Genomic DNA, 144,179 nt, shown 5'->3' with positions numbered 1-144,179 from the left:
TGCTGTGCTGGGAGCCCGCGCAGCTCTCGGAGAGGCACGGACGGCTCCAGCTCCACGGGCACAGCTCCCACGGCCGCGGGCAGCCGGACACCAGGGGAGGGAGGGGGCGCTCGGCCGGGAGCTCCGAACGCCGGGCTGGAGCGCGGAGGGATCCCGGCGGCGGGCTGGAGCCCGGGAGGAAGGGCAGCGGGGCTGGAGGAGGGCAGGGAGGCAGGAACGGAGCGAGCAGGCCGTCGGTCAGGAGCGCGGGGAGGCGGGACGGGCGGCGGCTGGGACGGGCGAGGGGTCGGGCGGGACGCGGGCTGCGCACAAGGCTCGGAGGGCGGTCGGTGTCCGGCCGAGCGCCCGGGACAGGGAAGGGCCGGCCGGGGCAGAAGAGCCGTGGAGCAGGCGGGAGCCGGGGCCAAAAGGACAGAAAACAGGCCGGAGCCAGAGCAAGAAGCGGACCTCAAGCCTGGGCTAAAAGGCAAGACCGAAAGCCCCGACTTAGAAAGCCCTGACTCCAAAAGCCTGGCTCAGAAAATCCCCAGAGCTTGTGGCACAGTTACTTTTATGCTCCTGTCTCCTCCCAAGGTCTGCCTGCTGACAGGAGACCGTTGGCCCAATCCAGCGTCCCACTGCAGTCCGTGGCTGGATTACATTTTCCCATCTGTCTGGAGAACTCCTCTGGAGGGTACAGTGTCCCTGGTGGTCTCCTGCTGCCTGCCATGTGAGACATGAAATGGTTGACAGGCAAAGTCTTTCCAGAGACAAGGCTTTCTCCCATCTTCTCCTAGCTGCCTCCTGCAAGTGACACATGTGCAACCCCTCCCCCACAGGCCTTGGACAATCAGAGTTCACAGAGAATCAAAATTAAATCAGCTCTTCACATAGTGGCAGTGAATTATTATGGTCTTTCTTTCATCGAATGGACTTATCTTATGAATTCCAGCATGCCAAAGATGTTTTCAACGTCTTTTCTTTTGTATGAAAGAAAGTTAGGAACTCTCACTGATGAGAATGACTGTTTCTCGCTGATAAGAGATCAGTACTACACAGCAAGGGCAAGGTAAAGCAATCTCTTCAAGGGTCATCAGAACATGGAGATCTTCCCCCACACACCCATTTTTGGGTGTTCCTTTATGGTCATCTTTGGATATTGATCAGCTCTGTTGGCCTTTTAATTCCCACTGCCATGTCCTTTGTGCCCAAAACTATGCTGGGCAAGTGTGTGTGACTGATCATCACTGTCACTCTCAGGTTGCCAACGGATATCACTGCAGGTTTAATGTGGGAGAATGCCCACATCTGCTCTCTGTTGAAGGAACAGGAAGCATAATTTTTGCAAAATATATGTTGTAGAACATATTAAGGAGTATTGGCAGAGTGTCCTGAAATTAAGGACCTAGTTTCTGACACTTGGCCCAGTATCTTGGCAGGGGTCTCTGTAAACAAGATTGTCCTTCCAGTACCAAGATGCACCCCTCTCTTCTGTCTCAGGACAGAACCTGATGTCTGTTGCTGTGTGGTGATGACCTGACTGTAGTTTGTAAGTGTTGTTACCTTGGACTCATGCTGTCCTATTCAGAATTATTAATGTGCATGTCAGCACTGTTGGCCACATTTACCAGGTAGGGCAGGTAGGTAGAAGAATTTACAACTGGTTTTTGGTAAGTCTTTTAGTATAATTAACTGAATTGGCTCCACAAGGTTGATGGGGATATGTGATAAACTCATGTTACTTGGTGTTTACCATCCTACAACTGGACGATTTCTCCTGGAAATGATAACCCTTATTTGATTTAATGAGAGTGAGAATACCTACCAATTAACCATTGGTTTAAAAATTGAAGGCGTTTCATAGTGACCTTCTGGTTTGCAGGGGAGGTAGGCAATACAGTCAGGTACTTGTATCTACCAGCACCAGTATTTATTGCAAACCCTGGCCTTTTGGAAGTGGCCCAGTTTAATGTCTGTCAGTGTGGCCCAGGACCAGCTAGTGCTCTATCTTTCCCTAGGGCAGTTGTGGCAGTTTTTCTTGCTTCTGTTATTTGCAGGTATTCTTAAAAGACATGGTCTCTCTGGAGCAAAGATTGCCTCTTATTTTGCCCCCTTTTGTAGATGGCAAATACCCCTGAATAACTTGATTTTTTTAGGAGAGTCCACTCAACTAACACATCCTCACTAGTGGTTATTGCAGAAATACATATCTTAGGTAGCTGATCAGCAACAGCATTGTGTTCCTGCAGTAGCTCAGCATGATTTGCAGTATAGGCATCTACATGTCTCTCATGGCTAAGTAAGCAATACTTCTATACATCAAACCCTCATGTGGTTTGCTATGTATCATCCAGTCATCTACTTGTTGTTTCCTACACCACAGTGTAAAACCTTGGTATATTGCCCAAGAGTTGGAAAAAAGACTTCTGAAGCTGATTGTTCTTCCGGCACTGTTGATACAGCCATTAATTTAACGTATTGCTTGCTCTTCACTTTCCTTGATAGTTCAGGAAGGTTTGCTCAGCCATTTCAAAGGATGTTGCTTTCCATTGCGGTTTTCCTTTCACATGTCTTGATGTCCAGTCAGTGAAACATTCTCTTCTTGGGTTAATTGCTCGTATGGTGGGAGCTGCTGTGCCCAAAGTAGAGGCATGTTGTTACCTAGGGCAATTTGAGTTGTTTTCTTCTGTAAGGCACTTACTTTGTTTTGGCTGGGAGATGTAAGCTTAGAAGTGCACCATTTCCACATGACCTTTTTTTTAAATTCTTATATTATATAATGATTTTCATATGTGGGCCAGATATGGTATAAATTGCTTCTGAAACCATCGTAGACAAAAAATTTTCTGTGTTTCTACTTTGCATTTCTGCTATATGAAGTATGATTTGTTCAGCTGATTTGGGCAAACTTCTGTAAAGTGCCTGCCAAATTATTCTTCCAAATATTTTTCTTGTGGCAGTTCTTGGAATTTTCTTGGTATTCATTTCCCAGCCATGATTTTGCATTGCCTCAGTGACCTTGTGCAGTGCTTCTCCTAGTTCTTGTTCAGTGATGTGGGAAACATCATCCCCCTAACAGAGTAATTTACAGTGTGGGGAAGTATTGATGTCTTCCAAATTCCAGGCTACCAGCCCATGGCAACCTGTGGCTCTGTGCAGATACCTCAGCAGCAGTACTGTGGGGGTGCATTGCTGAATCTGATGTGTGTGGCTGCTTTGGCTCATTAGCAGCTGGAATTCCAAAGAAAGCCTTCACTGCATCCCATGCCACAGCTTTGGATGCAGCTCACAGGCTCAGACCACTTGGGTATTTCATCTCTGTGTGGGGCAGCCTTGTTTAACAGTCAGTAACCAGCTGTCATTCTCTGGGAGCAGTCAGGCATCCTAACTATTTAGATGGGGCTGCTGAAGTGGAGAACGGGCTTTCTGAATGATTCCATCCTCTGACAGCTGTAATGATCTGAATGATCTTTAGGTAGCCTCTTGCTAGCCTGTACTATTTTAATGCAATCCATTTTGAGGAAGTTTGGAAATCAGCAGAATCTGTACCAGCTTTTCTCACAGTGATAGCAGGAACCCCAGAAGAATATTTGCCTCCTTGTTATCTTGAAAACTTTTCCATTGAGTCATATGCAGTAATGTATTAATGTACTTAAGCTACCTGCTTTTTTGCCAGAGAAGTAGGAGCCCAGCTGTAGTAGCAAAGAAGTATAACAAGTTTCTGCATTCTCCTCTTCCCTATCTCTCCAAGTGATTAGTTTTAATTGGTTTATTCATTAGTTATAGGGGTGAGACCCTGTGAAATGCAGAGACCTGAGGCCTGTAAGCATCAAAACCATCACCCAGTGGCAGATGTGAATGCTTCAGTATACTGCTAACACAATATAAGGTTTGTTAACTTTCTGTGAGATCTCAGCCACTCATTTCACCTTCATGGGGAAGACCCAGGCCTAGTTTATTGATACAGGGTTTGTATGTGAGCTACAAAATTGGGTTAGGGAAGGGTTCTGGTATTCCAGGAGTGCTCTTTTCCCACTGAATAGAAAATCAGTGGGTATACTCAGTATATCCACTGTCCTGATTTGTTTTTGTTCTCTATTTTTATCTTTTCCTTGTTTATTTTTTTTTCATTAAAAAAGGGATTGTTTCCTGTCTATTTTGTATTTTGGGATTCCAGACTGGAGTAAAATTTACAGCATTTCCTTTTCTGTAACTGTTTTCTGTTGTAGGGTATACTCATCTACAAGAGTATTCACAGTGTATCTTCCTCTGACAGGAAAGTGGGGATGTATCTTTCGTGACAGCCATCTACATGCTGCACAGGTTGGTGTGGGGCACATTGGCGGATACACCCTTTTCTTGTGGCAAAGGAAGAAAAAGATTATTTGTGCCAGCTTTTAGACATCCATTACTGTTTTTGTGTGGTCTTCAAAAGACATCTCTGATTTGGATCTTTGATCTTCCAGCAGTATACCATGTCTGATACTTGGCTTTTTATTCCTAAGGATGTGTGAGGATGATAGAGATACAGAGTTCAATCCTACATTATCTGTATTACTAGATCAGTTTGTGTATTTTAGTTTCTATCATGATATGTATCAGTGGAAATTGTGGGCATGTGTAGTGAATTGGTGATCAATTCACTCCTTCCACTTGCCTTACCTGGCTTTTGAATCTAATCAGACTGGAAACAAAATTGCATATTTAGTCTCTTTATTTAATTTTTTGGTAGGCATCAAAGCCAGAAATGTGTTGCAGAACTGGTAATGTTATTTTGGCCACCTACAAAAGTCTTACAAACTTGTTGGATATACTTCTACTGTGGCCATAGACACATGGGTCTTGGGTGTGCACTCCAGTAGTTGTTAGTTTTGATACTGTTGTGTTTCTTTACCTTCTTTTTGCCTTCTGGAAAACTTATTTCGTAGTTAGCTAATGAAGCAAGAAGTTGTCTGTTCAGTTGATTACTTCTATTTCTTGCAGTATCTGCTGGGTCAGGTAATAACTGCAAGCATGAAGCAATTAATTTTGGAAAACTTACTTTGATCTGGCATAGTTTCTCTCAAGTGTCTGTACTTAGTGTCACAGCACTGATTGATCATGGGAGAGGATCTTTAATCTATGGAAATATTTTCTTCTTGAGTCTTCCCCAAGTAGTTTTTACTCCTGTTCTTGCTGTTTAGGAGTAAATAATTAGCTTCCAGCACCAGTTCTTTCACTTCCTACACAATGAAGTAGTAGAAAACTTGTTAGTTTTCTCAGTGGATTCATTATGTGAGTGTTTTATTCCATTTTGCAACCTTAAGCTTCAGGAAGAGGACTAAAACATTAACTGTTAATTGTTAACAGTTAATTGTTTTTGTTACGTTCCCTTAAGTGTCTCAATATAAATAAATTGTAACTAGTCTTTGTAACTAATCTTTGGGTATAACCTCATAGTTTAAAGGACCATTTCTTTGTACTACTGTCAATACAGAACTTGTGAGCTGTACAACACTTCAAGATGAGCCTGTAATTGTAGAGTTAGAGTGCACTGTAGGTTAGGAGATCTGCTGGCATGTTATGAGCAGGTATGTCATCCAGATTGTGTGAACTTTCTGTAAGTTGACATAGGATTTGAGTATCAGTGCTTTAAATGAAGCATGGCCTGTGGGAACTGTCACTCATTCTCCAAGTTCTGTTTAAAATGTATTTTACTACAGTAGTTAAACCTTCATATTCTACTCAAAGATTTAGGTTTTTGCTGCTTTTTTCATATTTCAGAATAGTTGCCTCACTAGCTAGTTTTGCTGTTATCACATGTTTTCCTGTCCCCCTCACACTTCTTGGTTTGATTTGTTTTTCAAATGGTCTTGCTCTGGATCCAGACCTCTGACTAGTTAGGAAGTGGATCTAACAGGCATGTAATAGTATCTCCCTTCTGTTTAGGGAAGTAAGTTTTCATTTAAGTACTTCCTTTATTGCCATCTCTGATACTTAAATTGCATAAAATGAAACTTGGAAAAAATACCAGTGTGAGCAGCATTGGTCTTAGAGCCCTTATATAAAGTAGAATAAAACCTGGGCTTACTGTAACAGTAGTAACAAAGTGCTCTGTAGCCAATATTGTTGCTTAGATAACTTTGAAAATCTGCACGGCGGACTTTTCTGGTTGCCACATCCCACCCAAAGAGAGAGGAGTGATTGCATTAAGATGGTAACTCTATGTGAATTGCTAGTGTTCTGTAATATCTACTATTAGAGCCTAACAGTGAACCAAGAGCAGCTGACCTTGGCCAAGCATGTTCCCTTAATTTGACTAGTTTTGGAAGATGTTACACCTAGGATCTTAACTTTCAAACATAAAGGATTAATGATTTAATTAACGCCAAGACCAGCTATATTTGTTTGCATAAGTCCAGTTTCCTATCTTGTTTGGGTAATATGAAGGTTTTGCTGCTACAAACAGAGCTTTCAGTACTTAGTCACCCTGTTCTATATAATCTCTTGAGATTCTGTTCTGTCTATCTATTTAGTGGATATTTGTACATGATACATTTACAAACTAGACTGTAAATGAGAGTCTTCTTAGATTTGAGTGCTTTTTGGAAGAATTTGTGTTCACTGAAATACGATAGGAGTTTTTCAGGGTTCTTGTTTCTTGGTATGTTGGCAGTTTCGGGTATAAAATACCAACTGTAGTTACTAAGGTTTGTTGGTAATCTTGGCAAATACATGAGGCAGTAAAAGGGGTAGTCTTGGATTAAAGCCACCTTTGTCACTGTTATTTACTGCCCCCATGGCTCCAGCTCCAGATCCCCATCCTCCCTGTTGGCTCTTACTTGGGCTTTTGTTCTGTTATTCTTGTTTTGTTTCTCTGTTTAACCAGTGTATTTTATTTTTATTATTTCTTAAAACAATTTCTTAAAACTGGAAGGACTTTCAATGTAGACTGTATTTTTCTCTGAGTTGTTCCCATTCATTTCTCTCTCCCTTGTTCTAGTCAGGCAGCCTCCAACTTGAAATTTGTGCATTTCTTCTCTACAGTATCAAAGAAGCTGGGAGAGGGAGGATACTAAAGGAAAGATAAAAGCAATAAGGAATAAAATTATCTCAAATAACTGGATCTATCACCTGACTTTGTCTTGTCAAAACCTTTTATGTCAGAGATGAGAAGGAGTGCTATTTTGACAATGCTCCCCACAAATAATAGACTGTTAGAGCTGTTAGTTCTGGGACTTTCTTGTTTACTTTTTTTTTCTATCAGTCACGTTTATAATTGTTGCTTATTAAAATATAATATTGCTGAAGGGTAATCTTATGTGTTTCTCACATTTCTGGGAGTGTTTTGGTTTTTCTCCTTTCTTTATATATCTATGTTTTACTTTTTGGTGATTTTAAAAGCAACTCTCAGCTTTCTTAGTTCTGTCTTCAAAATATAAAAATAGGGGGTTTTAACCAGTTTTTGGCTTTTCTGAATTGCTCAGGTTTTTTCTAGGTTTTGGATTTTTGTATTTCTGGTTTTTAATAGTTTGTTCATTTTGTTGGTTCCTCTAACTTTTACTTACTTCTGTCATCTGGTATTTTTTTTCCTTGAGAAATGAGTTGGGGAAATCAATATGGAGTTATTGTTTCATTTAATTTAGAAGGCCACTGTTGAATACTGCACCTGAACTTTTGAATTTGTGTTACTAGATTTTTTTCAGGAGACAATATTTCCAATCGATTGTGTTTTCTAATAGTATGTAATAGTAATTCTGTTGACCAGTTCTAAGTACCTGTATATTCACAGCAGGGCTCAGTCTTCTTAGAGTTATTGCAATCATCATTAAGCAAAAAATCTTTTCTTTGGTTGATGTTCAAATCATGAAGATCAGCATTTGTGTCGTATTTTGTCTTTTCATCATTGTCAATATAACTTGACCTAGATACAACCTGTGATTGTTTGCTTGGGAAGAGTTTCTGAGTTATTTTATGAATGTATACATTATTTAAATATATAATATCTTTTCAATTATACTAGTGTATATTCACTTATTGGTTATGAACTGATGCTTAGACCAGGTGCTTTTTGAGGTAAGATCTTTGTCAAGCATTATATCTGGTTATTACTTCAAATAGAAGTTGTGGAAGGTTTGGGGTTTTTTTTGTTTGTTTTTTAATGAATGGATAGTAGTTGTCAAGGGCAGCAATTATCACTTGCTGACCATGTTCTGCACTGCAATTTGAAATTTCAGGTAAGACTAGATTGGTATTGTCGCACCTAAGAGTGACTTGCCTTGTTTTATGGCTGCATTGCTACTTTGGTGAAATTCAAGTCCGAACAGTTGTGTCAATAACTTACTGAGTATGACCTGTTTATTTTAAAATCTTCATGGGATATGGTACAGATTTGCCTTGACTGGCCCTGCCAGATCCACACTCAGCTGCTCTTTCACTCTCCCTCCTCAACAGAATGAGCTTAGAAGGTAGAGGTGGAACAGCTCAAGGTAAAGACACTCATCAGTTATCATCATGAGCAAAGAGATTGACTTGAGGAAAATTAATTTGATTTATTGCCAGTTGAAAATACAAAAGAATGGGCTCCCAGTGGGCTACAGCTTCCTTCAGGGCATCTCCAGCTGCTTTGCCATGGGGTCTTCCATGGGTTGCAAGGTTGGTATATGCTTCAGTGTGGGGCTTTTCAGAGGCTGCAGGCTCTGTTGCTTGAGGCACCTCCTCTTCTCTTGACTGTCCCACGTGTCTGCAGGGTTGTCCCTCACTTTTGGTTTTCACACTCTGATGTGCAACTTTTTCACATTTTGTAAGTGTACTTCTCCAGATGTACCACCCTCCTGGCTGCAGGGCTCAGTCCCCTGCTCTGGTAATATGGTACTGTGTGTTTTTGGCACATTCTCTCCTCACAGAAGCCACCCTGCAGGCACCTCACTGCTAGTACTTGTGCACGTAAACCAAATAAAATTATAAATGAAAAATCAAAACTTGATGTTTTAAGATAAAATTAATAATTCTGGGGGCTCTTGTTTTGTGTGTGTAGCCCTACAGGACGAGATACATAAAATTAGTTAATGTTTTTTCATTGTGTTTGCACGTATATCTCTTCCAGTTCAAAATACCTAGTGACAGGTAAAATAAGTATTAGTTTGCTTTATAGAGTCACAGAACAGTCAAGGTTGGCAGGGACCTCTGGAGCTCACTGTGTACACACATCTTGCTCAAGCAGGATCACCTAAAGCAGATTGGCCTGGACCTTGTCCAAATGGATTTTGAAAATTTCTAAAGTCAGAGTCTCTACAGCCTTACTGGGCTCCTCTTCACCTTCACAGATGATTCCCTCAGTCCTTGTACACCTTTCCTATTCCCATGATTGATCAAAGATTATGAAGAGTAGTGGTACATCCTATCAGGACCCATGGACTTCTGTAAGTGCATCTGTCTTAAGTGTTCCCTGACAGGATCAAAGGTGTGTCTTCCTTGCTCTAGACTTCACCTGGGATGTGATAATGTCATGACATTTAGTATGACATTTCCTCTAATTTTCTAGGTTGTAAGGAGACCAAAAGATTGGTTCAAGCAAGGTTCCTTATATGCCCCTACATGCATAGAAAGTATTTTATGCAGTACTTCAGTGGAGCTAGTTTATTTCAGTGGTGGTATTTGCTGCTGTTGACAGTTTCAGGTCCTGCTCTGGGTTAGCTTTTGTCTAACATGTGAGAGAGAACAGCTGCAGTCATCTGTCTGCCTTGAAACACTGTTTTCTGTGTCAGTTTAGTGTTTATATATAAGCAAAGAATATGCTTTTAATGAAATTGTGATATTTCAGCCAAGGATTATAACTGTATGTAGGTTGTGTTGCTGTATTTAAAAGACAGATATTGTACTAGAAGGATCTTTTAATAGATTTACATGCAGATAAGCAGGAAGGTGATTGGTTCGAAGGTCAGTTAGACCTGCTTCTCTTAGCATCTAGCTCTTTCTTTCCAATATACTATAAAGAAAATATCTTCTCTGCCTCTCTTTACTTTTTCTCCCCTGCACACTCACAAAGCAAGCTCCATTTAACCATCAAAAGCAATTTTCTATGTTTTTTACTCTGTCAAGAATTTATCAATTTTCATTCTTTATACCTACATAGGTTTATTATGCATCGGGCAAAGAAATCAGTAACAAAAAAAATGATGCAGTGGCATTGGTTCTATTTTTTTGTATCTCTGCTTTCTGGTTTATATGTGAAACCTTATTTGAGAAAATACTACAGCTTTATGTATTGCTCTTGATTGCAGAGATCATTACCATAACTTTCATTTCACTATCCATGGTACAAATCCTTTGTTGTTTTAATTGACTAAATCAAGAATGTCTGTTGTCTTGTAATAAATTTGGCTATTTTGAGTCATCTTCAAATAAAAATAAAGCTTTCACCATAAACTATATTGGCTCACCTATAGGACCAGAATAAAAAAATAACCAGGAGTGTAAGTTGCTGATTTTGCTGTGAAATCTGTCTCAGATGAGCTAAATTAGTAAATGTGTCTTGCCTTGTTCAACTTGCCTCTAAGTTGTTCTGCAAGGCATTGGCATGTTCTAGTTAAATATTAAGTGTTTCTTGATTAAAAATGACCTTTTATATTTTTGTAGAGGCTAGAGAGGAGCTTCTGGGTGACAGAAATTATGCTCTTCTTATGTAGGACACCTAGTGTGAAACTGTAAATCACTTCAGAATGAAAAACTAGATACAACATTTTAATCCTTTTTACCTGCCCCTCTGTCAGACATTTTGTGGTTTCAGGAGAGAGATTGTAGCCACATGTCAGATTCTATAATTTTCTTTTCTTTTAGGGGTTGGTTGTCTGGAAAGGTAACTCACAAAAGGCCACTGACCCAAACCTACAGTGATAGAGTTTGAGGCTGGGAACATTAATGAGGAGTACTTTACTCTTATGCCATAAGCAGGCTGAGGTATTTTCATAACTCATTTTGCTATTAAAAAAAAGCATCTGAAAATGAGGTGATTGTGAAAAAGCCCTTCTTCAGATCAGTTTCTGATTCCAGAATTAGTTAGGTATGGACATGTAGCTAAGACCTCTTTGAGATTTGGAGTCAGTGTAAACTGAGCATACTACTTGGAATCAAAGTCTTAAAGTTACTACAGGACAGTGGAGTGGAATGAAGAATTTTGAAGTATGAGTATTTGGTTCTCTGAAGCATTTAGCTGACCTTTGGTGCACTTTTAGTCAGCGCTCAAACCAGCAAAGCAGTAAGGAAATGATGGGCAAAGCAGGAAATGTTCCTGTCAGATTTTTATAGGAAGATCTGCTATCATTCCATTGGCAGAGCTGCAGAAGGCATTTGGTCATTGAGCATGTTGTAAAATTAAGGTGGTGGAAGAAGGTTAATATCTGTTTATTTTTCAATGTCTCTGTGAGGAACAGTTGGACAGAGCAGGCCTAAAATTTTTTAGATGATGCAAAATTAGGATTTACTTTGAAATGTTTGCTTGAAATATGGAAATGTAAAATGAAATGAGGTTCGAACAGTAAAGACAGCAGTCTTGGCAAGTGCCTCATTTTTTGCTCTCAAATGGTGATGTGCACTGTTCTACCCCTGCAAATTTAAGAGGATGTCTTATATTTGGACTTTAAAATGCCTCTTGTGTGCACTGCGAGTCCTTTTAAAGATCAGAGTTAGAAGAAGTCTTGTTTTCTACAAAAAAAACCTGCTTGTGTGGTTCAGGGATTCATGTTACCACAGGACTTACTGCATGTGGGCATTGGGGTTCAGTGTTGTGTAGAACTTAATTTCCAGAGCAGTACTTAAAGTGTTGAAAATACCTACAGAGCAATTAGGGTTTTCCAAACATGAACATGTCAATACAGGTGCCTAGGTACAATTAGTTAGTGTTTAATGTTGTATCTATTTTAGAAGTGAAGTCTGTCTCTTTCTGGTGTTCATTTTTGTAGCTTATCCCTCAGTTTTACATAAGACAAAATTGCCCTTTTGCCATATAGGAGGTCTTCTTTAAAGAAGGTTAATTAAAGGGCTGCATAGACTAGAAAAACAGGATGTATTCTAGACCTTAAAGGGGAGGTTTGTGTGGCTGAGGCAAACGAGGCGGCCTGTTGAGAACAGTTGTGCTGCTGCTTTGCTCCCCATCTCCTGCCTTTCCTTGAAGAGATTGGTGATGGTGGTGGTTGTTCCAGAAGTTTGTGGACAGTGGTCCCCTCCTCCAGAATTGCAAGATCAGAAAATATGTTTATTGTGAAGATATGTGCAGGAATAAACAATGTCTATAAGAAGGAAGTTGTGGTAGCATTCACTATCAATGCTATTTCTGTGAAAGCCTCCTAGGACTTCCCAGTCCAAATGTTTGAAGTGGAACTAGTGCTAAGAAGGAGCCAGATTTGTAGAGACTTGATAGTACAACTGCATGATGTAATTACAATACTTTTTGTATACAATTTCTGTATTATTGTATATTTCTATATATTTATAATGCACAATTCTGTATTATTTATGTGTGTGTCTGCTCCATGATATGACCAAGTTCAGGAACCAGTGCTATAGCGTAAGGAGTTGCTGCTGGAGCGTATTTTCCCTCCTCTTTGCCACTGGCATTTGATGTTGATTGTGATAAGGACTGTAGCTCTGTTTTGGCAACATGCCACTATAGAAAAGTAAAGAAATCTCTCTTATTTAGTTGCTGGTATGCATATATGAAATAGACCACAATGAATCTCCTAATTCAAAATATTTTCTAATTTCAATTGATATTCATTATCCCTTACATTCCATCATACTAATAGTATGGGTTTTTATGTATAATACCAATGTAGTATTTCCTGTTTTGACATATAATACTCTCATTATTTTACTACTACTATTTTCAGCAATATTTCAACTATGAGGTTAATGTTAATTTCTGTATAAACTGGTATCTCTTACAGTGTGTTCTATGCCTACCTGTTGAGCAGGTATGCAGTTGCTGCCTTAAAGGGCAAATGCCCAGATTTCAAGGTGGAGGGGAGATTTTACAGAAACTCATAGGATTGTTTAGTGGTTTGGGTTTGAAGTACCTTAGGGATCATATTGTGTGAACTCCTGTGCAATGGATAGGGACATATGCTACTAGGCCAGGATGCTCAGAGCCTCATCCAACTGGGCCTGGCACAATTCCAGGGACTGGGCATCCATGCTACCTCGGGACAGCCTGTGCCAGTGCCTCACCACCCTCATATCTTATCTAAATATTGTTGTACGTTATCTAAACATAATCTGTTTCAGTTCAAAGCCATCTCCCCTTGTACTAACAGTACATGTCCTAAAAACTCTCCTGTTTTTTTGTAAACCCCTTTTAGGTACAGGAATATGCCATAAGGTCTCCCTGTAGCCTTCCCTGCTCCAGACTGAACAGTTCATACTGAGCTCTCTCAGCTTGGCTTCAGAAGAGAGATGCTCCAGTCCTTAGATTATCTTCTTGGGTAGAAGAAGAGTTTTGTGGAAGAGTGCCAGGAAAGAGATTGAAATCTCTCTTAATAAAAGCAGGACTTCAGAATATGCTGTTGTGATTGCTTGAGCTACTCTCTGATTCTTTCTATTGCTGTATAAATGAGAATCTTGAATGATTGTCAAGTGTTAGTATAATAGTCCTAGAAGTTTAATCATAAGAAGAAACCATTACATGTGGCCTCAGAAATTATATCAAGATGGTTCTTCTGTGTGCCATTGCATCATTATTTGCAGTCCTGTTCTCTGCTAACATCCTAAGCTTGTGCCTGTTTACAAACATACAAAAATAAAATGACTTCTTATTGTGGTTTCTTTTTTTTTTTCCCTCTTGAAACCATTATTCAGCTCAAAGAAATACTAAGAAGAATGAAAAACTGTCATCTGATATGTTTAATCTGTCTCCAATATCCATGTTCCTTGATACCTAGTCTAAATTGGTTGTTTTTCTGTAGCAATTGCAAGAGGGATGTTGTATATACAGACCCTGGCAGAATTAGTATTCCATACTAAATTAAGTTACTGTTCAAGAACTGGACAATGAAGCCTTTTATTTAGTTTTTAAAGCAGTGAAATGAATTCACTAGAGATTAACAGGAAGTTGGGGAATTGACCCAGAGAAATATTGCTACCTGAGATTCTAGTTGGGAAAAACTGAGGCAGTCATTTAGCTGCTAAATTAAAACAATCGAGGTATTGGATTTATTTATTTATTAATACATCCTCTGAGATGCTGGTTGTAATTTACAAGATCTGCAGCTACTCTCTGATCCTTCTCTTCCCAAAACAGGACGGAGGGTGTGGGAAATGTATGTTGGAAAAATGTCACTTTAAAGTCTCAGTGTGTCATGTAGCAATTTAAAATAATTCTGTTTTCATTTTCATCTTTGTAACTATATTTTCCACTCAATAGTCAGACATTTAGTGCTTCGATTTTAAAACAAGCTTTTATATTTGGCTTCAGGCTGATGTGGGGTTTTTCCTTCTTTTTTCCTTTTTTTAAAGCTATTAACTTGGAAATTAATTTGAGGTGGTAAGCAACTTTGCATCTCGTATACCTTGGATTTAGAAGAAATTTCACTGTTCATACTGCTCTGGCTCTTTTTGACTTTGGGGCTTCCTAACAGGCCTGATGCTTGTAACATCAGAATTGGAGAGAACAGAGAGGGTACAGTCTTCTGCTTTTGTTGAGCTAAGGTTTTTGGCTGCTCTTTTTGTCTGTATTTATGCATGGGTGTGTGCTTGTTAGTGTCCACTGGAGACATAATACTGGTCTCGACAGAGGATCAACATTTTAAGGCTTTCGGCATTGCTGCAGATAGCCAGAACTTAATTGAGTTGTAACTTCATGATAAAGTCAAGTCTCCAGCTGTTTTTTTACTTCTGCTCTCTCTCTGCCTTTTCTTCCCTGAAGAAGATATACACATGCACACACACACACACACACACACAGATACTGGGGTGGAGGACAATAGACTATCCTCCTCAGATCAATGGTTTTGAAACCGTGTGTGTCTGCAGAAAATTTCCTATGGAAAGCAGCATGTGTGTGAAGCATCTTAGGGAATTTGCACTTGTGCTTGAAAAGGGGACCATGAAGTGTGCTTTTTTTAAAAATAAGAGCGTCAAATTTGGTTGGCAAGACCAAATGACGTCTAGTTGTGAAAGTGGTTCGCCCAGTACTGTTCTTCACCTATGCAGTTGGTGATCAGAACTTTCAGCCTAACTGTGGAAAGCATAACTTCTTCACAAGGGTTTGATTAATGTTGGAATTGAAACAATGACACGGATTTAAAAAATTGTTTATGGTGTGCCTTCTAGATACAACAAACTGGGGGAATCTCAACTAACTGTTAATTCTGATTGGATTGTTAGTCACGTGGTTATTCTTCAGTTTTGAGAAATCAAATAAATGTCTGCTGAGCTATTTGTGGGCAAAATGAAGAGATAGTAGTGCAGTTTTCTGGAAAAAGCCAAAATAATCTAATTCAGCTATCTTTGGGCCATATCATGTCACTGCTGCTAATATTTCCTGAGTTTTGTCCTTCTTAAGTGATCTACTGACTAACAGTCATTGAAGTTGAAAGAGATGTAACACCAGGATAAACACCTTGTTTCACAGCATGTGAGTTTATATTACACCTGAACTTTAGTATTAGCTGGACTCTAGGTTTTGTTGTAAACACTGTTTTACTCCCTAGTGCAGAAGAAAATTCTACATTAAAACTCTGCTGTGACTTGAAGAAGGTAATATCTCAATGTGATGGTGTCAATGTATGCAAATAGAGAAAACAGAAATGTTTATAAAATTGCTACCTGACAGTATTACTTCTTGACCTGTGGCTCCTGACAGATATTGCAGACGTCAGAAGACTTCAATAATGGGTTCAAGCTACGACACTTCTAATTTCAAAAGTCACATCACAATTAATAGAATCAGGATTCAGTGCAGGATTTTTTTCTGCACAGTACCAGACTCACTGCCTCTGTGACGACCTTAATTTCTTTCTGAGCAAATGTAAACCTAGTAGTACAAGCCTCAGGAAGTTGTTAAGCAATTAAAGGCTTCTCTCTCAGCACATTTCGTGGTTACCATAGTATCCTTTGCCTCAAAGTCTTTACTGATGATGTCAGTATGCATACAGGGGCTGTTCACAGTATCTACATGAAGATTATTCATCCCTCACTAAAGATCATAAGCATCTCTCCATACATTCTGTTATTCAGTGTTATTTTAGTAATTCACAAGACTGGAAGGTAAGTGATTTTTGCTTCATACTGAATAATTTTTATGTGTCCTCACACTGAAGATTCAGTGTTGCCTTTTTTTTTTTCTGTTGCATTGTTCACTAAATGTATAAAGTATGTTTTAGATGAACTAATTATATAGCTTTGTGTAATTTAAATGTAATCACAAAGTCTAGGTAATTATAAAAGAAGGTAAAGTAAAAGTCCCTGAAGTAAAAAAAAAAAAACAAAACAAACAACTTATTAAATAGTTAGAAGGTTTTTACCAGTTAAAATTTACAGAGCTTTATTTTTAATCATAAGAAGATAATCCAAATTATGTAAAGGGAGTATTACCTGAGGGAAAAATGTTCACATTTAAAAAAATATTAATAAAACAAAAACTTAGCAATTAAAGCCCATCTCATATTAAAAAAGGGCTTTGATCTGGCAGGAAAATATACATTAAGGTGGTATGTACCTATGTTTTTCCACCCATGCATATACGGTATGCAAATAACTTTTCTTAACCTGTACCTGTTTTCTGGGGTTTTTTTGATCATAACATTCATTTGCTTATTTAGACACTTCAGTTTGTTTTGGGGGAAGGGGTCCTCTATTGACATTTCTTAAGCAAAATACTTAGTATGCACTGTCTCATGTGACAGTTTTTAATGCTATTAATTGCGTTATAAGAATAGGAAGGAAAGTCTAGTAACAATACTGTGCCTTTTGAGCATCTTCAGTTCCTTGTGGACTGAGGATTTTTGCTTTCTAGAATAAATATGTATGTGATCTTTTTTCTTCTCTCGTGACTGCCTAGCTATTAGTTTGAATATTATATAAAAAAGAATAATATTTTAGATAAAATGAAGAAATCAACTCCCCTTCTCGTTATCATACCTATTAACTTTAATCTGTTACACTTTAAAAATATAGTCTGTTATGTATTTAATGCAGTTTTTAATTGTTCACAGCGTCTTCCTTTATGGCTTTAGGAATTGTGCATCTTTTCTGTTCTAGCTTAGGAGGTTAAACTAGGGGGTTTTGCTCATTCTTTTTTGTTTGCTTGGTTTTTTGTTAAACATTTTTTGTTTGCTTGGTTTTCAGTTTGGCGTGTTAGACACAAACAGCTGGTATATAATACGTGTGTTTCTTTAGTGAGTGTCTGTCTAATGACATAGTGGTAGTAGTTGGGAGCTTCTTTTCATGTTTATTTTATTTTTTATGCATTTGATTTGTTTTTCTTCCCACCAAGTCTTTTGACTCGGTGTTCAGATTTCAGATTCAACCAGTTCATTATACAAACAGGGCTTCTGTTTGTTTTTCCACTATAATCCTATTAGGTCATTTATAGGCATGCATGTTTGTGTGCACTCTTGAGATCTTCCATTATAATGGTGCCATTATTCATTGCTATGTTTTCTCCATTCTGGACAGAAAACAAGTAGGATTATAGAAGGACTGAGGGGGAAGGATAAGGACTATGTTAAAAAAAGAAACATGCTTTTTTCAAATGATACTGTAATAATGACCTATAGAAGGACATCACAGAATTAGAGTGAGTTTCAAAAAGATGAAGAGACCTTAAACATAGGCTGGAGGAGAAGTTCTTGAAGGAAAAAAAAGACTTGAACAGTGTAAATTGGGAATTCTTTCAGTTTATATTATTTAACAAAAGAACAGGTCAGGACATTATCTAAGGTAATGCTAACAATTTTTGAGGATGTTTAGTTAATTCAATGCTGAAAAGAGTAATCTTGTTCTCCTAGTGCTCTTCTCTCCCTACAGAAGTCATGAGTGAGGTTTTTTTAGTGAGTGAGGTTTTTTTTAGTGAGTGAGGTTTTTTTTAGTGAGTGAGGTTTTTTTTAGTGAGTGAGGTTTTTTTTAGTGAGTGAGGTTTTTTTTAGTGAGTGAGGTTTTTTTAGTGAGTGAGGTTTTTTAGTGAGTGAGGTTTTTTAGTGAGTGAGGTTTTTTAGTGAGTGAGGTTTTTTAGTGAGTGAGGTTTTTTAGTGAGTGAGGTTTTTTAGTGAGTGAGGTTTTTTAGTGAGTGAGGTTTTTTAGTGAGTGAGGTTTTTTAGTGAGTGAGGTTTTTTAGTGAGTGAGGTTTTTTAGTGAGTGAGGTTTTTTAGTGAGTGAGGTTTTTTAGTGAGTGAGGTTTTTTAGTGAGTGAGGTTTTTTAGTGAGTGAGGTTTTTTAGTGAGTGAGGTTTTTTAGTGAGTGAGGTTTTTTAGTGAGTGAGGTTTTTTTAGTGAGTGAGGTTTTTTTAGTGAGTGAGGTTTTTTTAGTGAGTGAGGTTTTTTTAGTGAGTGAGGTTTTTTTAGTGAGTGAGTTTTTTTAGTGAGTGAGTTTTTTTAGTGAGTGAGTTTTTTTAGTGAGTGAGTTTTTTTAGTGAGTGAGTTTTTTTAGTGAGTGAGTTTTTTTAGTGAGTGAGTTTTTTTAGTGAGTGAGTTTTTTTAGTGAGTGAGTTTTTTTAGTGAGTGAGTTTTTTTAGTGAGTGAGTTTTTTTAGTGAGTGAGTTTTTTTAGTGAGTGAGTTTTTTTAGTGAGTGAGTTTTTTTAGTGAGTGAGTTTTTTTAGTGAGTGAGTTTTTTTAGTGAGTGAGTTTTTTTAGTGAGTGAGTTTTTTTAGTGAGTGAGTTTTTTTAGTGAGTGAGTTTTTTTAGTGAGTGAGTTTTTTTAGTGAGTGAGTTTTTTTAGTGAGTGAGTTTTTTTAGTGAGTGAGTTTTTTTAGTGAGTGAGTTTTTTTAGTGAGTGAGTTTTTTTAGTGAGTGAGTTTTTTTAGTGAGTGAGTTTTTTTAGTGAGTGAGTTTTTTTAGTGAGTGAGTTTTTAGAGACTTTTAGAGAACCTTTTTAGAGAGAGACTTTTGCGATTTTTTTTTTTTTAGTGAGTGAGTTTTTTTTAGGTGAGTTTTTTTAGTGGGTTGATCCAGCATACACCTAGTCTGTAACAAAGCCAAGAGCTTTTCCACCAACTGGCAAGATGAATCTATTCCACTGGAGTCTGTGGACTCATGAAGTCTGTCACAGAATAGAAGACTGGTTTAATTGCCCTGCAGAGCATTAGCTCAGAGAATATTCTGCTGTGTCCACTTAGCCATAAGTACAGCTGTACCCTAAAATCGTGGTGGGTTTTTATGGAATTTAAAATCTCCCTGTTCAAATACAACTGTGAGAAAAAAATAGCTGGCTGGCACATGAGATTATGTGGTCAGTTTCTGAATATTTTCCCTGATATTTGGGGAAGTTACAATTCAGATAGAAATCCTAGACAAATTTCTGACCTTGTTTGAACAAGGAAATTGAGTTCAAGACCTGACACTAGCAATGTGCTGGTTTTAAATTAGGTTGCCCTCCCCCTCTACCTCCCTCCATGCCCCATGGCTGGTCATGTGTAGATATGTTTGGTGTGCATAGTGGGTTTATATGCTTGACCTCACCATGATTGGCTGTGGGAGCTGAGACCACCTTGCCTTTCTTGGTCTGCATCATCTGGCCAGATTTTCTTCCAGCAGAAAACTTTAAGCAGTTTTGAACGTTTATATGTTTAAAGCATGCAGCTTGTCTTTGTTTGCACAGAAGTTAATGATAATGGAGGAAATACACAGTCTTTCTGAATCAGTAAAGTCGACTCCTGTCTCTTCTGACATTATTTGTACACATGCATACAGAATGAGGCATTGTAGGCTCTGTGGTTTGCCTGGTATTTCAGTCAATAGGAGTAAAAATGTGCCCTAATCTTGCTAGAATTTGCTTACAGAAAAGTGCCTAATATTTTTGTTCTGACAAAATGTAATTACTATTAGATAAGCATTCATGTATTTCTCTAAGATTGGCTAATTTAATTAGGAGAGTTAAAAATGCAAAAAACTCCATAAGCAACTATGCAACAACTGTATTTTTTTGTCCCCACATTCTTCCAAAAATCATGCTTCAGCTGTGCCCCTGAAATACAAAGTTTCCCCACTGTAGCTGTATGAAAATTAAGAACAGTCTCGAGAATTTTTTTTGTAACTGTTTTTTTCCTAAGTGCTTTTCTTTTGTATAGAAATGTGTGCACATTTGTTTAAATCTGTTTAATAATAATAGTAATAAAACAGGTGGAACTGGTAGATAGAAAGAACTGACATTCTCCTGAGTAGATTTCTAAAGTTGAAGGCTTTTATAAATACTTCCATTCCATATTGACTGATACTGTCATAGCCTGTGAATGTGATCAATTTGTAGTGAGAGGTGGCTTAGGTGATCTTTAAGAAGAAAAAACTATAAAGGTAAATAAACAACAGAAATAATAGTCTGCTAAGAAAAACTTTTTAGCATTCTCCAGAACTTGTATTAGTCTGAATTGGCTGGTTTGTCTCTGCCATGTTTATGTGCAACATCTAATTCTGGAGAGTCTCTTAAAAAACAAGAGAATCCTTTGACAGTATTCAGTGTCTTCTATATGTGGGGGAAATGGGACTTCACTAATACTTTTTTTCTTAGAATTTCATTTAAAGCTTCTTCATTTGTGCATGCAAACTTGTCTAGGTTCTCTTGTGATTTTCAATTCCCCTATTCCATACCCTCCAAGTTTTAGGGTTTTTTTATGTTATGTCAGGTTTTTTCCCTGAGTAAAGGTAAAAACTTTGAAGCCACCTGATTTTTTTGCCTTCTTATTTTCAATCATTTGAGTGTTTAACTTAAGAATAGAAGCAGTGTTATGCATCTGGAAGAGGCATTAATTTATGATTCAATGGTCTTAATCCTGTGTTACATCATGTATTACCTCAGAGAGGCTGTAGATGAGGGTTTGTCATGTTGGTTTGGGTTTTTTTAACAGTGCTATTTTTATATGATTTTATATTCACTAGAGTTAGTATTGAAGTAAATTACTGCAGTTGGAGGTGCTACTGGAATCTTGGCTTACAGAAGATAAAGCAACTTCTATCTACTTAAGTGAAAGCTGCGCATTATACTGGGTGTGAATCTTATTTTCCCTTTTCTGGATGTAGATCTTAAGCTCTTTATGGTGGGAAAGGGTGGGAGTCAAAGGTTAGCTTTTATTCTAGAACTAAGCCAGTCCATTTGGATTTCTACAGGAAAGAAAGTTTTGCACCTTGCTGCAAGGTTTCCATGTATGATTTCCATTGCTTGCTGAGACAGTCTAGAAGTATTTGTCTTTTTCTTTTTTTTTCTTTTTTTTTTTTTTTTTTAGAGCTGAGTGGTAGAATTAGGCTGGTGAATCTTGTTACTTGATGGTATTTAAGGAGTCTCTTACCAACTTTTGTCCTTAAAATACACCTGAAAGAAGCTTGAGTGCATGAGAAGCACAGTGGGTCCATCACTTGTGAAGGAAGGTCAGACTGCTACAAGAAAACAGAACTGTTACAATCACTGTTCTGTTTCTAGGGTGTTTTTTAAAAGTATTATTTGTTTGCCTGTTTTTTCTTTAACTAAAAAATTAACATAATTTGAAGGTTGTAGTTTATTCCATGGTGCTTTCTTAGAGAAGTCCCTTTAGAGAAGTAGTATGTGTATTTAAAGGGAAGAAAGGAGCAAGTTCTTCAGAGAAGTACTGTAGAACTGCAGTGTTGCCACATTCTGATGTTTAAAGAAGTCTATACAGTCCATCAGAAGGAATGTTACGGTACAAATTTCCTTGAGGTTTTCCTAGAAAATCTAGATTAAATACTCCATTTAGTAGTATGCCATCCCTCTCTTTCCTTTTTAAAGAAAACTTGGAAACGGGAATGCCTGAGGAGCTCCCTGGCTGACAAATCTGAGTTTAACGTGACTGTCAGCTCAAGTATTCACTGCTGTAGACTTGTTGGACATGGTAACTGTTCAATGAATTACCAGACTAGTTTGGAGTGCTTTTTCTTAGGCTTTCCCCCCCCTGGGCCGTGTAGGTGAATTCACAAAAGAATCCTGGAACAATTAATCAGTTTGTCTGCGTATGAATCAGTTCAGTTTTGCAAAACTTCTAAAAACAGTAGCTGTTTCCTCTTCTAAACTGACCAGATTCTTAAGGAACAAAGGCTTTGCAGGAGATAGAGAAGGCTGATTTGGTTTCTTCTTTTGTGTGAAGGGTCATCTGGCATCCTCAAAGAAACCAAACAGCTGAGCATGCCATCCATTCTATTAAAGACACTAAAGGGAGAAAGGCACTTAGTCCCTAACTTGTGATTTTAGGAAATCTTGGAAAGAGGACTGTCTGGTTTCATATGTGTTTGTGTCAAATAGCAAGTTATGCATCCTGGGACATAAGAGGTGTAAGGCCATGTGTTTGGGGTCTGTGGTAACCTGTTTCTATCATCCTAAGAATGATACCTCCAAGATACTTGGCAATTTCTTTTATTTTGGAAACACTTGAGTTTGTTTTAATGTAATTTTTTTTAATTCATCATGCTAAAAAAAAGAATAATCACAAAGCAATTCTGTTCTTGAGGGCTAATGAGACCTTATTTTTCTTTTCAATTAGAAGTAAGTATGAAAGTGTATGTTTTACTTGTTGATTACAGTAGCTCACCTATTAATAGAAGTTACCTTGTAAAAACTATGAGTGGTATGTATGTATTTCTGTTTGTAACTAGAATGAGATATTGTAATTGGGAAATACTCCACCTGACAGTCAACACCAGGGTAAGATTTTTGAAGTGTCCTATTTAATTGTGATGTATACTGTCTCTGGTGAGTTTTATTGAGGGCAGCATGACTTTGCAAGAATTGATGTGATGATTTGTTGCAAGCAGTGCTCTGGTATGGGTGGGCTTGATTTTAGCTCTTGACATGGTTACAAGAGGCCTTCCTTGCATGAGCTTGTGCTTTGGTTCCCAATCTGTAGTCAATTAGCTACTGCCTTGTATCATGGAAGCACAAGGAATAGAGTTCCATGTAAATTAGTCTCTTGTGATATATATAAATTATATACAGGGTACACATGATACCCACATTCATAGAGAAATATGTAAAGAATTAGTTTAAGTGTCTCATACTCTGCGTCCTTGGTGTTCTTCAAGAACGATTTTCTTGTATCAGTTTTTTCTTAGCTCTATGTATGTGTCAGAGCTCTGTAATATGCGTGCTTTACTCTTGAAGTGTGATTGAATATTGTGCAGTTCTTTATGTTTAACAGATGTAGGTTACATTTTTTATCATTCACTGTTTAATCTGCTTTATGTGCAAGAGAGTGTGAGATTCTTCATTGTTAATGTAACCTTAAAAGCCTTATTGGTGAATTTTAGAGAATAATGCTTCAAAAAGGAAGATAAATACCAAAGTATAATATTATTTTTTGTACTTGAGTGTAAATTATAAGCTTTCATTTTTATTTTATGAGTGAAGGAGGGTTTAAGAAGGCATTTTTCAATGGCCACTTTTACAGAAAACTGTTGGTTTTTTTCAGGAAACTGAAACTTTATCAATATTTCAATATTTTAACCATTTCCTCTGCAAGCAGTACACTGTGACTAGCATGGATAGCTTCCTTTAGTTAAAAGATTTTATATATTTTAATGTCACATAATTGTGGAGCCATTGGAGGTATAGTGGACAGTTTTGCTATAGTAATTAAAACACAGATGAAGCTTGTAGGTGAAGTATATCTGAGTGGCAGTAGTATTACTCAGTGCTGAGACTCAGTGCTGAGCATGAGCTTACAACTGACCAACTATAAAAGCTCTTCAGTGAAGAGCTAGCTGGCTGCTAGAAAGATGAAGATATGTCTGTTGTCTTGGAGGTACTTACACATACAAGCATTTCATTTGTTGTATGGGATTTCATTTGTTGCACAAGAGGACATGGTGAAAAAAAGCGTGATTTCTCACTTTTAATATGAGTAGGTATAGCTGTCAGTGAAATGCATTTTGAGAATGTTCTAGTAAGATTGTTCTAAAGAAGAATACAACTTGAGCTTTTCTGATTATATTTAAAAGTTATTTTTGCATCTCTTGTTTAAGTAGGTGAACTTTTGTGTTTAGTTTAAAGATTTGCATTATAGACCTGCTTTTTTTCAAAAGCAAGTTGTCAGATTTTAATTTGTTGGTTTCTTTTATGGGCACTATTATTTATGTTCTGATTCTTAGTTTTTGTAACATTGACTGACAAAACTGGAGATTTTTGGTTTCCCACTGTATTTGCTAATGGATCCTTAGGATTACTCTGTTTAAAAGCAACCACTGCTTAGCAAGAAAGCAAACTTCAGATATATATGCTGCACGTATTTTCAAGCAGCATCTTGGAAGGGCAGTTGAAACTGATGTTTTTATGCTTAACTGTCTTAAACTGGATGATAGGAAGGCACATAGTGCAAATAGGCTTCAGTGTCAATCAGTTTTCTGCAGCGCATCAGCAGTAGCTGCTAAAGCCTTCTGGAAAGCTGTCAGACATTCTGTCAGTGTCATGATGAAGGAGAGCAGTACTGTTTTGGCTTTTGTTCATGTAGTGCTAAACATAGCTTGTTTTAACACAGTTCTATTTTTTGGTGGCGTTTTGTCACTTTTTGTCATTCTCCAAAAGCAGAACAGTGATCATCAAATTCAGTCAGCCCCATCTGATTTCTAAATAACTTAAAGAAAGTGGAAGTTTGTAGTTTAATGCTAAATCAGATTTAATTCTTCTTTGCCAAAGTATAGTGCCAAGACTGATAAATGATAGAGGTGTTTCGTCATCTGATACAAAACACCTGTGAAAGTACAGGACAAGTAATGAGAGATTATATAAATTTGCCTGTTTTGAGAAGGGGATGGATAGGAAAATTTGAACATATGGGTAAAGCAACAAATGGTGTTAGAATAAATTCTACCTGTTTTTACTAGAAAATTCTTGCTGCATTCTCTGTTCCTGACTTCCCGTTTAAAAACTTTAATGGTAATTTCATGTAAAGTATTAAAATCTATTAAAACTGTTTGACAGCAAATTTTGGATGGCTCAGTGAATAGCCATGAGGTTTTGGGTTAAGTTCTTGTGTGGTAAGCATGTGACAAGAACATGAATATTACCTTCCATCTTATCAGTTGTGTTAAAAACATGTGAAGGGTTCATGCAACTAAACAGCATTAGGGGTTTTTTCCTGGACCACTTTTATGCTGCTTCCATGCTCTTCCTCACACAGCCATTCTCCTTCGCCTCTGAAAAGTTTACCTGTGTATGGAGCTGTCTCCTTATTTGAGTGCCTTTAAAAGGATCATAGAGCTAGAGTGAGGAATAAAGGAGTCTGTAGCGTTTGTGACCCATCTCATAGTAGTGACACTGATACTGCTTCAAAATTGCTTCTTCCTACTTGTTCCAGGTAGTTAGCTATCCTTCCTCAGGTTCCCTGTAGGAAACAAAAGCTATGTGACCCATTGTGGGATTTTGTTGATGTATTTTGTACAGTTATAGTGCTAATAGATTGAAATCTCATGAAACTACAGTGCAACTGTGCAGCTCAGGCTCCTGGCATCCTGACACAGCTTGTCTAGCAGTGCTTGGGGAATTTGTGTGTCACCTGGCTTCCATCTTTGACTTCAGCCTTGATCTTCACCTTCATATGCCATGTTCTTTAGTAGCTGGGTTTCAAGCCTGAATTGCTGGAAGGCATTTTAAGTGAAAACAATGGATTTATGGTGTGTTTATGGAACTTACACACTTAATTTGAGAGTTTGGGCAGGTAAGCTCCAAAGAGAAAGCCAAATGTTTCCACACTTGAGATCGTAATAGAGGTAAAAACTTCAAACTGTTCACAACAACAGAAGTAGGTACTGACTTTCTGATGGTGTGTTTAGCTATCTGCTTCTTCATTACCATAAACTGGGCAAATTTTGTTGTACAAATTTCTTGTGAAATTTTACACTAAAATACATTTAACAGAATGATTTATTTCTGTACTTTGTCAATGACTAAGGATGACTTATAATATGACAATGCAACATTTTTTTGAGCAATTTTTAATGCTGACCTGAAAAAATATTTGTCTTTTTTTTTTTCTTCTTTTTTTTTTTTTTTTTTAACTTTAGTCTCACATGCCTTCCTGAATACTTTCAACAACTGCATCTCTGAAATTTGTTGGGATTCAGTGTTTGGGCCCCAGCTTGAATAATTTACTTATGTGTAAAAATGTGTCTGAAACAAGAAGTAATGTAAGCTAAGTCTATGTAATGTTTTGTATAGCACTTCAAATATAGCATTTTGGAAAATTCTATACTATTCTTATCTTTCTTTCCCTGCAAAAATGCATGGTTTTGACCCAGAAAGAACATCATTTAGGAAAACAAAATAATGTATTTATAATTTAAAGAGTACTATAACATACAAAAATTGTGTCCAAAGCATTCCATCCAGAAATCATTTTCAAAATATTGTCTGCTCTTTCTATATGGTGTGACTTTTGTATTTTCTCTGCTCAACCCACACCCCTCACCCCCTGGCAGCTTTCACCTTATGTCAGAAAAATCAGTCTTGCTGAGTGGGGAACTGGGAATGGGGAATTTGGGCCTTCTTGCTAAAGGAACTGATGATGTGATCAAGGAGGAGCTAAAATGCTTGTTTGACAAGTTATTGCATGCAAGTAGGTGAGTGGGTGTTGTGTTTGGAAAACCTTCTAATAAGCACTGTTATATATAGGAAATCTTTAAATCAACTGTTCTTACATTATCAAAAAATTCATTGGTATACCATAAATAAGCATTAGTGTGTTAATTAAAATATGTTTCTTTTTACTAGTCTAAAACTTATTTTTTACAGGTTTATCAAGTTCATTCATGTGAAAGGTTTGTAGTTGAACTAGGCAAAATGTGAACATGTAAATTAGTTTATTCACAAATCTGATTTTGGAAGGAGAGTCTCATGTCTAGCTTGTAGACATTTCATGCTACTGCATCATGGAGTACATTAAAATGTATTCTTAATATTAATTAAGAATGACAATTTTTACAAATTTTTGATAGCAGGGTAGTTTTCTTAGTTTGTACTTTAAGTAATGCCAAAATAGTTTTTCTTTATGGGAACTTGATTGATAAAATTAAAACAAACAAAAGAGTCCATGTTATACTACAAATAAAAAGCATTGCCACGTTTTCTTGCAAATGTACTTGTGTGCTTTTGAGTTGATGGTTATGTGGTTTGGCTCATAACCAAGTTTCCAATTCATATGCTCATGGGTGAGTCTTTTCACTAATGTTGCAACTGAGTTCACAAGATTGGACTTGCACTCATGTGAACAAATCCCATCTCTTCTGATAGGCTGTATTTTTAACAGTATTATTCAGTATGATGATTACCTTGGAGAATCTGGCATAAAAGAATTGCTGATGTCTTGCAGAGGTCTTAGATTTATTCCACATGCTGTTTTAGTTTGAGTAGCTGACTACTGATCTTACACACTTCCTTTGTCGGATACATGAAAATATTGCTCCAAAACTTCATCTTATCTATGAATAAGAATTATTTGTGTCATGCATCATATGTTGTTTTTTTGTATGTCAAAGAGATGAGTTCATGGGCTTGCAGTAGCTATGATATCCTTTCATAGTTTGTGATAATGATTTTACTTTCATTGTTTTAAAAGGCATGCTGTTGCCCTTAATCTTGATAAGATTTGTTCCTGTCCTCTTCTGACAAGCCCAGAATCATGGTGGATATCATTGCTTCTTCTGTCCCTCTTTTAGCTTGGAATTCATGTATTGGCCAAGTAATAACAAGCTTTTTGTTACTACTTAAATAATTTTTTGGAGTAGCAAAATGATGTGACATGGGGTACAATAAACAGTTTTTAAAATCTGGGACTCAAGGTGGGTTTTTGTTTTAATCATTGCTGTTCTTGCAAGAATCAAAGAATATCAGGTTGGAAGGGAACATTAAGGATCATCTGATCCAGCCTTCCTAGCAAAAGCATGGTCCAGTCAAAATCACCAGCACCTTGTCCAGATGGATCCTAAAATGAGTCCAACACTGGGAAATCTACCACCTCCCAGGGGTGATTATTTCAAGGACTGATTGTTCTCATTATGACAAATGTTCTTTGCTAACAGAATCTTCCAGGAGTAATTTATATCCATTTCCCCTTGTCTTTTCCTTGTGACTCCTTGTGAAAGTGTAGTCTCCTCCTTTGTAGCCCTCAGTGGTAAGAACTCCCACAAACATTTTTTTCTCAAGGCAGAACAAGCCTGGTCCCTGTTTGCCAGCCCTGGTCCCTGTAGTTGCTTCCCAGGGCTGTTTCAATGCCCTGCAGATGCTCCTGCACTTCCCCACCCTGCTGGGTGAGCGTTGTGCCAGGTGTTCTGAGGGCTTTCCTTTGTCCTGTTCCAGCAAAGGCCAATCTTTGGAGAAACATGTCTTTCTCAGTGGGATTTTGCTTTATGGTTTATCTGTTTGCGTTGTCATTGTTAAGTAGTTGAATATTGTTAAGCAAACAAGCAAAAAAAAAATTGGTCCCGTAAACATAGCTTTTTCTCTTTGCTACTTGTATTCTATATTCTATAGTGATAAAGGACAGTTATTTATGTCCAGGTAGAAGAGTGGGCTGTTCTGGAGGAAGGTAGAATAGACAAATGAAGGTGCATCACAAAAATTCACTGCAGCCTCTAAGCTGCTTTGTTCAGGTTGCTTTTAGCTCTGTTACATAACATGTAATCTCTAAATAGAATAATGTTAGGGGGAAAGGGGTAGAGTTTTTGAGCTGGCCTGCAGTTAAAATGATCTTTGAAAGGTTTTTTCCTGTGACGTTTGGCTCGTTGTTGTTATCTGTGAAACTGCCCCATCCCTTCCTCCAATAGTGAGTCCATTCCCAATATATTTTTTATTTCCAGTTACTGACTCACTTTGTTCTTTCCTAGGAGGTATTACTTAACAAACACATCCTAGAGAAGTATACTGCCATGCTGGCATGCACAAGGGGCTTAAAAGACAGTCTTTTTAGTTGATGCCTTTTCAGCTAATCAAAATAATCACTTGACAGATACAATAGCACAGGAGAGAGATTGCATTGAAGCAAAAGGCAAAATAGATAAAATAATTGCCTAGCAAGTTTTTTTTTAATTTGCCAAACTATTAAAAAACAAACAAACAAACAACAACAAAAAAAAACAAAACCAAGAAAGAAAACCAAAACAAAACTTGGCATCTACCTACATATCTGCCATTGTTGTATGGGGGGAGGGGGTAACTCATTTGTAACACCAATATAGAGTCTGTAAGAGTGGGCATAGGCAGCTAGAGAAATACTGAGTCAAAGAACTGAGTCCTTTGGCAGCTGGGATTAAACCACAACAATATTGAAGAGATTTCATTGTAGCTCTTGAATTATCTTCCATTTATTTTCCCTGTTGTGGAATCCAAGAGTCCAGACATGAGTAGGATTCACAGGTACTCAGGTTAGGAAAAATAAATTTGTTTGTTTGTTTGTTTCCTATTGGATGTTTCTGGTACATCCTAAATTTCATTTTAATTTTTAGTGAACAGTGGTTATACTTTGAAAGCTAAAAAATCCAGATTGCATTCTAGCATGTTCCAGTTTCTCTTGCCAGGTGTCTGAAGATCTCAGCAAGGCAATCCCTGTAGTAAAATGCAGAGCTTAATTTTCTTGTTTTCTGGTATACAGGCCCAGAAATCATTAAACCAGATTTCTGTTCAAATTGTGTATTGCAGTAATGCTTTTCAGCTGTATTGATTTCAACAAATTAGCTAAGTAAAAGCTTAGTCTTAAGATTCTTCTTCAATCTGAAATCATGGCCATTATGCAAGAGTTGGAAAACATAAAGTTTGAGGATTTTGTAGAGTGGTATAGGAAGTGCAGTATGATGATTAATCTTATACCCATATCTCTCAGATTTTTGTGGAAAAGAGTAATAAATCAGTATCAAGCAAGGACATTGCTTTTCCTGTATTATGATTTTAACCCTTTCTGTGCAAGATTCTGTTTTAAACCTAAAGAGAGCCTTACCAGATGCAAATAATTGCAAAAATGGCAAATAAACAGTGTGTGTATGTGTATATATATGTGTGTGTATGCGTATATATAAATATATATATATGTATGTGTGTGTGTATATATATTTATATCCCAACTAAAATGTAGGCGATACCTGCCTGAAAAGGTGTGTGAAGTTCACCTGAAAAGGTGAAGTGTACTGGCCTGCTGAGAATGAGAACAGATGATCTTGCAGACCTTTCTGACCTGATCTGGCAGTCCCATACACGATGTATGCTTTTAATGTAGCTTTTAATTATGATATAAACACCAAAACCCAAATCAAGCTGACAGGAAATCTGGTTCTACCCAGTTCTGATAAACTTTTGTCTGCAGTGAAACTTCTAAAAACTTTCTTGTAACCTTCTTGTCGTTTCATTGCTTTTGTTGGTGGACTGAACTTGTGTGTGCGTATATATATAAAAACTGAATTGTAAGTATGTGAAAACAAGTTAATTTTTAATATTGTTGAACAGGAATTGCAGTCCTCTGTGTGTGTGTGTGTGTGTGATGTGCTTTTGTTCTTCCCCCTTGCTGCAGTTCCTCACTCTCAAAGTTGTACAGTTATCTGTCACAGAGCAACATCTTGTTTCTTAACATTTATGCATTGATTTGAAATAATTCATAATTTTTGTGGTTCATAATTTCAGTGAATGAATGTGTCTATCAACAGTTTTCTCACAAAATGTTTACCTTTTTTTTTTTTTTTTTCTGTAAGAAAACTAGTACCATTTTAAAGTTTGGGGGAGTTTCTTGCAGAAATCTTCCGCAGTTTTTATCTTAGGTGTTGGATCTTTAAAAGGCAAAGTAGGCAAAAGGTGCTTGTAAGGACCTCCTCTTGTAGCATGAAAGATTTTCTTCAGTATTATCTCTCTTTCCTCCTTTTGTGTTCAAAGGTATCTGATTTCTCTTCATTCAAAGATAGGTCTGCTTTTAAACTGTGCTGTAAGTAATGCTGACAGTAATGTGTTTCCTTTAGGTAAGGCAATTGAAAATTAAGATAACTTGAAATTTTTGAAAATACTGAACATGCCCTGGGGAGAGAGAAGATATGTATGAATCATGGCAGTTGACCTTTTTTAAAAAATTTTAAATGCCAGGCAAGATTTTCAGAATGAATAAAGCCCAGTGTTACTGAGAAACAGGAATAACCAGTATGTCAGTAAGCTTTTAAAATTGCACTTGCCATTGGTCTCATGTGAAAACTATTTGCATAAATAGTTTTATTTCTTTAATAGTTTTTGTTATGCTGTGGGAGAAGGTATTGTAGATTTTACATACATTTCCTGTCTCTCATACATACTTTTGACTAAACAAGTAAAGGAAGTAAAAGGAATGTGAAGATGTTCTTCCTCCTAAGTCAAATCTTGATGTTACATGAGACGAAGCAGACAGTAGAATTACTGGGAAGTCTTAGATTTAAAGATTTTCCTGCCCCTTCAGTTTTTTGAAAAGGTGGTTAAACATAATTTAAATCACCTGTGTTTTGCAACTAGTACTTCTATAAAAATACAATTTAAAATATTTTTTTTAAATTCCAGTATCCAGAAGGAATAAGCTGTCTTGTCCAACCTTGCATAGTCCAAATTTCTTGTACCTTTCTTCTACAAGTATTACATTTTTCACAATAAAATCACTTACTTGGGGATTGAGTCTAAAATTTAGATGTTGGGATGGGTATCCTAGTATTTTTCATGTATCATCTTTTCTAGTCTTAATAATGTATAGTTGAATAGGATTTTCCTAGGAAGAACAGTTGATTGACTTTATTCTGGAAATGAACAAGCTTGAGAATTCTCCTTCATACTCCAAGAACAGAGCGAAATACGTTTCTACAAGGAAATATTATCTAGGAGGCTGGGGTGGAAGTTGTAGAGAGCAGGGAACATGTTCACAGTAGTTTAGACATAAAGCTGGTTATTTGTTTTCCCCTTCATGATTGTTTCTCTTTTGCTTGTTTTGTGTTATAGAGATAGCAAATAAAACTAGTTGTGATTTAATGCTGGTGGGCATGTCAGCAGCACATGGCCCCCAGTGAGCTGGGCAAGACAGTCACAAGAAAATGAGAAAGCTCATGGAGTTGAGATGAAGTCAGGGACTGCAAAAGCTGCATGGAGAAGCAAAGCAAAATAAGGCATTCATGTCCTCCTTGCCATTTGCTGGTGTTCACCATCTTCAAGAAGTAGGGCTCTTTCACATGTACAGGTTCCTTGGGAAGAAAAATGCCTTTACTCCAAATGTTCCCACACTTCTCCTTTCTGTGGTATGGGATGTCTTTGGCCAGTTAGGGTCAGCTGTCCTGACTGTGTCCCTTCCAAACCTTTTTGCTGGTACAGTGGTATTATAAGCAGGGAGGGCCTTGGCTTTGTGTAACCACTGCTCAGCAACAGCTGAAACATCCATGTGTTTTCAATTCTGATTTGATTACAGATCCAAAGCATAAATCCATATAAACTACTCGGTAAACAATGTACTCTGTCCAAGCTAAAATCAGTACAAATTATGCCCATAAACCCATACCCCATCCCCAATTCCACATGTTCATATCATGCTCAGGTCCCATGTTATCCAATGCATCCTTATTATCCTTACCACTTACTCACCACTTCCTGTCTTTTGATGTATACACAGATCCTTCATGTATATGGATGACCCTTGTAAAATGCCCACAAATGTTCACTGGGTACATTCAGTCCATGACTTGGAGCTCCATCTGTTCTGGTGATTGCTCAGGACAGAGAGGTGTGTTGTAGGGAGTTCCTGGGCACAAAAGCCAGGTCAGATCACAGCTGCACTCGTGCTGCCTTGCATGAGGCTCGTCCACCACTGGATGAGGTAGATACTTCATAGGAATTCCTGTAATATAAAATGCAAATCACAACAAATTGAAGGTGTTTCCATTTAGTGTTCAACCCTTGTCCCTTTGGGCCAGGCCATATGATCTGACACTGCAGTGGACTCCTCCCCTTGCCCCTGCTCCCATGCAGGTCCCTTCTGTGGGAAATGGGATATAATCCTTTAAGAACTGTTAAAATGTTGAGTCCTCTCCTTAGTTACCCTCTTTCAATATGAAACTTCTCTAGTGTGTGCCCTCTGCAGGGCCGCTGCTCATTATGGGTGTCATGAATTGGTGATTTAGATTGTTTAATGAACCACTCTCAAAGGGTTTTAGCAAAAAGGTTATTAATAATATGTTGTAAAACTGTGCAGTATAGTTGGTGCTTATTACTGTGTGCCCCAGTGATTTGAACAATGATTCAAAATTACCAGGCACAAATCAAAGTTACCATTCTACCAGTGCTATATGCAATACAAATCACTTTAAAAAGACCTGCCTTTGGTAAAGTGATCTCTCTGCTTCAAGGAAGCATCCTTGATGGGCCACCCAGCTCCAGACATCACTTCCATGCTGCCTGGCAAGGAGAGCTTCAAAGAAGGCTCACTTAGGCTGTCATATTTATGGAATAATTTGGATAGCTCATAGTCAAATTGTATACAGTGGGGAAAAATGTGCATGAGACTCCTTGTACCCATACCTTCATTTGTTCCTTGACAAGCGATCCTTGGAAAAGCCACTTGCTATTAATTTTTGAATTGCATGATCAGTGTTCCAAGCTCATGAGCCTGGATGCTAGCTGAGTCACTCTGCTCCTTTATGGGTTTTCAGAGAACAAATAAAACCTGAGTTCTTGACCCATTAATGGCTTAGATCTTTATCTTCTCTTGAGCCCTACTGTGTGGCTAAGGACACACAGGCATCTGTCACAATGGGTACCTGTCTACAGGCCACAGCGCCTGCCAAAAGCTTGCTCTGGTGTGTGGTTTCCATAGGCTGAAGCTTCCTTTAGAGCACATTTACCTGCTCCAATGTGGAGTCCTTTTTCCTGACTTTGCCATGGCATTGGATGTTTTGTACATAGCAATGGAGCATAGTATGCTCTCAGCACTTCTTTCACTGGTTTTCATTTCTGGTTTTCTTTCCCTTATTCTTCCTATCTGGTATGCTTTGTTTTTCTTCTGTTTTCTGCTGTGAACTCTTGTTTTCCCATGTGTAATGGTGCCTTCTAGCAAAGAAATTGGGGCTTCTTCTTGATTGTTCATTTATGTCCTACTAAATACTATTATGGTACTCTACCGATATTTAGGCACTTCATAGAAAAATGTAGTTGCTAGTATATTTACATGCAATTCTGTTGTACTTACCTTTATACCCTTTAAAAATTCAGTGGAATGTTAAGATTTGTTCTGCTGAAATACTGTTCTGTTTTATTGTGTTCAGTTACCTTAGTATTTTATATATTGTGATACTGAAAATCTGTATCTCTAGAAATGCTAGATTTGTAGGGCGTTTGCAGAATTCTTTCTTTTACTCCTGTGGATACTACTTTGAAAACAATGCATTTAACTAGTAAAAAGTGTCATGAAAAGGCCTATAATAGTTGAGGATTCATTTATCTGCTTTTAGCATGGAGCTTATGTTGCTCAATTGTTAATGAATACTAAATGGCATTGGATTCAGTGACTTGATTTTCATCTTCCACTCTCATTATCTTTCTCCTTAATTAAGAAATGTTGTTTTCTGTGCCATGTGGAGTAAGGAAAGACTACAATATTACTTTTGTAATGAACTCTAAGAAACTTCTGTTGACTTATTTTCATTAATTGAAATTGCTCATAACTTCTGGGAAGCTACAATGCTGTAAATCTCAGTTTAACTGTATGATGTAGACTGGATATATAGGAAAATGTTCCAGATTTTTACCTGGAATTACTTAAAAGAGGTGTACAATTAAAGGGGTTAGAAAAAAGTTCTTAATTTTTCTAATTTTTATTTCTAGTAGCCATACATTTGTTATCTAAAGAAGGTTTATTGAGGCAGGTTTTTGCAGGGGGTGTGTCTGGAGCTGAGGGATGTTGTCATGGATAGTATTTGGATTGACAGGTCATTCCAGCATCCTACTGAGCAAATAGAAACTGTGGAAATAATCACTCCAGCACTCTCATTAGAATGTTGTAGTGAGCCAGGAATCACCATTTGCAGAACAACAGCATAAAGGTGCATTACAAGGAGAGCTAGAACCTTGCTAGCATTAGCAGTATTCCTGCCCATGCTGCTGTCCTGCCTCCTAGCTACACACTGCTGTTTCTTCTTTTTTTTCCCCAGTGCTTAACTTCATCTAGTACCTTTAATAACTGCTCCAACTCAGTAATCTGACAAAACAACTTAGCCTGTCCCTGCAATGGTAAGTTCAGCAATGCTGTCAGGCCCATGGTGTGACTCCTGGGGGCTGTACTGGGCAGGGCTAGGAGTTGGACTCAGTGATCCTTGTGGACACCTTTCCAGCTCGGATATTCTATTTTTTTTATTTATTACCAATTAAACAAGGTAGGATACTGAGAATAAGAACATATTTACAACCAGCTTGCCTCAGCCTCAGCTTATCTTCTGGTGTCTCGCAGAGGCCTGCAGCTGAGCCCACTCCAATTCAATGTCCTTCTTAGCAAAGGAACATGCACTGCATATATATATATATATATATATATATATATATATATATATATATATATATATATATATATATATGCAATGATTCGTAGTTCATATGTGATGCATAATTGAACTTAAGTGTTTGAAATTATCTCTCATCTGCTTTATCCTTGGAGGCTAATCCTAACTGTATAAAACATTCTCCCTTTAATATTTTCTAATTTTACATAAGAAAGGGAAAACAAAGGGCATTTCAGTGAACTTCTACTCTTATTACATTGTGCTACTGATAGTGATCTGGTAATTAAATGAAAGCAGAGGCATCTTATGTGTTTTCCCTTTTAAGCAAGTAATTAGTACCATCCATCTTGTTCATTTTTCATTATATGAAATTAGCAGTTTGTTAAGATGTTGTCTCTCTGTAAAGTATTGTCTTTCTTGACAAGAGAATTTTGCCTGTTTTGATACCTGGTCAAAGCAGAAGCACTATAAAGTGATTTATTTTGAATAAAATGTTTTTCAAATGCTATTAAAATGCAGAATGGGAAAACCAACACATGCTGTCTTGTCTTCAGGCTTCTGAAACTTATCTGTGACTCCCAAGAGAAGATCAGGAGTGTTTCAAGCACTTTCAGGCTGTAAAAGTGAATTTCTGCTTGAAGTCTCCTGTTTTACTATTGCAAGCACAACTGTATTAATATGAACAGCAAAGAATTTTTTTGGTGGTTTGCTTATATATTTCTGTTCTATTCCTTGTTCTTAGATTTATACCAAATAATTTATAGTATGGTGATGGGGAGAAATGAGTTAAAAAATCTTACCTCGTACTGTGTATCATGTTTTGAAAAATTTTAGCTTAGAATTCAGAAATTGATGTCAGTTTCCAGAATTTCCAAGAACATTAATTTTAATTTGGTCTGAAGCACACTGGCAAGTGTCTCTAGATTGTGCAATATTAAAATTCTTTCTTTTTTAGGTATTTCTTTGTCGCACACCTGAGTGTGCCTTGTGTTCAGGAATTGCATTTGTTGTATTTACATTAGGAATGGGAGGCAAATGTGACTGAGAAGGTGGTCCTAGGACAGCTTTACTTGTTGGTAAATAACCAAGTCCTAAGCAAAGGCTGCTCAATAAGATTAGATTGTGAAGTAGTAATGAAATAGTTTCTGCATCTTTTTTTTTCCTTACACATTTTCTTTCCACAGAGTTCTTACTCTGTGGAAGTGTTAAAAATTTAACAGTTCTAGAAATTCTGACTATCCTAGTTTGAAAGACAGGTGTTTGCTAAGGAAAGCAGAAGCCTCCCTTTGAACTGAAAAATGTGATCCTTCCTGCAGATTATTATGATTTTGAAATTAAGGGAGCTCTCAGGCAAAGATATGGGGGTAGGAATAACAGTTCTTTACTAGTATATCTAACAAGACAAACTACAACAACAACAGCTATGAAATTAGCACCAAACAGAACAGTAACTCAGTCCCAGTCCTTTCTGGCTGCAGGCACCTTTTCCCTGAGCTGCAGTTCCCGGTGCTGGGGGCGGGCGGGTCCCGCAGAGCTGCAGGAGGGCTGGGGGTGGTGGCAGCGCTGTCCCAGGGGGAGAGAGAGATGGAGAGAGCCCTCCACTCACGGTGTGGATCCTGCTGCTCAGCAGAGTGCTGGATGATGGCAGGTTAAAGCAAGAAGACAGCAGTGCAGGGTCTGACAGCAGTGAGGATGGCTCTCGGCATTGGGATGGCAGGGATAGGGCTCAGGCGGCGATCGTCCTTCTCCTCCGAACTCCACGGGGGAAAAATGGGCCGAGCCAGAGCCTTCTCTTTCCTCTTCTGGATGTTTGAATCTCGTGGCCTTCCCTCTTCTCTCCTCTCCCCCTTGTCACCAGGGCCCAGTCAACAGGTATCTTAGCATGACAATGGGGAAAATTCCACAGTGGGAAAAGGGAAAGAACCAACCCCCAACACTGACAAAATCAAATCTGCTTAAACTGTTAAGTTTGTCTCTTCTGTCCCATTATGGGAGATGCTGAGGGTGACAGATGAGTGCAGGGTTCAGTGACATAAATTCTGACACCTTGATTTGTACATTTTTTTTGCTTCCCTTGGGGTTTTTTTGTGTTTTCTCATGCATATCCTGAAGATCAATTAAAAAAAAAATCTGAGGCTGCTCTTAGTTTCCGTATATTCTATACATTTTTGCCCAGTCTCCCTAGAAATAACGCCCTTACTTTCTCTTTGCATAAATATATATAATAATCTGTTTCCTTGTATCTGTCTGTTTGTCATTTCCATAGCTACTATTGCTGTATGAGTTTTTTACTAAATACAATTGAATGCTTCCTTTATTGTTTAAGGTATAGGGTTTGCTTATGGCTTGTGGCCTTAGGGTTTATGATTTTCTCTTGTTACAGCAGTTAGGAAACTGCAAGTTGTGTTGTGAACATATTGGTCTCCAAAAGTTCAAAACGGGAGTTTTGAAAATGGGAGTTCTTCATCTTCCATTTCTTTGCTGTATAAAACTTCTGTTAATTTTATAAAGCAACAAAAAATCTGTCTAGTGGATAAAACTTAACCATACTTACTGAATTGACAGAGCATTTGAATGATTTTGCTTTGTTCTTTTTCTTGGTACAGATAGTCTATATTAAGATAGTAAGTAGAACTTACTTTCACAGAAGGAACCCCACAAAAATGCTTAATGGGTCATCACAGTCTCTCAAAATAAGCTTAGATTACGATATCAAACTTTTTTCATGTGTTGCGTTGCCCTTATAAACAGTCTTTTCAAGGAGAGCTTAGTATTAATTACCATTTTATTCTTCTAGTGAAATGGGAAATACACATTGTCTCATTTCAACATATTTGGAAAACATTCAAAGAGTAAATCCTGGTAGAATGAATCCAGTTTCTGTGCTCTAATGCATACAAGAAAATTCAATTCAGAGTCCTTTATTTAATGTATTAATATTGTCCTTCCTGTGATGAGCTGGGCAATAGGTTTCTTCATAAAATATTTCTTTTAAAAATAGGCATCATACTTATTGCCAGCAGAACAAATTTTGGAGAAGATTAACAGAAACAACATTAAGAGCAATTATATTTCTCTTTTTTTATTATTCCTTTGGTATTCATATCTGAGTTTTCTGTTGGTAGCAGAAGAAATAAATTTGCACAATATAAATTAAACCAAAAGGCAAGCTACATTTGAAAAGTTACCATTTTCATTTTTAAAAAATATATTTAATACTACACAAAATCCAGTCCGGGTTGCTGCCCAAGCAAGGGGATGCTTTACAGCCCCAGCTGTATGCTCACACCTTTTCTGTTGTGATAGGTCAGCAGTTTCCTGCTGGCACGCTGACCAATTAATCTGATGCAAAATTAATACACTGCTGAGGTGGACAGGGTGGGAGGGCATCATCTTCCTGAACAAATGCAGAGCAAGAAGAGGAAAATATAAGGCAGTCAACAACTACAATGAATGGTTGGAGATTCTTTTCCGTGAGACAGTCTTGTGCTGCAGAGGGTTATTGTGATCCAAGGGTAGGACCCAGCACTTGGCCTTGTTGAACCTTGTCCCCTGGCCTCAGCCCATTGATTCAGCCTCCCCAGAAGCTTCTTGCCCTCCAGTCAACACTCCCACCTGGCTTGGTGTCATCTGTGAACTGACTGAGGGGGCACTTGATCCCCTGGTCCAGATGACTGATAAAGAGGTTGAATAAGTTTGCATCTGGTTTCATCTTCTTGCACACTTCCTTCATATTTCTATACCTTGATGAGATCTCCCTGAGCCGTCTCTTCTCAGTGTTGAACAGTCCCCACTCTCTCAGCCTCTCCTGTTAGGAGAGATACTCCAGTGTCTTCAGCATCTTCATGGTGTGTGCTTGGACTGTCTTCAGTACACCCATATCTCTCTCACACTGGAGGGCCCAGTGCAGGACACAGCACTCCATATGTGGCTTCACCAGCACTGAGGGGAAGGATCCCCTCTGTCAGGTCCTGGCCATGCTTTGGCTCATGGAGCCCAAGGTACTGTTAATCCTTCTGGTAGGTTAGCCGTGGCTAAACACCAGGGGCTCATCCCAAACCGCTCAGCCACTCCCTTCCTGAGCTGGACAGGGAAGATAAAATATAATGAGAGGCTCATGGGTCAAGATAAAGACATTTCTCCTGCCTGTCAGGATCCGTCTGCATAGCAGCACAATGTTCTGATGTATCAGTCACTTCTCCTACTCCAGTGTCTTCTGCATTATACATCTCCTCCCAACCCCTGTATATGTTTTGTGAGGTATTTTTTATTGATGTTGTGGCTTCTTGTGAAATGTGTTTTCCTATGAATCTGTTTCCTAGTTGGCTGCATTTAGTGCATTAATTAATCGCTAAGCAGATCCCACAACATACTGATTATCGTGTGTTATTAGAAGCAAAGTGTTCCAACTTGGAGGCCTAGCAGCAGTTCATTTGTTGACCTAGCTATTGTTTGTGTACACAGTTGTTGTCTAAGCTTAAAATATTGCCTAAGACAAAATGTGAACTTGGCTCTAGCTGAAGACAGAATGCATAGAATCCTTGCTCTTTTCCGTGGCTTCAGTGCATAAGAAACAATGACAGATATTCATGGAGAAATTACTATCTGTGATAGACTTGGATATTAATCCCCATGAATTTTGATTTTTGTTTTTCTTTTAAGGTAGTGGTGGTTGAGGGTGTGGTTTCTGCTTCTGGCTTGTTCTCATGGTACTGTGTATAAAATATTCTAGTGACTAAACAGAAAATAAGACTATACTATAATGTGCTTTATAAACTTGTGGTTAATACAGAACTTTTTTTATGTGGCTGGTTTCTGGAAATTAATTGTTATTATTTTTGAATACACACTTCTAATTTTGTATAGTGTCACACTGATATATTGTTACTCTGTTTTGCATTCCTGCATATTTATATAGCTTCTTCCCTGCCTCTCCTCCCCTCCCCCAATTCAGTCTTTGTGCTAGTTGCTTTAGGCTGGTTTTTTTCTTTTATTTATTTACTCCCTTGGTTTTTTGCTTTGTTTGGGTGGAGCATGTGGGATAAAATAACATGTTTGCATTGCCCAATCTAATTTTCATCTCCCTTTCTCTACTTTCACTGTAGTCTTTGTCATTAATTATGTCTTTTTATTTAATTACTTCTCTTCCCTTGGGATCTCTTACCCCAGATTGAAAGCATAACAGTGGTATCTAGATGTCCACATAAAGAACCTAAATTATGTAATCTTATTACTGAATCTCACATCCTCATTGGTTTTGGATACTTTTTCCCTCATTTTATATTTTTCTGAATTGCATCATACCTAACATTACATTGGAATAACTTGAGGATAGTGCTGCCTTCTCAAATTGTTTCCTCTCCTTTCTTTCCAAATGTAAAATTTCATTGTGCAGGAGTCTAATCTGAAGTATTAGGTACATTAAAGCTCATTTTCATATTTATCCAGCTGATAAACTTTGGGAGTGAGCAAACAGGGGCATGGTACATCTGAGGGTGTGGCACAGCAGTTTGCACAGGCAGGGCAAGCAGACAGGGTTGCAGGTTTCTTCCTGGTTAGCAAGTTTTGTTGTGTGTTTACTGTGTTTCTGTTGGTTGGTTGTTTTGGGGGTTTCTGATAGTAATGGTGTATACATGACCAGAAGCTGTAGTAAGTACAAGTGTGTGTAACTAAATAGAACACTCTGAAAAGGATGCGTCTGTACAGACCCATTCCTGTGTGGATTGTTTGAGTTTATCAGTGGTACCAGGGGGCATTGCAGAAGTCTCTGTGGTGTGTGATTCTCTTCTGAGGGGACCACAGGGCCCCATGTCGATCAGACCCATTCCACAGGGATGTGTGCTCCCTCCATGGGGCCCAGGTAAGGGACATCACTGAGAGACTTGCTGGGCTGATTCAGCCCTCTGATTGTTACCCACTGCTGATACTCCAGGCTGGCAGTGGTAAAATCGAAAACAAGGAGTGTCAGGGCAATTAAAAGGGACTTTAGGGCACTGGGTCAAGTGGTTCATAGGACAGGGGCACAGGTTATATTTTCCTTGGTCCCCTTGGTAGCTGAGAAAAACAGTACAAGCAATAGGAGACGTCACATTATTAATAAACGGCTCAAGGACTGGTGTCATTGGCAGAATTTTGGGTTCTTGATCATGGGGCAACTTTTACAGCACCTGCCCTGCTGGAGCCAGATGGGCTCCATCTCTCCATTAAGGGCAGAAGTTTTTACTTCCTGAACTGGCAGACCTTGTTGAGAGGGCTTTAAACTAGGTTTGAAGGGGGAAAGGGACACAGCTGGGCTGTCTGAAAGCAGGCCCAAGGGTAGTAAGACTGAGTTAGGGGAGAAATCAGTAGCCCAGCTGAGGTGCATGTATACCAATGCATGCAGCATGGATAATAAACAAGGAGGGCTGGATGCCATGATGCAACAGCAAAGCTGTTCACAAAAACGTGGTGGGATGACTCACACAGCTGGGGTGCTGCACTGAATGGCTACAAGCTCTTCAGAAGAGACATGAAAGGGAGAAGAGGTGGAGGGGTGGCCCTTTATATTAGGGAGGCTTTAGACACCACAGGTATTGAAACTAATGATGATGAAGTTGAATGCCTGTGGGTAGGAATTGAGGGGAAGGCCAGCAAGGCTGATATCCTACTGGGAGTCTGTTATCATCCACCCAACCAGGGAGAAGGGGTGGATAACTTATTCTCTAAGCACCTAGAGAATGTTTCAGGATCATCACCCATTGTTCCTGTAGGTGACTTCAACCTGCCAGACATCTGATGGGAGCTTAATACAGCAGGAAAACAAAGGTAGTCCAGGAAATTTTTGGACTGTATAGAGGACAAGTTTTTGTTGCAGCTGATGAGTGAGCCCACCAGGGGAGAGACTATGTTAGATCTGTTGTTTTTAAATAGAGAGGGGCTGGTGGGAGATGTGGTGGTTGGAGGCCACTAGGGGCACAGTGATCATGAAATTATATAGTTCTTGATATTTGGTGAAATCAGGAGAAATATCAATAAGAGTTTTACATTGGAGTTCTGGAGGGCAGACTTTGGCCTATTTAGGAGACTTACTCAGAGAGTTCCTTGGGAAGCAGCCTTTAAAAACAAAGGAGTTCAGGAAAGGTGGGTGTACTTCAAAACAGAGATCTTGAGGGCACAGGAACAGACTGAGGATGCAGCCACTTTGAAAGGAGAGTCAGGTGTCTCACGAAGTATTTAGGGGGGCTGCTAGGGCATGTGGAAAAAAAAACGGAGGCCAAAGCTCAGTTTGAACTTAAAATGGTGACTTCTGTAAAGGATATAAAAAATGTTTTTACAAATCTATTAATAGTAAAAGGAAGGATAAATCCAGCCTTTATTCTCTATTGGATAAGGGAAGGAAATTAGTAAATGGAGATGAGGAGAAGGCAGAAGTGCTTAATGCCTTCTCTGCCTCAGTTTTAGTGGGAAAACAACTTGCCTTCAGGACAACTGTCCTGGGTTGGTTGATGGTGTCAGGGAGCAGAATGGTCCCCTCATTATCCAAGAGGAGGCAGTCAGAGAACTGCTGAGATGCTTGGATATTCATAAATGTATGGGACCAGATGGGATCCACCCCAGGGTGATGATGGCAGGTGAGTTAGCGAAGCCACTCTCCATCATTTACCAACAGTCTTGTAAGTGATTACCTCACTGGTGAGGTTCCAGATGACTGGAAGTTGGCCAATGTGACACCCATTCATAAAAAGGGTAGGAAGGAGGATCCTAGTAATTATAGACCAGTCAGCCTAACCTCAGTACTGGGTAAGGTAATGGAACAGTTTATACTGAGTGTCATCACACAGAATTTACAGGATGGTCAGGGTATCAGACCCAGACAGTGTGAGTTTAGGAGTAGGTTATGTTTAACCAACCTGATCTCCTTTTATGACCAAGTGATCCACCTGGTGGATGCAGGAAGGGCTGTGGATGTTTTGTACCTGGGCTTCAGCAAGGCCTTTGACACTGTGTCCTATGCCATCCTCCTGGAAAAGCTGGCAGCCCACAGCTTGGACAGGAGCACTCTGTGCTGGGTTAAGAACTGGCTGGATGGCCAGCCCAGAGAGTGGTGGTGAATGGTGCTGCATCCAGCTGGTGATCAGTCACCAGTGGTGTCCCACAGAGGTCTGTGCTGGGGCCATTCCTGTTCAGTATTTTTATTGATGACATGGATGAGGGCATTGAGTCTTTCATCAGTAAATTTGCAGATGACACTAAGCTGGGAGCGTGTGTTGATCTGTTGGAAGGGAGGAGGGTTCTGCAGAGAAACAGGGAATGGTTGGATGGATGGGCAGAGTCCAATGAGATGAAGTTTAATAAGTCTAAGTGCTGAGTCCTGCATTTTGGCCACAATAACCCCTGCAGCATTACAGGCTGTGGATGGTGTGGCTGGACAGTAGCCAGGCAGAAAGGGATGTGGGGGCACTTGTCAACAGTGACCGAACATGAGCCAGCAGTGTGCCCTGGTGGCCAAGAAGGCAAATGGCCCCTGGCCCGGATCAGGAACAGTGTGGCCAGCAGGAGCAAGGAGGTCATTCTTCCCCTGTACTCGGCACTTGGTGAGGTCACACCTTGAGTGCTGTGTCCAGTTCTGTCCCCTCAGTTTAGGAAGGATGTTGAGATGCTTGAGCATATCCAGAGGAGGCAACAAGGCTGGTGAGGGGTTTGGAACACAAACCCTGTGAGGAACGGCTGAGGGAGCTGGGGTTGTTTAGAATGGAGAAAAGGAGATTCAGGGGTGACCGTATCACTCTCTACAACTCCCTGAAAAGTGTTTGTAGTCAGGTGTGGGTTGGTCTGTTCTCCTAGGCAACAACTGATGGAATGAGAGGACACAGTCTCAAGCTGTGCCAGGGGAGATAAAGGAATTTAGGAAGAAGATTTTTACTGAAAGAATAGTAAAGTATTGGAATGCTTTGCCTGGGAAGGTGGTGGAGTCACCATCTCTGGATATATTTTTGAAAAGACTGGATTTGAAACTCAGTGCCATGGTTTAGTTGTGGTGTTAGGGTATAGGCTGGTCTTGATGATCTTGGAGGTCTCTTCCAGCCTAGTTATACAGTGATACTGGGAAAAGCACTTGGGGATGAAATTGAGCCATTTTTAAGGAGAATATACAGATCTGCATTTTTCTCACTGGAGCTTAATTTCTTTGGTTTTTTTAAGATTTTTTTTATTCCAATTGTTGCTTTACTCTCACCTCCTGTGGTCAGCCACAAATTGTCACACATTCTCTTAACATTAAGATGTGTTCTGGTGATTTTTGCTATTACTGTGCTTAACTTGTAGTGAGAATTGAAAGCTGCTGTAAATAAACCCTTGTATTTCAGATGAGGAGGGACTGTGGGTCTGGTTTTACTTCTTTCCTTTGATTTATTTTATAGTAAATAAATCTCCTTATTAAACTGTATACCATGTAGATGTTTTTAACAGATTTGATGTAACAGATCTCAGATGTAGTGAAGCTGGCATAAATTAAGCATTTGTTCTTATTTCTAGTTATTGGAAAATATATCTTGTTATTCAAAACAAATTAGAATATTGTAGTTCTGTGTATGTTACAACTCACTGTATTCTTCCTGTCCCTGTTCTTCAGATTTCTTGCTTGTCAAGTACATTTCCACTATGGTAAGGGAAGAAAAGACAGAATTTCTTGGGTAATACAACTAAAGAAAGTAGAACTTCTGGTCAGGTAGTTCGCAAAGACACTGAACAGTTACTTTTGTATAGTTATTCCTTAAAGAGTGAAAGTAGTGAAGCCTTATGTTATTATAGTTAACTTACGTGAAGCATATCAGCATGTCACACTTGTCTTTTTTTGGTTTGTTTGTTTTCAAATTATTTTTTGTCTTCATCACAGCACAGTCATTTATATGTGTTGCAGATTTGTATAGTTCACCAGTGAAAAATATTTAGATCGCTTCTTCTAATAAAGAAGTGGAAACATGAACATTTACATTTAAAAAGGAATTAAGATTGTATCATTGCTTGCATAAATGGTTTTGGACAGCCTTGGCATATTTTTGGCAAGCTGAAAACTAATATGTGTTTATTTTAAGTTGTTTCTGACTAAATCTTTTTTGCCATCCTTCAGTGAATAAGATTTGCAAGTTTAATGTTGATTAACATAATCAGATTTTTAAATCTTGCGAGTAGTCCAATGCAAATGTAGTGTAGCTGTTTAACAAAAGGCAGTGACTGTTCAGCCAGTATGGCTGCTTAATTTATTCTTAAGCACTTTTGATTGATAAGAGGCGTTTTGGTACATGTGCCCTGAGATGGGAGTAACTTTTTTGGTTTTTTTAAATACGTGGATTTTCACTGGTTTCATGTTAGAATCCTTATTTTCTATTTCTTCCTTATGAAAGTATTTTAACTATTTTGACTACTTTCAGGGGCTGGAAAATACTTTAATTTGGGTGGATTTTCCTTATTAGTATTTATACTAATCTAGAATACCCTATTTAGTATATTCTATTTATACTAATTTAGAGGAATTTCTACATGTACTCTGGTACAGTTAAAAGATTTTGATTATGACTGGAAACTTGCCTTCTGCCAAAACTGGAGTCCTCAAAAAATAAAAGAATACTAATATATATGTCTTCAGTAAGACATGATGTAATTTTCTAGCATAATTATTAAAGAATACTAAGATTTTGGAATTAAATACTCTGTATATTAAAATGGGGAAGTAAGAACAGTTGAAGTTAAACCATTAGCCTCTCCACCATGTTTATGCTGACATACCCTCAGGGTATGAAAGGACAGAAAACTACTTAAGTAATATAAAGGAGTCTGATGTTAACAATTATGGTTACTGTATTTCCAAAAATAATTTTTAAGTATCTCTTTTCTGAAATGGATATAAAAGGTAGGTAAAGCACATAAGAAACAGATACTTATTAATCACGTAATGGTTTATTACAGGTTGAATTAAAAATGTTCTTCCAGTCTGCAATATATACAGAACATTTGGTGATAGTTAATAAAATTTACAAACCTCGATTCTTGCTGTGTAAAATTGGTGCCTTTTTTTTTTCCTGCTTGTAGAGCACATTATACTAGTGTTTGCATATGTGCAATACTCCATACTTTCCATTTTACATATTGAGGAGGTTTTTATGTTTCTTTCATCATGTAAAATAGGTTTGACAGTACATTTTGTGTATCAGAATAAAATGTGTCTGTTTCTGATTGTATATGCAGGGAAAGGGAAGGAAGGAAAAGAGGGAGTCAACAGAACTAATGCAATCTTTACTGGGTTGGGCTAAAGCTCATGAAAGAACTTACTAATATATTAAATGTGTCAACAGCGATTTGGTGAGAACTAATGTTCTAATGTGTTAGTCATCCCTGTGCTCCTTCTATTTTTACAGGTTCTGAAGGATGACTGATGCTGGTTTCTGTGATGCCACTTGAAGTCTCCTGTGTTGTGGATTGATAAGTAACATGCAGATTTAACTGCACAACCTGGGAAGAAAGCATCAGGAGTGCTAGTCCTATTCAGCTCCTTAAGGGGATAGAAGTACAGTGTCATCTGTCTGGAAGGGAGGATTCTTCAACAGCTTTTTACAGAAAATAAAAAAGACAACATAGTATCATCCACCTTCCTGATTTACAGTGCATCGCTTTCCAAGACAGATGGTCTGTCAGAAGCTGGAGGATGCCCACCGAGCACATAATAATGAAGTAGTGAAATGATATTGCTGCTGCTGCCACCTGATTGTAAGGATCACAGCTGATAGAACTGCACTTCCCTTTTTCTGCTTGCTTAATCAGGCCAGAAATAGCAGGGTGGACATGGCTGGCTTCATTAATAGCCTGATAATACTGCTTCTTCTGTTTCAAAACATCTGTTTGGGTTTCAGAAGCCCACTTTCAGTCTTCAAGAGGTGGGTTATGCAAGAAAATATTATGTGTTGAATGCATGCAGTCACAATATTACAGAAGTATGAAAAAAGTATGTCTTAGATAAAAATGTGTTATGGTATTTGTTCAGTTTTCATCATTGCTCTGAATTTTCTTTCTGCACTTTTGAAATGTCCCTGTTGAAGACAGAAATTCATGTTTTTTTCATAGGGTTGCTCATTAAAGGTGATACATAGATAGCAGGATAAAATGGCAATTAACACACCTTTTTTAATTAACACTACAACTGTATTTGAGGCTACACAGGGATTTAAATATATTTCAGATGCTGGAGTTAGTTTGCAGGATAAGATGATGTTTTAACAAGAAAACATCAACTAAGCTGAACAGTCCTGAGAAATTATGGGGTTGTTTGAATTCAGAATTGCATAGGTAAACTTTAATATAGTGTGGACAAGAGAAGTAGCCTCTTAGCTCCTGAAAAAAGGATTTTACTGTTACTGAGCTTGGGTACCATGTTGCTTCTGTATACATAAATATACATAGTCAAAACTTGTATCAGTGTTGCATCAATATTTATCATGCCTTGCCATTCAGTTCTTTATAGTGATCTACATTTTTCTTACAATTTGTTTATATGTTGCATTCAATACAGAATTTGATGTTTGATGTTGCCAAGTTTACTGTTTTACTTTGCTATTTGTAGTAGTATAGAAGTTGCTATAAATGCCAAAATTCAAATAGTGTTTGAATTAAAAGTTGCCCCTTTGTATGTAATTTAAATTTAATCTGTATAGAATTATAAGTCTTAGTCTCAACCCCCCCAAAATTGTTGTGAATTATTAATAAAACTTGACAAAATGTAATGAACTAATTCTATATCTGTGCATCTATGTGCCTCAGACAATTACCAGGGTGAGATAATAGGTTACATTTTCAGCTAACAGTTTCCAAACTAGTCATCTGATTACTCAGATGAGGAACTACTTCAGTAAGTACTACTAAGTACTTACTGAAGTAACTGAACATTACAAAGATGTTTTCCTCAGCTTGTGATGGAGTGAAATTTTCAGATCACTCCTGGAACAACTCAGCATTGTCTAAGTTCTTTACTAGCTCTGTAGGGATCTTTCTTTTAAGAAAGACAAAACAAAAATCAGTACTTAAAAAAGAAAAAAATCTTTCTCCCTTCTTAAGATATAAAGATACCAGCAGATCTCTTTCCAGTGAATGCCTTGGAAGCAGCCAGCCTGTGATTTCCTTTGGTCTGTCAGATTTTGCACTCGACATCCGCATGCCTGCAGTGACACCCAAGCAGGTGAGAGAACTGCAGTTTTTGCCACTTTCTCTTCTTTCAATAAGCTAGGAAAACCAAGCCTTCCCTACAATATCACTCAAATAAAATGAAAAAAACCTAGGGTAACTTTCATGGATACTTATCTATGTGTACTTTTCAGAGAAAAGTAGGCAAAAAAAAGGTAGCCTCAAATGAGAGAAAAATCTTCTCATTGAATTAATTTTATTTGTAAAATGTTGGTTTCATAAACTGAATCTTTGAAGTTTTATAATGTGAAATATTTCTAGCTGTGCTAGTAAGACATGGAGTTGCAGTTTACACCATATCTTGGATGATGAATCATCAGTGAATCTATTTACATTATGCTATATGTTGCTGCTACTTTGGCAAGCTGAGAGAAAACAATGAAAAAGGGGTAGTACTTCCGACCCACTATTTTTAACTCTCAAAACACTCCATGAAAGCTACTATAAACAAGTTACAATTTTATAACTCTTTAAGGTATGAAGTGTATTCTTTTGAGCCAAGTGGGTAAAAGTGAAGGCAGTTAGGATTTTTAAATGTAGCATTAATATTTTTAAGATTCACATAAAAATATTGAGATTCCACTGTCATTTTCACATCTAACTTCATTAAGCAAGATAACGATTTTTTTTTCTTTTTGCATTAAGCCATTGCCGGGAATTGTATATATCATTAAGAGGTCTGCATCGCTTTTAGAGGGCTGCAGATGCTTGAAAAGAGCAGTACGTTATGCTGCAGTAGTTGATGACTCATTGTTGCAGATAGCACTTTTTAAAGGAGTGAAGGGAAAATGAATTTTTCAAGTTATTGGGGAAAAACTCCTCTGGAATTTGTAATTTAAAACAAGAGATGTTATTTCAGCAAGTGCAAAGCAGATATATGGTTTCTACTAAATCTTCTTTGCAGCAAAATATTAAACTTCTCCATCAGAAAGAGTGGAGAGTACTCTCAGTTCATCAAGGTACACATTTATAATTATGTGTTATTGACTTTACCTGAAGAACCATCAGCTGAGCAGCAAGGAAACAGGTATTAAGAGATCAGTCAGTTCACATTCCTATTTAAAAAACTCTTCTCTTTGTGTGTTGTATTGTCAAGGCTGGGGGAAAGGTTGCCGAAACCCTTGCATTTTTAAAATGAGTTATTTGGCATGTTGAAGGGGTGGGAGTGCCAGGATTTGTCTTACAGTTTCTAACTGCAGTTGTTCTATGGGTGCATGATTGTCAACCAACCCCTTACATGACTTAGAAGTGCTCTGCCTGTATATGAGTTGTGCATTCTTTTGGCACAGGTACTACACATGAAAATTCATTGGCAACCATTTAATTTCTACTGCAGCGTGAAGCATTGCTGCCATTAGCTTTCAGGGTTTCAATATAAGTCCCTAAATTAGGTTGTGCTTTAAAAAAAATAAAAAAACAACAAACCTGAATGCAGGTTGAATAGAAAACAGAGAATATTTCCTTTTCTATTTCTAGAAGCCTTTAGTGCGTTAACTGTGTAAATACATGTAACCACAATACATAAAGGCATTCACATCAGTTGTGTCAATTAACATTAATCAATCCCATTTTCTAGCAAAACCACCAAAAATGGTTTATTGTCTGTGCAAATCACTGCTCTGTATAATCACATATTGTTGTCACCATTGTACCTTCCTTCTAAGTTGCATTTACTTGTTTACACCTATCTGCACAATCTTCAAGTTAAGTTTGAAGTTATTCATAGCAGGATTTTCAACTTCATCTGTTTAGATGTCTTTATAAGTGAAGGCCTGTCAGATTTTGAGTTTGTGGGTATAGTGAAATTCCAGTATGTGATACATTTCCTTTCCTAAACTGCCTTAGAAGTTGGAAAAAAAGCATTTAAGGAAAAAGAGGTTTAATATAGTTAATAGTGTACCTACCAACTTAATGGCCACTTTGATAACCTTTTAGCCTGGTATCTGGTACATGTTATGCACATTCATTGTGGCAGTGTGTTGCTGTCGGGATTGCTGTTGGGATGGTGTTTGCAGGTAAAGAAGCTGGAAGGACCTTTGCATGGGTTCCACAGAGGTGTTTATTTCAGCTATGCATGTGGACAGTCCAGGGTCAGATGCAAAAGGCAAAGCCCTTGTGATAAGGGTCCTGGTTAAGTACATGGGATGAGCGGGGACGGGGAAGAGATATCAGGGACCAATTCCCAGGGGACATGGGGGCAGCACAGGGGTGGGGTTAGGACATGGGGGACAACAGGGGAACAGGGTGGGAGTGACAGAAAGACTGAGGGACAGGGCTGACCAGAGAATAGAAATAGAAATAGGCACATTCACATTTGCTGTGAGAGAAGTCTCTTGTGTCTCCCTAACTGGGAATGCCTTTGAAGGTCTCCACAGCAATGACTTTATTTTTTTATAGTAGTAAACCAGGTAACATATATTGTATTTGCCCAAGTAGTAAACCAGGTAACATATATTGTATTTGCCCAAGTATCTTGTAAAGTATGTATTTTTTTTTAGATGGTCCTATTATATATATATTAATTTGTTCAGTAGTGTCACATTCATCTTCAGAAAATGTAGGGAAACTTCATGCTTTATTCTTTAAATTCTAAATTTTCCCAATTTAAAGGTAATTTCTATTCTCTTTTTTTAAACAGTCTGATACCTACCTCTGCATGTCAGTACCCCTGCCGGTGGATGACGAGGTCTATGTAGGTGAGTACTGGCTAACTGGAAGAACTTAACCAAGCCATTTTGAAGAACTTCAACATTTTCTTTTTTCCCTTTGACTCATATTAACTTAATCTTTGACCATCAGAGTTTCCAAACTGCATTTGTCATCTAATGCAGAAACAAACTAGAGGGAGCTACTTAGGGCCAAGATAAAACTGTATCTGAGGAGATTCATGAGTAATAGCAGTTAAGGAGCTGCATGCAGATGCCTCTGGCAGTCAGCACCAAACAGTCCATTTATAATGTATTGGCTTTCTGTCTCTGTCCAGATACTTAATTCTCCACTGCTGAGCAGACTGTTTATTTACCTCCTGGTACACCCTGTAAATCGTTTGCACTTATAGTCAGTGTTGGCTGCTGAAAGTTTTTGCTTGGAGTAGAAACCTAACACTCTCCCTATTATTTTTTTTTTAAATGGCATGGCATGAATAAGATGGCAGACAAGTAGAAGGAAATACTGTAATGCATTACAAATGCTGTCATCATACAGATCAGCAGAAGAACACCATCTGTTCAGAAAATCTCTGCAGTAGTTAACATTTTATTGTGCCTTGCCGTGAACATACTGTTGTTCAGATAGAGAGAAGGCTTATTGGTTTGGCTGTAGATAGTTTTTCTTTCAGAACATGCTACAAACTGTATAAACAGAAACAATATTTTTCTTCCTTTACATTTTTGTTGCATTTTAGGATACCTGCACTTAATAAAGGTATAGTGGGAATCCCATGTAGTTTTTGATATATTTTATGAGATTGTTGTTCCATGTGGATTTTCTTGTGAAAATCCTTCAGAAGATAAATCTTGTGTTTTTATTTTCATGTTGTATTACAGTAAGTAAGAAAAATGATTAATTTTTTTGCAGTGCTTTCTCTATATATCTATTTCTTAAAAAAGTGAGAATCTGACCTCACATTTTGGTTGTGAGTATGATGCCAGAAAGAAAAATTAACATAGAAGGAAAGGAGTGAGTGTTGATTCTCGAATAAGCTATGCTTGCTGTGCTGTGTTGTTCCGTTTTTGTTAATTCTTAGAAAGGCAATACTACTAACTTTATCCTTTTATTTACTGTTTCACTGGGTTGAAAAATTCCGTAGTTTAATTCATTATTAGGTTGCTGTACATCTAGTTCTGTTGTTTGTGCTAAACGAACATAAACTTTTTTTAATGGTGTGTGTATGCTTAAAAGGACCTACTGATATAATTTGCTTAAAAGTTATGCAAAGTTTTAGCAGCAGTCATGCAATGAAACCCATTTTACTTTTTTTCTGTAGACCTAAAAATGTGTATGTTCTTCACCTGATTTTTACAGTATTTGGTCACCTTTGCAGTGATCACTCTTCCAGAGTACCTGTTATTACGAATAAGAATAAAGTCTCTGGACAGAGAAAACATTCTAGTTGTTGTGTAGAGCTTTGAAGAGCAAGGAACTCAATGAGCAATCTGTAAGAAAACCCGGCTTGTTGTGTGAACATTAAGTATTCCCATGATAGCATTCCTTAAAAACTCATTTTTTTGTATGCCTTAAAAGTAAAAGAAAACTATTGGGTTTTTTTCCTCTTTCGTCACTTCTGCACAAAATGAATAGGCATGTGGCCAGTCTGAAGCTCATTATCAACTCCATTTTGCTTCAGTAAAATCACTGGAAAGTGTTCCTCATGGAAAAGGCTGAGATTGGAGTCTTCATAATCAACAAAAGTTACCTGATCATTAGAAAGAGTAGAATCAATCATATTCAGCTGCAGAGAGTAGAAAGAATGTAGAATGACCTACCTTATAAAATATCTAAATAGAAAATTAAGTCTTTTCCTGAAAGATGTTTTTGCAATAAGCATAATCACCTAAGAAATTAGCTGCTCAGTAAAGTGTTTCCTTAACTACTTTGAATACTGTTAAGTGTTGTGAAGCTAATTAACTTGTATAGTGAAGCTATTAACTTGCATACATGTATTTTGTGTTGCTTAAATAAGCACTGAAGATTGGCACACAGAGAATGTTTATTCTTTTTGAAAGGATAGTCTATATTTTTATGGTTTAAGTGGAATCTGCCTTCATTGCATTGCCAATAAATGGTGTAATTAACTTCCCATAAAACATACTGTTTTTCTCTGTGACAAAAACGACGGAAAACTAGCATATGAGCTGTCACTGGGTTGCTGTTTAGTGATATATTGAGAAAACTGTGTGTGTTCTGAAGAGCTTCAACATGAGGATATGTGAATACACATAACTGAAACAATAAACTGGATTCCTGAGTTTGATGGTAAAGCTGTATGTTCTGCCTTCAATTTATTTGCTAAGTAAATGCCTTGTACTTTGTTTCCTTTTATGGTTTAAAAGGACATTTTTATGACCAAGCATCTTTACAGTTTCACTAAGACTTGCTAATTCATTCCTTTTTTTAACTTTGCTTTCTTATTTTTACCCTTGTTTCTTCCTTTCTCCAAGACATTGTGCAAGAGGAGGCTCTATTATGGAACCCGCAGCAAGATATTTTTTGTTGCATATTGATGAAATATAAGAGCCTCGGAAGAGAGAGCTTCTTTTTTAGTGTTATATGTGGGCAGTACTACATTTGTTAATAAGTAGAATATTTTTGTAGCATTTTTCAGTATTTTTATTAAATTTGTATTTAAGGACTTTGAACTCAGACTTCAACTTTGCTGTTTCCCTAAAGAAAATCAATAAATATTCATGCTTGCACAGGGACAGTGGGTATAACTTTGTACTTCAAAACTGCAGGAATGCTGTACCAGAATTTACAAACTTACTCAGAGTCAGCTCTCAGACATTACCAGAGGAAGGAATCAATCACACTTACTTAACACTTAATTAAATGTTCCCAACTGGAAGGAGAATTAGAGCAAGTTTTGCCCTACAGATCTCTTTCAGGCATGCATCTACATATTTTTGCTGATGCTGTTTTCTGTATTATGTTATTCAGTGGAGGGTCAGATTCTAAAGGCTGAAATTTGTGTTTGAATCATTTTCTCTGTCCCAAAGGGCTGTAAATACTTACAAATTTGATTAGGGAGAGTGACTTTTTCATGAGGTGGGTTGGTGTACATTTCAATTTCTGTTGGCAGCATACCTTTCGCTCCCGTGAAGCGAGATGACTGTGAGATTAATATGTAAAATGTTATTCGTGGGTGAGATTGATATGTAATTATTCAAGAACATATTGCTCCAGTTACACTTTTAAAACATCTCATTGTGGTTTTCTTCTTCTGCATCCTGTTTGATTAATTTTTTGAATAAGTAACAAAACCAGAAACTCAGGTGAGTCTTTAATGGTGCAGGCATTGGTAAAAATTAGTTTTTCATTACTTAGCTGTAGAGATAGCTAAAGGATACTCTATAGACACTCATAAAAATTGAGTCTGACAGCAGGCCACTCAGCCAAAAAACCTTGACTGTCTTCAACTGTTTACATTAATTTGCATGGATGACCAGTAAATAAATGTCTTTTTCTTATTGACTTATGGTAAGTCCCTATCTGTCAGACTGTGCTGTAGAAATGAAACGGACCCTTCTACATTCAGCAACACAGATTGAATTAGATGGTTTACTACTTTTTGTCTGTAAAGGACTCTGAGAAGCTCTAGGTTTGTTACTCTGTTCTGGCATGTATAAACTTTCCTATTGCCAAGAAATGATGTCTTCACTGTGTTGGAGGTCTCGTATGTCTCGCTAATTTCCCAAACTCCAGACACTGAATTCTTAATAAATTTCTTTAAAGTTTATTCTGTGATAGAGAGGACACTAATATTAAAAAAAAAAAAATCTATCAACTTTATTTAAATGAATTGTTGTTTGTAAAGATGAACTTACTAGAAGTTAGTTTTTTAAATACATAGCTTAAGTACACAGTTAAGTTTAAATTGATGTCATGTTCTGTTCATTCCTGTTTCTTTTTGAGTTTGTAGTTCTAAGCAGTACTTGATCAAGAAATTAGGTCAGACTTCAATTTAGTATGTATACAAAAACTGCTGCTGTTATTTTAGTAATCATTTGTATCACTTCTCCGTGCATTAAAAAAATTAACTATTAGGTAATCTTCTGTTCATTACTGTAAAATGTGGAGGTTTTCAACTAGGAAAATAGGACTGCCATTTGATATTTCTTAAGCCTTTGATAGTGACAGTTCCCAGCACAGGAATTGCTGGAGTGTTAAAGCAAGTCCAGAGCAGGGACAAAAAGAAGATCAGAAAGATGGAGCACCTCTGCCATGGGGAAAGGCTGAGACAATTGAGGTTGTCCAGACTTTTGGGTGACCTAATTGTGGCCTTCATCCCAGAAGAAAGATGGGGAGAAATTTTTTAAAGGAGCATGGAGTGGCAAGACAAGGGGAAAAGGAAAGACAGTAGGTTCAGACTAGCTGTTAAAAGAAAATTCTGTAACATGAGGGTGCTGAGGCCCTGGCACAGGTTGTCCAGAGAAGCTGTGGTTGCCCCATCTCTGGAAGTGTTCAAGGCCACCTTCAAGCTCTTAGAAACCTGGCACAGTGGAAGGTGTGCCTGCCATGGCAGGGGGGTTGAAATAAGATGATCTTTAAGGTCCCTTCAAACCCTGTCCACTTTCTCTGACAGTTACTGCATTTGCCTTGAATCCCACATTAATCTATATGGCTTTTGCAACACAGGATTTTTTAGGTGTGTTTTTTTGTTTGTTTGTTTGTTTCTTTGTTTGTTTCTTTTAAATTTCTCTTTGGAAAAGGATTTTTTAGTTGGATTTTTTTTGTCTGTTTCTTTTAACTTTCTCTCTGGGTGTGCTGCTAAGAAAATAGCTGTACAGGAACCATACTGTAACCACCTGTACAAAGCTGTCTTAAGCTCACAGACTGACTTGATGTCTTTCAATGCTTCCTTAAGCAATGATGAGGTATATCAGCTAAAATAGTATATACCAGAAATCTGATTTTGCTTTGTTAGCTCTGGTGCATTATTTTTTCCTTAGTTAGAATAGCATTTAGTAAGGTATTTGTAATAAGTTTTATAATAGTACTTAAATTGCGCTCCTGTCCATGCTCTAGGATATCACTGTAATAAGGACTATGTGGAGTGAATAAAAGACTTCCTGAAACACTTATTAGAATAAATACTTGCAATGGGAGATTGGTAGAAAAATGAAAAGAAACAGAGAGACAGTATTAAGAAGCCCAACAGGTGGTGGCTTTAGCAGCTAGCAGGCCTTACCTTCAATTTTACCTTTATTGAAGGCTGGAACCCCCTAGTCCAAGCCTGAACAGTCTAACTGGTGGTTTCCCTGGGAAATGGCTCTGGCAACTTTTATGGAGAGGGACAGCTTTGATCCTATTGTTTGGAAAAAGAACTTTAGTGAGGTGAAAACAACAAACAGGAAGGCGTGTGGTGTACTAGGAATGAACTGGGAAAAAGCAGGGTTCAAGGTAGAGCAGGGATATTTATACATTTGGATGCAGGGAGAGGGTTAAGGCGGGGTCTGAGGGAGAGATCCAGTGGGAATGGGTGATTAAGAATATTATAATTTCTGCAGCAAAAAGTAGCTAACAAAGAGATCTGAGAACTTTCTAGGAACAATCGACATAACTGAACAGGGGGATCTTGGGAGTGAGCCTTTTGCTTACCGTGACTACAAGGGTTTTCCCACAGCCTTAACCCGAGGTTTTCTTTTTCTCCTGCTGAGCCAATCCCAGCAGAAGGCTGTCTTTGAAAGTCGTACTTACAGCAGATTTTTACAAGTATTCATTTTGACAATAAAGTATGGGTAACAGCAGCTTAAAATGCCCCCAACATCTGAAAACTAAGGTAGGAATTCCACAGAATGGCACATTGCCTCTACCGTGTCAAAAACCGTGATTTCGCTTTTAGTCATTACTGATAAAAACATCAAAACAAAAATTGCCTCCATAACACAGGTTAGGCTTTTATCTATAAAATTAGTAGAATTTGCTTGTAGAAAAATAAAGATGTTGGGTAGTCTCTAGACTTCCATCATGCTGGCAACTTCTGTAGTTCTGAGTTCATATATATCACTCAAAGTGGCATGCTCATTTCCTTACAGTCTGCCATCTATCTTCAAGCTAAAACTTGACTTGCATGCCTTAACTTTTGGCTGGTTCTTGTTACTTACCAGAAGAGATCTCAGCTTCAGAAATTGGGTTAGAAGCTATTTTGCTCCCCACCCCCCCACTCCCCATGAAACCAGGATAATAACCCACATTATCACTCATTTTAGGAACCCTGCCACAACTCTGTATTAAAATACTGCTTTCAGAGTTCAGGTAATGTCATAAACATCAGGAGCAGACTAGTGTTTGTGAAACAAACCCTTTGATGGTTTGCAGCTTCACCATCTCCCCATGTTAACAGCTAAAAGAAGTTACTTGCAGGCTTCTCGCTGTCTGTGTACACGTACACAGGGCAGGAGTAACTTGTCTTCAGACTTTCTGCTGTACTACAAGGTTAAAGATTGCATTCCCGGCAACTGGTGTATTTTTTCAGTAGTAATAAAAGAATGTTGTTTGCTTTTAGAAATGCCACCATTGTACATTCATGGTCAGTATTACTCCCATGATGTTGGTAAAATTTTAACTTTGCTAAACAGGATGACAAGAAGTTGAGAAAACAAACCAGTCTTTTATCTGTGGTATAATTTAAAGACATTTGAGAGTTGAACATTCACTTCTAAGTGTCTAATAAAGAGAAATATTCGGAAAATGAGATCATGCTGACTTTAAACAAATCTTATTTTTCATTCTGAAGGATTTGATGTATTACTGAGTCTCAATCATAGTCCTTTCTTGGAACTGTTGTCCCAAGAAAAATGCAGGAAAAATATAAGTCAGGTAGAATACTGTAAGAAGATATTATTTAATGCATAAGATTTAGTTGCTCTTAACTGTAACTTACTGCTTGTTTGTATGTTTTATGAAGTACAAAAGAAATAGAAGAATACTGTTAAATCAGAAGTGTACATTTCAAAGGTAGACTGCACTTAGGCTGGTGAAGTAGAACTTTGTGGTTTGGGATACACTGATATATTAACTAAGAATCATATTTAACTTTTGTGGCAAATTCCATGGTCTTGACTGGGAACTTAGAGGGTTTTTTTCTTAATAAATAAATAAGGTGACGTGTTTTAGCTTAGAAGGAAGGCTATTGAATGAAAATTCAAGGAACGTGTGTAAGTGGAATGCAGAAGTCAAATGAATGTGTGGGGATGTACTTGCCTTATTTGTAGTATTACAGGGAATAATGGCATGAGATGATCTTGGTTATGTAATTTGTGGTGAGATTATGGATAGCTTACTTGTTTTGCTCTGGTTTTTTTCAGTTGACTTTAAGCCTCATGCCAGCATGGACACAGTCCACCACATGTTACTCTTTGGATGTAATGAACCTTCCTCTACTGAAAATTACTGGTAAGAGATGCATCTTGCTTTTGTTATTAGCCACCTCTTTTTCAGTGTTAATTCCTTAAACCTCTTCCAGTATCAGAATCTCATGGAAAGGTAGGAAAATTTGAAATGAAGAAGTGTATAACAATCTAATCTTTTCACACTTAAAGTGCTTTGTTTTTTTTTTTTACTAACTCCGTATTCTTCATGACTACTTGACTGTCTTCAAGGAGGATGCAGAAGCTATAGTAAAGAGAGTGTCACTGAATAACAAGAAATCTAATCTTCAGCCTATAGTTGGCTGCTTTTCTCTGTATGAAGCTGTGTAGCAGGTGTTCAGAATGAAACTTTGTGAAGGATAAGATGAAGAAGAATATCAAGTGATTTGGTAGTTGATTTGCCCTTCAAAATGCCTAAGCAGTGAGAGCAGAGGGAAATACCCAAGGCCAGTAAAATAGGTGTGTGGAGGCAAAGTGAAGAGAATGTTGAGGTGAGTGGAAATTAATTGTCTGTCCAGTAATTTTGCAAATTTTCTGTAGGTTTTCATGAGAGCAAATGAGGTATTTTTGCTGATGCCTCAAAGATCATATGAATTATTCTGAACTGTAATGCAATTTTAATATAGGTGTTCTGATAGTTGTGTAATCATAATTTATCTTTTAAGTATTTACCAAAAAGGTAACTAGACCTGGAATTTAGAACTAACAGAATAGTACAGTATATTTCCAGCAAAAACACCCCAAAACATTTTGAATGCCTATTCTGGGGAGATGATTTGATTAATATTTTAAATATACACAACAGATTTTCCTCAAAAGTCTTATCTCCTGTTTACCTAACAACCAATAGTTCTAATATTGAAAATGTTGTAATCTTGCACAGTTGTGCAAGAAAAGCAGGTGCTTAAGAAGTTCACACCAAAGTAAAACTGAAAGCACAGAATTTCTGTGAATTTCTTTTCCCAGCACACAGCTTTTCTGTGTTTTTTATTGTATCTCATATGATAGAATATAATGTGAACAATAGACCAACATAAATTTTTCCATTCTGATCTTTTAAAAGCAGGTGAGTATCCTATTTAAAACTGAGTAGATTGTACTTGGAGGTTGTGCTGTTCTCATATTTCTGGAAGTAGTTTTAGTAGAGCCTTGGAATAATGTGTACATGATAGAACTATGTTTTTACAGATTGATCAGGAGCTTGTGCTGAGATGAAATTGAGACAATGCCTAAGGAACATCTAACTGATGTTCTGAGGTTGTAGAAGAGATTAATCCAAAGCTGAAAAACAAAGTTCTTCAAAACTGAATTAGGCTGAAATCCCTGTTTTGAGAATAGAGTTCAGGTAGTTTGAGCTCCCTGGCTGTACCTTACTGTCCCAGCAGAAGAGTCTCTCACCAATGACAGTCTGTGCAGTGTGGTAGCTAATGCTGCTTTTTTTCTTGATTGCTGTGCTTTACACCCACCTGTCAAACAAGATACATATTTAGTTGTGGTGGATTGAGCTTGGCTGGACACCTGATTACTACCAAGCTGCTCTATCCCTCCACTCCTCTGTATGGAAAAAAATGTGTGAGTCAAAATAAAGGCAGTTTAATAAGGTAAAAGCAAATGTTGTGTAGAAGTGGATGAAAACAAAACGTTTTATTCTCTACTTTTCATCACCAGGCCACTTCCCAGGAAGCAGGACTTCAGCATAAGTAATGCTTGCTCTGGAAGACAAATGTCATAAATAAACATGTGTGTGTGTGAGTGTCCCCCTACACCCCTTCTCCTCCTTTCTTCTACCTTTCATTGTTAAGTGGATATAATATGGTATGAAACATTTCTTTGGTCAATTTGGGTTGGCTGACCTGGCTGTGGCCTCTCCTAAGATCTTTCCCAAACACTGGTGTGTTATCAACACCTTTTTAGCTACACATGTGAATCCCAGCACTCTGAGGGTTGCTGTGGGGAAAGTTAACTACATCTTAGCCAGACCAAATACATTAGTGTTGTGTTTAAATCTGCTATTTCAAAATCTTATATGCAGGTTTTGATTATGTTTTGTTATTTTTTTATGTGTAGTTTCTGAGGTTTGCTTTGCTTTCTCAGAATTAAAGCTCTTCATTCACTGTCTCATCATTTCACATACCTGTTTTTGAAGCAGTTTGCAGCTTTTTATCTTGCTCTGCCCGCAGTTATTTGCAAGGCTAGAAAGATGATCATGTCTTTTCTACATGAAATAGACTAAAGAGTGCTATAAACTTCTAACCTAATTTTGTTGAAGTAATTCTGATGACTGTGTTTTATTGGTCTTCATTGTTTATTTTGTTTGGTTATTTGCTGCTTCTTTAGTTACCTGAAGGCTAGCAAATGATGACTTCTCTTGCTCTTCCATCTAGTGGGGAATAAACAGTTGTTTGAGCAGACTGCTGTAAGACTTGTTTAGAAGGGATCATTGTCTTGTTTTTCATATGCTCAACATTTTTACAGAGTCAGCTTTGATTCAGCTAGGCATGTCACATAGATTTTTTTCTTTCTTCTAGTTTCCATTTCAAAGTTCTGGCAATATTAGTTACATATGGTTTTTCAAGTCAAGTTTGGGTTTTTTTACCATCATGTTGTGGATTAGTTGTATTATGGAAAAATAGGTTTTTAGGAACGTTCAGAATGCAAGGTCAAAATTAGTTTTCCTGATGTGTGAAGTTTCATTCAGGTCAGTTTTGAATGGGGAGGAATGTGAAGCATCCAGATGTCTCTGTTGGAATTAGCTGCCCTTTGGCCATAGCAGTGCTAAGCCAAAATCTGTGATGCCCATCTAGCCTGCTGCCTTTTGTGGTGATTTGACATTATTCTTGCAAATGTCCCCAGCTTTCCAAAATGCTGTCAGGTTATGTGGTGCCTGCACTGGTTTCAACATTCACTGCAGTGTGATATAATCTTTATCTGAACAAATGCTGAAGGTTGTTCTCCCTTCTTAAAATATACAGGCCTTTCCACAGGAAAAAAAAATAGTTTCCCAGGGTTCATTGCCTCAGGTGTTGCTGAGTGCGTTAGAAAAAATGGCATAGCTGCTTCTATTCCTTGATCATAATTAATCTAAAAACAGTTCATACACAATGACAAGTTTTGCCTGAGCTGACAAACTGTGTTGAAATTGGGCTAACATGCCTGAACTGATTGATGAGTTCAGATTCTCTGTAGATAATCAGGAATGTACTTGAATGCTTTAGAAGAATATGTTGAATTATCCAGATCTTACGAGTCTCCTGGCAAGGCAGGTCTTGTGCTGCATCAAACCTAACACTGAAGCAAACTCTCATGAATGAGCTGATTTGTAAACATAGCCCTTATTTTGAGATCAGGCAGGGCAACTTTAAATCGTTAATCTAGTGTAAACAAATGTATAAGATCAGGTCATAGGTGACCATCTGGTACTTCCTCTATCAGATTAGTTGTTTCTGTTGGCAGGAAATAATCTTTGACATCAGTCGTTCAGTAGAGGTTGCAAAAGATTTCATGACTAGTTCAGTGAAGAACTTTTATTTCACTGCATGAGGGAGCAGGAATTTTATTTTTAGGTGTAGTTTCTTATCATTGCTACTGCCCCAGAATGTTCTGCAACAGTCAAGAGCTAAAAAATGATGATTTGTCTTAGTCAATCACCTCAATTGCCCTTTTTTAAAGTGTTGGTTAGTGTTGAGAAGTGTAGTGTAGTAGAGAAACATATACAATAAATTATTTGTTGCCATAATCAATGCAAATGGGCTGAAGGGATAGCCAAATACTGGTGTTGCTGACACAGTGAAATGTTTTACTTTCAGTCTAGGTAATCAGTCAAAATCTCAATGCCATTAATAAAAACAGCTCTTGAGCTTACCCAAGACTGGGGAGAATGCCTTTGTTCAGGAGAATTTGCAAAAAACACAAAGATCCAAGAAGCAGTCTGTAAACTCTCCCCTACCCCACTCAATCCAAAGTTTTGAGTCAAAATCACTTTTTGAAACAATACTGTATAATATGCAGCCACAGTCCATTTTTAAGGTATTCTGTGTCACTCATTCAGTTTTGAATCTGATTTTTTGTATGTAAAGAAACTATGAATTTCAGTGATTTTTTGTTTAATAAATTTATAGTTTTTACTAGCTATCTGCTTTTCAATCTCTTTATTACCTCTTCGTTGCAGTCTCTTCTAGGTTTGTTTTTTTTTTCCTGAAAACTCAATGTTTAAGATTATCATTGATGATTAAATGAGAGGATTGACCATTTTTTAAGCAAAATGAAAGACCAGTGTCTGCATTTCATCTTTGTCCCCTGCAGTCTTCTCCTTCCATTCTGGTAGCCTCTCAGAAGAAAATTTGAAGCAGCCTGCACTGGGTTTTTCCCTAATTAATGTGTTTTTAGAAATACTGCGGTATGAATTGAAGATGGTTGGGCCCAAGGTGGGGTGGTAAAACTGTGACTGTGCTTGTAGTTCCTTCTGGTATTCCTCCTAAACAATCTCTTCTACACATGTCTGAATTGTGCAGCTCAATTCCTGAGCTAGCTCAAGTTAGATCCCTGAAGTCTCTTAGGTTTTTTGTATAGTAACAGTGGGAAGCTGCATAATTTTCAGCTGCAGCTGTATCCATCAAAACATTTCACTTATCTTGAAGTAAGTTTTGATTGTCCTTTGGGATGTGGGTGTGTTTGAAGGGGAAGGTGAACAAACTGATAGTTATGAAGGTCTAGAGATATATTTTGTGAATTTAACTACTAGAAAAGAAGTGGTGTGTTTGCTTTTCTCTGATACTCTTATGGTTATGGCAGAGCTTTCAGTCAGATTTAAATACAGTAGCTAGGCTGCAGTAAAGCTCACTGGGATCAAAGAAATGCATAATATCCTGCTGAGGTGGTTTGATGCACAAGCCAGAAGAGCTGGTTATCTCTGAGAGGTATCTGGAACACATCATCATCATCATTTGCATGTATGGCCCAGCCATTCTCAACAGAAACATGGTTGAGCTGCATTTGCTAGATGTCCTGGTCTTTTGTGTGTTTATACTCGTCCTCACACTGTGTGGCATTGTTTTCCTCACAATTTCAGGTGGACTGAAACCATGACTTACGTATGCAAATGTTTTCCCAGGTGTCATTTTCTAAGCAGTGATAAACAGAGTAGGGGTTGTACCATTTTGGTTTAGAATGAAACATTGACATGGGTGCCAACCTTCATCACATCTGGCTTGAGTCTGCTGATGAAGTCTGAATAGTTTCAGGGTAAGCCTTTCTAAAAGTCATACCTGTGTATGCTGCACCTGTGAGATGACTTCTGCACTCCATGTTCAGGGCCATGGATGCTTTGCCATTGGAAGAAGGTACAAATGCACCCTTAAAATAAACCTTTTCACTAATTCAGGATCAAGAGGGAGAACTGTATTCTAGGTGGGTGTTTGTAAAGCTTCTTAGGGCACCTAGTTTGATTATCCATGTATATGTACATGTATATGTATATGTACATATCCATGTATATGTTTGATTATCCATTGTATATCACCATGCAGCCTCCACCCACATAGAGCAGTCAGTGCCTTCTTGGATGTGGTCCAGGTGTTGTACATTGTGTGTACATTGTGCTGTCTGTGTGACTGTGTCTGGCCTTTTACAGATTTGGTAGTGTTTCTGCCTCAGGTTTACCAGTTCTTGCAGATTTAATGTATCTAGAATTTACCAGTCTTTGGGAGTCTTTCATTATTCACCCTCAGTGTCACCTTCAAGGTGCTAGCTGCAGAGGCTAGGGACAACTCAAGCTCTCTGTTACTGTAAATATTTGTGACCTGATTGTGGCCTGTCAACTTGGCAAACTCTTCATTTTTCTTTTTGTTTTCCCTTGGGTTTTTGTTTTGCATTTTTTGGATTGTTTGTTTAGGATTTTTGTGGTGATTGTTTCTTTTGTGTGTGTATGTGTGTGATTTTTCTATTTTGAAAAGCAAGAAATTGTGCATTACAATAAAAATTAACTTAAAGCAATGAGCTCACATTAAGTGCAGGAAAAAGCATGAGTGCCTCCCATCTGTGGGTTCATATACAGCTTCCTGTCACTTTTTTTGACAATGATTTTTGAATGAAATTTTAATGACCAGTTTTATGTTTTGTGGGGTTTTTTTCTGCTTTGTGCATGAGTCCTGTTTCTCTGGGTAAATGTGGCAGCCATTGTAATTTTGAATCACTTGAGTTAATAATGCTAGAAGTTTTTGTACAGTTCATTACCATAAAACGTTCCTTCATTTTTTCTATCACTGATTAATAGGCTGGCAGGACCCATCAGATTGTCTAACTGTCTTAATGCAAATGGAGGGAAATAAGGTGGAACATATACCAATATCTGTGAAAGCAATCTACATTGAAAGAACTGTGTTTAATCAGCATATATTCAAAAAACAAATCTTCCTAGATCTTAAAATTAGTGGTTTTGCATGTAATTCACCTGCTGTTTCCTGATTTCAGAATTTTAAAAATAATATTCCCTTTTCTTTCCTCATATTTTTAGGGACTGTGATGAAGGAACATGCAAAGATAAATCTAACATTTTGTATGCTTGGGCAAGAAATGCTCCCCCAACCAGGCTGCCCAAAGGTATTGGCACTTTAATATGGAGTTCTTGTGTACAAGGGCAGGGGAAAAAGGAGGACGTGGAACTAAGAACCTGGCATATCTGGGAACATCCTATAATATTTTTTAATATGTCTAATTGATAAAAACTGTTTAAACATCAGCCTCATTAACTATGAAACGTATTATGCTACGTATTGTGGGGTTTTGTCATTTTGTTTGCTCTACCATTTTGGGTTTCTGTAGGGGGTACAAAAGAGGCAAAGATTACTATCATATAATTTATATAGCATTAATATTTCACTTCCAACTGTATGTCACTAGAGGGTTACCATTTATGTATCTTTCAGTAGCACACAAACTACATTAAAATATTTTTGTTTGGGAAGACACAAACAAGTTCAATCAAAACATTGAATTTTTTTCTGTTTAAAGTATACATTGACAATTTAACCTGTTTTTCATTTTTAATACTTTGGTGCAGTTGAGCAGCATGCTTGTATACCCATTTTCTCATGTGGTAGACAACTATGCTGAATTAAATCAAAACATTTAAAGCTACTTGGAGTGGTATGTCTGGAAAACATGGTGAAGTGTTTCTTTGTAATAACCACTAACAATCTTAGAAATATCTATCATCAGTATATCCTTCATCTGAAAATATCTTGAATTTTCGGTATTTTTTCTTTCACCTTTTACTGCCCGTTTTTTCATAGCCAGGAACAGTATCATGAAAATGCTCTTTTAAATAATCCATTTACACACTTACCAACATGAATGTTGCTTGATTTGATTATCAGAATATCAAGTTAAAAAATTACTACATGGAGGATTCTATAGAAGTTTTGTGGTGAGAGGATTTTGAGGAAGTTTTGCTGTTGAACCCCAGCTAGTAATACTTTCTTGTTGGTAAGGTGTGCAAAAATACAAAGTTTGTAGGAATATTCATAAAGATGCCTCATTTGTGCACAGAGAGGCTGCAGTCCCATTTATAAGTTGGCTTTGTCTATTACTGTGGGGTTCTCTGACCAAATATGAAGAAATTGCTTTCTCTGCTTCTTTTGAAAAATGTTAATTGTAGAATTAGTTTAGAGAAATCCCTTTTGGTAACGGTGATAACTTGCAATTTCATTATTTCAAATTACTTCAACCTTTTCTATTGCATTTTGTGCTGTGCTTGCTTCTTTGATCACATAAAATAGCTGCATAATTTCCTCAAGATTTTTTCTACATATAATATTAATTGTAATCAAAAAGTATTTTCCTACCTTTTTCTCTTCTCATTCTCAATGTCTTCTTATCAAGTTAGTTAGTTTGTATCATGCAGAGGTTATATGAGAAGTTAAAGTTCCACCAAATCCTACATGGATGACAAGACTTCATTTTTATTTTGTATTCTGATAAAATCTTTATTAATGTTCTTTGATTGAGAGAGTTCTCTGCATAAAACAGATACCTATTCGTTCATAATTAAGTTATGGTCCTAGCTTCTTAGTTTGTTTGAGATCATATGCTGGTAGTTTTCCTGGATTTCAGGACAAAATTTTCTTTAGTAGTGTCTGAAATTTACTACCCCTTTACTCTTAGCCAGTGAGTGATTTGTATTTGTTTATATTGTCAGTGATGGTGAATCATCTTACATTTTACTGTTTCTGAAAACAATACATTTTCCTTCTCTTAGGTGTTGGATTCAGAGTTGGAGGAGAAACGGGTAGCAGATACTTTGTTCTCCAGGTACACTATGGAGATGTTAGTGCATTTAGAGGTATGCATTTTGGAAATTTGCTCTGTAAGTTGTATTAGCTACAGCATCAAAAATACTTATCTGTAGAAAATAATTTTCCTGTTAGTATTATTTGCAAAGATCAGTGGGCATATTTGTCATACAAGTTGGGCATTAACTTGACTCAATAAACTTGAATAAAGTCTGTAAAAACTTAAAAGGTGAACACCATTTTTTTCTTCAAAAACTGATGAGTGAATTACTTTCATTATGAAACAGAGTAATAATTTTACATTTAGGGAGAAACTTGGGTTTTCCATGTATAATTCAGTGTTTTATTTAATGAAGTTGAAACAAATAGGTGTGTACATACTTAACCTGTCATCTTACTTGAGTAGATTGTGAACAGATTATATTCACTGTCTGATCAGTCAATTTGTGTTTGGAAAAAAATGTAACTCGTGGAGACAGTGTCTTTTTTGTTTGTGTTTATTTGTTTGTTTGTTTGGCTTGGTTTTTGGGTTTTTTTTGTTAAGATTTAACACTCATTTCAAGCAATGCAACATTCTTGTCATTGAGTGTTTCACAGAATCACATAATGGTTGAGGATTGAAACAAACAAATGTGGACAGCTGAAGTTGAAAGAATTGATTTTCATAAGAGAGTTCAGATGAACCCTTAAAACCCTTTTTTTTTTTTGTCTGCTAAAATCCTGAATAATTAAGGTTGCAAACCCCTAAAGAAAGCATATTCATTGACAGTCTACTCTTCATTATTGCTTGGGGACATTGAGAGTTCCCACTTTTCATTTTCACTCTAAAGTATAATGTATGAGTATGTAGTTATTAAAAAAAATTTAGATCAGTAACCTTCACTGCACGTTAGTTGAGAATGTCTTTGGAAATTTTCTAAACGACATGTTAGTCAAAGCTTCTACTTGAAAAACCCACTTGCACACTGAGAGAAACTGCTGTGAAAGAAATTATCACCTGAAATTAAAACAGCATTTTATACCTACCCCCAGCAGACCTTCTGCAGTAGACCTCCTTTTTTATTTTTTTTTTTTTTTTGCCTAGAATAGGACTTAGAAATGCCATATGTTTAAGCCAGCAAAATTATGAAAGTTTAAGAACTGTTGTTGACTGATAGATTATGATGTGGGAGATGATACCAGTGTCATGTACTTTTTCAAATGATACAGAGTATGACAGAGTGCCCACCATTTTTCAGTGCTTTTTACTTGATAGTCTGTGATCTTATTTTTAAAGTAAAAAAAATCTACCTTTTCTGCCATTTGTGAGAAGAAATGCTTTTAATGTTGCCTATCTGTGAAAATTCCAGTGGAGAACAATATAATTTTAATCTGATAAAATGTCCTAAACCTTCATAGTGTTCAAAGATATTAAATGCAAAATTTTCAACCAGTTTCACTAGTATTTTTAAATTTCAGGAATAACCTAAGGGAATTTTTCTTGTAATATGACGTCTGTTGATAACCACAGACATAAGAATAAGAATAGAGTCAAAGCATAAGAATACAGTCATACGATATTGTATGTAAGCACGTGCAGTTGTTGAAATTTAGAACAGAGAATAAATGGTGACATGTACTCAGTTAACTTGTTATGCTTTCAGTAGTACATAAAAGATTCCAAAGCATTGTTCAAAGTTTGCTATTCTGATTTCCAAGTAATTGCAAATATAAAAAATCTGACTTGATGTAGTAGTTATTTATGTATTAGCACCCAATTTTATTTCCTATCAGTTTTGTCGGGGAAAAATGCAGTAGTTAAAATCATCAACTCTCATGTTGAACTCTTCTAAAAAGGAATTTTTTTCATTTCATTAACCAGGTATTAAATTAATTCTGCTTTCCCTCCCTTCTTACCTATAATCCTGAGCTAAGAACTCAGATAAACGCTTTACTCTCAGATAACAAAATAAAACTTAATGTAACTTGTCTAAAGTAAACAGATTAGGCTGGAGAACCAAAAATACATTCTACAAAAACATGTGGTTTATATCAATACTTTAGAAAAATATTGATTTAAATATTTAATTTTCTTTATTTTTTATATTGTAATAGCAAAATTATTGTGGCGTTATGCCTGATAATGGATACAAATAAACAAGTAAAAATTTTTCAGAAATTTGTCTGCCTTTTTATATAGTCGTGTTTTAAATTCAAATTCAAAGTAAAATAAATCTATCCATCTTCAGGTCTGTAAAGTGACCCAGTCAACTTTGAACTTGGGCTGTAGGGATATGCAGTGCATTTGTCATGCTGGTCTTGTTTGATTCTTCTATTTAAGCATTTTTGAATCTGAATTTTTAAAAATATGCTATTTTTCTAATCCCTAGAATGTTCTTTTTCCTTCCATCTGTATAACAAAGGCTAATGTTGTTTCTAATCTGTTATATCATTATCTTAGTCCTTTCTAGCACATGTAAAAATATAATTGTAATCCCCAATAACCAAAGTGTTTAGAAGTTATCAATGGTAAGGTCTTTTAGCTTTTCTGCAGTGGAAGGTTTTCACATGCTGTCATTTGTATGTATGCAACTGTTGCATTGGTTGAAGCAATTTATAATTTTTTGTCGATGTGTGGAGCAAATTTATGGGGAAACCTTTCATCTCTGTTCAGCTTTGGCTTTTTTTTCATTCCATTTCTTCTTCTCTCTCTTTTCTTGCGCAATGAGCCATATTGCATTCTCAGCTTCTTTTAGCCCACACCTTTTCACTGAGAGTAGATTTATTTCTCCCTGCTATCACTCCCTGAAAGAATTTATATTACCCACATTGCATTTAATAACACAGATGACCTGCTTTTCTTGTGAGGTGTAGGGTTCTTAGTATTGCCTTAGGGCTTGTTTTTTTTTTTTTTTTTTGGTTGGGGAGAGTAATTAGTTTTGACCACCAAGCTAATAGATGTCTTTGGAAGATCTGTTTCCTCATAAGAATGTGAGTTGTATGTTGTCATTTGAACATTACCCTGAACATTATTCTGAATATTAGATTCGGTGTGCTTCTTTTTGACATTCTCCTGAGTATGCTAGTGTCTTGAATAAAGTTAGCTCTGCATATTCACAGAGATTCATGTCTATGATGTATTTTTATATCCTTTTGGCAAATCAGTCATCTGTGATCTTTATGAGGTCTTCATCTGTTAAATTATAATGAACTAGGATCAACAATTGTGTCCTTTCTGTTTGTAAAGTTAGTTGTGAAAATGTCACTAGGAGTCTGTGTTTGCATTTTGTTTCTCACAAATTGAATAAAGGTACAGTTTCATTACAGATTTCATACCAGACTTTTTTTAAAAAAAATTACCATATTGATATTGGATGGGTAAATAGATCAGCCAGTATAAGCACCTTGATTTACATAGAAAAATCAAATTAAGGTAGTTTTATATATCAAATATTAGATACCAATATTGAATGCATTATTTTTTGTCTCATTCTTTACTAGGACCTCAAGTTCATTTCTTGTGCTGCATGTCTTTGCTTTTTAATTATAACTTCCCCATGGGCATTAGCTTTGGAATTGCCTTGCTTAGAGGTTGTGCTCACCTTTGAGGCTACTTCTTACCTTTAAGGAAGCAAAGCCAATCCTGAGACTATATGTGGAGATTCTGGTACAAACGAAGGGCTGACTTTGAAATAACAAAGTGTTTGGAGCTTCATAAAAAGTGCCATGCTGTTGCAGTGGAGGCTTATAAATATTCTAGTCACCATGAATGAGTTCTATACTGTTCCTATGAAATACTAGAAACAGAGCAGTGAAGAAGCTGAATAAATAGTTCGAGCAGAGTGCTCAGTAATTTAAAATTCCTGTACTCAGAGTGAAAAGAAAGTAGATTTTGAAGAGTGGTTTTATGAGTCAAAAACTCATACAATTTTAAGAATCTAGGAAACCCTAGAAGTGTCAATGTCTGTGGCAGATTATCATGCATGTAATTGAAGAGTTCAGAACTGTAGATCTCGATAGACAGATTAGGCGAAAGCCTGTCAGACTTGCTTCAGAAGTCTTAGCAAAATCAGCTTATAGAAAGGAGAGCACTTCTCTTCAGGATAATTTGCCTTCACATGAGAAATTTCTAAAACTCTCGAGTATTTCTAGTATTTGAGATATTTCTCCTAGAAAATTATTTAAACAGGAGTAGCATTAATGATTGTTTTTAACTAATTTAAACATTTATTGGCAGATAAACTTGGAATGATCATTGCAGTATTGTCATGCTCAAGTTTTAAAAATTATGTCCTTAAAATCTGAAGCCAATTTAACATGCACCATTGGCTTTGTTTGATATGGCTAAATAAAGGCAAGGAGTATTTAATATGATTGTGTTATATTTGTACAGAACACCAAAGACAGAGCACAACTTGTCAGCATTCTTCAGTGAAGTGTTTAGAGATTTGAGTGTTTCAAGGAAGTGAACCGAAGGAAGGAGAAGCAGGGAAACATCACTTCTGGCATCCCTCTATAGCTGTGAGAAAAACTTTTGGTTCAGTTATGGCTAAATAAAGCTACAAACAGAATTACAAAGCACTGTAGGAATTCCTGGAAGGTTTAGACTAACATATCCATCCATTATTTTACTCTTAACACAGCACTGCAAATCAGATATTTGTGCTAGAAGTTCATTTGTGCTTTTCCTGATACTGATTTAGATGGTTGTCTTATATTATAGCAATTGTAATAATTAGTAGCAATTTTCCAGCTATCTTCAGTTCATTTTGAAATTGCTGTATTTAGGTGAAAATGCTGATAAAAAAATTTTCCATGCTCTGAAAATTCCAATTGGGTCAAAATACTTTAATACTGCCAAACTGAAATATATTCAAGGGGGTTTTCCCCCTCTTCCTATAGTGCTACTTTTAAGAGACACTATTGGTAGTAAGGGCTAAACTTTTCAAATAGGAATTTATTTGATGGTTTTGGATAATTTTGCAGCCAATTTCAAAAGATAGAATGGTGATGTTTTCAACTAAAATTCCAAAACTGAGAGACATAAAATGACTAATTGCATTTTAACATTTTAAAATCTATTACTTTAAGTAATAATGTTCTGAGAGGAAGAAAGCATTTTCCAATTTCCATTGAAATTCATGTAGTGCTGAGTTCTAACAATATTAAACTTAAAAAACCTGAGTTCTGGAGCATCACCTGTGTTATATAAATAAGAGAAACCTAGTTTGAAATGAGGAGAGTGGGGCAGAAGAGACTTTACAAAGATCTTTGTGGCAGACACTGAGTTATTGAGATTGTAAATGAAGCTGCCTGCAGGGATGAGGATGAACAGTATATACATATCTTCAATTTGTTCTAAAACCATTGTAAAGGAATGTATTTTCTCTTTCTCTTGAATGTTTTCTTACCATTCCCCTTCTTTTGTCCTAATAGCTTAGTTTTTTTGGCACTTTTGTATTCTTGGTTTGGTTGTCTTGATTCTTGTAGGTAGTCTTGATGAAAGATCTACTGCTCTACTTTTTCTTTTTTGTATTCAATGAAGACTTTACTTTTTCGTTGCTATTTGTAAAGGTGCAACTGTGGTATAGTGATCCAGAATTTTAAATCCAAATGTATTGGGATACACAGAGCTGGAGTAACTAAGAATTTGTAGATGCCATGATGATGAACATTATGAGAACCCAGTGAAATTGTGTTAGCAGCTATTTCACTCAAATAACACATACATTAATTTACAGATGTACTTTGTGAACATAGTGAAAACAAATTCTAGTAAATTCTACTATCAGTGGTGGTGAAAAGCAAACTGATATTATGCCTTGTTAGCAACATGTGGGGTGACTGAAATATCTAATGTGTGAAAAATTGAACTGGTAGTTTTTAATCTGTCAAGTTTCCATGCATTGTCTCACTTGGGCCATTATCCCTTTTCTTCTGTTCAAATGCACTACCTTTTCAGTTTGGAATCTGGCTATTTATGGGAGGAAAAACTCTCAGGATTTACCACTTGTTTCCATAGCTACCCTGATCTATTTCTTACCTGAAATATATATTGTTGGACCATATTTTTTCAGAATGTTTTGTTTACTTTGGAGTTCTATCCATCTTCTAACTACAGCTATTACTGTATGAACATAAGAAAAAGGAACTTGCTTAAAAAGGAGCAAAGATTGAACTCCCAGATGGCAAACTATAATTGAGTAACTGTCAAGACAAATGGGTCTTTAAAGTAAAATGTCAAACATATCAATTAATGATGATACAGTACACTGACAAATGAATTAGCTATTTTTGCTCACATTCTAGGCTATCTAATTTTAGGCAGAATTGCTGTCTGTATTGGTATATCAAGTTCACCTGCTGACTTTTATTACAAGGATTTCTGACAGCTGTATTATTAAATGGCTAAATTATTGCTTTTCACAAATCTTTCATTTTTTCCAAGTTTGATCAAAATATACATTTGTATATTTTACATATACATATATATATATTACACGTTTTTTGCTAGGGTAAACATGATATGTTTCATTTCCCAGACACTAGTTCATAAAGATCTACATTTTCTAGTATAGTAGTTTTCTTCCACCAAAGTTTTTCTCTTATGATTACGATTTCTACAAATGCACTGTACTGGGATGAGCAGGTTTGTATAAATTTCAGTAGTATTTTCACAGTATAATAATTTTACTGCACACATTAAGATTAAAACTTGTTCGGTCTTCTGGTATTTTTTTACACAGTAGAAAAATCTTGTTAATATCTAGTAATTTGCAGGGTTTCAGTTGCTAATAATGAAACTGTTTCACAATTTATACAGATAAACACAAGGACTGCTCTGGTGTGACTTTACATCTGACACATCAAAAGTGAGTATTTTAAAAAATGCTTACCTATTTTTTTTCATTGGAATGGAAATTGTGGATTCCTTTGAAATCATTGGAAATAAAAATAATATATACTTCACAATATTAAGAATTTTGAAGTCATGTTTGGCATGACATATTGGCAAAAAATTTCATTTCTGCTAAGAAACTTGACACAGCTGTGCTATGAGTACTGAGTTAATCCAGTTTAAGAGCTTCATATTTAGAAATCTGGGATGATAACAGCAATTATGCAGATGATAGCTTTGTCCTATTTCACATACTTTGCAGGAAATGCTTTAGAAATGGTAGCAAAAATGGAAGGAATTAGGAAGTGCTGTGAAATGCTTCTTTTTCAGGAGACCTGTTTCAGATGTAATCCAGTGTTTAGAAACTAGTGGTATCAAATAATATTGCATATCAAGTCACTTGCAGTTGTGTTTTACAGAGAGCTTGTTTACTAGAGATTGGGTTTTCCATTGCAGGCAGCCCTTGATTGCTGGAATGTATCTTATGATGTCTGTGAACACAGTCATACCACCAGGCAAGAAAGGTGAGTCATCATTTTACAAAGTGATTATATGATTTCATCATCTGATCTATTATTGTTGCTTATTGTGGAAGAAAATTTGACAGAGGCTTGCTGATATGTAGATAGACAAATTAATTATTTGATTGATTGAAAAAATGAGGAAAAAAGTAGTTATGTTCAAGATTGAATCCTATTTCCCTATGACTACATGAGGCAATCAGTGCTGTATAAACATAATGTCTACAAATAATGAGAATTTGTTTAATTTATTTTCATCTAATACTTTACAAAAAATGCCCTAACTCTTTTCTAATTCCTCCTCTTCCCCATAAAAAACCATAAACTGTTTTAGACTCTTCTTCACCTTCATTTGTCATTCTTGATTTTTGTGATTCTAGTAAGGCTTCAGTTTTAACAAATTAAATTCTACTAGTAAGGAGCCATTATTTAATAATTTTATTCCTATGTTTGTAGTTGGTTAAAAGGTCAAAATGCTGGACAGAAAATAATTGTAATAAAAAGTTTCTGAAAGTTCTGAAAGTTTCTATTCAGAGTCCTAAATTTTATCTGAAACTCAGCTTGTGCACTCCCAAAAATCCCAAAATCTTCAGCTAGCATGGCATGTTCTGTTTTAAGGAAGTTGGACACTGACTATGGCATGTTCTGTTTTAAGGAAGTTGGACACTCTGCTATACCAAAATTTTTAAGGAGATAACCAAGAGCACCATTTGTCTCATTCGCAGTAAGCTGCCTAAATATGATGAGGTGGTCAAATGCTTAGCTGACTCCAATTGTTTAGTGAATTCAGCTACTTGAAATATTTTTAATTTTGAATTGAAGTTAAAAATATTTTGCTCTCCACTTTGAAAACATACCAAATTAATCCTCCACTATCCCCAAGAATATTTGATCAGCATGGGAATTTAATTTTTCAGCCAGAAAGGGAGAGGGAAAAGGGTGAACAAACAGTTCTGTAGTTGCTGATAACTGCATTCTCATGTCAAATTTACAACTCTTAAGTGGAGCATGAAATTTGTTAAAATAGGAAACGCAGCAGTGTTTCTCAGAAAGGCATCAGGCATGAGAATTTTTCTGTAGGCTCTTCCGTAGGTATTGTTACTGCACCTAACACAGGTACTACCCTGTAAACAATGCACAGAACTTCTCTGACAAAGCCTCTTGTCTAACCCTAAATTAGGTCTGGGCCTTCATAATCAAGACTTCATTGTAAATTGTATTAGTTTAGAATTATATCACTTTATTTTAGTTTTCCTGTAGTAGATCATTTACCATTGCTGTTTATTTTAAGAAACCCTCAACATAGTCTGTAAGTAAATGTATTACTTTATTTTGTTAAATAGCAGTAGTGTACACCAGAAAAAGTTCTTCTAGCTTTCAGCCAGAAAGATTTTGTATGTATGTCAGCAGATTAAGTAATTTTCAAGTTACCTGCACTATATTTTATTAGTTTTTCTTTGGAGATACCCTGAGACATCTCCACTGCAGAAGCATATTATCTGTTATCTTTTGAAATCATCTCTGGTCCAGTGTTAGGTATGCTTCTTGTAAACCATGTGGAATGAAGTACAGTAATTCAACTTATCTGTGTTTGATAAATGATCTGTCACTGTTTATTGCTGTAATATTTTCACAGTGGTTGATGCAGACATTGCCTGCTATTACAAAAGGTCTCCAATGCACCTTTTTGCCTACAGAGTTCACACACATAGACTAGGTAAGAGTAATATAGGAATGTCAAGTACTTAACAGAAAAGTACTTAACAGAAAAATACTTACCCTGCACCTTTTTTTTAAGTATACCTCACTTCTCATGTATATTGATATCTTCTAGGTAAAGTAGTGAGTGGATACAGAGTGAGAAATGGTCAGTGGACATTGATTGGCAGACAGAGTCCGCAACTACCCCAGGTTGGTTGGGTTCTTTTTAGTTCTGAAGGCAAATTTTAATTGTTTTTGTTTCAAACTAAGAAGCTGAATTGGAAATCATGCGTCCACAGATTTGCGTTGTGGTGTATCCACTGGTTATGTGCTGTTGTGCTCCTGGAAGTGAATATTGCTAAGTATTATCATGATTAGATTATGATGCAGAAGTCGTTTCAGATATGTAGCACCATCCTTCTCATCAGCGTCTATTGACACAGAGAATATGAAGCACTCTCACTGATTGTGCTGAATCATCCTCTCTTTCAGGCATTCTACCCTGTGAAATATCCAGTAGACATTAGCTATGATGATATCCTAGCAGCCAGATGTGTGTTCAGTGGGGAAGGCAGAACTACAGAGACACATATAGGGTAAATTTTATCTGTTTGCTCAATTTCACAACTTGTTTTTTCCAGGGTATTGGTTATGTGTAGAAATGTTTTTGTTTCATGTCTTCATCCAAGGTAATTCTAAGAAATTCCTGCCAGAATGTTTTGTCATACTGTCTGGTCTGCTTAAGTTTTAACTCTACACTATGTTCATTAAAGTCACTTATGTGAATATTCACTTTGCTGAAGTGTTCAGAACACTTCTGAAATGAATCTATGCTGCCAAACAACTTACTCAGATGTTGGGCTGATCTGTTCTTAGAGAAGGATTCAGAATACCAATAATAGAAAATACATTTTTTTAATCAGGTGACATTATTAATTGTTTATAGTGAAATAGCAAAGCTTCACAATTATCTTGACTATTTCAGAAAGAAAATTTATAGAAGCTTATGAAAGTCTGGTATTTTGACCTATTGCAAAATCCAACCATAAAAAATCTGGACTAATACTGCAATTACCTTTGTTCAATAAAAAATATACAGGCTTTTATGAAAAACAATCAAACCAGAAATTACTAATAATAAAAACCAGGAAAATCTTAATTGTGTTGGTCACTGATGCTACTCAGCTGCAGGTGGGTGGTGGACACAGCTGATGCCAGTGGTGGTGGCAAGCATCAGCACTTTATTATTCCCCAGTACAACTTTTATACCTTTTCTCTCACATGCATAATGCCTACGTGCCCTTTTACTCTTTTGTGATTGGTCAATACACATCAGCATTCCAGGTTTCTTCCCCTTCAGTGCTGTTCACCTGTCTTATACAGCTGCACCCCATTAGGGATGATGTTCACCCCATTAGAGAGAACATAATCTGTTCTCCCACAGCAGATGAAAGACACAGCCCTGTAAGATCAAATGGACAAAAACAGCTGCAAAAATAAATACATTATTAGTACTCTCTTAGCTGGCTGTAGTTCTTTAAACTGTAATTTAATGCAAATGTAGAGAAACAAAGATAACCTGTGGTAATCTCTCTATTCTGAGAGTATGTGATGCACAATTTCAAGGAAAGAGATTATTACGCATTCAGCACCCTAAGATTGCATCTCAGTGGAGTGTTAAGGATTCAACATGGATTTATCACCCTCCAGTGGGCAGTTAAGATAGGGATATGCAGTAGTTCAAAAAAATCATTTGAGAAGAGGTTTTCACAAATATCATGACATTAAAAACATAAAACCTTAATTTAACTGCTGGCTTTTTTTCATGGGTTCAAAATGTTTATATCATGTTTCTGTAACTTTCCTCAAAGTAGCTCCTGTTTGTTGAATAATCCTTACAGTTTAAGAAATAGTCTTAGGAAAATTATGGTATTTTCTTTCAATGTATTAGTATGCTTTCAGTGGGGAAACTCATGTGTCCTTTTCACTACAGTAATTGTTGTTATAATTATTATTCCTTGTTTGCACTATAATGTATACATGTATATTTTATGAATCATGCCATATTGTTTATTAGTTCTATCATTATTTTTTAGTATTACTGTTATTTATTAATATTTAGTATTATATTTTACCACAGGTTTTGCTTCATCCCACTCTGGGGAGGGCAGGAATGGGGCAGTGAGCGGCAGTGCTTAACTGCCACCTGAAATTAAACCACCACAAATGCTTAGACACAGTACTGTGTCAGGTGAACCCCAGTTTGTGTAATTTCCACATCCCATTTTCTAATGGAGCTTTAAAGAGGAAGCAATTACAGTGATGGAGATTGGAAGTCCAACAGTGAAGTTAATGCTTTCTAAAAGCTTAAGCTGAGGTTGCCCAGTCAGTCTCATTTTTGTAGTCTCCAAGGGATGACAAACTTCCAAAACATGGAAAAATAACCAATTCCCCTTTTGAAACAGTCTCTTCTCCAGTGTCTCCTCCGGCTTATTATTGTTGCTATGGTGAATAACTGCATGCTGCAGAATGCTGCTGGAAAAGTCAGCACTGATGACTTTTGCAAACACCTAATAGACCACCTCTGTATTTTTTAATGAGTGTAGGCTCACTGTTTAATTGTGAAAGCTAATTAGAAAATCTTGATGTAAAGCCCTATATTTTATGAATTTTCATTAAAAAGTCCTAGCTTATTCATTGTCAGGATTGTAGGTCTAAATAAAAGACACCTAGATGGCAGAGAAAGAAACAGACCACAGTTGTAAAGAGGCCATATATACTCTGCTTCACAAAATAGTATTTTTCAGGAAAAAAACTTACTTGTGCCAGCTGTTTTTTCTATTGAAGACAGGATTATGTTGCAGTAGAGAAGAGCCACTTCTATTTCAAGTACATGCACATTTATCAAAGAGCTGAATTTTGTTAGTGCTTTATCATTCCCCTTGTACTCATGTTTTTGTTACCGAAGCTTACAAACAAATTGTTCTCAAGATGACAGTGCTATGTTCTCTTTAAGAGATATTTACAATATCTTAGTATGTAACAAAAATAAGTTTTGCAGATTAGAACCAGTGTGATTGGACATTAAATGAATGCACTTGATGAGGAAAGGGGGAAGATTTGTCATAAAAAACAGCCAGTGAAATGGAACATGTAGGTTATTTGCAACAGTTTCAAATTACATTAATCCAAGATTTGTAGAGAAGTAAGTGAATAGTAAGGTAAACAATGATACAGCTCTGTCATATTTAATCAGAACATGTGCACAGCCAATGGGAACTGTGTGGAGTGTGTTGCAGAAATTAGAAGGAAGAGCAGTTTAAATAGGTGATACAATTTTCTGTAAAATCAAAAGCAAATTGCTAGGAATTTCTGAGATATGTGGGAATTTTGTGCACACTGATTTTCTCCAGTATAAACCAATGAAATTTTTGGTATTCACTGCAATGCAGGTATTGCATGTTTTATTTAGAAACATCTAAACATTTCATTGCAATGTTTTAGTATCCTGTTAAACAAGTTGGATGATTCAAATAACAGCTATTCAGCTTACTATTTTCTAAGTGCCACATCTTTTCTATACCATGTAGGGGTACTGCCAATGATGAAATGTGCAACTTTTACATTATGTACTATATGGAAGCCAAGCATGCTGTCTCATATATGACCTGCACACAGAATGCAAACCCTGAAATGTTCAGAAATATTCCACAGGAGGCAAATATTCCTATTCCAGTCAAGTCTGATGTGCTGAAAGTGATGCATGGACATCATGAAGGTGAAAAACACTTGGAATCCATTTTATTCGTGCCATCTTATGCTCACTGATGTATTTCTCTGTGTTGTGTTGGTATGCAAAATTTTCATAAAGAGGTAATGCAGTCTGCATAAAATTTGAATTGCTAATTAGTAAAGCATCATGGGACTCTACTGCTGGTTTTGGTGGAAATGTCTGCCATAGTCTTTCATCGTTCTTTCTCGTGTTGTCTTGCAATTTCCAACTTATTTTTACAGCTGTGTGACCTGTGCCATAAAGACTGGCTTCTTTTTTCTATGCTAAACTTTATATTAAAAGTTTGTTAGTGTTTACCTTCTGTCTATTTCCTACAAAATTGAATCATAGCATTCTTCTAATTTTCTAGATCCCACTGCCATATTATGGGAGAAATCAAATTTTTGCATTGAATATTTGTAGGCATATAAATTGCAGCAACAGTATTTATTATCCAGAGGTAATCTGACTGATGTGTCTGTGTAGTAAGTACAAGGTGTAGTTTTTCTGTTTCAGAAGGGCATTTTTTCCTCAGTTAGGGAGGTGATTCCTTTCACATGCAGAGGTTAACATCGTACTCTAAACCCATTTTTCAGAAACCAAGGAGAGTGATACAAGTTCTTTGCTGCCCCAGGACAAAAAGGAGGAAGAGATTTTGGAGCATGGTATGCACTTGCTTAATTCCACTATTTTTTATTTCTATGTTTATTTCTCCTTCTATCTTCTAATATAAATCTTAATTTTTAAATTTCAGTTGTTTTAGTACTGTGTTGTTTCATACAACTACTATTTATATATAAAAATGCCAGATGCTAATTTCTTTAGGGCATTTTTCCAGTATAGGGAGATACTCAATTCCATTCACATGCAAAGGCTAAATCATATCCTAAATCAATTTTTCAGAAACCAAAGATAGTGATGCAAGTTATTTGCTGCCACAGGCCAAAACAGAAGAGGCTGTGATTTTGGATCAGGGTATGTACGTATTTATTTCTATGCCAAGTAAACGACTCATTAATATAAAATACTGATAAATTATATCCTGATTTTTAATGGCTTATGAAGTTATTAGTCTGTTTATCTTTAATTGATGCAATTTGCAATGTTCTGTAAAGCTAATAGGGTTGCATACTATATAAGAAATATTAAAAAAATGTTTACCACTGATCTCTAGCCTTGTAGGTAAAATTTATTAGTGCATTTTAATCTCATAATGTTTTTCTAATCTGTTTAATTTGCTAACAGAGGTTATGGTTTATTTGTATGTGCATGTATTCTGTATGTAACTGTTTACTATTAACTCTTCACTGATTTCTCAGTTTGTATTACTATATGTGTATTAGGGACTAATGTTCTTATGCTTTAATATTTCCTGTACATGCAAATATTGAGTTGAAGTTGAGTGCAGCTGCTCAGTACTCTACTATTTTTTACTATATTTGTGTATATGTACATGTATACATTACAACTCACACAGAAATGTGTGTAGTACTTAGCTAGAGGAAAAAAATGTTACTTCTATAAAGATTTTAGAAATATTCTGAGTATTATATGTGTTTCAGAACTATCTTAGACTCTAAAGTTCTTGTCAGTCATATACTGTTAGATAAAAACTTCCTCAGTGTTAGGATTTTTCTTTAGACTAAGGGGAAGATCTCATCAGCTACAGATTAATACAGTTTGCATTGAACAGTGTTGAGATTCAAGGACTAAATTAAAGCAGATTTCCTTTTGCCTTAAGGAAGAGCAAAGATTTGGCAATGTTTAGAATTTTTGATTACATCTCCCAAAGGGGTTAGATTTTCTATGTACTCTGCCACTTTTTAGAGTTAACTAAAACTTAATTATTTGAGTTACATAAAACTAGCTTCTAGAGTGTGAAACTGTCTTGCACAAAAGAACTTTGAACTATTAGAAACAGTATTTACAGTGGCATATTTGATATTTATCTTAATCAATTCAAGATGTATTTTTTAAGAAAGAAAAACCATTCAAATCTTTTAATCCTGTTTTAGAGCAGAATGAAATATCTGCTTACAAATTTGCATCAAAATTCATGCTGACAATCTGCTTTACACTTACATTACCGATAAGTGCATTAGCATTTGATCAGTGTTCTTGTTATGTGTATGTCTTATTGAATTTATTATTGTTTGAAAAAAAGTGTTGAAAAAGGTCCTGCTGTTAAAATATTTTTTCACCTGTCTTTGAGATGTATTTTGGAGATGCTTCTGCAATGCAGTCTGGTTTGTTGAGAGCACTATTTAATGTACATTCTCATCCAATCTGTTTCTATGGAAACACACAGAATTGTTTTGTTCATTTAAAATTACTTCTATTCATGATGTGAAATACCAAAACACAGTAGTTGCTGTGAATTTAATTTTGTGTTCTTAATTGTTAGATAAATTCTCCCATCATTTGCAGGAGACTGTCTTCAATTTTATATTGATACAGCTCTAACTTGAGTTGAATTATGTTCTGAGTAATCAAAACAACAGGAAAAGCCAGTTCAGTTTGGTTTTATTTTTGTATCTAAAGAGGAAAAGTTGAGTGGCTGGCTTAGAAAGTAGGTTTTGGTTCTGTAAGTGCTCCCCAGATAGACTGGGGAAACCAGGAACTGAAAAAGGTCTGCGAAATGTGCATTGCGAAATTTACATAGAAGTTGGAGTCCAGTTTTGTGGGCAAATCAGTTTTAAGCAATGGTGTTGCCAATTCATCCATGTCCTCAAGTAATTTCAGTGAGTTAGACAGTAAGAACCAAATCTGGGCAAGGCTTTAATAGCAGGAAAATTCTACAGTTTGAAGGGAGGAGGCAGTAGACCCTACACAGAAGAAGAATATGCATACATCCACTGGGTTTGAGGTAATTATACAAGTATATCCTTTCACAGAGGTGAAAGACAGGAGTATTTCTCTTTATGGTCTGGCATGGCATATACTGTATGATGACCATATCTGCAAAGCACAGAGACACCAGAACTGAATCTTTGATTAGTTCTGTTGCTGCTGAACTGTTGCTCAGTAAACTCAACCTTCGATTTGCTCTGAAGAAAGCACATCAACAATTTTCCAATAACTCTTTTGTTTTATCTTGCATGGGTTTCTTTCTCTGTGTTATAGCAGATTATTTTCCCCTCCTTAGTTTCAGGCAACTGAAATAAGCACTGTTACTTCAATAAACACTGAAATAGTTGTTAAATTGTTCTGCTGCCATGGAGGTGATGCCATGATGATTTTTTGCCTTTTCTTTTTATATACCTTTTGTGTATTCTCAGTATTCTTAGCATACATACTTGTAATTCTTTAAGGATGATATTTTTGCATAGTCCTGATATTCTGCTAGGCAAAAAACCCCAACATCCTAAAGGCCTTGCAGCTGGGAGGCTGAAAAGCCTTACACTGTTTTAAGAAACCAAAGCCCTCTCTAGAACATACTTTATAGAGTAGAGTGAAGCCTACTCTAGGGAAGAATACTTTAAAATAAAGAAATGACACACCATTAATTTAAATTTCTCATTAAGTCAAATGTACTAATCTAAAAAGTCTGTAAAATTATATATGCAGTATACCATATATGTGAATTCTGGCATATTCCACTTTGACAAATTGTTGCGCCTAAGGATCCTTATTAAATACTGGGATAACCCATTTATCCCTTAGTCATGTTTGGTTCATATTTCTAGAACCAGAGAAAAGTAATCAGGGGTATGTACTAACCTGGAGGTTAGACATATGGTCAAAGAGACAATTTTTGTGTCAGTAGTCTTAAATCTAAGGATTTGCCTCAAAAGGGGAAAACAAAAAAGTCTGTCACATTAAAGTATCTGCCTACAAATACTGTGTATATCACATTTGCCTGGGCATAGAGGTACCTCCCGTCACACACAGGGCGTTGGTACCTCCAGGTGTTATCATTGCTTTTACACTAAATTTTCAATTTCACCATCTTCCCTCATCAGAGGCACATTAAATATATAGAAATAAGCAGTAACCATCACAAAGTGAACCAGCACTCTGCCTGAAGGCTAAGCCAAATCCCTGTTATGTTAAAATTTAACTGAACTTGTCCTAATGAAATTGACCTCATTATATAGTTTGTGAAACAGCAGTGAAGTTCATAGGAAGTAAATTGTTGTAGGAAATTTAATTGATTTAGACAATTGGTGTATTGGAAAGTTTCCTGTTTCTGCTGACATCAAGTCCCTAGTAAAACAAATAATAGGTATGTTTATTTTTTGTTCATCAATAGAAGTTGGATTAAATTGTACTCAATAGATACAGTAAAACAAAAACCATTTGTTAGCATTCATGATCTCTGCCATATGTCTTTACCTGTTGAAAAAATACCAAAATATGTTGCATTCTGCTTGTTTGTCACTTTCCTGTAGCATAGCACAGTATAGTGCACTTCAGGTTTGTTTTGGTATGCAAGCAGTGAAGCAGACTTTACTACTGAGAAAGTTTGCTAATGGTGTACCTGAAAGCTTTAGAAACTTGTTCATATAAACAATAGCAGGAATAGTTTCTTGAAAAAAAAAAAGGAAAATGTAAGACAGCTGATAGTTACTTGGATATCCAGTATTTAAGGTTTCATCTGGCTCATGATTTGATATCTCATTTTGTGTATATTAAGTACAATCATAAGCTGAAGTAGAAGGGGCAAAATTTTACTACTAAAATTAATGCAATTATTTGATTATGCTTATTATATTTTTCTGCAGATTAAACATAATTAAATATAACTGTGTTTAAATGGTGTACAGCAAAATTCAAGTTTCCTTGAGCTGAAAATTCAGTAGCAGCATCAAAACCAAAAATTAGACTTTGGGTTTTGTTTTAGAATGGCATATATGTACATATATGTATGTCACATACACATAGAGAGGAGAGAAAAGAGTTGAAGTTTTCATTGTGCTTCTGATACTATGTTTGCCATGGCACTTATGAAAGTACATTTTTACTTCTGTCTGGCTTAGGGAATTTAGGAGTTAATACTAAAAGAGTAACATATATTTTGCTTATGATGATGGAATCTGAAGTGAGTCAAAACTTGCAGCTACTGTCAGCATTGGTGTTGGTACTATGAATACAGTGGGACTTTTTCCCTTATCCAGCATTATTTCTTCGTTGATGTAAGACTGTTATTACAGGAGTTCAAATGGGAAAATTCAGTATAAAGGAACATAAGGTCTTTCTTTTTGCAATGTCCCAGATAGATTCATGTCCCTTTTTCACAGCTGAATGTGTTAATTGATATTCCATTAAGCCTCCTATGTTTAAAATAGTATTGCAGTTTCAGTCAAGCATTCATATGTTATCTTCTGTAAAAGCAAGCTTCACATTTGCAGTCATTACAATTGCTGTCCTAGTGGTGATATGGGTTGCACAGAAAACACCTCATTGCATTTCTACCTTGTTGTTTTAGAGATTAAAATGTGTACAGTGAGAGAAGTAGTACACAGCAGAAAGAAAATAATATGGCTCTGTAGTGTAAGACAATTTGATGCTCTGATTGCGTGTTTTTCTCTAGACTCTTCCGGGAGTTGCAGAGTGGTTCTAGATAGCAAAGCAAAGAACTGAAACAAAGTCTGCATATGCACAGCTCCTGCTGAGACTGACTGGAAATGTGGCTTGAATGTAAGGTGTGGAATATGATGCAAAGTACCCTGTAAATTCATACTCTGATATGTTTCTAGGTGGACACGCAAAATAAATTACCATTCTGTTTGTCTAGCAAGGTAACGGTAATTATGGACCTTAATTTCACAGTACAGGCTGAAGTACTTCAATGGAAGCATGTGTTTCATAAACAGAGATGCTGGAATAAAAATGTTATAAGTCTTTCTGTACAGTTAAAATATTTGTTCAGGAATTCTTGGAAAGAGAATCTTTGAATAAGGTTAAGTATACATATAATGTGGTGGCCCATTGACTGTAGGAAGAAGTTTCTTTGTAAGAAAGTTTAACATCATAATCTGTACAAAATGGGGTCTGAATGAAGATTACACATAATCTGTCTTTTAATTATTTTCAGTTATGTGGTATACTTGAATATGACTGTGCACATATGCACACACACGGAAAGAGAAGTATTTTGTACAAGGTATTTATTAGACATTACCTGGAAAATATTATGCTAGGTTGTAGCTGAATCTGTGAGTTGGGAAACTGAAATGTCTGTGTTGAGTTGCATATTTTTTGCATTTCTAAAAAAAGCTTGTTACAGTAAAAACACATTGAATTATGTCTTTTTTGCACCTGGGGTAGAAATCTCTGATTTTTTAAAGTGGAAGGAGGTGATACCGCTCCTCCTCTCTCTGACCATCTCTCTTTTGTTTCCTTAAGGGAAAATAAATAAATAAATAAATAAATAAATAAAAAGAGGGGCAAATGTGAAGGGAAGCCTGCAGTGTTTTGTGGGGCAGGTGTTAAAAGGAGCATCAGCATGCAGGAGGGTGGTTAGAGTTTCAGTAGTGTGTTTTTGTGATAATGTTACATGGCAAAGCCGTGGAAGCTGCATCAACCAATAAGATGATGTTTTATATGCCAGCATGGGTTACATTTCCTTCTAAAATAAAATTTTAATAATCTAGCCTTGCTAGTTTGTATATAACTGTAAGAAAAGAAAGGAGTTTTGATTTGGTAGGTGATTAAAAATCCTTAGGAGAGGCTTGAAACAAAAGAAAAATTTTTGTTCCACTGTTGATGTGGAATGTATAAAATGAAGTGTTTGAGACACTTTTGGATTAAGGCCAGATGTACAAGAAAATCTTCAGATGTTTTCAGGCTTTGACATGTTTAGGGCTCAGATTGTATGACATCTCTTAAAGAGAGTACAGAAGTTAGATAAAATGACTGAATTAAATCTGGGAAGAAAATACTACTAAAAGATACTAGGAGTGATATATACTGCTAGGAAATTATAATTAGGGAGATTCAGAAGAGCAGAGGACTTGCTTACTCTCACAACACTGAATGATCCTGCTCAAAAATTGTAAATAAAAGATGGGATTTTGATTTGCTTAGGATTAGTTTCTTCATAATCTTTACAAAAGCATGTACAGCACAGTAAAAAAAGGAGCATCAGATCTAAGCAGGAAAAAAAATGCAGTTGGTGTAAGTTGCATATCTAAGCAGGAAAAGAATATAACAAGCATGGAAGGGAGCCGTTTTAAATTTAATGTTTCTGTCTTCTCTTTCTGACCCTTGATTTATGTTTTCTGGCTCTTAAAATTACAGAAGGATGTTTCCTGGGTGTTTTCTAAATGGCTGCTTATCAATGAACAACTACAAAAACTGGTTATAATATCATTAGTGTGTCTGAAGAAGTTGAAAGTGTAGTACCTTGTATTAGTACAGGAAGAGTTCAGAGAAATTAAGTTATAACACAAACCTACAACAAACCAAAATTATTATTACTGTTGTTATTATTATTATTATTATTATTATTATTATTATTATTATTATTATTATTATTATGTTTTCCTTTTTTATAATTTTGCTGTCTCTTTTTTAAAATAATGCGTGATGATGCTTTAAAAATAAATTGAAGATAGTGGAACTCCTCTGTAATAAATACATTCTCATTTATGTAATTTTGTGAGATTAAATGTATTTCAAAGTATATACTGCATGAAATAGGAATTTGAGGTGGAACTGGTACACCATGTTCTGGAATTCAAATGTCTGTAGTATATCTAAATGAGCACAGTGAGGTGCTGTGTAGTAAAACTATTGTCTTTATTGATAATCTTCTAGAAGTAGCAAATAAATGTATTTTATTGTAACAAAATTACTGGCTCTTGTCAGGAAATTATTACTGGTGAGGAAGGAAGGAAAAGAATAAGGCAGTTAGATCGCTGCAAGCAGCCTTGGTTTTGAGTGTCAGGGTTTGATTAGTTGACAAGGAACACATGCCTGTAAAATGTAATATTCAGTGAATATTCTTCATCTTCCTTCATACTTTCACTTAACTTTCACACTTTCCTATTTACAAACTCCCATAAGTGAGTTTTTAAAAACTATGCTTGGGGTCTGAAAACATTTCTACATTAAAATACTTTGACAGAATAAGAAAGGGTGATTGAAAAACAAAATGTATTTATACTGTGGTAGTAGCAAAAGCCCTTCTTAGGGACATGCAGACATAGAATTAAACAGAGATTTTAATTTTTTTTTTCCTACCTTTTGTTCCATCCTTTTTTTAGCTCTGTAAGCTGCTTAGAGATTCCTTGAGAGCAGATGTGGCTCCTGGTTCTTCAGATATGTCAGTTTGCCAATGCTGTAAGTGTACACCACTGTAAGGCAGTGAGGGTGGCCAAGAAACTCTGCAGCAGCTTAACACTTTTCATTTCTTCATATCTGTGCCTCCCAGCCTTTCAAATCTCTTCAAAATAAAATAGCCTTACTTCATACTTTTCGGTTCTCAGGAATCTTTCCAGTGCTTTCATCAAAGCAACAGATTAAATCATGGCTTGCATGAAAGACATTTTGAAAGCTTTTTTGCCTGTTATATCAAACACTGTTAAATATCACTTGAAACAGGCATTAATTTTGTTCACTTATGATTACATAAGTTATTCCATGCTTTTCTCCTATTCTTTTCTCCCATCAGTGTTATCTTATGTATATCATAAGTAAGTCATAGTTGGACCCATAGCATTTGACCATGATTTCAGTACTTAGGAAGGAGGCAGAACCCCTGACCACTTTTGCCAGCTGAACCCACAAAACAGAAGCATGTTGTGCTAAGACAGAAACATGTAGTCTCAGAATGCACCCCATTTTATTCAGAGATAATTGGGAAGCTCAAAGTCAACTGTGAAAACTTTTTCTTGGTCATGTTTGGATAGGACCAGAACATGAGTTTGGAAGAAAGAACATGAAGTCTAAAATGCAAGAGATAGACTGGGGAGCCTCTCTGAACCATCATAGTGAAGCTGTATAGATACTATTTTGGGTATGAAAATTCTCGTCTTTTTTTCTAAAATGTAGTAAAATGAAATTTCACATAGGTATCTTAACAGGTACACATTCAGGCTCTCTGGACAGGTTTACCACAGTTGAACTTTGTATCTATCTAGCTTAGTCCTGCAGTACCATGGCTAGATACTTCATCTAAACTGGAAATTGGTGATTCTGACAGCACCGTGGTGTGCTGCTGAAGGACCACAGACAGCAATTGCTCCCTGCAAATTGGGGAACTTGGGCTCTAGTGCTGGAAAAAACATGACTGGTTTTAAAAATAGAATCATAGAATATACAGAGTTAGAAGAAACCCATAAGTATGATCAAGACCAGCTCCCTGCTCCTCACAAGACTACCTAAAACTAAACCACATGACAGAAAACATTACATATATAAACTGCTTTATCAATCTTAATCTGATCTTCTATTGAATCAGATGAATGTCAACTCATGTTTTGCAATGAAATTGCCAATGTTATGATTTTGTTTCTGTGACTGTATACCTAAACATTGTTCTGTAAAAGAGTTTTGATAGTACAGAACCACCACAGGAAGTTTAAACTTACTGGAATATGCTTGTGCATTGTTTCATTCTTGAGATTTGGTCTTGACAACTGTGACTTCTTTCAGAAAGAATAAACTGCAGGTGTTTGTAGCTAATTATCTTTTCCATAGGGGAAAGTGTGCTGATAACCTGAATTTCTTATGTGCAAGTTATCTTCTCTGGAAGTGACCTAATCAGGCAGCTTTCCAGAGACTGCACTGCTAGATTTCAGTTTCTTCAGTACAATCAAGTTGAGTCACCCATGTCTTTGTCTAGTCATACTTGGGCATTCTAAAGGCCAGGCTGTCTCATCACAAACAAGACCAAGTAATGTTCCTTTCCTACTGAGTATATTCAGGCAAACAACACCTTCCACTGTTCCAGCTGGTACAAAAGCATTGCAAAGCAGCAACACAAGGTTGTGTTTTGATGTTTGCTGGATATTGCTTTGCACAGAGCAGCTTTTACTCAGAATCAAAATGAATCTGCTCTTTTCTTGTTATCTATAGCAAATTCTAAACTATTTCTTAAAATTACACTGCTTGCAAGTCATTGGAATCTGCCTGGACATCACAAGCAAAGGTGAAAGAAAGTTAGATTCAATGTGTGGAATTTAGGTTAGGGTTGCAGACATTGGGTAATCAGGAAATTTAAATTCTTCACTTCCATGTCTTTTGTGCCTTGTAAATACTCAAGAGTTCTCTCAAAATGCCAGGACATTGACAGGAGACTTCAGCCTAGTGTTTGTGCCAGAAGTATGGGGATACTGGTCACATATGTAGACTTCATGGATGTTTTTTGAACTTTGTGTGGAGTTTGTATTCTCAAACACATTCACATAAAAAAAGGAATGCAGTTTAGGGCAGCTGCATTTCTGACCATTTCTGTTCTCTGATGCATACCTTTTTCCATGCATTCAGACAGTTCCTAAATATTTTGAACTGCTGTGGTTACAAAACCTCTGCTTAATGAAATCTCAAACAGGACAAGCTCAGCCTAGAAAATACCTCATCTATACCCATGGAGAGTGGCTGCAGTACTCAAACTGTCCTACTCTATACACCAGTGTTCAAAGATTCCTCACATACCTTATGGTCATTTGCTCAACTCTAGGAGAAAACCAAAACAGATCACCCTACTTCGACTTGAATCCCTGATTAATAGCTTCCATAAAGACCACTGGAATTCTCTATGAAAGCACCCTGTCCTAAAAATTATTCCTTGGGCATTTTGTGTTTTAGGTTGAATTCTCCTGCTCTCTTTTCTTCTTGTCTTCTATTGTGCCTTATCTTTTAAGAGTTTCTTTTGAAGGAGCTAATATCAGGCAGGTAAACAAAATAACTTTTTTGTATTTTTTATTTGTTAAATCAACAAGCAATATCTGTTTTAGAGACTGGGTTAATTATTCTGTGACAACACTTGCACACCAGAGATAGAATGCAGTACTTTTGGCTGAAGCATGAAGCTGTCAAACGTCTTCACTCCACTAGAATGAGCATATAAGCTGATAGATTTCTGAATTTTTTGTAAAAAGTGTAGTATATTGTTGTCCTTTAGCAACCAATAATTACAGGTCAGTTGATTAGACAGTTAATATAGAACTAGGAGAGAGTGAACTGTGCAATGATCATTAAGCTTGCTTTAAGAAGACCTGCAGTTTAAAATAACATCAGGCTTGTTTAGGGAGACTTCTCACAGTTACCTTAGTGAGAGCACTGCTGTTACCACTCGGACCTCTCATTGGAAATGACTGCATATAGGTCTCCAACCACAGATGAAACCAAAACGTTTGTTTTGTATGACATTAATTTAATTTTTAAAATGTTGGGGAAGAAAAGAGAAGTAGAGTATTTTAAGAAAATAGTGTATTTAAGAAAATGTTTAGGAGAGTATTTAGGAAAAGAATGTAGAGTATTTTGTATGAGAAACATATGAGATGTTTCCTTCGTAAAGGAAATTCCAGCTGTGTTTCTGCTTCAGCACCAGCTGATGGTTGCTTTAATAATTAAAATAATTAAAATTAATTAATTAATAATTAAAATCTTTCTCAGTATGAGTATGGTTTGTATCCAAAACTCCTGTGATATACTTTTAAAATATTTGGATTTGTGTTGAATCAGTACTTGGACTCATTAAATGACAGTATTAAGATAATGAAGTGCTCTAGCTTTAAGAATTGCATATGAAGCAAATAATTACTATTTGTTGTATAGCTTAATGATTTTGTTTGTTCTCTAATTTGCTTTGTTATTTTCATTGAAATTAGTCCTGTTACTTCAGTAGCTATTTTCTGACAGAGTGTGTCATCCAGGATATTTCATTTCTAAGGGCAAGGAAGGCAATCCTACTCAAAATCAAAATTGAACAGGGACTGTTTAATAAGATAACAGATCCTCTAGGAACCATTTTCTAAATACTTAATTTCCTCTGCACAAGGCTGCAAGTGATGACTTCTGGTTCTGAATGGGGTTTTTTTTTTGGGTTTCAGTTTTTAATTTGTTGCGGGGAGGGGTGGTGTTTGTTTCCTTGTTTAATTTTTTGGTTTGCATGGAAACTTTATTATTTATAGTTTCACTTTTCTGAAAAATGTCCTCTATAGACTGTCATAAAATAGTACATTTTTTTAATTACAAGTGATTTGTGTTTGAAATAGAAGGATACCTACTTGCAGTAACTCTTAAAACACATTGAATGTCTCTTTCCACTCAAGTGATGCAGTGGTTTTTAATAGAACTAATGATAGTTTCAGGCAGCCAAGATACTTGATCAAGAAATTCTGTTTTCATGGGGTTTTTTTGCTTTGAGCTATTGTTCTGGGATGTACTAAAATGTTTGTTGAATGCCTAAGAAAGTTACAGTGATAACTGCATTGCTAGCAAACACATTGAGAAGAGTTTTCCTTTCACTGCCAGATGATACCATGACTAAGGAATGTTACTGTTTGGAGTAAAAGAAGGAGTAGAACCCAGACTGAATGAATAAAAATCAATTCAATGGATCATGTATTTTATTCTACAGTGGGTGCTATGGAATCTGTTTGCAAATGGGAAATTTGGTTTTCTTACAGCTTAAGTTTCTTATACAATGACTGACTTCAAAGAAATGTGTTTTTAAAAGTATCATGATTGTCTATTGCTGTCTTTGTAAGTAAAAATTTTGATAGAACTATAGAGTTTTTCCCTCTTTGTTTTGTGAAAATATAACTCTGCAGTTGTCTGGCAAATCTGGATAATTCCATCATAAATATTTTTTTACTGAAATGTGCACACTTTTTCCTTTCCCTTTTTCTTTCATTTTCCCTTTCTCTTTTTCTCCTGTTTCTTGTTCCAAAGAACATCTCTCCAGAGGTGATGATTTTTTGATGCCAGAGTATCAGGTAAAAATGGGCATCTATATGTAATTTAAAGTCAGTAATGATTTGACTGTATATTTTTGTGCTAGAAACCTGGCTCCTTCAGTTCCTGAGGCTGTAACAGTTCCTCTTTGCTACTTTTGTCAGTAACTGTTTGAATAACTTTGTTACATTGTACCCTGCTCAAGCCTTCTAAAATTATTCCATCTGTTATAATTGGTGTATTTTCTCCTTTACTTTTATCTTTTCTCTTTTCTGTGCAGGTGATTTCTATTCACTCCTTTCTAAGCTGCTAGGAGAAAGGGAAGATGTTATGCATGTGCATAAGCATAACCCTACAGAAAAAGCAGAATCAGATCTTGTAGCAGAGATTGCTAATGTAGTCCAAAAGAAGGATCTTGACAGAGAAAACGCAGATCATGATGAAAGGGACAATACTATTCTTGTCAGAGACAGAATTCAGAAATTTTACAGACTAGAGTCTACCTTGAGGCCACCAGAGAACAGGCATTTCTCTTTACAACAGTCTAAGCATGGTGAGGGAAGCTGGGAAAAAGAGCATAAAGGAGGTGGGTTTGGGTTAATTTTATACAATGAAGCGCAACATAAGAGCTGTGATCCACATTAGCAAAATCTGAAGGGAATTCTAGTGGAGTATTTTGCGTGACATTCTTCCTAATTACTGAAATGTTCTCCCTCTACTTAGAGGTATTTCACTGGAGTTCTTTCCCCCTCCATGTGTGAATAAAGAATGTGTGTTGATGGCACACCACCAGTACTTTCTGAACAATATGGTGTCATTTTCAACTCTTAAGACTTTTACTTGATGGTTTTATATCAGTTACACTGGAACAAGGTACACATAGGATATAGTAATCACAGGAAGTGAAGAATTTAATACAAGTAACTACCATAAAATGTTCCTGGAATAATCAATACTTTTTATGAATTTGGTGATTACCTCGATCTGTCAGATACATAATTTTATAAAATTTATTGCTGTTACTCTGTCAGATATTTTTATCTAATTCAGAATGAATGGTAGATAATCCTGAAAAATTCTTCAGAAGTAAAATTTTCTGTGTATCGATTTCAAATTGGGCTTGACTCTCCAAATATTCTTGTACAGGCTGTTTTATTGTGCTAGAAATAGAATTATTCCCTTCAGGTTTCTATGACAGCAGAAACCATGGAATTACAGTGTTCATTTTACTTGCATTTTGGTCTCTGTGATATTGACTGTCCTTAGCCTTACTTGCTAATGTGGAAAGACAGATAATGCAGCATGTGATGAGTATCTCCTAAGAGAAGCTGATATGACTGCATGAAAGCCATCTATATCCATAAGCTGTAGCCACACATGCCAGCTTTTATGTTGCAACCACCCAGATTGATGTTTCCAAGTACTTCTGTAGGCATATACGCATCATTCATCAACCATTTTATTTTTATTCCTGTTCATAATGTTAACATGTATTATCTCTGCTTATATGAGGTTCTATTACAGTGTTTGAGCTCACCAAAATCCTGGGTTTGTTTTTAAAAGAAAACCAAAGATGAGGATTTTCCAGTATTTTGTTTTGCAATCCAGTTAAATAAGAGCCTGTCACATTATTGTCATAGGGCAAAAAAACAGGTGGAATGTTACTAAGTGCCTGACATATGTGTTAATCATAAATAATTCCATAAATCTCACTGGAATTAAATGTTTAGGAAAATAATGTGGATATCATTTGTGCAAAAGCAGTTTCTTCAGTTTTAACCAATAACATGTGGTACGTACCAGGCAAAGAAGAAAATTCCTTTTTCTTTTCACGGATCCAGAGGAAGGAACGTCAGTGAGCTGAATAAATGGCTCAGTTTGACATACCTTGTAGCATGAATTCTAACTACAGAAAGTATTTGCTTGAGTATGTCAGAAGCCATATATTCATTTGGGGGGAATTTGTTGGTGGAGGACTAGCTAATAAATGAACTTTCAATTTATGCAATTTTGAGGTATAGGAAACAAGAAAACTGATATTTTCTTAATTAGAATTTTTGGAGGTGTTTTTTTTATGCTTGTAGTACCTTTGCCTACAGAATTCCTGACCTGGAGAAGTGGTCAGTACCATCTTTTGGCAAAAACACTTTTGTAGCAATGAAATATTTAAGCATATATTTAGTTTCTTTTTAGGGAAGTATTTACGTATTTAAAACAAAATCTTCCATAAGAGAATATTCCTCCTTGGGGGAAGAAGTTACCTTGATTTAATAAAAAAAAATTTCCTCTTTGTAAAAACCTTTGCTGTATTGAATTGAAAACATTCTCAAATTTTTTTTACGACAAGACTCTGCTGTTAAATTAATGTCATTTAACGGCTTAAAAATCACCAGTATTAAAATAGTTTAATATTTTTAGTCATGCAGATATTCCATTTTTTAATACATAATTGGCCTGAAATAGCAAGTGGCTAATGCAGTAAGTAAAGTTGTTATAAATGTTCAAACCTTATACTACTGCTCTTCCTGTGCTGTTGTTAGCTTGTTACCCTAGACTGGTCACTAATATCTTAGGTTGTTTAATATCACTACAACTAGTACAATTTTACCCTCTAAGGAAGTCAAAGAGTGTAGTTTTCCCATTTCCAAAACTCCTTTGTACAGTGCTTAGTTAAATTTGTCAAGATTCAAATGAGTGCTCTGATGAAACTGTTTCATGGACCACTTATTCTTGTAGGGAAATAGTAATAAGTCTTAGATAAAGGAAATCTAAATTTAGTGAGTTTTTATTTAAAAGCTAGTTGCCTTGAGATAAACCTGTAGAAAGGATTTTCAGAATGGACTTGCAAAGGAAAAATAAAATACAATACTAATTAAACCAATTTTGGAAAAATGTAATCAAGTATAAAGATTGTATTGAGGCTGGGGCTCTTGTGGTTAGATTGTATATCACTGTACATTAATTTTATTGTTTTGATCAATCAGAAATCTTTTATTCCTTTAAGTATAAACATTTTGTATTTTACAGTATGTGTCTTCTGAAAAAACTTAAATAGAGGCCGAAATTAAACCTATGTTTATACTTTTATTTTTTCTAGCTTTTTTTAAAAAGGCTCAGAGGCCTCTGTAACATGAAACATAGACAAGCTTTCTGGAGTTTAACATAAAGTGATATGGGATGAGCAAGTGAGGAAGCAGACTCTGAATTTCCATTCTTCTAATCCTTCCAAAATCCAAACATCTGTGAATATACCTGGCACTGCACTTGCTGTGATCAACTTAGCTGTACAAAAGTGTGAATATGTATATAGTTTTTTTTAGGTTTTTTTAAACAGCTTTTCCTTTAGCTTGCAGCTTTTGTTCAGCTAAAATTTCTACAGGGTGGGATGTCTTGTTTTACAAGTTCCTGATTGCTATCCTGGATACATTGTAATTGCTGATAGCTTTTAGGTTTCTTCTAGGTCACCTACTTTAGTTATGATATCACAGTTGAAACAGGTAAAACATCTCCTAGTCTGCAGTAGGCTTTCAGTGCCGATTTCCTCTTTCTCTTGGATAGGTTGTAGAGAATGATTTTTCCTCCACTGCATTCCTGTTGTTACTCCTCAGACTACATCCCTTCCAAGTGAAATACAAGGGGAGGGTATTATCAGCACAGATGTGTTGCACAGGTGGCTTAAAGATTTTATACACTGTTTCCCATTAATTTTGCCTTTCACTGGAAAATCACTTCCAGGTGAAGGTGAACCCTCTCAGACTCTTTGGGTACTGTGTTCTAAGGTCTGTGATCTGCCTTCTTTCAAAGCAGGATTCCTGGGCACTTTGTGAATTTGGATATCTGTTTCACCTGCCTAGATGGTACCCTCGTGTCTGGTGTTTAGGATCACAGCAGAACTCCCAAACTCTGGGTGAACTGAAAGTGACAAAGTAAAGCACGATTGCTTTCAAACTCATCGACTATTAGTGAAGTGGCTCCAGTTTCACATAACTTCAAAGAAATGGCTTCTTATTCATCATCAGTTCATCTGTATTTGTCTACATGCAATTACGCATTGTAGAAATACCTTAATTATGCTCAAAAATCAATTTTGAAAATAAAGCAGTGGTAGATTTCCTGACGTAGAGCAATTTTTCTGATTTGTCTTTTTCTATTTTTATTTTATCAGAATTAATGATATCACTTTTGCCATTGCATTTTTTATTTTTAATAATCTAGTTTGTTTGTCTCTTAATATACTGCCCAAGCCACACAAGACTAGCCTCTTCCAAATAGTATTTAAGCAGGTGATCTGTGAGAATTTAATCCTTGCAGTCAAATCTCTGCAACTTTTCAAATATTGAACAGTGTGTGCCTTCTATCCTTATCAGTCTACTTTTGTGTTAGAGAGGCTGAAGAGACCATATTTTTAGCTTTTTATGTTAATTTCTAAAACTAAATTTCTCTCACTTAGTTGAGTTTTACAGTCTTCTGTAGAAAAAGAAGTCTTCTTTTCTTAGTGTTAAAAGCTTTAATAAAAAACCCCACATGATTCACCTTTCACGTATTTAATTTAGTGATTCATGGTATTTACTATGCAGTTTTTAATAAAGCACTGATAGTTAATAGTTAAATTTACCTGCTGATTTGAATGGTACATTTTTGTACTCTTTCAGTGTAGAAAGTATTTACAGAGCTGCTAAAATTTCTAGAGTCTATATACATGTATCTTTATAAGATGGATAAAAGAACGGAGTCAAAAGCAGTTTTGACATTTCTGTCATCTATACATAGCAGGTTGCCAGTGACTGTGCATGCTTTACTGTGTTAAAACTATGCTTGGAGTTAAATTACAACGCATTGAATGGAAATATTGCATGTAAGAAAATGTCCATGTAATTCCCAGTACTCTGTACCAAATGCCAGTTAACCATATTTGGATTTTTTTTACAAATATGCTACATTATTATTTTCTTTCTTTCTTTGGTCAGATTTCCACATAGCAGAGGCTTTGGAGTGGCCTGGGTTAGACCTCAAACTAGGCCAAGTTTCTGGGTTGGCTCTGGACCCTGAAAATAACCTAGTTGTCTTCCACAGAGGTGATCACGTTTGGGATGAGAAGTAAGTAAAGATCCTTGCCAAATGGTGAATTAGAAGGTTGAATTCCTGTGTGCTGTTTATATACCTTCTCAGGGAAAGACAGATTGAAGTTCTTTTTCCATTTAAGAATTCTGTTCTTTGGCTGAAAGTGCCTTTCAGAGACTCAAAGAGAAATGGTGACTGACAGTTCAAGATGACGAGTTATTAGATCTTTAGACAGTAAGAATGTGTCTCCAGAGGAAAAGAACATAGTACATTAGGTCCTCAAACTGTTCGACCATGTCAGTATCATAGTCACTGAGATTAATTATCCCTACCTTTCTGTGTCTCTTAGCAGGAATAATTAGCCTAGTGAATAATGTTTTAGTATGGTATGCTACAATTTGTACTTGCATTTAAGATGTAGAAACCTGTGTCCAGTGTATTCTTCTTTGTGTTTATATACACTGAAAAAAAAATGGGATTGTTACAAGGTACTCTCTCAAAACAAATTTTGTTCTATTCATTCGATAAAATTTGCTGCATTTGGCAGCACTCAAACCAAAAAATGTCTGACCTTTGGAATGGTAGTCCTTCTAATGTTTGTAAAGTGTTATAGGTATATTATTTTTAGAGCAGAATATTCCAATAAAGAGTACTTTATCTATTTTTACAGGGTTCTTATGTCTTTGATTTTTAAAATTGTATATGTCTTTATATGAATACTTTTGAAATTGTAACAGAATACTGTGAAGAAGTAGAACAAGCATATTATGTGGTACCCTTTTTAAATGCACCCTTTAAAAAAAACTCTCTTTTTTTTTTCTTCTTCTTTTTAAGCATCTGTTCTCTATATATGTAGCTATAAGTAAGGCTGTTTTCAAATCCTGATAAATTGATTTTAAGATAACATAGTATCTGAAAAATAGGACAGTATTCTGAACATTATGATAACAAATTATGCTTAGAATAGTGTTTTATGAAAGAAAGTAAGTTATTTTGGTTTTAAGCTAAATAACATAATGCAGCAGATAAGGAAATAATTTATTTCTCATACAGTATTCTCATGCGTCAGTGGTATCTCCAGCTCAAGTGTATATAAATACAGACTACAAAATTTGAAAGGATGCATCATACAGATTGTATTAGTCAGATTTCAAGTGCTGCTTTTTTATCCTCCTACTCAGGATCATAAGCATTATTCTCTGTATTGTTGAATAAAGAATTGTAAAAATATTTTAAAATAGGCTGGTCCTTCTGAAATACATGTTTTTGAGTGTGTGGCAATTGAAATATACCAACAATCCAGAGCACAAAACCTGAGTTTGAGATCCAGCAGTACGGGGAAAGTCTATAGATTTCAAACAAAACAAAAAAACATTCCCTAAAACAGCAGGTGTGCATGATGAATCAACCATGTTGAGAGACAGATAGAACTTCAGCTTCATTATGCTGTGGCTGCAAAAGAAGATTGGAGTTGTGATATATAGTTTGGAAATCCATGTACATACCACCTGTGCTCAGTAGCACTACACATGGCCTTCCATAAAGGTAATTAGTCATTGAGCCCCATTTCTTCAGGGGTTTTGTTCCCAAGTCTTTTTTTCTTTTTCTTGTGAAGCATAGTTAATCAATGTATAGGAAGACTAGTGTTGGTAGGGACCCTTAGTCATCTGAACTACAACTCTGTAGGCCTTTCATATAGAGTGTAGTGATATAAAAATGTATTTTGAAAAATGCCTGTTGTTACACTGTTGTTCCACATCTTGTGGCATGGAGAAGAGGCACACAGAAACGTGCTCACCCAGTCAGCCTTCCCTTTTTGTATTGGGGTACATACATGGGCCTTAAGTTTGAGATCCCTTTCATGCATTGTGATGAAAAAGGAAGGAGCAATGGGTGTTCTCATTTTTCAAGGAAAAATATGGTATTTGGAAGGGGTTTGTCATGACAGTTGTGTGGGGGAGGTGTAAGACGTTATCACACTTTTAAGTTGACTTTTATCATTAGATAATAAATAATAAAGCTGCAAATACACATTTAATTGAATATAATATTCCTTACCAAACTGTAAGCATAATAAATCAATAGCCTGAAAGCCCAGAACTTATTTTCTGTTTCAATGCTTCATCGGCTTAGTATAGAAGCAAATTAAACAAAAATAATCTGTGCTGTTAGGCTGTGCACAAATATTTCCAATGCCTTATTAACATATGCCACAAAAGCTGTATCCTCATTCAGCTAAATATAGCTGGTTGAATGATCTATGCTGTTGCAAAAGGTAATTTCAGTCTACTTTAGAGCACAAAAGTTATGTTGTGACAAGCCCTGTAATACAGTAGGAGCTTTGTAGTGGCTGTAGCAGTCCTTCAGCATATGATTTTTAAAAGAATAATCCTCTTAAATAAGTAAGGTTCTTCTACAGCATTGTCTCTTCAGTTTCAGAATAGTCTTTGCTGTAAGCAACATGTGTTGTGTAAAATGAAAAAAATTAAAACTATTCAGCTGGCTAAGCAGTGAATCAGCTGGAAGTTATTTTGCATTTTGTGATGAAAAATGTATGCTATTTATCCAATTTATAAAGAATTTATTAGAGAATATCAGTTACATTCTTGTTACTGCATTCTTAGCAAGGTAGGCAGGCTGAGCACAATACCACAATGGTGATGGATATTGATCAAGAATAGACTTCAGGGCTGTGCTTTCAGAGGTTATGAGATCAGGTGGTTTGTCTAAATTTACCATGTTGCCCACAAGAAGGATACTAGATTTAGCAGGAAATGGTTTGCATTAGTGTGATGTGACCAAATCAGAAGTAGAAACATAACTGTGGAATTAGATTGGAGTTTGAAATTAGAAGTAGTAGATATGCAGTGGATTTTACTTGTCCTTCAGTATCAAAGTGCAGAACCTATCAGAAAACCATGTTTTAGAGCAATACAACTGCTGTGTTTAGTTGTTCTCTTTGTGTGGTTTTGGTCTTGCTTCTTTTAAGCTAGAAGTAGTCAACATTGTTTCTGTTCTTATTTATCAGTTAAAACAAAGGAACATAATCTCAAACACTGGGAAGAAAAGAGTGACTAATGTTGTAGCATTCTAATCATCCTCCTAGAAAAGAAGTTTGACAGGGAGAAAATGAATGGAAGATCACTCCCATAAACTCAAGTTCACTAGAATTTCTCTGCATACCATACAATCTCTCATTTACACTGAAAACACTTAGTTCCCAGAAGAGCTGGGAATAGCAGGAAATACTTCGGCGTCTGGACAACACCATTACTAAGAACCAAAATCATAACAAGGAAAGCCAGTAATTATTTTTAGTCTAGATAGTCAGTTCTGCAAAGATACAATCATGTTTTCTGTGGGGCTTGTTTTGTACAATATCTGCCATCACTAAGATTGTTTTCTGTGATTATTTGTGTAGATTTTCTGCCATTACCTATGTAGATTAAAAATAAGATTAGTTCAGTCTGTCCATTGTTAGTGTTCCAATTGTGGTCATCCATGGCTAGAGCAAGCCCTTATGAGTATTATACTCCTTTTAAAATAAAAGTTTAAAATTAAGAGAACTGGTTATGGCAGATTACTGTCATGAGTACCAATGAAAGATAAAGAATATAACAGCACCTCCTGAATCATGTTCGAACATGAAGGTACAACACCACCATAGGCCTTCATGTGTCATTACCATTTATCCATTGTCTCCCTCTACATGATGGCAGAACTCTGGAGAGTTCTAGTAGCTATCACCTTCGGCTTAACCATTCTTAGTCACAAGGTTTATTTTCCATCAGATATTATTTCTGCCAGAAATTAAATAGTTACGGGTAGTTGCTATATGCAATAGCAGTATCTAAATATTATTTTTTAATCATTGCCTATGCAGAAACTTAAACATGCTCTGTATTGATTTTTTTTGTTGTATATGAGGGCAATATTGCTTTTCCACATTAAAAATTCTAGACATGTAAATATTTAATGTTATGGGGGTGTGAGACTGTTAGAACTGTACAATATATAGTTTTAATAGCTTTATTCATAGCCTTCTCTATGACAACAAAGTATATTCTTGTTTACCAAGTAGAGTCAATCATGGCTGGATTTCTCTTGGGATTAACAATGGATTTAAAAATACAAAGTGGGAGCAGGGTCTTGCATTCATGCATTTTTCATTCACATCAAGCACCATGCTGTAACATTTAGCCTGAAATGTTCACTCTGTTTATCTTCACTAAAAGCTGAACATGTATTTTTACAGGTTAGAGTAATAGCCAACTTCTCTGTAAGGATACAGGCAGCTATATCTTTAATTTTTGGAAGCATATGATAATTTCATGCCTAGTAAATGTCCTCTGGAAAGTTTATCCTGATTCTTAACATATGAAATAGTGACATGTTCAAGTGTTTTTTTATTAATATATTCCGTGTACCCTGAAAATTGAGTGCAGTTTTGTAGGATTAGGAGGAATGCACGTAATAACCTACAGTCTTGTGTAAGCACACTGTGAAAAGGGTAAGAACCATAAGAACTAAATCTTGTAGCAGTAAGCTCTAGCAAAATATTGAACTTCATATTAAAAAAAAAAGAAAAAGGAGACAACCCACAAGCATGCACTGACTGCCTTAGATGGTACAAACTATACCTGGTCTTGCTGGCAGGTATGCCCTACCTGTATTTGTTTTTTAGGCTGCATTGTTGAATTTTTTATTTCTGGGTTGCCATGGCAATGAAATTAATAAAAAAAATATTGAAGTGGGTTTTTTACTCACTTGCTTTAGGACTATATTTAATTGTTGCTGTGTTGATTTGGTGCTCCTTTAGTTTGGAAGTCATAACCTCAGTAGAAAACACAGACATACAACACTTTTAACTTTTACAATCATGCAGTGATGTAGTGAGGTTTATATTTAAAGAAAAAAGAACCCAGTAACCCAACACTGGAGCGGAACTACAAAACTTGGCTTAAGTTGTGTGTATATCATTCATTAGTAGAACCTTCTAATGCTGGCTTTCTATTCAAATATTTTTGTACAGTTCTTTTGACAGCAAATTTGTCTATCAGCAAAGAGGACTTGGACCAATTGAACAGAACACAATTATTGTCCTGAATCCAAGTAATGCAAAACTGCTTCATGCCACAGGCAAAAGTCTGTAAGTTGGGTTGCTTTGCTCATATTAATTGAAGTAATATTTCCATATTTTTTATTTCAAAGAGTCCCTAAACCCATTTTTGTGTTTAATATTACATTTGTGCATTTATATACAATTGTGTAATTATAGTCTCTTAAGTATCTTCAAGTAAATAAGTAAATAAATAAATAAAAATTTAAAAAATAATAACATCAATTTGCCATCTCTATCACCTCTGCTTTCTTACATTTCGTACAATTGCATTTACCAGACAGATTAACAGAAGTGCAGAGCTCATGAATATTGTACATTGCCCTTATAGATGCTGAGTGAGATATCTGAGATAACTGAATTTCATAAGTGAGACACTTTTGTCAGGAAAATTCTAAGCTCTAAAGCTGTATTTTTCATTAAATGCTACACATAGTGTGTACAGCATTTGTTTTTGATCTGTAGATAAAAATGAAATCTTCACATCTGTATCATTCTTCCAGAAAAATGTTTTTAACTCCATTCTTCTATGTTGTGCTTGCAGATTTTATTTACCACATGGTTTGAGTGTAGATAAAAATGGTAACTACTGGGTCACTGATGTAGCTCTTCATCAGGTATGTTTCTGAAGCTTCAGTACCAGGACTTAATATTTTGCTAAAAGATATTTTTATTTTCCTAGGGTTTAATATTGCTTATCAAGAATTATTTGAAATTAATAGAATTTCAGTCAATAATTATTATTATTATTTGCCTGTTAAGAATAACATTAAGAATATGCCTACAGAAATTTTCCCCTGTGCACTTCATGGAATATAGTTGTGTTGAATAACTTGCTACAAGGAAAGAGCATGTAGAAATAATAGAATCATAGACTCAGACCATAGAATCATGGTCAGAATTGGAAGGGACCTTAAAGATTAGGTTGTTCGAACTGCCTTGCCATGGGCAGGGGCACCTTCCACAAGGCCAGGTTGCTCAGAGCTCCATCCAATACGGTCTGGGCACTTTCAGAGGTGGGGCAGCCACAGCTTCTCTGGGCAACCTCACCAGTGGCAAAGAAACTTGTGGTAAAGAACTTCCTCCTAATATCAAATCTAAACCTTGTCCCTTGATGCCATTCCCACTTGTTCTATCTCTACATGCACCTGTAAAAAGTCCATTTCCAGTCTTTCTCATGGGCTCCCTTCAGGAACTGAAAGGCCACAGTTAGGTCACCCAGAAGCCTTCTCTTCCCCAGGTTGAACAATTCCAATTCTCTCAGTCTTTCCCCATAGCAGAGGAGTTCTGTCCCTCTGATCACCTTGGTGTCCCTTCTCTTGTCTCTTTCCAGCAGCTCCATGTCCTTCCTGTGCTGGGGCCCCAGGGCTGGAGGCAGCTCTGCAGGTGGGGTCTCACCAGAGCAGGGCAGAGGGGCAGAATCCCCTCCCTGCCCTGCTGCCCATGGGGCTCTGGGTGCAGCCCAGGACATGGTTGACCCTCTGGCTGTTACCAGAGCTTCTTGTCAACCAACACCTTCTCCTCAAGGCTGCTCTCAATCCCTTCTCCTCACAGTCTCTGTTTGTACTTGGGATTGCCCCGACACAGGTGCAAGATCTTGCACTTGGCCTGGTTGAATTTCACAAGGTTCTCATGAAGCACCTCTCTCTAGCTTTTGAAGATCCCTCTGCAACTTTCTGCTATGTCTTTTGCTTATCGATGCACTTAAATCTAGAAAGTGAACCTTATTGTTTGCTTTGTAATGACAGGAAATCTGTATTTCAAGCAGAAGTTTCCCAGAATCAGCACTATTGAAAAACATAATAGATGCTATGGTCAATATATTAAGATTATGTTTGGCATATAAATTTATTTTATACACAGAGATAGGAGCTTTCCCCTAGGCCATCTAGGTCCTAAGTTTCACCTTCCATAACTGAAACCTGTTTTCTTTTCCTTTTGACTGAAAAAAAGGTTTTCAAACTAGGAGCCAATGACAAAGTGCCATTGCTGGTCTTAGGTGTGGCTTTGCAACCAGGGAGTGACAAAAATCATTTCTGTCAACCAACTGATGTGGCCGTGGACCCAATCACTGGCAGCATTTATGTCTCTGATGGCTACTGCAACAGTCGAATTATTCAGTTCTCTCCAAATGGAATGTATGTCATGCAGTGGGGAGAAGGTAATTTACCCATACTGCTGTTAACAATGAACTCATCATGAACCACAAAATTGCTGATGTTACTCTTAATTTTTTTAAATTATTTTCTATATCAGAAATACCCTCCAGACCCTACATGAATTTCAGCCTTGTCCTTCCATCTAAAGTTTCTCTGTCTTCTTCTACAGCTACTTATAGTGTTTATATATTTACTAAAAATAAAAAGTGGGGATTTGTTATCGTGCTTTCAGAGTAAATATTGGCATGTCCTATTTAGTCAAGAAAATATTCTGACTTTCACAAAGCCAATTTTTTTTCTTAAACATAGCAGAAAGGAATCATTTTTGCCAGATTTATGCTATGATTTCATTTATTTTAAGTTTTGTGAGTAATTATATTTCTGCCTGACTCAGATTTATGTATCATTCTAACTATGCTGAATATTCTCAGGAAATTGCAAATTCTAAATTTGGGATTTATAAAGAAAACGCACTAGGCTACCGTGAGTTATCTACCTAAAATGCTAAGAGAAAGCAAGCTGACCATAGTCTTTTCCCAGGGTTACATTGCATTATGTGACATACTGCTGTTTCTAAGTAAAACTGATCATTTCAGTGTGTACTTTGACACAAACTTAGGGTCTTTTTGTTGCAGAGACTTCTCTAGGAAGACCCAGGCCTGGACAGTTTCGTATCCCTCACAGCTTAGCCCTGATCCCTGATTTAAGTCAGCTGTGCGTTGCAGACAGAGAAAATGGTCGAATTCAATGCTTCAGGTTGGAGTCTGGGAAGTTCACAAGAGAGATCAAACACAAAGCATTTGGAAGAGAGTTGTTTGCAGTTTCATATGTTCCAGGTAATCTTTTTTCTTGTTCTTCATGTTTCAAGTAGTTGCTTTGTGCCAGGATGTCCATGTTATTTCCTGAAGTGCTGTCATGTTATCTTAGGACAATTATTAATTTATCTTCCAGAGTAGTCCTGATGCAATGGAAAATTTGAGAACTGCTTGTTTTCCTACTTGCAGATGAGGGAAGCCTGCATCTAATCTCTGCTTCTAAAAATGATTGATTACTCCCTAAATGTGATGTCAGCAAGTAGACAATCTTGCTGCCTCCTGGTGACTGCACAGTTAATCAGTTAATAATGAATTGTTATTAATAATAACATTTCTTGGTACTCATTTTGAACTCCATTGAAAAAAGCAAAACTGAGACCAAATGATCAAGAAGGGTTTTTGATTTCATAAAACAAAAGAACTGAAAGCAAACAGAAACTATTGTGGTTTCTAATATCAGTCTGGTTAACAATTACTGTATTAAGTTTTGGGATTAGATTTTTAATACCGATACTGAAGGTAATGTAAATGTTAAGAACTGGATGGGGAATTTTGGCATGTTCAGTTCCTGACTCCTTAATGCCAAATTTAATATCATGTTTCTCTCTTTTACATCTGCCAAGAATGTAGAAAAATGCTGTTCTGGATGAGATTTTTGATATCTATCTGTCTCTGACAGTGGAAAGAGGCATTCTGAGAGTATGTATAAGCCTGGATGCATTTTCTAGTCATTGCTCTCCTACTCACCATGCATCCACAAACCCTTTATTTAGCAGTTTTAGGAGGTAACCTCTGATCTCTTCTTCATAGTATCCTTCTACAGGCATATTGTCCATAAATTCTAATCCAGTTTTGAACTGACTTGTATTGGCTGGTCCACTGGTCTTCAACTACTGGAGGCTCCAGAATTTGATTACCAACTTTTTTTTTATTATTATTAATATATAAAGTGACCAAGTTTCATTGAGTGCTTCTTAATCTCAGAATTTTGGAAGTTGAATAACAGTCCCACACTCCCCCAGTCTGGTACCCCTTGATCTTGCTTTATTCTCTTCAAGCCAAAGAACCCCAGCCACCTTAGTCTCTCCCCATAAGGTATTTAATTGCTTCAGCCCCTTGAGTATTGTATTTGCCTTTCCCTGCCAGCATCTTTAGCTTCATTGGAACCTTTTTGAGATGCAGGGAATAAAAGAGCACTTAGTACTCAGTATGTGTGCATGCTGAGTTTTGCATAGTGGAGAACTGTCCCCTCCATTCCTAATTCTCCTCATGATGCCAGATATTCTACTGAAATGTTGTCTGACACTGTACGTGGAGGTGGAGATTTCAGGTATCTTTTAGGGATGGCTTGGAGATATCTCTCCTGAGCTGTAGCTGCCAGTTCTGAGTTCAAACACCACATAGGCATGATCTAGATTATTTTTTAGAAGAAACATCCATTTACATTTGTCTTTGCAGAAGCTCTTCTGTCATCTGTTTAACAACATATTCTTATAAAAAGTCTTCCTTAGTATCATCAAGCTTTTGACTTCTCCACAGAACTCAGTTATCATCCTCAGGCTGCTGGATGTCATTGTTCACTCCATTTTTCAGTCGCTCATGAAAACTATTGAATAAAATTTCTGACTCTGATCACTTCAAGGTCACACTATTCAGTCTTCTCTGTCCTGAAGAATTACAAGCTCTGCCCATAAGCTTTGCTCTTTGCTTCCTGTTCATTAGTGGATCTTTGGTTCAGCCCTTTGATAACTCACGTTCAATAACCTCTGATACACTACCTCATCAAGGGATTTCTGGAAGTGCAGGTATGTCTATAGAATCTGCTTACCTGTGTGCTTTTTTCTCCCTGTTCGAAGCTGAGGCACAGCCCTTAGAGAAGCCATAACAACTTGTTCTGACAGGCCACACGTACCCATGCCTTATTCTTCATTATGGATTCTACTGTTTTACTTGAAATGGATGCCATAATTGGTAATGTGTGTTTGCAGGCACCCTTTTGAGTCCTTTTAGGTGGGCACTACTTCATCATTCTGCTAGAAGAGTTCTTCTGGAGAAGTGGCTGTTTGCAGTGCTTGGATTACTTAATTTGGCCTGAATGATTTCACGTTTGGTTTCCTTCTGAATTTGAGTGAATGCTATCTAAACCTCATACATTACTAATGTCCAACTTGTCTTACACCTTGTGCTTCCAGTTGATCTGTCTCCACTGATCTCTTCTAGGAAAAAAACCTGAGTGTTAGAAACTTCCCAACATATTAAACAGAAAAAACTGACAAAACAAATTTCTTGGCCATATAATCCCCGAGTCCCTCTTTCACATCTTTTCCTTTCATGGTCCCACTTACTCCCCAGCTGACCTTCTGCTTTTGATGCATTGAAAGAACTTTCTGCTATCAGGTCAACCATCCACAGCAAAGCATTCTTCAGATTATTTTTTTAAATCTTCACATTCCTTTTACATTTAAAATACATATAATACATATAATGTATACTCTATATATAATATATATATTATATATTATATATTATACATATTATATATATAATATATATTATATATATTATATATTGCCTTCTCATTTGAATAAGTGTTCATCTCTTAAATAACAATGTTTCAGTGAGTTACACATCACTTGACCTTCCTCTTGTAGTTTAGTTTCTTATTATCTTTCTGTCTCTGTCTCTCAGACAGCCTTTTTTTCATCTAAACTGTTACAGTTCCATCTTCACTGCAGTTTGCTATGTGTGGTTTCTTAAGGTAAATCTAATGTTGTTGCAGGTGGTCTCCTCTTTGCAGTTAATGGAATGCCTTATCCTGGAGAGGCAGAATCAGTGCAAGGATTTGTGATGAACTTCTCTACTGGAGAAATAATTGATACTTTCATTCCAGTTAGAAAGGTAGAGTACTGCACAGAATGCCTGTTGCATAGAATTATATATATGAGAACATTGGTAACATTCTATTCTTCCAACTTCCATAAGACTATTGCAGGAAATAAGAAGTTTTATTATGTAAGATATTCAAAAGGAATTCTTTATAGTACTAAATAAAAACACTAGAATTTTGGGTCTTAGTTTCTACATGTGGTACACATTTAAAAATTATAGTAACTTCTATGTTAAATTCCTCTAGATGATTCCTACAGCTAATATCTTCAGCCAGTACAGTTCTTAAAAGTTAATTTAAGAGAATAATGAAGGAATTCAAATATTCATATATTTAGATGCTAGTAATTTGTCAAAAAGTAGAGCTTATTCCTAAGCAGAAATAATATGCAACTGTATGGTTACATCACTCTTTACAATTACTAGTGTGTAAATTAAGCCTAAATGTTCTTCATGCAGTATTGTACATAGAAATTGTGGGGTTTTTTTAACAGTTTCTGTATATTGTGTTAGATTAAAGAATTAATGTTAATATTCCCACTTTTGGTACCACATGCACTCTTTATTTCCAGTCCAACATAGAATTACATTGAGAGTTATTTTTTCTGAGTATAGCAAATAGCTGTTTTGTGTACAAACTTCAACAAAAATTAAATGTGTGGGCTTCCAACCAAGATTCTTTAGTTTTGAAAATATATATTTCAGCAGATAAAATGGATTGTAATAATGTTGATAGAAATAATAGTAATATAATTTTTTCAGCATTAATACATGGAATAATCTCCCTGGAGAAAGAAAACATTCAGTAGAAATGGAATTCCTCTCCTTTCACACACTGGGGTTTCACACCAGCACCTAATGCATTTTCCAGTCTAAAGCAGGATTGAATATGGCCAGGTTCAAGTTAGGGGTTAAGGAGGTATCATGAAAGCATAGACATTGAAGGATAATCTGTGACTGCTTATCTTCACAGAGCTTTGAGATGCCACATGATATTGTTGCTTCAGAAGATAGAACAGTATTTGTTGGAGATGTTCATGCCAAAACAGTGTGGAAGTTTGCATCTGCTGAAAGTATGTTATTTTTGTTCTTAATGTCTTAACTTCACATTTTGTACCTTCAGGTCAGTATCACACTTACACCCCTGGCCAGGAGCCTGGTGGCGTAATGAGTGATTCAAGTGCACTACAAGCTTCTCCTGCAGCAGTTGTGTCCTGCTGCTCAGTTTTCATTAAAAGACTGTTCATTTTATCAGCATTGTTGTATGCTCTGTCAAAGAAGAGTCCTGGACACATGACGACTTGTCACAGAAGGAATCAACATGTATTTGCCTTATGCATCCATTGTCAGTACCTGCTTAAACAAAAGTGTTACTCTAGTATTTTAGTAATTTCAATGTATCATTTGCTGAGAACTCAACTTCTTCCTTGAGATTATCATGCAGAAAACTCCCAAGATATGAAATAAAAACAGAGGTCAACTTTAAAATTATGTTCATTTCATTGGGAGCATTTATCACTAGAAAATTAATCTAGTATAATTTGAAGTCATATTTCCATGCAGAGGAAACACTTGCCAGTTTAAATCTTGTAACCCCCAAGGCCAACAGCCTTACTCCAGGGAGAGGAACCCGATTAGTCAGACAATTTAGTAGGATTCAGAGAGAGGTTACATGTTTTACAGGAATAAAAATGTAATCCACTGCTCCATTAAAAGGCATTAAAAAAAAGGGGAACAGACAAAGACTTAGGTTTCAGGATGTTAGTCATCCAGTAAGAGTCCGCTGCTATAAATGACTAAGACAGTTATTCCTTATTTGTCTTGTTTATAATTAATGGATTTTCCTTAGGGGCATTTGGTATCAGCTGCTCTTAATAACAGGAGACTGGACCATATATATCATAATTCTGAATGGATATCTTTTGGATATGTACAATATGTATTGGATATGTATGTATGTATTGGATATGAACAATTGTCAACTTTTATTCAAAGAAACATGAGAATAAAAGAGTAATGGAATTTTTACAGGTTAGATGAGGGAAGTCTTTGTATAAAATTTTCTTGCTAGTTTTTGCTGAAGCATAAAAGAGCAGTAGCTAAGAAACCCTGATTCAACCAGCCTTTAATTCACTATGATTTTGTTTATAATAAACAGTTTAATTTTTGTGGGAATCTATAGGCATATGCCTAAAATATTTCTGCTTCATAAAAGCTGATTATTGCAAGCAACTTTCATGAACCAAGCTTTTTTCCTATGGCCTTGTGAGCTACTGAATAGTTTATATTGACCCTCCATGTCAAAATTCAGGTGTTGATGGGAATGTTTACTGTAGGATTGTACTGTACATTTGAGAAAGCTAGCAGGAAAATGTCACTGCGTGCCTTTCTGAAATATCCATTGTCCTGAAGGATGATTTTGTTTTACAGAAATGGAACATCGGTCAGTTAAAAAGGCTGGTATTGAGGTACAGGAGACAAAAGGTTAGTCTGATTCATAATGAAAATGAAGGGATCAATCAGTATGTTCACATAGACTAGGACTGCTTCTGCCAAGCTGAAGGGAAAAAATGTTGACTAGTTTGACTGTTTTGTTTTTTGTGACTTCCTTTAGGAAGTACTAGAAAGAAGCTTGTAACACTGTTACCTGGTAGATGCTGTTTCACAGCCAGCCTAAACATTTCATTTTCAGTGATGACAAGTGCTTCACCATCAGAGAATAAAATTTAACTATTAACTATTTAACTAATTTAACTATTATGGTATGGTCCAGATTGGTATCTGTGGCAGCTCCGTTAGATGCAGAAATAGCTCTGAAATGCAACTAGGACAGTTACTTCCCAGCACCCTCCCCCACTCCACAACCCTCCATCAAAAAAAGGGTTATTTGAAACAGCAATTGATTTATATTCTTGTGTAGTCTTTCAGTACACAGCCTTGTCAGTCACACCATATAGCAAGAAATACCATTTTTTATATTTATATTTCTTCCCATAGATTTACTAGACTTCTTATTTACTTAATCTGCATGAAAATGAAAAAAAAAAGGAAAATTAAAGCATGTAGGAACATTATAAGGAAGTAGTACACATAGAGGAGATTGAAAGGGATAAAATACCAATTAAGGTAGATGAAAAGTAATTTTAACCATTTGCATTCTATTATGCAGCTCATTTCCCTTTCAGAAAAACAGTACCAGATTATGGTACTATTTATAAAGGCATTTTAAATATTCAAATGTTCTTAACTGGTTTTCTTTGCTTGAATTCAGAGCTTGTGTAGTTTGCTTCAGCCCTGTATACACAGACAGAGAAAAGTAAAGAAAATCCCAACTGCCAAGTTAAAGCATAAAGAATAAAGTAGAATGCGGAAGGCTAACAACATGAAACAATGAAGTGCTTACTGCGATCACTCTTATCCTTGTTTTTTAATCTCCATTGGTACACCAGCCTGCCTGAAGCATTCAAAAGGGAAGCGTTGACATTGCAGCATGCTGTGTATCTATGGATATGTAAATGCATTTTGGCTTTCTTTAGCTGACACCTCTGGTGTCATAGAGAAAAAATGCAATAGTAACACCAGGGTAAGAAAATGGTTTTATGTAACAATGTCTAAAACTGGTGTGACTAGACAGGCTGCAGTGAACATCTTTCAGCTCCATTAAGAGAAGAGAACCAGTGGACTTCGTGTCATCTGCTTAATAAATGGAGAGGAGTTGCCTGCACTCTAACAGCCTATTGATGACAGTGACACTCCTGGTGTTTGTACTGCTGTGACATGAGGGAAAATATATGGAGAACTGTAGCTGTACCCAGAGGTGGGAAAGATGATGGAGGAAAATTTTCCTTAGCAGTAACTACTTATTGAACACACAACACGTTTTCATTGTGTTGTTGTTATCCTTGTTGTACTTGTGATAACAATTAATATTGTTATCATTGTATTAGTGTTGAGTATAAACTGAACCATTTTCTATTCCTTCAGAGGAGAACATCATTTTAATTTTGATGCAGAATCAAAACAGAGTTGATTGAGAGTGTTTCTGATGCAGCTGCTTGTTAAGACATGTTGTTCAGTCTGACTTTGAAATATATAGCTAGACAATTTTACTTACTAAAAGTTATCACAAAGCATGTCATCATAAAGGTTTTTCCCTGAAATGGTTTTTCTCCTTATACATATAGAGTTAACAAATTAGTCAGGGATGACTAGATGCAGCTTTCAAAAGCTCTCTAGATTTGTAGAACTAAAATTCCTTCACAGAATGTAACAGTTGTGAAAATTTAACCCTTTGTCACAGTTTTTTTAGAAAAATCCTTAAACTTTTCCTTTTTGTTCATGATAATATAATGTACACCGGCTCTTTGTATTTCTTGTGGAAGTGTTTTTGTCAAAATGAGATGTTTTATTGATATTACACTACACAGTTATTTGCAAAAATGGATCATTAGGGTATATTTTAAATAGTAGATACTTTTTAGGACAAAACTGTTTGACACATCTCCTTTCCTCATTTGAGAAAAGGGGAGGGAATCTTTGCTAGTGAGTGGTATCAGTCAGACTTTCACTTCCTTTTATTTGGGATAACATCAGCAAAAGCCAAAAATGTCTCCATAATAATATGTCTTTTGTTTCCTTGTTATAAAGCACTTAAGGTATCCTAGCTTGTTGTTTCCTGTAACACCTTGTTCCATGTTGCTTGTTGCATCTGGATTACATACAGAAATTGTTTTCTTTTTAAAGAATCAGAAACAGTTGTTGAAGCCAGATTGAAAAACAAGCCAGAATCAACAGATTCTCTAAAGAGTATGGAAAAACAACACTTGGTCCGACAGGCCAGCACCACTGGAGTTTCCTTTGTTCTTATTACAACTCTTCTTATTATCCCTGTTGTTGTCCTGATGGCAATTTTAGTATTTATTCGGTGGAGGAAGACAACTGTCTATGGAGGTAACTGGTAGTCACTTTCTAGAGAACAGGCTTTTATTATTCCAGTTCCAAATACCACTGAACCCTGGGGGGTGAGGATATGAAGAGAGCAACTCCCTGTACCTTTGCCCTCCTGAACAGTTGCAGTGGTGCTGCATGCAACCTAAAGCTCAGCAGGGACCCAGCACCTGCAGCCCTCTGAGCCTTTTATAGTGCATCTCAAGCTAGCACCTCTTCAAAACATGTATCAAAAACATTAATTGGTGTCAAGGCAAAAACTGGTATCTCAGAAATGACTAGCATAAATTCATATTGTTTTGTTTAGAATTCAGTAATTTTAATACTGCAAGCATAGTTTGGATTTTTTAGTATGGGATCTTAAAATTGCTGAGAAAAAAATGGGTATTACAGAGGTACAAGCAAAATGAAAGCAGATACCATTACAAGAGATTATGTATTATTGTTCTGTCCTACTTAGTCAATTCTGTGAGTCAGACATGTTACCATAATGCACCTTAATCCATAGCTCTAAAAGCTTTAATTGGTACTTAGAAGTTATGTAAATGGTTCTAAATTAGTATTGTATAGTAACACTTGTCATAAATTGTCAGACTGAGATAAGTATTTGATCACTAGCCTCATTATTTTGTAACACACTATTGTTTTATCAAGATACTTTCATCCAGAGAATAAAAGGTACATGAAATAGACAACACAGTTCTGCCACTGTTCAGGACCTACTGTGACAAAGTAGGCCATTCAGCAATCTAATAGGGCTGTGCAACTAAATTGGATGTATTTTATTTGAAGATTTCAGCATACAGCTTCCTGACTCTGTATTCAAAAGTGTTGGCATACCAAATGTGCTAGTAGCATAGTCTACTGCAGTACTGCCATAAATGGCTTCTTACAGCTGCTGATTGGTTTGTTGAATGTCTGTGATTTTTATCGGAAAATGCAGGTACTTATTTGATCACAGAACATTGGGGGTTTAGCTTATTTTTGAAATTTACTTTATTTTTCAGCTGATGGGGAACACAAACATGATTCTAGTTCAGGCAGAATTTTAGGCAGACTTAGAGGTAAGTAGTCACTGAAGATGTTTCTAAATGCAGTAACTGGAGGCTTTTTTTCTGTATTCATGTTGAATAACAGATTTGATGGAACTTTCTCAGAGGAAGGTTTGGGGGGAAAAGATCAGGGGTTTTTAAAAATATCTTTTACAGCTTCCATCTGTCATTATCTGCCCACTAAAGAGGATGAGTCACTACCAGTGGGAGAGCAGCAGCTATAATGAGTTGTTGTGGATCTGGTGAATGAAATAAAGCACTTTGAAACTAAGGGCAAATGGGTAGGAACACCTGTAACCTGTGCAGAGTTAATGAAATAATGGATGCTAAAAATGCATAGTCTGAAACTTCCACTTCAAAGATGAATTTCCTTCTTCTTTCCCAATATATACACCTAGCTTTTTTGGCTCATGTGCTGAATCTTTAAAAACAGTTTCTGGAAGGATACTTAAAATAATCACCAGTACACTGGTTAATTAGTAGATAGGTTTTTATTTGCTCCTTACAGTTAAAGCAAACCTTATGAAAATCCTTTCCTTTTCATAGGGAAAGGTGGTGGTGGAATTAACCTTGGGAACTTCTTTGCAAATCACAAAGGCTACAGCCGAAAAGGGTTTGACCGGCTGAGCACTGAAGGAAGTGATCAAGAAAAAGATGAAGATAATGGCACCGATTCCGAGGAAGAGTGTTCAGCATCTCCACTGCCACCAGCACCTTCATCGTCCTGAAACCAACCTTTGAGTTCTCCATTATACAGTTCAACCCAGAATGTCAGATTCCTTTTCCCTTAAGCACGTTTAAGATCTTGTATATTTAATTGTAAACTGTTCTAGGCTGTGTGGGGCTGTACACTGGTTCCTTTAATTTTTGTTTGGTTTTAGTTTAGTTACATTTTTTAAGTGGCGGAGTGTATGGAAATTCCATATCAGTGCTGTTAGTTTTTATGTGAACATCTTAATAAAGCAAAGTCTTCTAATTGCAGGATGATTTAAAGCAGTAGTATTTTATCATCAAATATGGGGATCTTGTAAATAAGTCTTACTATCTGCTTCGTCAAAATATTTTTTCCGTAATTATTCAGTTGGCAATTTCTGTTTTGTGCCTTTCCTCTTCAATGTCCTTAACCTGTTGCAGTACAGAGGATATACAGTGCCAGAAGAAAATGAAGCTGCTAAGTCTTCTTCTATTTTTTTAAATCACTAACATGATATTGCATTGAAGGAAATAAAAAAGTCTCTATTTAATTTTTTTCTTCTTCCTAACTTGATGTGTTTCTGGAATGTCTTATTTTTAGATGGTATCACTGTTAGAACACTATTTTCAGAAGCTGAATGTAATTTGTGTAATAAAGTATTCGCAGAGCATTGGCTGTCGGAGTATACTTTGGAATTTTTGCTTGCATTTTTTGTATACAATTTTTGTAAAAATTACAGGGGGCACTTAACTCAGTAAAAATTTTAATGTGTTCTACCAGCAGAGAAAAAAAAAAGCTATTTTCTATGGAAGCTGGAAAAATATTTTGTTATGTCACAAGGTTGTTTGGGTTTTTTTTAAAGACTAATAATCTGCATACATGTATAAAGTCAACTTGAAACATCTGAGGAGGGATTTTACTTGTATTATAAAACTGCAAGTTATTTCCTTAATAAAACACATGGTCACAGCTAAGAGAAAACCTGTGTCTCAAATTAAATATGCAAATTAGTCAGGGTAGGCATCTAATACTACCTGATTGGAAGTATTGATTTTCTTTTTTTCTCCACACTCTTGTTTTTTCATTCATTCAACAGGAACCCTCAGTCCTGTAATGAGCTCTCTCATTTAACAGCAGACTTCTGGAAGTCCTGCTGGATAATTACCCTCTCTGTATGAGTCATCTGGAGTGTGAATCATTGTGTAACATCATTATGACTAATCAGTCTAGTTTGAGGATCAGAGCATAATTAATGTCCTTTTAAAACTGCTATTATGAGCAGAGAGTATACAGCTGTAATTGCTACAGGGTTTTATGAAACAGTTTTCATTATTGTCATTGCAGGTGTTGTAATGTAATAGGCTACTGCTGGCATTGTGGTTGGAAAGTTGGCTTTAAGCTCTTTGTGGTGGTTTTGCAAGGTTTATAGGGGAATAAGAGTAAAGATAGTGTAGCAAAATGGAAGGTATCTTCCCCTGGCAAGATTTTATAAATCCTGTTTTTCTGGGGAAAAAAAAAAAGCCAAAACCCCAAACTTAAAATGTATTACAAGCTAGTTTCTTTTCTGACCTACAGCAAAATGTCCAGGATAGACATCTGGAATGCTGGAGTATAGACATGGTTTCATGTGAAATGTATTTAGTGCATATTCTTAAGTTGTTTCCTCTGCTGCAGATTTTTGTTACCTAATGTTACAAGGAAAACAGGGTGTTTCTTTCTCACTTTTGAAAGCAAGGCACTATTATTTTTGGCTGTGGTCTTGATCCTCATATATATGAATAAAAAGAAATCAGTTGGAATGAATGCTCTGAAGCTGTCTGCAAAAATGCTAAGTCACTAGTATACAGGAAGTTTCCAGTGACAGCAGTTAAGAAAGCTGTGGGGACACTGCTGTCATAGGTGGTGTATATGCCATCCATTCTAAAAGATCACAGGGTTTTCTCAAAAGAAATCATTAAGGGTATATTTTTCTAACATTTGGCTACCTTGCCTCTTTGTCCTTCCCTTTATTTGAGCTGTATCTCTAGATAATGCTAGAGATAGATAATGCTTTTTTGACAGGTAATCAGCCAAACAGTTTAATTGCAATTACATGCTAAAATGGATTAATTGAGCTTTAATCATAATCTCAGGTCTCTGGACTTCAGACACTGGTCTCCACAATAATCCTGGGCTGTCTAAAGAGAAGCAAGATGAGGGAACAGATTCAGCTCTGCTCTGCTGAGACCTCACCTGCAGTGCTGCATCCAGTCCTGAGGTCCCCAAAATAAGAAGGATGTGGACCTGTTGGAGTGGGTCCAGAGGAAGCCACAAGGATGATCAAAGGGCTGAAGTACCTCTCTTGGAGTTGGGGTTTTCCACTCTGGATAAGAGAAGGCTCCCCAAAGATCTCATTTCAGCCTTTGGGTACTTAAACTGGGTTTATAAGAAAGACAAACTTTTTACCAAGGACTGTAGTGATAGAACAAGGGGGCAGTGGTTTTAAAGAGGGAGATTTAGACTGGGTATTAGAGTGAAATTCTTCATTCTGAGCATGGTGAGGCCATGGCACAGGTTGCCCAGAAAAGCTGTAGATGCCTAATCCCTGGAAGTGTTCAAGGCCAGGTCAGATTGGGTTCTGAGCAACCTGATCCAGTGGAAAGTGTCCAGGTCCATGGCAGAGGGGTTTGATTAGGCGATCTTTAAGGTCGCTTTCAACCCAAGCCATGATGTCATTTTTAATAACTGCATGGACAGGAAACCAACTACTTTCCAATAGCAATCAAATTTCAGCACTTCAGGTTTCATGCTTTTTTGTAGAGGTGCAGTGGCAAAATCAGAATATCTGAACCTGCTTGAAGGCATTGAATGTTCTTTATCTCTTATTAAAGCTGCATCTTATGAAGACAACATACCAGAGACTGCATACTGCAATAGAAAAATTCATGTAAAAAGGAAGATACAAGCTTTCTGGATCACAGTTGTCATTTTAATCAGCCAGCAGACCATCCTCCATCCTAACAGGTTTTGTGTGCTAATATTATTTATTGTATTAAATGTTGAATTTTGATTATTCAGTCTAAATTTTGAGAGTATGTTTAAATTAGTTTTCAACAGTTGTGCCAAATAAATATGTTTTAATGAGCAAGATGTAATTGCACCTTTTAAGATTTAAAAGACTTGCTACTACCTTCCATGTGTTGTTGATTAATCTTTTCTTAAGCCTTTTTAAGAAGGAAGAAACTTGGCTATACTGGGGGCTGAATACTTTCATTAAAACCAGGCTGACCAAGTAGCTAAGAACCTTTCTGTACTGTATTAAGCATCTCTCTATTTTAAGTAGTCATAGCCCATGATGGAAAGTCTTAGAGAGTTACAGGAAGGTGGCTGTAATCCACTGGCAAGTGGCACCTGGTAACTTTTGGCACCTTTATGTGAACCTGCAGTGAATGAGGGCAGACTGGGGCAACTGCAAGGTGCCATGAGGAGGATGCACTGACCTGTAACACACAGGTCACCACCCACATCACCTGAAGGTGTCCCTATTAACTGAAATTACAATCCAAATTAAGCAGCTGTTCTTGCCAACAAGGATAATTAGGTGTAAATTGATTCCTTGGGAAGCATCTTGATTAAGTAGTTTTCTAATCAAGCAGTGCACTGTAGAGTTAATGAGGATTTATAGATCATTGTGGTAAATTGCAAAAGCTTCTTCCTTGCCAAGGCTAGATTTATTTAAGTATTACCAGAGTCTTTAGGTCAGTAATGGCTGTCATGCTACAAGGGATTAGGATGTGTCATGTTGCAGAGAAGGGGTTTTGTGACTTTTAGCTTGCCTTTCAAATATACGCATGTGGAAACCTGTTTGAAAGACTTTGTATGTATTAGCAGTAAATATAATTTGTGGGAAACATCATGCTAAGCAATTCAAAAGCAACCTTATTATTTAATTACTTAATTGCACACTAGGACATACTTTAAAATTTTAAAGACTGTCATTATATAGTTCAAAGTTTGTGCAGATTCATGTATTATACCAGTTAAAAAAATCCCAAAACACAACCAAATATTTTAAGTCAATTAAAAATGAGGTGAAATTAAGCCACTGTATTTTCTATGTAAAACAGATGCTAGTGAAACCTACAGTTTTATCACCCTGATTTGCCTTTACTTGGGGTTTTTTAATTCTTAAAAGTGAAAATATTTTTTCACAAAATTTGTTAGGAAAATTTACACTGTAACTGTTCTTTAGGCTCTTTTCCAATAATGGGGGAAAATTAGATTATAGCTAAGCTTTACTGGCAGAAGAGGAGAGCTGACAGTGTAGAGGAGGATTTAAAATCTACAGTGATAGCTACTTATCCAAGCAAAACCTGCAAACTTCTTGCTGTTTCTGGACATGGTGACTAAAAAGCCTGAAAGAACATTCAGCTGGCATTGTTAGACATATTTTGGGGAGACACTGCATGGAGAAGTAGTTCCAGTAGTTCAGTCTGGAATCTGCACTAGTTTTTTTCTAAATACTACAGGTCATGAAGGCACTTTATTTTACTGTTTCTTTATCTCCTTCCACTCATGTTTCTTATTAATGAGTTGCATGTGAAGCATGATATCCTGTGAGCAAAGCTCTTAGCGATTTCACTGTACAGCTTTCAGAAAATATACACATGATGTATGGGCAGTTTTCTCCTAGGGCAGCATGCCAAAGTACTGGTTTAAAGATGCAGTGGAGTAGTTTGGGGGTTTTTTTGTTTTTTGTTTTGGTTTTTTTTTTTTCCTAGAGAATAGTCTGTGGTAACAGTTCAGCAAACTAGGGAAATTATTAATTACAGACTACATTTATTCTTCTGAGACATATGAGAAACCTAAATCATCTACTCCTTTTAATTAGAATTGACAAATTTTTTTCAGGATGAAGATTAGGCAACTGCCATAAGAGGTTAAAGTTGGTGCTACTTACTATTTAGGGTTTCAGGGCAGAGCCCTGCAATGCTCAGTGCTCTGAATACCCTCTCCCCTCTGTTTGTTACTGCTTCCTTCAGACATGACACATCCTAAAACGGCGGCTCAAGAGAACATTACTTGCAGAGAAAAGGACTGAATTCCGCAATTCTGCCGTGTTCCCTCGGTCGGCTGTCAGGTCACACACGCTGTTCTGCACATAAGGAAGTGGAGACATGGCTTATTTCCAGGCGCTTGCCTGCAAGATCCTGCTGATAGCAACCAAGGTGTAACGGCTACTGAAAGGTGCCCAGTTCTTTGGGAGGTGTCAAGCTGTACTGAAAGTTTACCACGGTTGGCAGCTGTGGTATAAAACCAGATAATGCACGATTATTTTTGTACTCCGGCTCGCGTTGACAGGTCAGCCACCCAGCCTTCACACAATGCGGGTCATCTTGCTCTCGGAAATGTATTCACGCTCCCGTAATTATGGACAATTCGATGTGAAAATTACCGAGAATTCTGGTGCGAGTGTAGTTTCGTACATGAGCGCTCGGGAGGGCAGGACGGGCAGCAGCTCCCGCGGGGCCCGGCGGGCGCCGGGCGGGCTCTGTCGGCCGCAGCAGCCCCGAGCGGCTCCCTCTGCCGGCCAACAAGCGAAACGCCGAGAAAACTGCGCGCCAGCTCGCCGCCGCCACCACGCGCTCTGCTCTCCCTCCTGCTCTTTAATCTATGGGAGTGCTGGATGATGTTTCTGACTGGGAAAAGACTCAGAATCAATCTGGTGCGGAAGCACAGGTATTGTTTACTGAAATGCTGCACAAAACAACTCATTTTCTTAAGGGCTTTTTCTGTTGGGGCTTTTTTTTCACTATGTCTGCCGGCTTTGTGAAGAGTAATGAGTATTTTTTTGCAGTTTGTCTGGAATCTGATGTGGTGTTACTCCTCACTCTGTACAGAAGGGGGAAGTGACACATGAGGAAATTAAAGGCAACAGTGGCCAAAAATAATCAACTAATTTTAGGTACTGAATTTGTGAAATCTGATTTATTCCCTTTTAACCTGCTTACTCAGATAGCACTTTACATATTCAAGGCACCAATTCTTGCCCCCAGCTGCAGGTCTGAATGCTCTAGCTTTGCTGATAAATTTTGAGATGCTTCTCAAACACCTCAAAAAAAAAAAAAAAAGGGCTCAATCATGTAAGCAATGAGTTGTCCATGGAAATACATAATTATAGCAAGTTGTATCCAAGTGATCTGCTCATTACTGCACAAGCAACCTGTAGCAGGGCAGCACTGCCTGGCAGAGGGGACATGCTGTATTTCCTACAACAGTTATTGTTTATTGGCACACCCATTTCTGCCACCAGTGCAGCAAGGTTGCTGCAGATCCCTTCATCTACACACAAGTTGAAAGGAGAACTGACCAGGGAATGCATCTCTCAGGATTGAGAGATGATTGATTAACTGTTCCAGAATCAAATGGTATTTAAAATTCAGTTTACCATCTGGTTGCTTCTATCTGGAAGAGCCTTCCTCTTCAAATTAAAGCTTTTTCTGTACTGCTTTTCATTATAAATTTCTACATAGTTCAGTTACCAAGCAGGTCAGCGGGTCTTCTAATACGTGCAGAAGAGTATAGTACCTGTTTCTTGAAGATACTGCTAAATCTTGCTTCCTTGTGTCAGTTTTGGCCATACACTGGGTTTTCTTCCAGTTTCCAGTGATGTTCTTCATGTCAACAGCTTGAAAACACTGTATTTTATTTCAAGGAACCTCACCCATGCAGAGAAGGCCACATTTCACTGCACTGGTAAGTTACTATCAAAATTACCAGGAAGTCAGCAATATGTTAAATGTTTCTGTTTTCCCCATTACTCTCTCACGGCAGCATTTTCTTTCTCTTCAGTGTAACTCTAACAACTTCACAGCACCTGCATTATCCCAGAGCTACCCCAGAAAACAGCTCTGCTGTACTGTGCACAATTCTGAAACTGATCACTTGTAGTAAGAAAAATATAAGAGAGGCTGGCTAGCTTTTGCAGATACCAAAGCTGAAATGAGTTTTACAGACAAGGCCTTAGTCTCCACTTTTATCCCTGACACTAATATTTTCTTCAAAAGCAGGATACATAAAAAGAAATATTTATTCCATGGGAACATGCAATATATTCAGAAAGACTCTTTCTGAAGTCTTGGTGGAGAAAAATTGTAACTGTAGGACTGCATTTTTTGAAGACATAGGATAGTTTGAGTATTAATCATTTTTCATTTGAAGTTTAAGATAGGATCATGTCAAGGTGCTGAGCTCTTTTTTCACACAGATGCATCCCACAGATAGTGTACAGTACACGAGAACTTCTGTAGGAGGTATGTACCTAATCAGTCTTGATGACCACATCTAATTGCCTAAAATTAACTGAAAACTCCTAATAAATAGTACTTTCCTCCACCTGTGTTACAAGACATATGACATTCAGGAGCAGAAATGAGACTGAACATACAAATTCAGAGCAAGATAAGCAAATCTTCCATAGCAGCATCCAGAATTTGCAGAATTGCTCAATTCAATTTTTACTATTATCTTCATCTCATGAAAATCCCCTAAAGAAAAGCCCCAAAACAAACCCAAAACCAAAATGTTTTGGTTTGAAAGACAGGGGTTTGCTAAGAAAGGCAAGGGCCTCTTTTGAAATGGAGAATGTAAAGTCCTTCCAAGTTACTATAATTTTGAAATTAATGGGATCTCAGGCAAAGACATGGGAATAGGAATAACAGTTCTTTACTAGGAAAATTAAAATAAAAATACAGTATTACAGAGAACAAACCTAAAAACACTGACAGAGTCAGAATACAAGCTGACACCCCATCAGTCAGGGTGGTGGTAGCAGTCCCATTAAATGGTGGCTGCAGTCCTCCTGGAATGACAGATGTGGTTCTGTTGAAACAGTTCTCCTGTAGATGTGGAAAGGTCCAGTTTTTCTCTGGAATCCAGTGGAAAAAAGGGCTGCTTTGGTGTCTTACATTTTAGATTTTATTTAGCTAGGAAAGGCTTGGCTCCTCCCCCTGGATGGAGCACCTCCCAATGGGATGATGTAATTTTATCAGTCATGCAGTAGGACTCAATGGCCCATTAACAGAAGATATTTCCTGGAGGAGGTTGTGGAAAAGTTAAAGAACACTGTCCCACCTGGTATTTAAAAGATGGCCCATTAGCAGAGGATATCTCCCATAGAGATGAAGGCTCATTGCCCCACCTGATTTCAACAGATGGTGATAGAATACATTCTTTTGATTACATCCTGTATTGCAACCTAAGATATAAATCAAAACAAAAACAAACAAAAAACCTAACTTATACTCATCGGTTTTCCATATGAAAAAATTCCTGTGCTGCTTACTTTGAGAAACACTCAGCAGAAAGTCCAAACCAGTAACAATTTACTCAAGGAAATCCAAATAATTAATACCAGTGCTTCACCTTTCACAGCCCACCATCCATAGAGAATCTCCCAATGTGCACAGGCTCAATGAAGAGGCAACTGTAATGGAGAACCAGATGTTAGTTGAAAAAGCACACATGAATATTAAATGCTCTTAAGATTCTTTTCACATGTTTAAAATGCTAAAACTGCCTAGAGTAGCAGACTTTTGATGAGCAGGGAACAGCCTAAGCCCTCATTGTTTCATGCATAGAACACTACTTTTATTTGATTTTGGCAGTTTCATTGTTTAGTAAGATCTTAAAAGGATTAGACAAGGAATTAAAAGTTGTAAAAGTCAGAGGCTCCAGCTCCCCAGAAAGAATAGAAAACTGCTATACAACAGGCAAATGAGCTTCTCTACAGTGGAGGGAGAATTTACACCAACTTGCTTAGGTTTCATTCATCTCACAGTGCACATTAGGAATGAGTCACCTAAGGGTTAAATGAAAAAGGTAATTACAGTGATGCACTGTATCCTGAGAGGAAAATAGTAAGGCATGCTGCCCACATTGCTATTCTACCAACAAAATCTGAAATTTAAATGCATGATCAGAATATGTGCTTTTACTAATGTTTTTCTTAACACCCAGACAAATTAGATACCTGAAACACTCTCTATTCATAAAGGAGTAACATGGATTGGGTAGTTTGAGCTATTACTTTTTTTATTTTTCATTTTGCCACAGTAATTCCAAACTGCTTAGCAATGAAATGTGATCGAAGATTATGCTTAAGTATTCTCTCTCTTTGTCTGAAGGGTCCAACAAGGGGAAGGCCATTGCTCTGGCTTTGCAGTGTTTGGTTCAATGCAGTGACCTTTTCTCTGCTCAGACTCATGTTTACCATCTGCTGATTGTTGGTCTTTGCAGGCTTCAGGTGCAATCTGTATAGCGGACATGATATCTCTTTTGTAGGCATTTATTTCCTCTTCAGTAACAGAGTCTGGTTGGCTTGAATTATTAGATCTTTCAGGTAAGCCAATATAGTCGTGGTCAAAAACTACTGCACCTTGTAGAATATAATGGTTGTCTGTAAAAGGAAAATGGGCATTAGTTCAGATCCCTGAAGCCATATTTAAAATGTTAGTGAGGTGCTAACTTACTTTTCAAAACAATTTCCAAAAGAGGACAAGAATGTTTAAGTGACAGCAGATTGATAATGGGAATTTCCAAATTTCACTGAGCATCAAATATTTGGCCTCTCATTACATCCACAAAGTAATGTTTGTGATGATCCACATTTAGAGCTTTTCTTAGCATCAATGATGTCTATCACAGTCACCTACTGAACTAACAGCTTGAATAAATGGACATGTAGATTCTTTCATTTTGTGCATGCACAATGTGGTTTCTTCATGCTCTCACTGGAAAATCTTAACGGAACACACAAGAGATTTCTTAAACCATAAAAAGTTTAAAAAAGTAAATAAAGTAGGTAAGTAAAAAACCCAAACCAACAAAAAGAAACTAAAAAAACGAAACAAAAAAAAAAATAACAACAACAAAAAAAAATCAAAACAAAAATCAATCCAAGCCAAGATCAAGACAGTCACTTCCTGAAAAAGGGAACTGTACATTTATGCACTGCTTCTGTAGTATTCAGCTGGAAATGTATTAGGCTCTAATACTACAAAAACTACTGCTTTCAGCTTTTTATACAGTCACACAATTTACCAAAAGCTATTGTAATAGCTGTTTATTATCTACATGCTTGATATGTATGTGACTTCCTTTTCATGTATCAGCAATTTAATGAGGAACTGGAAGGCACAGAGTGATCATCCAAAAAAAGTAACAGCCTCTTGACATGACATGATATCAGTATCGTAGCTACAAAATCCATAACTGATGACTGACATAAATATTCCAGCTTGTTACATGGAAGTCCAGAATTGGTTTCAGCTTTGCAAATCTCTCAGTTGTAGGAGGGGATGGAAGAAATTACCATTTCAATATAATTTAAATTTACAAGAATCAAAGCTTGACCACACGTGCCAATAGTGTGGGAACTGTTCTGGTCTTCAAGAACTCTGAAGTAAAAAGCAGCTTGATCTGTGACAGAAGTCTTCTGTACACCAAGTATTTGATTCTTTTAGAAATGCCTCTGGTGACTCAAATACAGCATGAGCAAAAACAGTTCTCTGATGTAGTTTTACTATTTTAAACATTTCCATTGCCCAAGCAAAATTAATTTGTATCCTGCCTGCACTGAAACAGAAACACAGTCAGAAAACGCTCCTTGAACACAGTTCTGCCTGCTTATACTTCCAGCATGTTCTTATACTTCTATCAGCCCGCACAAATAGAGCCAAGCTGGTGACTTGAAACAACTTTTAAAAATATTAAAGACTTTGAACATTATTAATGAACTTTGTTCCATGCCCTGCATAGTTTGACATCATTCACACTCACTATTCTCCTTACTGAAAAGTACAGCTAATACATTATCATGTGTGCTACTATAACTCCCACTGGCGAGTAAATGATACTTTTTGATTCTAATAACATAACACCACAACAGAGTAGTTAAAAAAAACCCAAAACCCAGCTTTTTTTACATATATACGAATACAAACTTAACAAAAAATTATATACACCTTTTTCACTGGACCCTCTTATATATGGCTTGAGGTGAGACATCTTGATGGGTCTTTTCAGCCTGGATCCTGTGGAATCTCTTAATATTGCACAGCCATTTTCTGTGATGTAATCTATGATACAAGGACCAATCCATTTTGACTGGAAACGACCATCTTTCCACCAGTTTTTTCTTTGCCTGAGGACTTCATGACCAACTTTAAGTTGAAGGGTATTTAATTGTTTTGGCTTCCTTTTGACTGTGATTTTGGTTCTGATTTTTTGTTCATCTGAAGTTTTTTTATCTGCCTACAGAAAGATATGTGTAAATTACTTTGTTTTTTTCCCCAAAAGTAATAATGCAATTTTGTAGCATTGGTTAACAGTGCTTAAGCATGACATTGAGTGGTGTTGGATGTGTGTAGTTTGTAATGATGTGGGGCTGACAAGTTATGAAGAAATTGCTTTTATCTTCATAAATCACTAGTTCATAGACAATAGTTTTCAACCTCTCTATTCTAAGTCAGATACAGTAAACTTCTGACAGTAAGTCTCTTTTAAGGTTATTCTCTCCAAATACATATGAGATGTGTTACACTGAAATTAAGGGATCACAGGAGAAGAAAAACAACCTAAAAACCACCAAACCCCCACATTATAACTAACTAACTAACTAACTAACGTTTTAAAATACTTTATGTCTCAGACCTTTTCATTTTATCTTCAGTCTTCTTACTAGTAAAATTCAAATACATATCACTTACCTGGCAATCTGTGGTTTTCTCTTCTTCCAGAGCTTCACTGAGTTTTCTAGTTGCTTCAAATATTTTGGCAAAACTACTGTATTCTCCTTCCACACATACATTAATGGGCTCAAGAACACGTGGGTTACGGTTGAACATTTGGAAATATGGGGTGTTTTGATCTGGCTCCTATTTATATACGGACCAAAAGCAAGCAAATTTAGCATACAGATTTGCAGACATTTTGTAGGACTTCAGCCAAAAGAAGAAGAAATTTCACGTACCAAATTTGTCAGATTGAAAGCATAGGCTATAGCAGACAAATGTTCATCCCAATCACTTGGATGGTCTATACAATACTTGTTAAGGAAAGTTTTGATTGTCTTGGACATCCTTTCATTTACATCATCTGTCTGAGGATAAGACAATACAACTTGTTTCATTCCAAACTGTGCACACAGTTCTTCATTTATCTTCAAAAGAAGAAGAATACAAATAGTAAACATTTCCCCTATTCTGTATCCCAGTTCAAGTAAAAAAACCTCCCTAAAAAGTTTACCACCCCTTCTGTTGATACGATGGTGACTGGGGAAAATTTTGCATACATATTGGCACAAAGCACACCAGGTGAAGGAGAGCTAAAGCTGTAAGTAGGGCTTAGCAAAGAGTGATAGTTCCTAACCATATTTTTTTGCCACTCAATCTGTCATTACCTCTATGTCCCAGTCTGATGACTTCATCATCTCTGACAGGAACCAAGTGTGGTATGTCCCTCATAATCATTATAAGCCAATGTCAAAAATACCCTTAGCTATTGCTATACCATACGTAGCAATATAATATAATTTATAATATAATAATACATAGCTATTACTATATATGCAATATGGATGTATGACTGCAGTGTACCAATTTATGACAGTTCAAGTGAGTGATAAAACCTGCATTATGACTGCCAGGAAATAATTTTACTTTTTTCTTTTTACAAAGAATAAAACCCTGGGAAACATTGCATAGCATTACAATTACAAATAATTGATTTGACATTTTTTGTATGTGCAAACTTCTTTACTTTTTCAATGAAAGAAAAAAAATATTAAAGTTATTCTCAAAAACAATCTAAAATTCAAGTCTAATATAAGGGAAAATGTTGTGGGTTTTTTTTGAGGGATAAAACAACAATAATAAAAAAAAGAGATTAACCAGCCATGTAAATAATTACCTGATAAACAAACTCCTTCCCTTGATCAATAGGCATCTTTTGAGGGGGCCCATATAAGAAAAACACATTTATGATTGCCTTAGCAATTTCAGCTGCTGAAGTGTTATGCAGTGGTAAGATAACAGTCCATCCCGTAAACAAATCTGTCATAATTATGATGTATTTGTGACTTCTACTGGTAACACTGAAAGGTCCCATTAGCTCTATAGTGACTGCTGTCCATGGGTCCTCTGCTTTGATAGGGTGTATTTTGGGCACTTTGGTGGCTGTGTTCTTTGCCACCTGGCAATGCTGGCAATTATACACCTAGAGAAGATATCAGGGAAGAGGTTATCAAGAAAAAGTGATGGTGAGGTGATGACAACTGTCAGAATCATAGATCTCCACTATTTCTCTGTAAATTAGGTCAGACCAGGCAACACAAAACAAATTTGTCACCTTTCTTACAATTTTTTACCCTTAGATTTTTCAGAAACAGCATAAAACCAAAATAAAACTAAAAAATACTGAAGGCCAGAAGAAGGACATGTAAAAGAACTCATAGCTGAATTCTCTCCCTTCTCAAAGCACTGTGCCCTTTCAAGTTCACAGTACAAATTTTAAAATCCATTACTATCTGTAAATAATAAAGGAAAGGTGATGCAGCAAGCCAATAGCAACAATAATTTCGCCTTAAAGGACATTTACATACACTTTCCTGAAGGATCAAAATTCTGCTAGGGGTTCCTGCCCCTGTATCTTTGGGTGAAGCAGAAGGAACTTTCCCAAGCTTTGATGTGTTTAACTATTTCCTGAACATGCCTCATTATGAAGCAGAAACACCATTTTCATACTCTTATCTGCTGGCAGCTACTCTGGTCACACATCCTTCTGATGGCACATTGCATCCTAACAAAAACCTGTGAGAGTCTTTGCAAAAGACATCTCTCTCAGGAACCGAACCAAGAGGTTATGGCTCCCCATGATACCATAGTGGTGCACAAGCCAGTAGCAAAAGAGTAAAAGCTAGCAAAAGAGTAAAAGCTAGCAAAAGAGTAAAAGCTAGCAAAAGAGTAAAAGCTAGCAAAAGAGTAAAAGCTAGCCACCATGCATTGCCAAGATGACCAGTTGCAGCGTGATTACAAGCTCACGCTTCCTCTTCACAAAACAGTGCAGGTACTTTGCTGTACCAAAGTTCATGGGATTACCAAACATTTGTAATAGACTCCATAAAGTATTCTGTAGCTATGAAGCCATACCCACTGCTTGACATCATTTGTTACAGAGGTCCAGTAGTAGTTAGACTCCACTAAAGTCAATGTCCTTGATATACCATGATGAGTGCCAGCAGCATTTTTGTGGCATTTCTCGAGGACCTTTTTCTTCTCCTCATCTGAAATAACTACCAGGCGCATTTGTTTTCTGTCTTTTCCAACATAGAACAACTTGTTTTCTGAAAGAAGTACCAGCAAATTATAAGTGAGTGCTTTGTCTCCTGTTTAGTTTACTAAACTACTGAGCATGAATAGAATTTATTACAATAAGTTCACTTTGGTGTTAACACAGCTTTTTTGTTTACAAACATTTCAATTATGTCCCCTGAAGAGACATTAGTTCAGCCAAGTTTATTATCTGGACATAAAGAGTTACAAGGGTAAGTTAGAATGCAAACAGTATTCCCACAGGAAGTCTGACTGAAACACAAACTAATACTGGGGTTGGAAAAGGGAGGTAGGAGCACTGAAACTGTTGTTTGTGAAGCCCTTGGGAGCGTGCCAGCAACCTGACACTGCTAGTCAAGGATTTAACTCCTCCCTGCCTTGTCACTACACAACATTGGCAGTTTTGATGGGATTGAGACAGCACAGCAGACTAAAAGGCTCGTAAAAATTCATAGATCTCCCAGGGCTGCAATTATGACAGGAAGGGCCTGGAGGCTCTCAGGTGACAAAGTTGTCCTTGCACTTCTGCCCTGCCATCCCCCAGACTGGACAGAGCATTCCTTGTCTCTAGCTGCAGATCTATCTCCCTTTCTGTAACCCTTTCAATTATGAATTGTAATCACTCTGTGTTTCTATATAGTATATAAAACAAGGCTTGGCTTTCATATAGATAAATAAACCTGCCCTGGAGTAAACCAGTTTGAGCTTCCATTTCTACAAACATCCTGTTATATATTAACCAGGGATTTGCAGAGCATTTGTCTCACAGAGAACGTTTATTAAAATCCCAGAATGCTGCAAAGCAAGGTCTCACTTTTTTTTTCATATTAGCAAATTTTCACCTTAAAATCTATTTTTAGCATAATTTGAGAGAAAAGTTTTACCCTTTAAAACAAATTTTTTGGCAGCTCTCCGGATTCCACTTCTTTCACTTGATAATGTTGTGGGATGATATTCCCCCGTTCGCTTGTAGTATGCAATCTGCTTCAGGTGGAGCCCACCATTTTTTCCATTACGAACCATTGCCAATCTGAACAAAATGCACAGAACTTATTAGACAAATTGTCAGAGAAGCACATCTTCAAGTATTTACTGATTTCTTTGTAGGTCTGAGGCATACTGGTTATGTAGCCTCTAGGAAGAGGTTACACCACCCATTATACACATCCACCATCAACTTTGGCAACAAGAATACTGCTTAAAACACTAATTTTGTTCTAAGCAGAGTTGGTTTTGTCAAATGATACTTTAAAATTTCCACACGATGGAGACTTCTATTACACTCATTGGACAGGGAAAGGAAATGGTATCATGGAGAAGAAAATTGTTCTTCTCATTCTTGGGTACCTCTCAAATTCAGTTGTGCTGGAGACTGTCCAAAGATCCATCTTCACTGAGAAAAATCTACATAGACAAATAGGGAAATAAACAACTTCCCAGAGAGAAGCCAATGGATTTTTTTTTTCACTAATTAATCAGACAATTCAATTTTGAAATTCCAAATCAGACTCTGCACACAAGGTAAAAATTCCTTTCTTGACATAGGCTGACTTCCATTATAACACTAATAAGCAATAATGTCATTAGTAAAATGGGGCACCAAAACAGAACATGCTTGGGTTTAGCAAGAATAGCATCAAAATAATTGTGTAATAATAACAATTGAAATATTCACAGGCAGGATTATTGATGCAGCCTCTCCATGTCTTAAGTGATTTGTTTTTTTACCAAACCTATTTCAGCAGCACAGATGAAGCAGCAGTTTAGTCCTGCTCTCATCAATGTCTGCAGGAACAGGATCAAGCTTGGGGTTGGCCATGTCATAATTTTATAGTGAATGCTGGTTATCTTAACCACAGCATTAAGTAAATTTCTTCCTTATCCTGACACTGTTCCAGTGCCAGACTGTGACAATACATAGCCTGCTAAAAAGCATAATTAGCTTGTCTGCCCAATGTGCTAAGTGGCTTATAATTAGAGGGAAGTGACAGTATTCAGGCACTCTGGAATGCACATCTCATTATGTGGTGATGGTATTAAAAAAGAGAATGTGTAAGACAAGATGTCTATTTTTCAATTTATAGATTCTCACATTGATTATTCCCACTACCAGCATAGTAAAGCTTTCTTAAGAGTGATTATGCCTACTTTCCTTTCATCCTTTCCTCCCAGAAAATAAAATCCTATATGTCATTTTTGGAGCCTGCACCCTGAGTTAAGTACTGCTGTTAGCAGTGGCAATTGCATGACAGGAACTTCCCATTCAAAAAGTGACAAGACTTTTGCCTCACTGAATAATTCATTTTATACAACCTAGAGCTGGCTTTCAAAACAAGCCAAGTCTCTTGTCATATAGCCTTAGAGTTTTAAAGTAAAATCTTCATACCTGAGAGAACTAACAGAGATGTACTTTCCAACACCAGAACCTCACCTGTGAAGAAAAAGGGTGTTTCAGAAAAGGGAAAGTGAGGAGCCAGAACACAGGACTGTTCTGACACAGTAGTTTCCTGTAACTTTATATCTGACAGCTGAATAACTTGGATAACTAACAGCAGAAAAGGAGGTGAGGCTACCATGAAGCAAATTCATGTCTCTGTTGTTTAAAAGAAGTCAATAAAGTAGTATTTCTAACAGTAAAAGAGCACTGGTGAAGGGCAATTAAAATATCCCATCTGCCAGGGGCACACATTCAAGTTTTACTCAGGGGTTTCTGCCACACCAGTCCTGCACTTAAGTTACCTGAAGTCAAAACTAGCTCAGTGTGACCTGTCACTTAACCATAGGGATGATGGACTCTTTTGGCTTGACACAGACTTTCACACATGGGAAGAAAAGATCTTACAGAACAATCTTTATTTTTCCAGTACTTTTTAAATTTGCCTGAAACAGCAAATATTCTCCATGGAGTCCAAAATTGCCCATTTTAATAAAATGAAATTGCATGGCAAGATACTTCTAAGGACCACAGCATACACTTAAGATAAGCAGACATGTTATCCTACAATGGCAGTTTCTGTTAAAAGTATTTTGAAGAGCTTAGGTAAGCCAATTAAGAAAGAATTCACGCACATACATTAACTTAGTAGGATCCTGATCCAGCAAACTTTTAAGTTCTTAAGTCTGCTGCCTATTAGGAGCTTCCTTCCTGGATATTTAGTTTCTAGTGCCCTTACTAATTTTTTCTGCCACTACCTAATTTACTCTGTTTGGCCTACTCCTAAAGAATGCCAAACAAAACAGCCCTGAAAAGAACAATTTAGAAAATCTTCTGGTTTTCTTCTTTATTCAGATAATGTATACATTATGTCTCTCAATACTCAGAACACATTTGGTAGCCTAAAAATCGAAGATATAAAATCAGCTATCCATTTTTAGTACCTTTGAAGCTCAAAAAGTATACACTAGAAAGTATTTTAGCAAAGAGAATGGAATTTCCATATAACCAGAGGTCTTTTTGGCATTACTGGCTTAACCAAAACAGTCACACCTGCTAACGCTCAGGTATTTAATTCTTTAATGCCCATTTTCTCCTACACACAAATACAATCCTAACTGCAAAACTATTTAGCCCAGCTTTTGACCAATTCCCGTACCTGTGACTGCTGTTCCTAAAAGAAATTGCCTGTGGAGCCCTGGATCACAGTCCCATAATGGTTTGGGATGGGCCAGACTTCAAAGATCATCAGCTTCCTAACTGCTGCCATGGTCAGGGCAACCTTCCACTACACGAGGTCCCTCAGAGCTCCTAACCTACTTGGGCTGGAACACTTCCAGGAACAGGACAGACACACCTTTTATGAGCAACCTGTTCCAGTGCTTCACCATCCTCTCAGTAAAGATTTTTTTTCTCCTAATATCTGATCTAAACTTGCTCTCTCTCTTTGACTCTATTCCCCCTTGTCCAGTCAGTACATGTCCATGTAAGACGTGCCCCTCCAGCACCCTTACAGGCTATCTCCAGTACACAGCTTCACAACACCTCTTTTCTAAAACAGGTGGCTCCAAAAAAGTGTGTATCAGACTGACAGACTCCCCTACATTCCTCCATGGTTTTGCAAGCCTTGAGAGAGGCTTGGGGCGGGCGCCTATGAGGTGGAGTGGGTAGGCACGCTAAGACGCGTCTTGCCGCCCGCGGTCGGGTCAGCTGCCATGCAGAACTCCCTGCAGCGATTCTTCCCGGGAAGGCGCCTCCGCATCCTCCCTCCCGCCCATAACACTACACAACCCAGCGTGCATCGCGCCCGCGCACGGCATGCCGGGAGCGGCGGTAGCCAGAGAGCGTCCCCCGAGCCTCGCACCCCGCGCATGCACGAAGCAACGTCAACGCGAACTTTTTGCTACCCCCGACCGCCCCCCGCCGCCCTCTCGGCTCGACGGGCACAGCCGGGAACATCCACCGTGCCGCGGGCACGCACCTGCTCCGGCAGAGATACCGGCAAGGCCCGTTGCGATAGCCACAGTTTCCTGGCCAGACCGACCACTGCGACGACACCGGCGGCGCCCCGAGACTTTTGTGGCGCCCCCGGAAGTGGCGGGAAGGAGGGGAGGGGGCGGGGCAGCGGCGGCACCGCCTCCCGGGGGGACTGCAGGACCGCCGCGGGCAGGTGAGGCGGCCGCTGCCTCCTTCCTTTCCTGCTTTTCCCGCCTTTCCTTCCTTTCCCTCTTCCCCATTCCTGGCCCGGCCGGGACTCAGGTAGGCAGCGCGGTGGCTGAGGCGAGCGGAAGCTCCCGCGAGAAGCGGTGCCGTGCGGGGCGGGCAGCGCAGGCGGTGCGGCGGGCAGCGGCCCCGCACCGGAGCGCGCGGTGGGCAGAGCCCCGCGAGCTCCCCCGCCTGTTCTTCGGGCACGCCCAAGGCTGCTGCGGCGAGCACTGCCCATGTGCGCGGCCTGCGCTTTGTCTCGGCGGCGGAGTAGCATACAGCGTGTGCGGGGTTGCAGCGTGCGGTGCTGTCAGTGTCAGGTGAAGCGTTTTGCTACAGGTGAACACGGGGTGAAAGTTGGTGTGTGCCTAAACGGGGATGGGGAGGGAAGTGATAGAGCATCTCCTGTAGTTCTGCGTTGGAACTCTCCCTTAATATCCCAAAAACTGATGATAAATTCATTATAAAATAGGTTGCAGCAAGACAGATAATCTGCAATCATAACAACGGGCAGGCGGGGGGCAGGGAAGCAGCAGTAGCACGAATGTTGAGAATTGATTAAATGTCAGGAACAGAGATGAGAGAGATGTAAAGACTGCATGTCATACATAGCATTTATCTTTGTTTTCGTTGTGTTTTCCAGAACGTGGGAACTTTACAGAGTATTGGTTAGCTTTGAAAATGGTGGGGGTTTGGCACTTCTATTGTGTCCCTGTAGCTGGTGACAAGCAGGAAGATTGGGGGAATATCAGTATCATAACCTCAAGGAAATAAGTTGTTTTCTTTCTCGTACCCGCTACTTCTACTACTGGGGTACCCTTTGCAGCTGTTTGTAACAGTGTTTCTGACTGTTCTTTCGGTCTTTTTAAGTGCGGTTTTCCTCTGTCTCTTTAGTCTGTATCTTTCCACCTTTTCTGCATCCCTTCTGTAACATCTTCATACTCTACAAGCCAAGCAGCTTGTTTTTTTTCCCCCGGAGTATCAAAATTCTTACGGAATCCATCTTTATCTTGGTAAACAAGGCTTGATTCAATCAGTACAGAACTATTCTTGCTATGTAAAACTTTTTTTGTGATATATGGTGATATAATATGCCTCTTATGGTTCAATATGTGAGAAATTGGAATTTTTGTTCTGATTGGCTTGGTTGTCTGGGTCTTTCTATGGAAGAAACTTTCACCCTTCTGGCAGCTGTGGTTAGGACAAATCAGTCTTCCAGAGGCTGAGCCAAATGAACTTGGGTACCGTTTTTTTTTTGCAAAAACCTCTTATCTCTACAAAGCTGAATTAAATTACTTCGTGAGACTGTGGAGAAGCTGTTTTGACATCTGTGAGTGGGATCTCTAAAATTTTGGAAGCCAGCCTTCCTGAAACATTCAAACTTGTCTCAAGTATGAATGACTTTATGTGATGTGTTTGACAGAGTTTGATTTAGAAAATAACTTGGAGGTTAACAAATGTAAAGGTTATCTATTCTGTGGCTGTGCAGAAGACACTTAAAACATATGCCAGATGTCGTTTCTGTAGTTTGCCAATTTGAAAGAACACGGCCTTTCTCTCTGGAAGGTAAGAGAATTATATTTACCAGATGGGTTTTTCCAGACTTCTAAGGCTGTTTTAACACTTCTATTAAAGGATAGTAATGGTTTGTTTTGCAGTGTCAAGTCGAGAGTTGAAATATACCTGTAACACTGCAATATTTGGAGATAAAACTCAGTTTTATACATGCTGAAAAGTCAGTGTTCAGCTGGTGAAGTGTTAGGGGAAAAGATAAGTTGGAAGATAATAAGGGTCCCCAGAAAAAGCTTTAGGCAACTGAAGCTTGTTAGCTAGCCTAGCTATACAAAATTTTAGAAATATTAGATACTCATGAGCAGAGTTGTTTCCAGTAGAAAATGCCAGTAGGATGGGTATTTCTAGTTTCCTGATGCTTGAGAGTGGGTGCTTGGAAGTGTCTCATTGGTAAGATTTGGCAGACTAAGGACCTGTTTTCTGCTTGGAATGCCCATCAGTAAGCCCTTTACTGTAAAAAGCAAACCAGAGGCCACCTTAAAAAAAAAACAAAAACAAAAAAAAAAAAACAAAAAACCCAGAAAGCAACAGCAAAATAAACAAAAAAAACTGACAAAAACCCACTTAGTGGAAGAAAGAGAAAGTGAAGTTGGATTATGATAGCCTAGTGGTTAGAACAGTTGAATAGAACGGGACAAATAGTATCTCTGTTCTCTTCTGTATCCGAGGTTTCAACTCCATTTTCTGTTAATCAGAAGAGTATCCTAACCACCAAGCTGAAAATGTGTGGGTAAAAGCGTCTGCATCCATACGTTACTGCTGAAGATGGAGTGTGAATAACAGTGCAATTATTTTTTTTTCCCCAGAAAACACATTCATTGGCCAGCAGGTGCTTACTAAGCAGAACTGCAGTGGAAATGATGCCTTGGATTTTAGCTTTTATATTTTTCAGATTATCTGCTGCTTGGTGTGCAACTCTGGAATTTCATATTAGGTGTTAGTACATTCTCTTCACAGGGTACTTAGACAAAACAATCCCTTCCTAGGTAGAGAATCAAGGACAGCCATTACCCAAAAAAGCATAAGCAACAGTGAAGGGGGCAAGCCAGGGTGTTGAGACTTGGAGCAGTGGTTGGACAATTGACCCCGGTATGTAGATGAACCAAAACTTATAAAAGTGTAAAATCTCATGACTGGGAGCCATCTTGGATTCAAGCTGGGTGCAGCCCTGGCCCGGCTCTCGTACTGCCCAAAGTGTATCCTTTTAAGGCCTTTCAATAAATACCTATTTTGTTCCTCTTAATTCTGTCTAGTCTCTGTTCCAGATGAGCTTTTCTAGGCATTTCTCCAAGGTGGGGTTCCTTGTGGACTGCAGGTGGATCACTGCTATGCTGTGAACCTCTGTGGGCCTACAGGGGCACAGCCTGCTTTACAGCAGGCTCTCGGGCAACCTCTGAGTGCCTGGAGCACATCCTGCATGCCCTTTCTCAATGACTTGGGGTTCTGCAGAGTTGTTTCTCGCAGTTCTCACGTCTCTCAGCTGCTGTGCAGTGTTCTTTACACTTTCCTAATTTCCTAAATGCCTTATAGCAGAGGCATCAGCAGCATGGCTGAGGGGCTCAGCTTTGGGCAGCAGCAGGTCTATCTTGGAGCTGACTGGAACTGGCTCTCTCTGACACGGGGACAGCTTCTGGTGTCACAGAAACCACTGCTGCAGCCCGCTCACTGCCAGAGCCTTAACAGAGAAACCCAATGCAGGCACTTACCTGGCAAGAAAGACTCCTCAGATTTTGGTACAGCGAAACTGGAAGGTGGATAGTCTCTTTTGGAATGGGAACTGCTGTAATTTTTCTGGTGAAATAATGCACTAACTGCTACATAGCAATGCTTCTGGAACATTGTAAAAAATACATGCAGTGTTCCCACAGACAGAAAGAATGTAACATGTTAATAGTTGTTATTTGCATATTGTCTTGACAGTCTGAAAGCAGTGCTTGGTTTGTAGGCAGTATTGGTGTCTGGCTAAAAGCAGCAAATAAAGGCTACTTTTCATCTTTTGTGGGAGATTCTTGTCATGACTAGGGAATATGTTAGCATATTGTGAGATCTAGAGCTCAGTGTTTGTTTGTTTGATGCAAGACTGGAACAGGTGACTTAGTTCTTGTAAACCTAAGTAAAGTGGGATGTAGTTTTATAATAATCTTTTCTTTGTGACCCTTTTTTAGCCTTGTTGGGGGTTGGTTTTTCCTTTTTTTTTTTCCCCTCTCCTCACTGGAATTTTTTCCCATTGACATGCTAAGATGGCTAGTGATGCAGTAGGGGGAGGCTCCCTGTCCCGTTTTGGAGTTTCTCTCTTAGGGTGGGGGGGAAGGAGGGGGGACACCTCGAGATCAGGGGCAGGTGAAGGAGAGCTGTGGGCAGCTGCTCTCTCGCTCGTTTGGCTCGGAGAAGGACGGTCCCTGGAAAACCTTGCCCTGCCATCCCAACGCCAGGAGCTGCCTTTGCTCGGCTGTGGGACCCCGCACACCCCTGCTCGGACTCCCTCCTGCTTCAGCCTGCCACCTCTAAGCATCCTGCTGGAACAGCGGGACCGACAGTGCCCCAAGGATCCGTGAGCAGAGCCTCTCCTCCACCCTTCCCATGCGGACACAGCCTCCATCACCCCCAGCGCCCCTGCTGCCGCGAGGGATCACCGCATCTGTCCCTGCTCCCCGGGAGCTGCTGGCACTGCCTGCCAGCTGTGACGGGAACTGCACCGCAGGGGAAAGGTGTCCACGGCCGAAAGAACTGTCTGTCACTGGGGTCCTGGAATGGTTGGGGTTAATTTCACAGTTACTGTTATTTCACTTTGTTTGCCGTTTTTATAAATATATATGTCTCAGTAAAGACCTGTTATTCCTATTCCCATATCTTTGCCTGAGAGCCCCCTTAATTCCAAAATTATACTAATTCAGAGGGAAGGAACTGCTTTTCCCTAGCACACACCTGTCCTTTCAAAACCAAGATAAGCCTCTTTCTTGTCTGTTAGTTTGCACATCAGTGGAGTTTCTTGCTTAATGTTACGGAGCAGAGCTGAGTTACAGATGATGATAAATCTTGTAAGGCTGTTGAAGTTTGATGAAGAGAGCTGAAGGTTTTTCTCAGCTTCATGTACTGTACTTGGGCCTTAGAAATTCCAGTACTCATTTGAAGCCCTTATATCCCCTTGAATTTTCTGTGATTATTGTTTGATTTGTTTCTTTGTGGGTTTTTCTTTGTTGGGGTTTAGTTGGTTTGTTTGCTTAGGTTGTTTGGGCTTGAGGTTCTGTTATTGTGTAGAAGTATTTATCAGGCAGTAACTAACATTATTTGTGTTAAGAGATTAAGAGATAATGGCATAGAGCTGCTCAATAAATTTTTTTTTGTTTAGTCCATCTCAGTAAAGTGCTGACAGCTACTGCTCAGCATCTCACAGGATGCATGGTGAAACAGAACAACATCTGTATGTAAATCTTAATTTTTTATTATTGATTACAGGCCACAGGAGAAATTTTGTTTTTAAATTCTGTCCAGTTTTAAGTACCTCTTTTTGTGTGAGGTGCAGCAATAAACAAGTCATGTATGGTTTACCAACAGCATTGTCTTCATCAGCTTTCCCTCTTCTGCCTTATGACTGTCATGTTTCTTCTTTCTTCCTTGTTGTTTCTCAGACCTGAAAAAATGCTATTTTTGATTATGGGTTCATGTTAGTAGTTCTAAAGTCTCACATTTAAGTATTATCAACTTCTTTTGAATCATCTGTAGAAAGGTGTCACACATGCATGGAGAACTCTTGGGATTGCAGTGCTTGATGTTCTCAGCTATCAGACTCCACTGATTCTGTCTTCCTGTCTTCTGCTTCCACCTTGTTTCCTCCTCAAGCTTTCTTTACTGCATCACCACCAACCCAACAAACTGTCTTTGATTTCTTACACCATAAATCATATTGCAGAATTGTTTTAAAACAGGTAAAATGCCTCAGCAGGAGTTAGGCAAACATTTTTGCTGTTAAATGTATTAAATAATATATTGTATTAAATGTATTAAATAATAATGTTAATTAAAATATTAGCTATAGTGGTTTTAGCAGGAAGATAATAAAAATCTTTTGTCAACTTGTGAGTATCTGAAGAATTGATATTAATATTGTTTGTGTTTTAATGATGTAATTTAAATTGGTGGAAGCTGATAAGGGATACACTTGGAATATGCCTATAGCAGTAAAAAGTAAAACTTTGAAAGAAGCAATATGCAGGTAGAGCACAGGGCAGTAGTCTCTTTTGTTACTATTATGTATTTATATGTGCAGAATCATGTAACAGATGAGCACTGCTTATGATTCTTTGTTATTTGTTTGATAAATTCCACAATGTAAATGTCACTGTTTTGATATAATGGCATTTTAAAAAGTTATTTTCCTGAGTGGTGGGTAATTTTAAAATATTTTGTACTATTTAATGTATGATGTGATGTCTTTTTTTCTTGAGACAACAGACAAGAAACACTTTTTCTATAGTTTTGTTCCATTATTTCCCATAAGTGTGCAGTACAGAAAGCTTATATTTGTTCTTCTGATATCTGCAGAGACAAAGAAGAAAATCTGGTGAAATGCTTCTCTTTGTACAGGAGTTGTATATGTTCTTATTAGTATTCAAAATGTGACTGCTAAAACTTTGAGCCCCCTTTTCATGACTGCTCAGACCACTACTGCTGTGTTGAGCTGATTTGTTGCTGACAATTACTGGAATAGTCATCTTTATTGTGGTCTATCTACGTAAATATGAGAAACACTGGGGCTGGATTCCTGAGCTGCTGAAATGTGGAATGGGGACAGGAAAACTGTGGATATATCTGTTAACACAGTGAGGACTAGACTTTGGCTTATTCTTTCAGAATATGCTTTGGAATTCCCTTAGAATATTCTTGTGGAAATTGAGAGATGTTCTGTTTGAAGAAAAATCTGTAGATTACCACTGGAGTAAACACAGAACTTGGGATGCAGGGCACAGGCTATCAAAATCTCTGATTTTATATATTTATAATGTTGTTTTATCCTATTTTTGGGATTTTATTTTTTGGGGTTTTTTTTTTTTTTGTGCTTTTGGCCAAGACATCATGTTGCAGACAGGCCACACATTTAGTTGAAAGTCTTTTTAAGAACACCAGTACATTTCTCAAAAAAAAAGTTGAACTTTAAATCTATAAGCTGTGAAAGAGAAACCTTGTGTAACAGGCGAGGTTTAAACAGAACATAGCCTAGTTAATTTTACCTGGAGAAGTCAGAGCACAGTGGGAGATGGTTGTCTGGATGTTATTCATACTGTCTCTTTGGAAGTAGGTCAGTGTATGTTCCAACACAAAGCCTTGGGTTTTGTCTTGCTACAGTGCAGTCATTCATGGCTGAGATGAGTACATAATTGTTTAACATTCATTGTCTAACGAGGTTTATGCTCATGCACCAAGTGCAGGAACTAACATAAAGTATCTCTGCCCCTTATATTGCTGCTGCTGCTCACTTCTTAATACAGAAAAATGGCTCTGTAAAGACTTGCATGCTCAAGGGTGTCCTGGTTTGAAAAGAGCAGGGCCTTCCCTTGAAAGGGATCTGATAAATCCCTCCCTCTGAGTTAGTATAATTTTGAAATTAAGGGGCTCTCAGGCAAAGCTATAGGGATAGGAATAACAGTTCTTTACTAGTATATCTAACAAGACAAACAAAACAACAACTATGAAATTAATAACAAACAGAACAGTAACAGTAACCCAGTTCCAGTCCTTGGCTGCAGGCACTTTTCCCTTTGGTGCAGTTACCATCACAGCTGGCAGATGCCCCGGTGGTCAGAGGCAGATGTGATATTCCTCCATGGCTGCAGGGATGCTTGGGGGTGATGGCAGCTGTGTCCCACAGAGGAAGAGATAGAGGAGAGGTGGGATACTCAGAAAACAGCAAGCTGAAGCAGGAGGATTTCCAAGCAGGGGTGGTCGGTCCAGCAGCAGAAGAGGCAGCTCCCGGTGCTGGGAGGGTTGGGGGTGTAGCAACGACCTTTCTCCCAAGGCAAAAGCCATCAACTGCCTCCCACCTCCCTTTTCCTGCTTTTAATCTTCTACCCTCCCTTCCCCCTGCCTTCTGAGAGAAACTCCCAAAAAAAGCAGGGAGGCTCTCCCTCCCACCATCTCAAGGTCTCAAGGACCTAGCCATCAGTCTTCCTCAACATGTTAATGGGGAAAAAATTCACAGACCAAGAGTAAAGGAAAAACCAAGCCCCAGCAGAGGGGCAGCAAGATGGAATTCTGCATTGGGCACCATGCTTCTTCAAGCTTCTTCAATCAGCACTAATAGTATTTCTGAAGCAGGACGACAGCTCCATCTTCTTGCTCTGCCATTTATTATTTCTTCTTGGCATACAGCTAGAGAACTATGTGTTTACTCAAGTGTTGTCTTACTGCATTTTTAATATCAGATAACTGTAGATGATGTTCGGGAGACTTGCTTAAGTTGTTCACTGGAATTACAGTTGCTATTTCTCTTTGCTTGTTGGTTTTTTTTGGTTTATTTTTATTTCACATACCACAAAAAAGAATGGAATCTCAATTTTTATTGTAGCATTTGGGGGGAAAGAATTTTAGTTCCCATCTCTGAAAGCATTAATTCTAAAAAATAGATAATTTGTTGAATATATCCTGACACAAATTTATGGTAATGATAGTATCTTACAGTATCTGCTATCAGGGAGATAAACTGGCAACCATCAGAATGCCAGTTTATATGAAAAAAAAAAAAAAGTGGGTTCATGCAGTAGTTTATAAGCCTGAAAAAGGTCATTATCTTTTTCTGATCCATAGCCTTCAGTTTTTCTTTACAGGCGGTAGGAAAACTCTGGGGCCTAGTGACAATAGCATGGAGCAGCAATCTAGTTATTCATTTGCCTTCAAATGGGTGAAAAATGTTAATCTTGGAGAAAATAATCTGTTAATTACAAGCGAACTGTGTGTCTGTTCAAAGTCTGTTTTCTGCACATGAAGCCATTGCAAGTACTGCAATGTACTTGCCATTCATAACACCACTCTCCAGATTCTTGAATGAGGAAGGTAGCAGAATAATGAATTTTCAGATAGGTCTTTTGGGGAAGTAAGTGTGTCAGGTTATATCTCTGTGTCATTTGTAGACAGATACATTGCTCTCTCCCTTCAGTCTATTTGTGTGGGTTTTACTAGTCTAGAGAGACTTGGTTAGTGCCAGGTATCCCCATGAAATAACCAGTGAGCAATTGTCCCTTCCCTTCCCTTCCCTTCCCTTCCCTTCCCTTCCCTTCCCTTCCCTTCCCTTCCCTTCCCTTCCCTTCCCTTCCCTTCCCTTCCCTTCCCTTCCCTTCCCTTCCCTTCCCTTCCCTTCCCTTCCCTTCCCTTCCCTTCCCTTCCCTTCCCTTCCCGGAACTTCCCTTCCCGGAACTTCCCTTCCCGGAACTTCCCTTCCCTTCCCGGAACTTCCCTTCCCGGAACTTCCCTTCCCTTCCCGGAACTTCCCTTCCCGGAACTTCCCTTCCCGGAACTTCCCTTCCCGGAACTTCCCTTCCCTTCCCAGAACTTCCCTTCCCGGAACTTCCTTTCCCTTCCCTTCCCTGGAGGCTGTACTGGGAATCCTCTCAGTGACTTACTGGGTTTTTTAGTTCCTTTGAACTGTTTTTGGCTTGGCTTGTTTTAATTTTCGGCCTGTCTGGGGAGCCGGCAGGATCGCCCTGAACCCTAGACCTCGGAGAAGCTGAACCAGCATGAGAAAGAACATTAAAATCCACCACTTTTGGCTGCTGCGAGTAGGAGACCCACGCCAGAAATTCAGCTTTTCCACGTCTTCTGCTCTGGGCTGCTATATGATCTCCCCTTCCCAGAGACAAAAGTGACCAGCTGCCATTTTGTTTTCCGGGGCTGAGCAATCACCCTGTGTATGTTTTTTTTTTTGCCCGGGGCATTTTTCTGAGGTTTT

The 144,179-nt window shown here is 37.2% G+C and overlaps 2 protein-coding genes across 10 annotated transcripts; one reads left to right on the top strand and one right to left on the bottom strand.

Annotated features, from left to right (window-relative positions):
- The first annotated feature begins 47,427 nt into the window (after positions 1-47,427).
- On the top strand, positions 47,428-116,330 carry PAM (peptidylglycine alpha-amidating monooxygenase). 7 transcript variants are annotated; one of them, XM_062512704.1, is made up of 25 exons: positions 47,428-47,531; positions 48,706-48,826; positions 51,470-51,527; positions 58,857-58,944; positions 65,431-65,516; positions 67,174-67,257; positions 74,010-74,058; positions 74,541-74,608; positions 76,242-76,322; positions 76,440-76,516; positions 76,799-76,902; positions 79,897-80,084; positions 80,982-81,053; positions 93,208-93,513; positions 97,895-98,024; positions 103,021-103,137; positions 103,652-103,724; positions 105,061-105,268; positions 105,902-106,102; positions 108,861-108,979; positions 109,941-110,040; positions 111,398-111,451; positions 113,711-113,917; positions 114,922-114,978; positions 115,513-116,330. In XM_062512704.1, exons 1-25 carry the CDS (start codon positions 47,440-47,442, stop codon positions 115,692-115,694), a joined length of 2,922 nt encoding a protein of 973 aa, XP_062368688.1. In that variant the 5' UTR covers positions 47,428-47,439; the 3' UTR covers positions 115,695-116,330. The 7 variants fall into 7 exon arrangements, with proteins under 7 accessions (XP_062368688.1, XP_062368692.1, XP_062368691.1 ...); XM_062512708.1 differs by lacking the exon at positions 93,208-93,513; XM_062512707.1 differs by lacking the exon at positions 113,711-113,917.
- Positions 116,331-123,300: 6,970 nt separating this feature from the next.
- GIN1 (gypsy retrotransposon integrase 1) lies at positions 123,301-134,537 on the bottom strand. Of its 3 annotated transcripts, XM_062513599.1 has the most exons (9): positions 134,445-134,537; positions 130,914-131,059; positions 129,847-130,040; positions 128,609-128,914; positions 127,671-127,859; positions 127,408-127,575; positions 126,664-126,952; positions 124,911-125,096; positions 123,301-124,124 (listed from the first exon to the last, which is right to left on the bottom strand). In XM_062513599.1, exons 2-9 carry the CDS (start codon positions 131,050-131,052, stop codon positions 124,060-124,062), a joined length of 1,536 nt encoding a protein of 511 aa, XP_062369583.1. In that variant the 5' UTR covers positions 131,053-131,059; positions 134,445-134,537; the 3' UTR covers positions 123,301-124,059. The 3 variants fall into 3 exon arrangements, with proteins under 3 accessions (XP_062369583.1, XP_062369585.1, XP_062369584.1); XM_062513601.1 differs by lacking the exons at positions 123,301-124,124; positions 134,445-134,537 and adding an exon at positions 132,416-132,444 and having other exon boundaries at positions 124,720-125,096; XM_062513600.1 differs by lacking the exons at positions 123,301-124,124; positions 128,609-128,914 and having other exon boundaries at positions 124,720-125,096.
- Between the last annotated feature and the right edge of the window lie 9,642 nt (positions 134,538-144,179).

This window comes from Cinclus cinclus, chromosome Z (genome assembly GCF_963662255.1).
Source record: "Cinclus cinclus chromosome Z, bCinCin1.1, whole genome shotgun sequence".
In the NCBI taxonomy this organism is placed as follows: domain Eukaryota; kingdom Metazoa; phylum Chordata; class Aves; order Passeriformes; family Cinclidae; genus Cinclus; species Cinclus cinclus.
Note: the sequence above shows the minus strand (reverse complement) of the source record. Positions and strands in the feature narration are given on the sequence as shown.

Excerpts from the sequence above, each read along its gene's own strand:
- PAM (XM_062512704.1), top strand. The coding sequence starts at position 47,440 with ATGGCTGGCTTCATTAATAGCCTGATAATACTGCTTCTTCTGTTTCAA. Across the intron at positions 103,725-105,060 it reads CTGATGTAGCTCTTCATCAG|GTTTTCAAACTAGGAGCCAA; the intron begins GTATGTTTCTGA and ends ACTGAAAAAAAG. Across the intron at positions 105,269-105,901 it reads TGTCATGCAGTGGGGAGAAG|AGACTTCTCTAGGAAGACCC; the intron begins GTAATTTACCCA and ends TTTTTGTTGCAG.
- GIN1 (XM_062513601.1), bottom strand. The coding sequence starts at position 131,052 with ATGGTTCGTAATGGAAAAAATGGTGGGCTCCACCTGAAGCAGATTGCA. Across the intron at positions 127,860-128,608 it reads GGAAGGAGTTTGTTTATCAG|ATAAATGAAGAACTGTGTGC; the intron begins GTAATTATTTAC and ends CTTCTTTTGAAG. Across the intron at positions 125,097-126,663 it reads AAGAGGGTCCAGTGAAAAAG|ACAACCATTATATTCTACAA; the intron begins GTGTATATAATT and ends TTCCTTTTACAG.